The sequence below is a fragment of the Mixophyes fleayi genome, chromosome 12, assembly GCF_038048845.1.
Source record: "Mixophyes fleayi isolate aMixFle1 chromosome 12, aMixFle1.hap1, whole genome shotgun sequence".
In the NCBI taxonomy this organism is placed as follows: Eukaryota; Metazoa; Chordata; class Amphibia; order Anura; family Limnodynastidae; genus Mixophyes; species Mixophyes fleayi.
In genome coordinates this window covers 833,219-956,450 of record NC_134413.1, presented here as the reverse complement: position 1 = coordinate 956,450, position 123,232 = coordinate 833,219, and the positions used below count along the sequence as shown (strand labels likewise).

At 43.6% G+C, this 123,232-nt stretch overlaps 1 protein-coding gene across 5 annotated transcripts; it reads left to right on the top strand.

The window, feature by feature from the left end:
• Nucleotides 1-1,678: 1,678 nt before the first annotated feature.
• Nucleotides 1,679-68,915, top strand: CEP128 (centrosomal protein 128). 5 transcript variants are annotated; one of them, XR_012680346.1, is made up of 24 exons: nt 1,679-1,838; nt 2,151-2,237; nt 3,638-3,758; nt 3,888-4,009; nt 4,096-4,205; nt 4,774-4,846; nt 5,252-5,368; nt 8,327-8,413; nt 8,745-8,819; nt 9,456-9,582; nt 9,660-9,820; nt 11,282-11,632; nt 12,185-12,401; nt 13,331-13,764; nt 13,886-14,050; nt 15,483-15,659; nt 15,775-15,834; nt 16,498-16,678; nt 51,847-51,896; nt 52,617-52,640; nt 58,336-58,413; nt 60,223-60,336; nt 64,945-65,101; nt 65,682-65,766. XR_012680346.1 is itself a non-coding variant. In XM_075193506.1 (24 exons), exons 1-24 carry the CDS (start codon nt 1,692-1,694, stop codon nt 67,934-67,936), a joined length of 3,255 nt encoding a protein of 1,084 aa, XP_075049607.1. In that variant the 5' UTR covers nt 1,679-1,691; the 3' UTR covers nt 67,937-68,915. The 5 variants fall into 5 exon arrangements, 3 of the variants coding, with proteins under 3 accessions (XP_075049607.1, XP_075049606.1, XP_075049608.1); XR_012680347.1 differs by having other exon boundaries at nt 64,945-65,025; nt 65,682-65,743; XM_075193506.1 differs by lacking the exon at nt 64,945-65,101 and adding an exon at nt 67,851-68,915 and having other exon boundaries at nt 4,096-4,187; nt 65,682-65,790.
• Nucleotides 68,916-123,232: the final 54,317 nt, after the last annotated feature.

The window sequence follows — 123,232 nt, the reverse complement described above, 5'->3', positions numbered from 1 at the left end:
GATAAAGATCCGTTAACCAAGACCCTAGCTGAGGGGGAGTTTTATAGGGCGGAGACCCCAGTCAGAAATTCAGCCGAGAAGCCGTACGCCTTCAGAGCAAGGGTCATAAAATCCCAAGAAATTCGGTCGAACGCCTTCTCGGCATCCAGTGAGAGCATCATGGCCGGGAAACGTCTTTGGTTAATGATTTGAACCAGGTCTATCGCACGGCGAGTATTATCCCTGGCCTGGCGACCCGGGATGAACCCCACCTGATCATAATGGACCAGACCCGGAAGGACTTCGTTCAAGCGGGTGGCCAGGATTTTTGCATAAATCTTAATGTCAACATTAAGGAGGGAGATGGGACGATAGCTTGCGCAGTTGCTGGGGTCCTTCCCCTCTTTATGAATGACTACAATACGCGCCTCTAACATTGATTTAGGGAAGGGATCTCCATGTAAGATAGCATTGAACAAAGTGCGTAAATGGGGGACCAGAGTCTGAGAAAAGCTTTTGTAATAAGCTGCGGAGAAGCCATCAGGTCCCGGAGCCTTAGAGGTTTTTTGGGCCTTGATGACTGCTAGTATCTCTTCCAACGTGATTTCCTCATTTAGTTGTTGAGATAGGTTACTAGAAAGGGTAGGGAGATTTGCTTGTCTCAGAAAGGCTGCTATAGTGTCTGGAAATTCGTTTTTAAACACAAAGGGGTTAACTATTGATAAGTTAAACTGATCAGATGGGCTAAAGTCAGGTTACCTCGAGACTCCGACCTGCTTGTAAGAAATGTCTATAAACACAGGTGGTGGCTTTATTGCAGTGTGCTGTAAACCAGGGCCAAGTGGGGAGTTTGTGGGGGGAGTGCTCCGCCGGTCACTTTATTGCTGTTTCTGCTAAACAGTAATTATGTGACACTTGGAAGCTTTATACTGACACTGCTGCAATTAGTCCCACAATTAGAGGCTTGACGTGGGCTGGCGCTCTGCAGTGAAAGCGTGAGGCCGGTCTCTCCGGCTGCCAGCGACGATGTGCTCATTCTAAATCCAATCAGACGGAAATTTCAGTGCACGGTGGTTGCCCAGAGCATTAGGACAACCTGTAAAAACGTCCATGTAATGGTTATTCCAACCCTCATTAAATGTTCTTCACCCCGGCCGTCCTGGATAGGACTGTGCTGTCAAATTGAGGAACAGACCTGAAATATTTCTTAATTGACCAGAAAATTCTGTGTTCTACAGCTGGGAATTCACACGGTTGTCGGCTCTTCTGGCAATCTGCGACCGTTCATATGTGTCTCTTCTATTGTCCAATTATTTATACTAAAATACGCTGTCCGTATATGTCTCATCTCACCATAAAGTGATAAATTACAGAGACTGCACCGATATCTCCCCAGAAATAATGACCACTGAGTTGTTCCCTGTTCCAAGCCTGCAATAATTATGTGTACAGTTCTGCACAGCGTGTTGGAGCTTTATGAACAGGCTACATATGTGTACATGTAAGAGAGACCTTTATCAATGGAGTGGTAAAAGGTCCGGTGTAACGGACCTGTAACTTATTAGTGAAAACGTTTTGACTCCCATGAATATTACAAATGGAACTGTCTCTAATTTTGCTTTATTCTTATTATCTTAAATGATTATAATCAATCTGTCCTTAGTACTTAATAAATATTTCTTGTGTACCCCCTGCAGTAATCGGACTCGCTCATGGCAGATTCCTCCAGCGACTCCGACTTCCACCTGCAGACCCGTGCCCGCAGACGAGGTCCCCTCCGGGCTACGCACATACATGACAGGTCACGAGGAGCGGGGGACGTGTCTGAAAAGATTCACAAACTGGCGAATACACTGCAGGTGCTTCATGTTTCCCTCCCTCATCGTAATGCCGCTTGGCAGGTCGCCCCTCTGCGGGCACAGATTGGATGACCGTTGTAAGGAAATGAAGTGCCACTAAATGAGCTAAGATACTAAAATGACATTTAGATTAATAGAAGGCAGATAAAACACGGTTTCAGCTCATCGGGCAAATTACCGCACATATCGTTATATTTACTCACCGGGGCTGGAGGATTTAATGATCTCATTTGCATTTAAAGGGTGTGAGGTGGTACAATAATAAAACCCGTTACTCTGCTGTCTGATCCTAAAATGTCATCTCCTTTGAAGGACACCAGTCATAATCTGAAGCAAGTTGATGAGATGCTCGGGCAGTACCGGGAGTATAACTCTGATCAGACAGGGGCCATTGAAACTGTGAGTTCTTGCTTGTTGTGAATGTTGTAAAAAGCCTCATATAAACTATACTGGTATTTTATAACATTGAATAAATTATAAGTTAGTAAAAAGTAATAATGTCTCTTGCCTCCCCTTCGCCCTCTGCCGCGGCGCCTCCCCTTCGCCCTCTGCCGCAGCGCCTCAAAAAACCCGCCCCCCAGCTGTGTATTACTATGGGAGTTAGTGACGTATGTTTGCACGACATACTGAGCTCTGTGTCGCCTGCTGTGACTCAGGATATCACGTTGATAGTGAAGTTCCCCAGCTACTGTTTATATTTGCCTTCATGCGCTCTGGGCCCCATCCTGTCAGTATTTGGACGGCTCTCACAGGCCTGACCTCCCGAGAGTAATTAAAGGGACCAGATATATGATTAAAAATAAGCTTCCAGTCTAAGCAGAAAGTGTGTAATTAGCTGCGGTAATTAGCTGCGTAGGAAGTGAGCTGCTTGTCAGGAGGCAGCAACATTGTGTACAGTCCGGGGAGCACAGAACACTTAGGACAGGTTACGTTACTTTGTTATCTTGCACAGAAATAATCACTGTGACCTTTTTATTTATTTATTTAACTCCTTTATAAATGGCTGAAGTTGGCTATGTTTTGTATAAAGGGGAAATATATCCTTCTTATTCATGTTCCATTAGGATGTGTGTAATCATAATAATAAAAATAAAATAATAATACGATTATTCATTTATTATGATGGTTATTAGCGTTTTTTCTCTGTAGGATACTTTCAAGTGGGTGACACCCTTTAGGGGTGACCATTGTTGCTGGATAAACATGTTATTTGTCTTCCCTTACGTCTGGCATTGTACAGTGACTGTTTTCAGTGGGGTGTAGGTGTAATAATTTATACTCTCTGTGCATATATATGCTCTGTCTCTCTATCCCTGTTATTTCTGTGTTCACTCCACATGACCTGCTCCAACATTCTAAATACCTAGAGGCCACCTCCAGCTCTCTCCATACCTAGAGGCCACCTCCAGCTCTCTCCATACCTAGAGGCCACCTCCAGCTCTCTCCATACCTAGAGGCCACCTCCAGCTCTCTCCATACCTAGAGGCCACCTCCAGCTCTCTCCATACCTAGAGGCCACCTCCAGCTCTCGCCATACCTAGAGGCCACCTCCAGCTCTCGCCATACCTAGAGGCCACCTCCAGCTCTCGCCATACCTAGAGGCCACCTCCAGCTCTCGCCATACCTAGAGGCCACCTCCAGCTCTCGCCATACCTAGAGGCCACCTCCAGCTCTCGCCATACCTAGAGGCCACCTCCTTTTTAGGTTTTCCAGCTTCTATGAGGGTAAGATATACATGCATCTTTTGACTTCTCATATCATTCTGCTAAATTGATTGTTTCTCTGTATATCCTGTACAGCTGAAAGAGACGCTGGAGCAGTCCATCGATCAGCTGAGAAGCCGGAGACTCTCCCGTCTGTCCGGGGGCAGGAGTGCGTCTCTGTCCAGCTTGTGTGCTGGTGACTTGGATTCCACAGCAGGTCTGTCTTAGAACATAATCTATACAGACCGCAGGAGCACCAGTACTGGGCTGTTCCACATTTGTGGACCTCTGGGTGTTGTGTGTTTTGTAGGTACCTGAAAACATGTTGTTTTCTTTTCTTTCTCAGCTACAGGAAACAGACGATTGCAGCCAACCTCTCCCCTTAAGGACTACACCGATTTAGGGATCCGGCGCCGGTCTCGCTCAGCCAGTGTGCGGTTTGTGGATGAGGCGGGTAATCCTGATCAGGTAGGGCCGCTGGTAGGGGGGGAGAGACACGTGTCTTTTGCTGTGTGAGGAATGACGTGTTACAGGTTTCTACTTCACTTCTACAGCTTCATTCGCTGCATCAATCCCTGCGAGATCTGAGCTCTGACCAACTGCGCCTGAACGATGACCTGAGCAGGGAGCTCACCCGGAGGAACAGGTACCTGGCTGTGGACTTGTGAGTGTGGAGCTTAGTGGAAGTTCTACATAGTACTTTATATCGATTATGGCCCTGCTCTTATAATGCTGTACGAGTTAAAAGTCACATTATGGCGGCTCTCTGCTCCAGCATAATGTATGCTTCCTGCAGCATTAGTTTGGGTACTTGGAGTGCTCGATGCAGGTGGATATAATTAGAATATACAGAGCAGCTCATCACCGCTAAGGTAAATCCTGTGACCTCCATGTTTAGTACCAGTATAGGTGGAGTTGCTGTGTTAGAAGAATCTTGCTGTAAATGTTCGTTAATGTGACACATGACCACTGTCATTTGTATTCCTGCCTCTTGGTCTACTGATGCGGTTATGTACGGGGTCGCCAACAGGAGGAGACTTAGCTTTAACTACACAGCGCCAAGCAGTCTTTCTGTATTAGTAGAATGAATCCTTATTATTGTGAGGAAACGAGATCCTCAGAGTAGGTTTAGTGTAAGGTTTATTAAAACGGTTTGTATTGGGAACAAGTGACCTATCTGGGTATGTTCTGGGCTTATTGTATGACTGTGAATGTTCTAATTCTGCTCACAGGACGGACGCGGAGACCAAGCAAGCTCTGAAGGAACTAACAGTCCGTTACGATGAGACGCAGCGTCAGGAAACGGTGAGTATGGCTGTATGGGTGGTATACCTTTATATAACGGGAGAGGCAATCTCTCCGCCATTCGCTACCAGTGATATCTGACTGTGAGCCGTGTCACCTGCTCACTGGTCACAGACGTGTGAATCACGCAGTGAATTTGTTGGGCTCTCTATATGAGCCATGTTGTGTAATAAAGTGCTGCTGTGGTATTGACATCACCTGTCCAACATCTTCCAGATTATTTTACATAATTGTGTCCTCGCTTTTATATGAGGGTCAGCGTGACAAGGAAATATTGTCCTATAATACGGATTAATTCTGCTTTGTCTACTTCATTCATTGAGTTCTTGTTGATACAAATGTAACTCTTGTCCGACATTTACCGTCCCGCCTCCATTCTCTGATGCTTGTTTCCTCGGTTTGAAGGTTTCAGAGCGGGTGGAGCGGCGGCTGCAGCAGTTGGAGCGGGAGATGAGGACGGAGAGGCGACATGTGGAGAGGCGGCAGGACCACGTGGGTCAGGTGTCCACTCAGCTACAGGAGGTGGGTCCAGCACTCTCTGACGGGTAATAACAGATCCCCCAGGTGTGTGACCGTCGCTTTGTCTTCTATATTTATATCTGAAGCCAAGATCACACAATACTTGCTAACCCTCCAGCATACACACATGTAATACTCCCTGTTACTGATCAACATACTCCGGGAGATATATGAAGAAAGGAGGTTCTTCTGGATTTTTTCACTATTGTCTAGAGTCCATCTGCGTTGTTATTGGGAGACGGGCATGGATATCCGCTACTGAGTACACAGATATTAATATTTATTGAACGTTATATAAAGGGCTGTTGGATCCTCTGTTGTGTGTTAGGCCTGCGAGTCTTTACTGATCAGAGCACATACCATCCCTGCCCGAGCTGTGATTATATGTAGAATAGAGAAGGGCTTCTGCAGACCTGTATATTTGTCTTGGCTGTTTCACTCCTCTCTCGCTGTGATAGAAATATGAGCACTGGGATTTCCCCAGGGGCTGACTGGTAGTCCGTAAAGTCCTTGTTCGTTGCTTCTTATGTAGGGCCTCTCCTTTATCCAACCATTCTTCATGTGTGACTGACGTGACCTCTGAACAGCCCCTATGTTATCTGCAGAGTGATGGGATATATGCATGGCCTGGTAGTGATAAAGGTGTAATATAGGGGGTACATTGGATGTCAGACATAGCATAAGGAAGGAAATTCCAATTTTTAAGTCATGGTGCCAGACACACAAGGAACTGGGAAGAACACAGGAACTGGGGGTGGGACCCATCGGCAAATTTAGGGGGTAATAAAACAAACGGCAGAACTCGTCAAATAGCGCCAGGGAGAAGAAACGGGGAATATCGCGGCACAATATATCATTCTGTGGAAATAGTTACCCGTGTATGTAAATGCCTGTGCCATAATGACCAAAAGGGGAGCTTGGCAGGGTGGCGAGCCTTTGTTTAGTTGTCTTTATTAGAGAAGCGTTAAGAGGCTAAGCTGGGCAGAAGAACATCTCCTTTCAGTGGTGGTGGGTTTGGGGTCCCGTTTGAGGGGCAATGGTTTTTTTTGGCAATGATTTTTTAAATATTTTGGGGTCAATATTTTGTGTTGGTGATATTTGAGAGGTTTTTGTGGGGATATTGTACTTATTTTGTATTATTGTTAATCAATGCTTTTATCTTTGTTGTATTTTTTTAAAGAATGACATAAAAGTCCCTAATGCACAGACAATGATTGAGCTCTCGTTTTGGTCACTCAGCAGAAACTGGGAACAAAGGAACGGCGTAATACAAAGCTCTGCCACGGGATGGGTGACACTTTCATCCAGCTATTGTTTTTCCCCTTCAAATCTTCTCCTTTCATTTGTCAAAATCTCTCACGCTCCACTCGCTTTCAGTCCAAGCATGTTAATATTCAGATCCACAACCAGGCTTTTCTAATGGAAATATGCACACTTAAAAGAGAGAAGAAAGAAAGAGATTGTTGTTATTAAAGGTTTAAATATGCCCTGGGGACACGCCATTACTGTTCACACTGTTCCTCTAGATATAAAACCGTTTAGGGCGATCCAGAGTCGGCGTGAGTGAAACAGCCGCTTATAAGGGATTTGCAGAAAAGGGGCGAGCTCAGCCTCACATGAGTGGATGAGGAGCTCTAGGAGAGTGCAGGGGGGGGCGTGGTACGATGTCCTCACACTGTGTGGCTGTGGGCGGTTTTCATCGTTTATGTTGTCACTTCTCTGATGTATGAACTAGAATCTGTCTCCCTAATTATAAATCAATTAACCAGTGTCTGACTCTCGTGTTGCTTTTCTATGTTTGGCGTCCCCTCTCCAACTGAAATTTAATGTACACATGAAGCAGTGTATGAGCTTTTTTTCATAACTATAGGGGTGAGAGCTGATTATAAACGATTGTGCTGTCAGATATAATAGGAAGTGCCGCAATGCGTTAACCCTGGTGCTATGTACAGGAACCAATTCAGTGAGCAGCGCTATCGGACCCTATAGCATCACCTGTGTTAAACAGAAACAATGGCACCAAAAAAGTACATTTTACGCCTTTCTTACTCCGGCTCAGTCGATTTTGGTTGACATTTCAAACTTCTCCAGAAACCGCGTTGTATGTGTTTTATGGTAGACAGACTTACAGGTCAGCTCTTAGGTAGGATGGAGACCTGTGTATTGGCTGGCCGGTCTGTCCTGGACCCTCTGAGATGTGAGTGGTCTGATGTAGACTCTGAAGGCTGATCCTCGAAGTACCTCTTTCAGGGACTAGAACGGTTCCCTTCCTGCATTCTGCAATGCATGAAAAATCTCCTCACAAAACTCGCCACTTGTCCCGGTGAACCAACCCTCGTCCCCCCTCCTGTCTCGAGCCACTGACCTGTGTTGAATCTGGATGCGTGGAGGCAATGGTCCGTTTCATGACAGTGGATTGGCCAATCCTGTCCACCGATCACATCACTCAGCTGCTGCTCAGCCATAGATTGGTTAATCCGTGGACGACTTGGGGAAGTGATATTAAGTTACAATGTTAGTATCTGATTGGAGCAGCTAAACATTGATGTGGTTCTTATGTATGAGGGGCTAAAACGCACTGCGCCTCATTTAGAGTCCGGAGTAAACCCTCCAAGCCCATGCAGACTTTACACCTTGGTGGAACCATGTTGCACTGCAAGGGCGGGGCAATGTAAAATGTGTGGGCGTGTTTATAATTGTGAGGGGGCGTGTCCTAGCTAATCTCTAAGTCACAGTGTAGAAATAGATTTGGGTGCTATATGGAAAAGCAGCCAATATTTCCCCTTACATCTCACTATGATTACTCCATAACGCTAAATGAGGCGGCAGTTCTCTGTCTGCCTTCTCCTGTGTGGATGAACGCTCGTTAATACGCCCGTTAGACCCCTGGACAGATGAAATCTACGTATGTGAATTTGTGACTGCATAACGTGAGAGCTAATGTCTCGTATCATAACACAGGCATTAAAAAAACGGGAAACCAAATCTGATGAGGTGGAGGCATCGCTGAAAGACAAGCTTGGGAGGCTGGAGAGTGACAAAATCCAGGTTTGAAGTCTAACTTTACATTCATATTACAGATGCAATCCCTTCCATAGCTTAGTGTAATCAGTAAATGGCGCCCCCTGTTGGTGATCTGTCTCCATTACATGATATGAAGAATAGACATTTATGGTTATCTGATGACTATTTTGGCTGTGCCATCTATCAGCTGCAGTGTTGCTGTGAAGTCTGTACATTTATGTGATAGATTAGATTAGATTTTCTTTTGGAAGCTTCTTGGGCAGATGCATATTAAGACTTATAGAAATATCTTGTGCTTGCACTATGATTATACTGAGGGTGATAGTTCTGGCTATAAGGGTCTTTGTTGTTGCAGCTGAAGGAGGAGCTGGAGAGGTACCGGAGGAGGCTGGATCAGACGGAGGGGAGCCGGGACACTCTGCTCTGCCAGGTACAGGATAATGTCACATGGGTAAATAAATAATAATAATAATGGGTACACACGTCGTACACGGCATAACACACACACTTGAAATTGAATAATAATATTAGGAAAACGACCATTTGTGTTTGCTGAATGATGGAGTGTAAGCTCTTTTGCATTATCTTGTTTGGTCGCTGAGTTGGACAAGATCCGGCCATTTCTTAGTTAGGATTCTGTCATGAATGGGGCTGGTTAGTGAGGTCAGAATATGGCGGCATCCTTATACCAGCGAGATTATAATCCCTCCTTATGATCAGAGTATTAGGTGAGTTTTTGAGAGCACATTGAATGTGACACATTGTCATTCAATAGACTGACAATGTGAAATAGAAAATGTCCCCCTCAATCACAGACGTCTCTACCTCCTGAAACTTTACATTTTGTATTTGTGAATGTTGTGAAAGTTACTCTTTCATGTGAAGAATATTAGGTTTAGTGGCCCTTTAAGACTTACTCCAGAATATTTGGCTGTTTTCGGCTCGCCCTGTTTGTTTCCTCTGGTGTAATAGGGAGGGCAGAACAGAGACCAGTGTTATAGAGGCTGACCCCCGGCTGTCTCCTGTCATTACTGGGACAGATTAATTATGTTTACACTATTTGTAGGTGGAAGACCTGCGCAGTCAGCTTCTGAAGTCAGAGGAGGATCGGGGCCATTTGCAGCACCAGGTTTCCCAAATCTCTCTGCAGAGTCAGCATGAGAGCCGCGAGGAGGACAGGAGAATGCGGGCAGGTAACATAGTAATGCGGTAACGGGAGACGATGATCTGAGTGGGTCCCCGCTGACTTGTAGGTGTTTGTTCCTTCTAGCTGTGGAACGCTCGGAACAGGGGAAGCAGGATCTTGAGCGCCAAATCGCCGAGCTGCGCTCTCAGGTGGACAGAAACGCCATCATGTCTGAAATCGAAGATCTGAAACGCAGCCTCGACCACAAAGACCGAGAGAAGGTCCAGCTGGCTGAGCACCTGGAGGTGCGGATTTCAGGGGGGCTGTGGTGGGCCAAATGAAATACATTTTGGGGAAACTGAGTTGGTGAAGGAGGGGTAAATATTTAATGTCTGAAGACCTCATATGTAGATAAAAGCAGTAGTACTACTGCCACCCTCGTTCTTGCAGCATACGGAGAGCGACTGCCTCTGCTGAGGCTGTCCTGATCAATATGGCAGCTCCATGTGTCTGGTATAAACTGCTCTCTGCATATTGGACATAAACATTACAAGTATCTGCTGCGGTGATCGTCATCTCACAATCTCCCGGTTCTCACTAGCTCACTTTCTCTAAAGCAATTAGACATCACTTAAGGAGGCTATAAATCTCTGGAAGGCCACTGCAGCCTGTACGGCCTATAATAAAGGCTTTATTACACTTTGCTTGTGGCTTACAGAATGAAACAACATTAATACATAACAGCTAAAATGCTGCAGTCTCACTTATTTTACAATAAAACAACTTGTCTCCACTGTTATTATAAATTCCATTATGATACATTGAGCCTACTTTATCCTCTTAATCTATGAACATGTCGTCCAAGTTCACTTCTCTGCAGCGTTTCCACAGCGGCATCCTAAAGCCAGTGATTAGACTGTTGTCCCCTAATTAGCTTATTGTACCTATATTACATCAATATTTAAACCTTTTACTGGATGAGAATAATGCACTTTACTACATTAGCAGACATGGACCTGATTCACAAGCCGTTAACTAGTGATGTTCATCGTACCCACCAATTGTAATGTTGTGTTTAATCATTCTAGAACGCGGCACAGACTATTTCTTTTACCTTCACACACCCGCTCACAGCACTGGGCCATGAGCCCTACATGTGTGCAGTCTGTATGTTCTCCCCGTGTTGGTTTCCTCAAAGTACAAAATCATACTGGTAGGATAATTGGCTTCTGACTTTAACCCTGTGCATGTGGTAGAAAATATATTGTAAGCCGTTACTGATGTGAACGATTAAATTAGTTTCTATAAAGCCTTGTGCAATACTGAGATAATGATGGTAAAATACATCACTAACGCCTATAAGATGCACATTACTTTCATGCTATTTTCCCAGCAGGTGTAAACGAGCCTTTAAACATAAAAATACTGTTTATGTTTGTTCAGTTTTGTATCCATTGGCACAGAGCACAGATACCCAGTGATGAGATCTTTGGGATGGGGGGGGGGGGGGGGGTCCATCTAAAACTGGCTGACTAACCGCAAAGTAATAATTGGCACCAGTTTGGGTCTTATTTTGACTGGTATTATTTAGTACCAGTCACATTAATCCCGGCCTCCTACACTGCTGATGTTGCAGGGTGAGAATGACCCATCCTATCTATGAACCTGTCCATCACTAAGACGTTTCCCGGTGTTCCCACAGAGACGGAAGGTCGGTGAATGAGTCTTACCATTTGAAGCCCTCCCATATCTTCCGTATCTTCTAGGTTTTGACCGTAGACATGGAGAAGAGAGAGCAGCAGCAGCTGAAGATGTTAGGGCAACTTAAAGACATCCAGAGCCGTTATGAGACTTGTGAGCGGGAGCGGAGGCAGGTGGAAAGTCATAACTCCGAGCTGGTACAACAACTGGAGGAGGTGACACAGGAGGCTGAGAGATGCCTCGGAGAACTCCGGCAGGCTGAAGCCCAGTGTCTGGAGGTCGGGAAGAAGAGAGAAGAGATGAAATCCAAAGCTCAGGAGACTGTCAAACACTGGAGGCTGAAATGTAAAAAGCTGGAGCAGGAGCTGGAGAAGAAGGTGGAGGCCACGAGTCTGACCTCTGAGCGCTGTACACAGGTCAGACATGCTGTCTCTAGTCATAGGTGTCATCATGTCGTGCATTGTTTTACATCCTGTCTAACCCTAATATTATTCTCCTTGTTTACTAGGAAATATTAATCCTTGGATAACGTACAAATCTTCCAGTATAGGATAAAATATTGAGAATTCTTGTAACCTTTTGTGTCCTATTTTATTCTGGGATATTCTGTAGAAGTGGAGGAGTGTGAGAAATGTTGGATGAAATGGCTTAGACCATGTTACGCTATAATATGTCTTTACCAAGAATGTCAACAACATTTTTCGGTCCGCTCTTTCTTGATTCAGGATCATCTCCCACTGAATTTCTCATTGATTCAGATGGAGAAAATGATGTTTGTTACCTGTGTATTGTGGGTGGGAACCGAATCATGTGACAGATAAACAGGCGATAAAACATTATAGAATACTGAGGACAGAAGGACAATCATAGCGATGAGGTGACATTTCCATGCCCCCTCTTGTATAGAATACGCTGGGTTAGAACACAGCAATGTTATTCAGCCATGTCCTCGTGTTGTGTGCTCACAGGCCCTGAAAGAGAAGGATGACGTGAAATGTCAGCTCCAGACCACCGCACAGCAAGCGGAAAGTCTGCGCAAGGAGCTGGCGGAGGTGCTAAGCAGACGGGCGCAGCAGGAGGAGGAGTTACACCTGAGACAGGTGCGACTGACCGAGACCCAAGAGCAGCAGCTAGAGCTGGAGAGAGAACTGCGCGAGTCCCAGGAGTTGACCGGGCGGCTGCAGGGTATGATCACTTGTGCACTATATAGTATGGTAGTATACGGTAGCAGATACTCGGGGTGGTTTAATGAAAGCAAAGTGCATAAAACTTTAATCTGTGCACCTAGGACTATTCCACGGCTGCAGGTTTACATTTCTGTAGATATCATCTGCACTTATATCCCGTTTAATTTGACATTTTCACTATGCTAAAAATTTTTAACTGACTTAACATAGTACTAATCTCATCGAGAGTTAAAACTCTGCAAAAAATCGATTTAACTGTTTAGCACATTGACAAGAAGTACAACAGTAAAAGGAGCACCAGTAATCTGACTCCTCCCATTATTCAATGCCCTCCACAGACGCCATCTAGTTCCGCAGGTCAATGTGCTTTCCCACAAAACTAGGCGCATTTGGACAAAAATATGCATGTAATGTTACCAAGGAGCGCTGGCAATTTTGCTGTCTATACACAGTCTTTATTGGCGGGATAGGAATCTGACTATTTGAATGTGTATCAGATGTTCAGCATATATATATATATATATATATATATATATATATATATATATATATATATATATATATATATATATATATATATATATATATATAATCTATCTCCCTGATAAATTCTGTGTGTTCACCCCGATTAAAGTTTGTTTAGTTACTTTTGCTTCCAGATTGTTGTTTCTCCGAATCCACAAATCTATACATAAACATAGATGGTGACTCTTGAATCTCTTCTTTTATTGTCTTTATGTTTGTATACATATGTCATAAGATCCTGTACTTGGTTATAACTTCCTAACACATTACATACAGTCCTCAGACCGTCTCACAATGTGTATTAGGGATGTCAGCTGAGATATCTGTAATTGGGAAATGAATGCTGGTGGCTGATGGTTGTGTCCGTATGATGGATTTCTCTGTTCCGTGGCTGATTTGCAGGAGAACTACAGAGACAGGTTGGGCTTCAGCAGCAGCTGCAGGAGGACCGGGAGAGGCTACAGGAAGATCTTCTGTCCGCTGGTCGGGCCCAGGACAAGAGCAATGAGAGGATTCTGGAACTGCAGGAAGCGGTCAGGGACCTGAGTGCGGAGAGGGCTGAGCTGAGCAGCAAATTGGTGCAGGAGGAGAAAAGCAGCAAAGAGCTGCGGAGGAACCTGTGTGAGGCCCAGAAACAGGCAGAGTTTGCCCGGGAAGAGCTGAATTCCGCAGGGAGGCAGCTGAAGATGGAGAGAGACGTCCACCAGCGGGAACTGACAGACCTGCGCTCCGCTGCCCAGACGGCTAAAAGTAAACACGAGCGCAACATCCAGGAGATGCTGACGCACTTCAGACAGGAGAGAGAGGAGCTGGAGGGCTGTATCCGCACCCTGAAGGTGAGATATATATATATATATATATATTGTGTGTGTGTGTATATATATCTATCTATCTATTGAGCTCCAGACGCGAGGTCCAGCCCTTTAGATAAGTCTTGAATGAATATTGTGTTTCCAGGCGGAGTTGATTGACACCAAATCTCTGGTGAAGTCTGAACGGCAGCGGGTGGAGAAGATGAAGGTGGAATGTGATAAACTTTCGGAAGATGTATTGCACGGAAGAGAGGAGAGTGCCACCCTGCGGTGCAAGTACCAGCTGGCTGCGCAGGATGCAGAGGAGAAGGTGAGACCAGATACGAGCAATAAATCTGTTTCATTGTTACAGATTAATTTGGCGACATAATAGGTGGGTAGGTTGAGCGTATTATGAGCATACTCACTAGTAGTAGGTTATTTAATACATTCTGCCATATCCCTTTGCGTCCTCTGACTTACATGGTATAATCCTTCAGTACTATGTAACGTCATCGGTTACTGTTAGAACTGGATAGTGCAGAAATTTTCCTCATCATGGCCACATCCAAACACAAATAACTCTATTTGTTGGGGTACAGTGGGTCCTATCTTATTTATACTGTAGACTTCTAGTTTTGAAAGAGAATAAATTGTCTTCTACGGATATAACATGGACATATGGCCAGAAGTTATAGTGATTCAGATAATCACATTACCCATATTGGTGTTACTGTAAACTATATGTGTAGTTCTCACATTGGCCACTTGGAGGCGCTTCAGCATTATTGTATGTCACCTTTGCAGGGAGAGCAGGACAATGCGGAGGTGAATGGTCGGTTACTTTTGCTTCCAGATTGAATAAAGATTTTAGCATTTGTAACCAGGATAGAAAGAAAATAGTCAGCCACATGTACAGGCACACACGTGTACACACATGAGCATGAGATATGTGACTGACGGATCTCAGATGTGTTTCTTACTACATGTGAGGCGCACGTGACGCCCCAGTTGTTGCTTAGATCCGTTGGTCCCATACAGCTGAGAATCTCCATATCACATGTCGGTTTCCTTATCAGTAATGGCAGTGAGCTTGGTGGGAGGTGATGTGTAATTCTCTTATGTGGCAGATGTGTACCAGGAACTGGCACGTACCCCAGAAGCTAGGATGGTAGGACAGGGAGGGTATATGGGGTAAGAATGCTCTGACAGATCCATAAGAGAAAGGGTAGCTGGGAACGTTGACATGATATGGCTATGACGTGATTGCACAGTCTGCTGCTTGCTACTTTATGCAGCTGATCTATAGAAATACTCTGCATGCCGCTATGTAGTGACGCTGCATGCCGCTACGTAGTGACACTCAGTGCCTCCCTGTAGTGAGGCTCTGTGCCGCTATGTAGTGCCAGCCTGTGATGCTCCATGACGCTATGTAGTGACGCTCCGTGCCGCTACGTAATGACACTCAGTGCCTCCCTGTAGTGAGGCTCCGTGCCGCCCTGTGCCGCTATGTAGTGCCAGCCTGTGATGCTCCATGACGCTATGTAGTGACGCTCCGTGCCGCTATGTAGTGACGCTCTGTGACGCTCCATGCCGCTATGTAGTGCCGCTCTGTGACGCTCCGTGACACTATGTAGTGAGGCTTTGTGCCGCTATGTAGTGCCGCCTTGTGGCGCTCCGTAACATTATGTAGTGATTCTCCGTGCAACTCTGTCCGCTATTTGCTGCTTTGTATTCCTGATAGTTGGGGTCTTCTTTCACAGGACCAGCAGCTGAACTCTATAGGGCAAGATATAAAGAAATTGGAAAACGCCAATCAGACCTTGAAAGAGGCGCTGAATTCTCTGGAGACCGAGCAGGAAACCATCCTAAGTGCCATAGAGACAGAAATTAACTCTGCCTGTCAGCTGCTATCCAGAAACTCCACCGAGAAATTCAAAGTAATTCCCAATATTAATCCTCTCCCGTCTGTAACAGATGAGTCTGATTCCTGTTTATTGTTAGGAATGTAAAATGATTCCTTTTACTGAAACTGTTCTCTGTCATCTACTCAAGGCTGTATCCACTGCCACCCACCTGAAGAATGACCCCCACTACTGGCTGGCTGAGACTAAGGTAAGACCCTGGAATATATCCCGGAGAAATGCCCCTATTCGGAGATCTGCCTGGAGCCGGCCACACACAGAGCAGCAGCTGGTCGGACTCACCAGGCATCCCCGCTCCCCTGCCCCCCCGCCCCTACCCACTCTATCTCCTAATACACAGACCTTCCTCTGTCCCCCATCCCCTCCATCTATATGTACATCCCGTTACTTGCCATTATTCTATCCAGTACACAGTGCTGTACCCGGACCTCCCCCCTCCATCTCCTAATACACAGACATCTGGACACACTGACTTCTTCCCTCCATCTCCTAATATACAGACATCAGGACACACTGACTTCTTCCCTCCATCTCCTAATACAGACATCAGGACACACTGACCTCTTCCCTCCATCATCTCCTAATACACAGACATGAGGACAGAGGGTTAGAGGCAGGCTTGGGGGGGCGGGGGCCGACGCGCGGGTTAGAGGCAGGCTTGGGGGGGCGGCGCGCTGGGGCGGGGGGGGGGGGGGGGCTGGCATGCAGACACATCCCTCTAGGTCCCATCATTAGGTCATTGAATGAATATGTGTTGGCTAATTTCTCTCTGTCCAGTGTTCATGTGAAGGGGAGACTTATGTGACTTCCTTGGCCACTGTCCATGTTACTGTTGATCTCGCTCTCTCCTCAGACAAAGCTGCACTGGTTGTGCGAGGAGCTGAAGGATCGGGAAGAGCGGGAGAGGAAGATCCATAATCAGCAGCAGCAGGTTCGGGAGCAGCTGAAGGAGCAGAAGATGAAGAAGGAGGCGCTATGTCAGCAGATCAGCAGACTGGAGCAGCAGGTAGAGGAGGATCACAGGGAGAGGAAAGGTAGGTGTCATCACCGGAGTGTGAGTGCTGCCTCATTGTCACAGTAATGTCTGCTATACCGCTGCTGTTGCCTTGTGAGGCGTTTGGCCTGTGAGCTAGCATTTATATCCCTTCATGGTGATGCTGGGAGCTGTGCTGTAATGTTGCTGAGATGAATTGTTCTACATCAGTAGATTTCTTCTTGTGTGATCTGCGTGATCTGCGTGATCTTCGTGATCTGGCCGCTGATGTACTACAACATGCACGTATTGCTTAGTGAGCAAAAATAACATCCATTTGCCTCATTTGTCTTTTTTTTTAGGGTTGTTTCCCAGAAAATCATAAATACTTTTTCCATTTTACACTTGTGATTAACGGTTTTAATTAGAAACAGATTCTATTATCTGGAGTGAATCAACAATTATTGGTGTATTTGTGAGCTACATGTACAAATGGTTAGTATATGCACTCTTCCTCTGGCACGGTTGTGGTACATATAGTACAGTGTTCTCCCAGTACTGATTACCCGTTTTTACTTGCCACCCGGCTCTTGGAGTCCAACAGAGTCCTATTATAATGGAATAAACCATTGCCTGTTCTAATAGGAGAAACACTATGTGAACACTACAGCCAGCAGTGTATGTTAGACCAATGACCGCCGCTCTGATCAGTCCTGGCAGGTGTGGGCAATAACCTCCAATGTTTTTCAATATTATTGCAAAGTATTACACTGCCCCCACCCATCTACTTCTTAATGCCACCCGGCTGGCAACATTATCTGGGGAGAACACGGTGGTACAGTCTCTAGTAAGCTGGGAACCAACTGGAGTTTCATTTTTATTTAGAAACACCAGTGACATCACAGAGATGTGATGTCACTGGTCACTATTTGTAAGTGACAGTAACAGAGGTCAGTGGATACTTTACAGGCGAGGATGAACTGTGCTTAATCCGTAGTGTGATATGGGGGGGGTAGTTGTGTGATGGGGGTAGTTTTTTTTTTTTTTTTTTTTTGGGCGGGTGTGTGACGGCACGGGGGGGGGGGGGGGGTGTGATGGCGCAGGGGGTAGTGCGTGTGTGTGTGTGAGTACGTATAGTACTGGGAGACTGGAGACAGTAGTATCGCTGGAATCTGGTGAATGGTTTACGTGGTATTAGAGGTTTATGGGATAGAAGCATCTATGATAAATGCTGTCAGTTTATAGAGACAAGCAGCATTGTGTAAGGAAGAGGGTGATAACTCCCCGTAATACTTCTACATCTATAAAACCGCTTTCTTTACAGCCACTTGTTTAGAGTCCATCCGGTGACATCCAGCGAGCAGATGTATCTGACCCTATTGCAGGGTGGGGTTTAGCTAGGTTTTATTTATATTTTATTTATTTTAATAAGAAAAATAAATAGCTAAATTTTTGACAATTAGAAACATAATTAGATAAAGTGAGAGGACCAAAAGTCTGTACTGAAATGTGACCAAGCTCATTGAGAGCAGCGTAAAGTAGTCGCACTCCTCGCAGCTAGATGGTGGTGGTATTAGGACGCTGGTGAGAGTGGTAACAGCAGGGTCTGACATATGACGTCTTGCATCTGTGTCCTGCGTCTTGGGGGGGTTGGTACTGATAATCACATGTCCAGATACAGCGCTGGCACTAACTGTGACGGACTGGATTCCTAGTACTGCGACCTTGGACGCAGGGAAGTATCTGATGAAGAGGAAACAAGCCGACAGTGGCACTTTGCGCATTGTCACAGAGTGTTTGCCGGAGATCGGTATGGCCGTATTACGCTTCGTCTGCTCGCTGCTTCACGCTAATTCTGGTACATAATATTTTGTGTTCTTTATTGACATGTCCTACTACTAATTTATCATATTATCCAATAACAAAAACCCCTGGCTATGTGTTATTTGTCTAATGTATGGTCTGATAAAGGAGAGATTGATCCGCGTTATCATAATCATTTACCATCTCCTGAAAAATATTGATGGTATCGGTGAGGTAAGATGCCCTTAAACAGCCATTTATTAAATGGCTCTGACTATTGTCACCTCAGAGTTTAGGATGTAAATAGATAGGTAAACTCTTGGTGGATTTCTACACCCTCCCTTGTTTCTAATAGATCTCTGGGTACCAGGAATATACAACGTAAAGTACCACTGATGTACACTGTAGGACGCGTGTGGAGGTATCACCGTTTACTTTCTGCTCTCGTGTCGTGCCTAGGTGAGCAGACGCACTGTCATATACCACGTCTACTCTAATACCTTTCCTTTACGTACACTATTTACTGACATTCTGCTGGCTTCATCCTCATTTAAGCCCCTATGTCTATCTCAGGACTCTGTATCTTGGGGTATCCTCTGGTGCGTCCTCTCGTCAGCACTTATGGATCTGGTGGATGTGATATTACCAGATCTGCCAGATTGCTTTATCTTTACATATAGCTGAGATGCGCCTCACTGGACCGGCCTTGAGCCAGGAGAATGGTTGGGTGGAACAGACAGCCATTCTCATTGGAGGACAAAGCTTTCTGGGAAACGTCCCAGAGAGTGCGGAGGAGCAGACGTCTTCTGTCAGCGGCAGATAGAGACATAGGAGGTCACCACAATGGTTTTGTCTTCTGTCATTGAAATGTGAGTGATGTAGGTTTTGCGGATAATTAGGTGACTGAGCAGATAGCAGCGGCCAGAGGCCTCAGGTTATGTGTCTATAGCTGGATACAAGGTCGCAGCAGTGTTGAAATGTAATTGCCCATTCATGCGTCCTCTGTCTTGTAGTCTGCATTATCTGTTAAATATGTCAGATCCTGTAATTATAAAGCATTATCCAGCTGATGCGGCAAATGTGGTCTCGTAACACTCAATGTAATTTCTACCCCAGGGAGTCTGTGTAATAAAAATTCGTATTGGCCAAGTAAAGAAACTAAAAAGATAACTGGGGTAACGAGAGACTGAGAGCAGCCTAATCCTGGATCCTCACTCTTGTAACCCCTGAAGTGCTGAAGTTGTAATAACCAGCGGGACAGGAATGTAAGCGTCATATGATCTGTATGATAGTGACCACGTCTGTACATTGCTGACATCCTACCTACAACCAGTCCTGGAATCCTGAGCTGACTGTAAGCTCCTTGTGTGTATGCAGATCGCTCTTTGTGAGGTCACCCGAGTGGGCTCAGTGGGTCATATGACGGTGATGTCTCAAAGCCTCCGAGGGTTAGGGTCAAAGAATACAGGGCCGCTCTCATGTCTGGATCAGAACTGAGCACTTTTCAGTTCCATGTTGGCTTGTTATTTATATACGTTGTGTCCTTCCTGGAACAGTTACCGTAGTGCCTGGGGGGTGGGGGTTATTATGATTGGGGGTAAGTGGGCAAACCTGTAGTAGGGTATGATCAATCGGCTTTATTGTTACTGTTTATATTCCAAACTAAAATCCGTTCCACATCACAACACCAGAATCCCTGGTTAATTCATCTTATGGCTGTTATCAGGAGTTCTGCCAGGCCGAGATAAAACCAATCCCTAAATGGGAGGAGCGGATCCAGGAGAACATCTGCTGGTTGTGATGTTAGGTGTACGGTGTGATGTCTCTGGGCACTCCCATCATGCCCCTGGCACTTCCACTGGTCGGCATCTGTTTGTGGCATGTCATGGTTCCATGCCTCTACAGCGTTGTTACATTGTTACTGTGTGACTCACATGTGAAACATTCTCCTTGGACACAGGGTCCCCTCTCCCTGACCCCCTCGGCTTATTCCAGGCAGTTTTAGGTCTGCTGTATGTGACATTATCAGGTATCTTTATCTTCTCTTTAGCTGAAGCCGCTTCACACAAATCCCTCCCAGAGAACGTTTATGCCCTGCTAATTGATTTTTGTCCTTTTGCCTCATTATTTATTAAAACCAGCTTTGCTTTCTATAAAAAAAACATTGGCCAGAGCAGGAGGCTCTGTTTACGCACCAGCGTAATTTATATCTGGATTTCTCTTTAACTCTTTACATGCTGGATTACACAGATCTGCATCTGTTATTTTCATGGTTACTTATGATGCTAAGAATCACTGGGGGAAATGCTCTGCGTCCTGCCAGATGCAGGGACCGGGGGAAATGCTCTGCCAGATGCAAGGACTGGGACTGGGGGTGGGGGAGGGCTCTGCCAGGTATAGGGGAGGAGAATACAGGTAGAAACTAGAAAACTTCGGGGCTGGTTTTCTGAAGCATACAAATAAATCAGGATAACTGAGACCTTAGTGGCTTAGTAGATAAATACAGAAACAGTGAGGCAGGCACCTCCGTGTGAATCTCATGTCTGCTTCTTATATCTCTGTGGGTTCCAGACTGTAAGTGTGATCCCTCGCTGTGCGTTCTGTGCACCCCCCCCCCATGTTACTGGTAGCTGACTGGAGGGGGTGATTGTAAAGGTGCACATCACTGTAAGGTGGAGGTCACAGGGGATATAGGGCATGTTCCTCCCCATGTATATTGCCTGGGGGTCCTCACCAAGCCTCTTGCAGTGATACTTTCATATTAAGTCTCTGGTCTAGGACCTTGCACCATTTCTGTAATCCCTCTTCCAGTACCAATATAGTTATATGTAACTGAACACAATCCTCTGATCGGCCAAGTATTCTGCAAGTCTTACATTGTTACCTGGCTCACTAGCTGTCCAATACTCTGAGTATTCCTACTTCCCCAAATGTGTTACACCCCTGTCTTTCATCCATTCCTCAAATCCACTAATGACTGTCCCCACTTAACTCCAAACCAGAACCCTGACATCACTTCATTGTCCTCCTCTTATCACCCCATCCCTGCTCTATGGCTTTACAGAGAGCGGTTTAATAAAGTAAAGTGATTGGCCATTGCAACATCGTTACAACCAATTAGAACCTCATCCGGTCTTATATTGGAGCCGTTCATGAAGGCCGTGCAAAACCCACTTTAAAAAAGATGTTTAACACCCCCCCCCCCCCCACACACACCCCCCTCCTGAAAAAAAACCTGTTTTGCCCCTGTGTTTTTCCTTAGATCAGCGGTGAGGACTGACACCTCGCTCACTGCATTGTTTCCGCAATGTCAGGACTGTAAGATTTGTGGTTGTAGAGTTCTGTGTAGAAAAAACAAAACAAAAACCAATGATTTGGAATGGTGCCCCTGGGGCGATATGAAATCTGCAATTTGCAGTTCCTCCACTTCCCAGCTGGTTACATTGGAAATTCTTAAAACTCATTTAAAATGTTGGTTCTTTGTTTTCCCCGCTTGCTACACCCTCCTACTCTGTTTTCCACTGCAGTAATGAGGAGATTCTTGGACCAAGCTGCTCTTGCTGGGATGTTTAGACTTTGGGAAGGGCAAGGCCCAGAGACCTCAATGCCAGGCCATGTCTGTCTTGCATTAAACATTGTAAGTACATCTGATCCCTGCAATCTCAGATGGCTGTCAAGCTGAACCCATTGAGTGCCTGAAGGGATAGGGGCACATTGCTGGAACCTATTCCCAGCTTGCCTGGCACGGAGGAGGTTAATGGCATTCAGTTGTGGAGAGAAGTGCGGTTTCTGAAATGACTCAGTGAACCGAATCCCCCAGCAGAGTCCCATCTTAAAAACTCTTTGCACGTCTGTCCCCAGTTTTTAAACATGGGAAAAACAGGCCGCTTGAGGGGCCGGCCTGACTCTGCCTGTGTGTCCTGCCATGATCCCTGCCATCGGTGCTGGCGCATGGCCTGAGCAAAGTGTTTTATGTTCTGGAGGGTGTGAATGTTTCAGTGCCTGCAGATGAGGTGACTCAGGCTATAACGGCTGCTGATGTTCCTTCTATTGCGACGCTTCTGCCGTGTTGGTGGATAATTTCACAGCACTTTGAATTTCTCATGCTGAGGACGTATAATCAAAGATAGATCTGTCCAGATAGATGCCTGCTAGTTGTAGTACAGTCCATGTTCCTGGGTCACCCGATCACTACCTGCAGGAACACTCCCCATGTCTGACATTTCATCTCTGGGATTTGTCTTCAATGGAAAAGTGCCCCTGTGGGCATATTATAATGGATGGTTTTAGTCTTAGGCCGAGGGCACAGCATGGCAGCTTTTACTCATTAATAAATAATACATTTCAGAGAATTGAGGTTCTTGGTGTGGAACAAATTATAATTTATGTTCATGTATTTTGCTGATCTGTCATATAAAAATTATTTACGTTCTCTTTCAAAGCTCCAAGAAAATAATGAAACGTCTTTGTTGGGATGACCTCAAGATTTCTATAATTGGTAAATGCCAGAGGCCGATGTTCTAATTTAGAAGGAGTCGGAATGTCTTGGTATTTCCCAGGATTACATGACGCAGATATTTATGGCCACCTTTGTACTGTAGACATGTTTTTCAAGGACGTTAGAAGTTCGCAGAACATGGCTTCTGATTCACACACAGCCGGCCTTCAGGGAGTCTGTGGCGTCTGCTGGCCGGTTGCTCTCACGCAGATTTGTCCCTCTGTCTTCATAGACCACTTTTCTCTTGGTGTCCTGATTAGTTCTGGACTCCCTCCTAAACCCTTGTGAGTGTGACCTCACCTTTTACAGCATCATAATCCTCTCCTTGGCAGCCATGGAGATGTCACAGCCAGGTATTGTCCGGTCACAAGGTAACTTAGACATGCGAGGAACGTGGAACATTATGCTGAAAAAGGTGCTAATAAAGGTGGACTGCTGAGAAAGGAGTGAAGAGAAATATTCCAATTCCTCATCTCGCCACTTCGGAAGGTAAAATCTTTGCATGTTTTAAGAACTGAAGACTGATTTTGTGATGGTTTTGCAGCCTGTTAGTGTGTTAGTTATGAGACCCATTAACCCATGTGGGGCTTCTGCTTATGGAGGTGATTGAGAAAGGTGTGATACTAGTAAGGGTAGATACAGCTTTCACTGTACTAAATAAGATGGTTGGTCTGATGTTCATATTGGTTGGTCTGTAAAAAAAAATGTTTTTTTTTTACTGAATTATAAAGTTTGTTGACAGAAGACAAGTTGTTCATAAGGTGACACATTTTTTGTGATACTCTTATTACTCTGTTGTATCTTGGCGAAAAACACTTAGAAAATAACTCCATATTCCCACATTGGAGGGTAGATATGAATACTGCGGGGAATGTGACACCCCTCCCCAACCTGCAGGAAGCTCCCCTGATATATAGATTGTTATTAAGGAGTGTATTTTACCTCCCTCGTGTCACAGCCCTGAGAGGCTCCAGTTTCACCATCTACTCATTTTCTTTATTATCCACTATCCTTAAAACTGATTATTCCTTCAGGGAATCCTGACCAATGTGAGGGTTTATCTTCTAGAAATGTTACACTTTCAGCTTATTACCAGGGCTGCTCTACAAACCCTGGGATATTGCCTTTATCCTGCAGGTGTGTGTGTGTGTGTGTGTATTAGAGATGAGCGGGCTCGGATATCTGAAATCCGAGCCCACCCGAACGTTGCCGATCCGAGACAGATCCGGGTATTCCCGCCAATTGCAAAACTGAAACTGAGGCTCTGAGTCATAATCCCGCTGTCGGATCTCACGATACTCGGATCCTATAAATTCCCCGCTAGTCGCCGCCATCTTCACTCGGGCATTGATCAGGGTAGAGGGAGGGTGTGTTAGGTGGTCCTCTGTCCTGCTATATCTCGTGCTGTTCAGTTCTGAGCTGTTCAGTTCTGTGCTGTGCTGTGTTCTGCTCAGTCCAGTGGTGCTTTGTCCTGTGCTCTGTCCTTCTTAGGGCATTGTTATTTCCCCATTATTCCCAAGTTTAATTTTTTTTAAAAAAAAAATAATCCAAAAACAATCCTGCAGTATAAGTCCAGTGGTACTGCTATTACAAAGTTCACTGATTCAGCAGTATAAGTCCAGTGGTACTCTCCTGTGCCGCATATAATTTTTAAAGGCTTTGCCGAGTGTGTGTGGCTTAGGGGTACGCTCTCTTGTGCTACATATAATAGAAAACAAAAATTTGGAGGATAAGGTAGGGAAAGATCAAGACCCACTTCCTCCTAATGCTGAAGCTGCTGCCACTAGTCATGACATAGACGATGAAATGCCATCAACGTCGTCTGGCAAGCCCGATGCCCAATCTCCTAGTACAGGGCATGTAAAATCCAAAAAGCCCAAGTTCTCAAAAAGTAGCAAAAAGAGAAACTTAAAATCATCTGAGGAGAAACGTAAAGTTGTCAATATGCCATTTACGACACATAGTGGCAAGGAACGGCTTAGGCCCAGGCCCGTGTTCATGACTAGTGGTCCAGCTTCACTCAAGGATCTAAGCCCCTCTTCTCCCCCCCCCTACAAAAAAATTTAAGAGTTATGCTGTCAGCAACAACACCAAAACAGCAAAGAATACTGCCTTCTAAACAGATGACATCACAAATCCCCAAGGCGGGTCCAAGGGTGTTGGTGGTTGTGAAGCCTGACCTTCCCATCACTGTACGGGAAGAGGTGACTCCATCCAGCATTTGCAGCACACCCTCTGCATATGTTGGAAGGATCACCCACAGTGTAGATCCAGATTTGGATAATCAAGGTGTCAATGTTGTACACCGGGAGGAGGCTATTGATGTAGCTGGCGCTGTGGAGGAACTTGATGGTGATGTGGTTATTGTAAATGAGGCACCAGGGGGGGAAACAGCTGATGTCCATGGGATGAGAAAGCCCATCGTCATGCCTGGTCAGAAGACCAAAAAATGCACCTCTTCGGTCTGGAGTTATTTTTATCCAAATCCGGACAACCAATGTATGGCCATATGTAGCTTATGTAAAGCTCAAATAAGCAGGGGTAAGGATCTTGCCCACCTAGGGACATCCTCCCTTATACGTCACCTGAATAACCTTCATAGTTCAGTGGTTAGTTCAGGAACTGGGCCTAGGACCGTCATCAGTACAGGGACACCTAAATCCCTTGGTCCTGTTGGATACACACCACCAACACCCTCCTCGTCAACTTCCTCCACGATCTCCATCAGATTTAGAACTGCAGGCCATTTCACCAGCCAGACCGAGTTCTCTTCTATACGGGATTCATCCGAGGAATCCTGCAGCGGTACGCCTACTACTGCCACTGCTGCTGTTGCTGCTGTTAGTCGGTCATCTTCCCAGAGGGGAAGTCGTAAGACCGCTACGTCTTTCAAAAAACAATTGACCGTCCAACAGTCATTTGCCATGACCACAAAATACGATAGTAGTCACCCTATTGCAAAACGTATAACTGCGGCTGTAACTGCTATGTTGGTGTTAGAGGTGCGCCCGGTGTCCGCCATCAGTGGAGTGGGATTTAGAGGGTTGATGGAGGTATTGTGTCCCCGGTACCAAATCCCGTCGAGATTCCACTTCACTAGGCAGGCGATACCAAAGATGTACAGAGAAGTACGAGCAAGTGTCCTCAGTGCTCTTAAAAATGCGGTTGTACCCACTGTCCACTTAACCACGGACATGTGGACAAGTGATTCTGGGCAAACGAAGGACTATATGACTGTGACAGCCCACTGGGTAGATGCATCCCCTTCCGCAGCAACAGCAGCAGCTGCATCAGTAGCAGCATCTACACAACGTCTGCTCGTGCCAAGGCAGGCAACATTGTGTATTACAGGCTTTAATAAGAGGCACAACGCTGACAACCTATTAGAGAAAATGAAGGAAATTATTTCGCAGTGGCTTACCCCACTTAGACTGTCCTGGGGATTTGTGGTGTCAGACAACGCCAGTAACATTGTGCGGGCATTGCATATGGGCAATTTCCAGCACGTCCCATGTTTTGCCCACACCGTTAATTTGGTGGTGCAGCATTACCTCAAGAGTGACAGTGGTGTGCAGGAGATGCTTGCGGTGGCCTGCAAAATTGCTGGACACTTTCGGCATTCTGCCAGTGCCTACCGCAGGCTCGAGGCACATCAAAAAAGCATGAACCTGCCCTGCCATCACCTCAAACAAGAGGTTGTGACGCGCTGGAACTCCACCCTCTATATGCTGCAGAGGATGGAGGAGCAGCAAAAGGCCATTCAAGCCTACACAGCCACCTACGACATAGGAAAAGGAGTGGGGATGCGCCTGAGTCAAGCGCATTGGAGACTGATTTCCGTGTTGTGCAAGGTTTTGCAGCCGTTTGAACTTGCCACACGAGAAGTCAGTTCCGACACTGCCAGCTTGAGTCAGGTCATTCCCCTGATCAGGCTGTTGCAGAAGCAGCTGGAGAAAGTGAGGGAGGAGCTGGTAAACCATTGCGATTCCACCAAGCATGTAGCTCTTGTGGATGAAGCCCTTCGTACGCTTTGCCAGGATCCGAGGGTGGTCACTATTTTAAAGGCAGAGGAATACATTCTGGCCACCGTTCTCGATCCTCGGTTTAAAGCGTATGTTGTGTCTGTTTCCGGCGGACACAAGTCTACAGCGGTGCAAAGACCTGCTGGTCAGGAGATTGTCCTCTGAAGAGCACCGTGACATGCCAACAGCTCCACCCTCATTTTCTTCCACATCTGTTGCTGCCAGGAAAAAGCTCAGTTTTCCTAAAAGAGCCGCTGGCGGGGATGCTGATAACATCTGAGCCGGACTGAAGGACCTGCCAACCATTGCAGACATGTCTACTGTTGCTGCATTGGATGCTGTCACAATAGAAAAAATGGTGGAGGATTATTTTGCTGACACCATCCAAATAGACATGTCAGACAGTCCATATTGTTACTGGCAGGAAAAAAAGGCAGTTTGGAAGCCCCTGTACAAACTGGCTCTATTTTACCCGAGTTGTCCCCCCTCCAGTGTGTACTCGGAAAGAGTTTTTAGTGCAGCGGGGAACCTGGTCAGTGAGCGGCGAAGGAGGTTGCTTCCTCAGAACGTTCAAAAAATGATATTCATAAAAATGAATTATCAATTCCTCAATGAAGTACAGCACTGCCCTCCAGATAGTACAGAGGGACCTGTGGTTGTGGAGTCCAGCGGGGACGAATTGATAATGTGTAAGGAGGAGGAAGTACGCACTGTAGGGGGAGAGGAATCGGAGGTTGAGGATGAGGACGACATCTTGCCTCAGTAGAGCCTGTTTATTTTGTACAGGGAGAGATGAATAGCTTTTTTGGTGTGGGGGCCCAAACAAACCAATCATTTCAGCCACAGTTTGGTAGGCCCTTTCGCTGAAATGATTGGTTTGTTAAAGTGTGCATGTCCTATTTCAACAACATAAGAGTGGGTGGGAGGGCCCAAGGACAATTCCATCTTACAACTCTTTTATTGCCATTATGTGACCATTCAACAGTCGTTTGCCATGAGCACAAAGTAAAACAAAATTAAAACAAATTCAACAAATTAAACCAAAAGTAAAATGCCCTGTCATAATAAAAAACAAGAGGTATTGACGTGCTTGAACTACTGTAGTGTTTATAAGTTAGAAACACTACACTTGAAAGCTTGAGCCTTTAATAGAAAAAGTCACTCTTCATTGCACGAATATTTGCAACAGCGACAATTTTTTGGTTAACAAAGTCAACAAATAACACTTCGACCCTGTCTGTCTTTCACATACTTGATGGGATCTCAATGATGAATGCTCTGTACCATGGTCGTCTAAAACAAGAGTTATTGACGTGCTTGAACTACTGTAGTTTTTATAAATTATAAACACTACACTTGAAAGTTGGAGGAGGTATTGTGGCCCCGGTACCAAATTGGGTACCGGGGCCACTACACTATGCAGTCCAGATAGAGGCGTATCAGATATTAAACAACGTTGACTGTTGCTGCCAAATCATAAATTAATGAAAATGACCTGTCATCGTCAAAAACAAGAGGTATTGACACGCTCGAACTACACCCTGTATATGCTGCAGAGGATGTAGGAGCAGGCAGCTGTGCAGTGGAATTCAGACCATTTGAAGGCGGAGGTATTGTGGCCCCGGTACCAAATTGTGTACCGGGACCACTGCACTATGCAGTCCAGAAAGCTACCTCGGTGAAACGTTTTGGACTAAAAACAATATTGTGAGATGTGAGGTGTTCAGAATAGACCTGGAATTAGTGGAAATGATTGTTATTGAATGTTATTGAGGTTAATAATAGCGTAGGAGTGAAAATAAACCCAAAAATTTGATTTTAACACTTTTTTATGTTTTTTTTTCAAAATAAATCCGAATCCAAAACCTTAAATCCGAACCAAAACCTTTCGTCAAGTGTTTTGCGAAACAAATCCGAACCCAAAACCTCAAGCAAATCCGAATCCAAAACACGAGACACCAAAAGTGGCCGGTGCACATCCCTAGTGTGTATACACTGAGCAGCCACAACATTAATACCACTGACAAGTGAAGTGAATAACATTGATTATTTGGTTACAATGTTACAATGGCACCTGTCAGGGCTGGGATATATTAGGCAGCATGTGAACAGTCAGTTCTTGAAGTTCATATATTGTAAGCTGGAAAAATGGGCCAGCATAATGATCTGAGCGACTTTGACAAGGGCCAGACGACTGGGTCAGAGTATCTCCAAAACGGACGGTCTTGTGGGGTGTTCCCGGTATGCAGTGGTTAGTACCTACTAAAAGTGGTCCAAGGAAGAACAACCGGTGAAACGGCGACCGATTCATGGGCGCCCAAGGCTCACTGATTCGTGTGGGGAGGAAGGCTAGCCTTACTGGTCCAATCCCACAGAAGAGTTACTGTAGCACAAACTGCTGAAAAAGTTAATGCTGTCTATGATAGAAAGGTGTCAGAACAGGATTGCAGCTTTCTGCGTGGCGGTATACCAGTCAGAGTGCTCATGCTGACCCCTGCCCACCAACGAAGCAATGGAAGAAGGTGGCCTGGTCTGATGAATCACGTTTTCTTTCACGTCATGTAGACAGCTGGGTGCATGTGCATTGTTTACCTGGGGAAGAGATGGCACCAGGATGCAGTATGAGAAGAAGGCAGCCGGCGGAGGCAGTGTTATGCTCTGGGCAATGTTCTACTGGGAATCTTTGGGTCCTGGCATTCATGTGGATGTTACATTAACACGTACCACCTACCTAAACATTGCTGCAGACCAAGTACACCCCTTCATGGCAGCGGTATTACCTGATGGCAGTGGTCTCTTTCAGCAGGATAATGCGTCCTGCCACACTGCAAAAATTGTTCAGGAATGGATTGAGGAACATGACAAAGAGTTAAAGGTGTTGACTTTGCCTCCAAATTCCCCATATTTCAATCCGATCGAGCATATTTGGGATGTGCTGGAACAAGTCCGAGCCATGGAGGTCCCACCTCGCAACTTATAGGATTTGCTGATAACATCTTGGTGCCAGATACCACAGGACACCTCAGAGGTCTTGTGGAGTCCAGGCCTCGACGGGTCAGAGCTGTTTTGGCGGCACGAGGGGTACCTACACAATATTAGGCAGGTGGTTTTATTGTTGTGGCTGATCGGTGTATATCTCCATGTCTCTCTCCCTCTGTCCTCACCTAGAGGGTTAACACTGTAAACTCTGCTTAGATGGTCCTGTACATTGTAATTACCATTTTGGCAGATATATATGACACTGGTACTTCTGATTTATGGATCTAGTATTTCTGTTCCTCAAGGTCTGTCTTTATTTGGGGTATATGACGAGGCGGGCGGGAGGACGCGCAATCTGCAGCACCTGTCACTTTTGATATGTGAGGATAATTTTTTGCATTCTTTCTGCATGGCCGGGCGTTCCGATAGCAGTATAGATAATGCAATAAGGGGACCAGTGGTTTGTGAACAATAAAAGCTCACTGACACCTTGGGTAATCTATCAACTGCACTTTATAGCTGAGTGAAGCTTGGCTGGGGAACGAGGGAGCTGAATTCTGGTGTATCTCTCTGCTCCGTAACAAACCATCCTTCACTTCAGGTAAAATAAATGTTTCATCTCCTTCTTGCAGAAGCGGAAAAGATCTGCTGCTGATTACTGTGGATTGGATTTAGCCGAGGACCATTAATTGTTAATGCACTGACTCTGCTCGTTTGGGTTCATTGCCCGACTTGGTCCCAGTTACGGGGACTAAATATGGGTCTAAATGATGACCTGTGATGTCTTCAGTGACATTTATGAAACTGGTGCACAGATAATTGATAAAAAGGTGCTGTAATCCGTAGCATCTAATCAGACATTTGCTTTCACTGTACAAAGAAATTACAGTATCTATTTGTTTATGCGCAGCATGGTAGCTCAGTGGTTAACACTTCTGCCTTACAGCACTGGGGTCATGAGTTAAATTCACGACCATGGCCTAATCTGTGTGGAGTTTGTATGTTCTCCCCGTGTTTGTTTGGGTTTCCTCCGGGTGCTCCGGTTTCTTCCCACACTCCAAATACATACTGGTAGGTTAATTGGGTGCTATCAAATTGACCCTAGTCTCTCTCGGTCTGTCTGTGTGTGTTAGGGCATTTTAGATTGTAAGCTCTAATGGGGCAGGGTATATGGGACTGATGTGCGCTCTCTGTACAGCGTGTGGAATTAGTGGTGCTATGTAAATGTGTGTCCAGGGGTCCTAGCCTTACCATTATTTCCTTGGTGTATTGTTTGCTGGTAACTGGTTGCCCCCGCGGCCCGGCTGGAGCGCTGCCGGCTCCCCTGCCCCCGCGGCCCGGCTGGAGCGCTGCCGGCTCCCCTGCCCCCGCGGCCCGGCTGGAGCGCTGCCGGCTCCCCTGCCCCCGCGGCCCGGCTGGAGCGCTGCCGGCTCCCCTGCCCCCGCGGCCCGGCTGGAGCGCTGCCGGCTCCCCTGCCCCCGCGGCCCGGCTGGAGCGCTGCCGGCTCCCCTGCCCCCGCGGCCAGGCTGGAGCGCTGCCGGCTCCCCTGTCACCGCGGCCAGGCTGGAGCGCTGCCGGCTCCCCTGTCACCGCGGCCCAGCTGGAGCGCTGCCGGCTCCCCTGTCACCGCGGCCCGGCTGGAGCGCTGCCGGCTCCCCTGTCACCGCGGCCCGGCTGGAGCGCTGCCGGCTCCCCTGTCACCGCGGCCCGGCTGGAGCGCTGCCGGCTCCCCTGCCCCCGCGGCCCGGCTGGAGCGCTGCCGGCTCCCCTGCCCCCGCGGCCAGGCTGGAGCGCTGCCGGCTCCCCTGTCACCGCGGCCAGGCTGGAGCGCTGCCGGCTCCCCTGTCACCGCGGCCCAGCTGGAGCGCTGCCGGCTCCCCTGTCACCGCGGCCCGGCTGGAGCGCTGCCGGCTCCCCTGTCACCGCGGCCCGGCTGGAGCGCTGCCGGCTCCCCTGTCACCGCGGCCCGGCTGGAGCGCTGCCGGCTCCCCTGTCACCGCGGCCCGGCTGGAGCGCTGCCGGCTCCCCTGTCACCGCGGCCCGGCTGGAGCGCTGCCGGCTCCCCTGTCACCGCGGCCCGGCTGGAGCGCTGCCGGCTTCCCTGTCACCGCGGCCCGGCTGGAGCGCTGCCGGCTCCCCTGTCACCGCGGCCCGGCTGGAGCGCTGCCGGCTCGCCTGCCCCCGCGGCCCGGCTGGTGCGCTGCCGGCTCCCCTGTCACCACAGCCCGGCTGGTGCGCTGCCGGCTCCCCTGCCCCCGCGGCCCGGCTGGAATGAAGGGAAGGATAGAATAGTAGGAATGTGCTTAGTCTGCTTCTGTGTTAGACTAGTGCTTGGTATTAGAAATATGCCATTTATAAATATGCCCCAGTATTTTCTCTTCTTTAACCAAACCTTTATCACCCCATTCTTCCATTCAAATCCTACATTTTGCAGTCTCTGAATTAATTAAATGAAATCTACAAGATTTGTTTGCTATGCTCTGCAGATGATACGCGCTGCCATAGATCTTGCATGTCCTTTTAGTTTATGTAATGTTCAGTGACCTTAAATCTCCCCCCCCCCCCCCTCTGTATATGCTGTAAGCCTTTTATTATTATGATGGCTTGCTTCATGCCATCCCCCATTCTTTCCTTATGTTTCTTTGTTATATCCCCCCGCCCCCTGTCTGTCTCTGTGTTTTATATGTCAGGTCAGCTATACCCACCTTCCGTGGATGGGAATGTTCGCACTCTCTGACACACTTAGCCATCTTTGGCTTAGTGCGATGTTGTTATGATGTTATAATCTCTTTATCACTCGCCATCCAAAGCGAATACTGTTGAAAATTACATATATGTATCCTGTGTTTGTTGCTAAAAACCTCAATAAAAACTTATTTAAAAAAAAAAAAAATCTTTCCCCCTGGCTTCCATTATCTTTGCCTGGTGTATTCTGATAGACAGACAGTTTGAGAGCAACGTGCTCCTGCCCCCTGCTGGTAAAAAACGAGAAGGTTTTCCTCAGCACAGAAAGAGCAACCAGGACCTCTGAGCATGTATGTGAAATGACTAGGTACACAGGTCTTGCTGTTTCTATCTCTGCAGTGTGTATACTTTTTATCCTGGTAACGCAGCTGCAGACAAAGCTTTGTGATTCCTCCCCTGACTCCCAGTCAGCTGGTCCTAATAACAGCAGCCGCTCTGACAGACACATTCCTCCGCTCTCTCCACCTCTCATGTTTGCTGGATTTAAGGCTATATTGAATGCCATCTCAACGTCCAACATTGAATCAAGGGATGCAATCGTTTCTTTCACGCTAGTGGGAGATGGCCAACCCCAAGAACGAAAGGGGTGAGTTAAGGTAACTGCTCAAGAGGAAATACTACATCACACCCTCTCCAGCTGTGTAGAGAAATATTAAACTAATAAACAATATATTATTATATACAAAGTACAACTTTCTACGCTATCCACTGACCCTGCACTACAGGTAAACCACCAGTTTAAGTCCCAGCTAGCTACCCCAAGCCTGCTTTACACACCACATTATAATTCACTGAGGACGTGACAATATGTGCGGCTTTAATCTGTGTCTCTGGCATAGTCATAGTGTAGTACTCTGGGTAGTGAGAGAACTGCACTGGGCAAGTGGACATAGAACCAGCAGAGTACAGCTCTTGGCTTATCACTTATGGTATTACAATATTCACTGCAGCCCTTTGTCAATGCTTTACCCACAGAACCTGACATTCGTTAGTGCAGAGCATCTCACACTGAATCCCACCCCAAAGGGCTGCCATGTAAATGGTGTTCCCAGAAGTGACTGCTGTATGCTGGGTTGAACTACATCTGGTAAATGCCAACTTCCAGCAATGTATATCGAATTATTGAATGACCATCTGCTGAGCCTATAGGGGGCGCAGTGTTTGTGGACCTCTAGCTAGTTTTAGTATAGACCCCATTCTTCATACATATTCCAGCAATGAACAGTTTAAACCACCTCTGGGACTAATGCAGAGAGCGGACTATATACAACCACACAGAATCAGTGATTGAACAGTTCACAGACCAGAGTTGGAGATCAGGCCATGTGTTTGCTTACGGGGCTGATAATCCTCTTCATGATGAGTCAGTGACTCTGGCACAGATCTGTACCAGCCGACATCAAACATTGCAAGTTCCAATTGGGTTAGTTGGCACCCTGTGAGACCATGGAAGGCAGGGAACGCGCCCCGCTCTCTGCAGAGTCCTGTGTGTGCTCTTATTATGATTTATATCTCAGTCTTCCAAATCATACAAAGCCTTTGATCAAGTCAAATAATAAAAAAAAAGTTGTTCTTTGTCCATCAGTCACTGCTTGCCTGCGCGGTCATGGGAGTTGCAGGTTTTGGCGATGATCCCTTAGACACAGCTCTGTCACTCTGTGTTGAATATTGGGAATTAATGTTGCTAAATAAAGCCCAGAGATATGAAGTCTCCCAAAAACTGTACCCAGACGGCTCCTGTGGAGTTCTCATAACCCCTCTCCTTTATGTGACTTGTGGTATAAGCGGAGGGTAGATTGTAGTTTTACCCACTCTTTAGTATGTTCTCCGGTCATTATCATTTGTGATGAACTAACTCATAAGCTGTGCAGTCTATATATTTTGAAGGCTGCTGGATAGAGGATGTCCAAAAAGAAACCTCCAAAACTGAATTGTTCATAATACTACTCTGACAATCTGCATTATCTCCTCTGTAACACAGCAGTGTCTACACAGCCCAATGCTTCCGATTCTTGTAGTTTCCAGTCTTCCTTATTATAACTTTCCTCTTACTGGTCTCACAGCATTTCTGTCTGGAAGATGTTCCTTTTATCCCGCTTTCTGTCTGTTAACCTTTATTTCAGTCTCTCAGCTGGTGGGTAATCTCCTGCTATAGCTTCTGCAGTCTTCTGTAGCTTTCTTCCCCTTACTAGTAATCTGGCATTATCAGGCCTACAACTCTGCTGCTCCTTATTCCTGGATTTCTCCACCTTATCCATTCATACGTTTAAAAGCAGAGAATCGCATAGCGCCCGCTCTGCACTGTGACGCTCATGGCCAATTACATTATGCTGCTCTTTCTCTGTTTTTTTCATAAACCTATTTAGACTGAAACTCATTGGAGCAGGAAATTATTTGTTTTTAAAATCTTATATAATTTCTAATTTGTTATTAATTTCCATGTATGTTATGTTGTCCCCTGTAGTGTTCTAGCCAAAGACTGCAGAGCCAGTGGGGCTATATGAATAAATATACATAATATAACCCCCGAGATACACATTAAACTCAGTCTTAGGGTACTCGCTAAAGGAAATTTCTTCCACTGCAATATCGTTAACGATTTCACCAACGACTGACAGACCCGATCAGATTTTCGCACATCTAAACTTCTGCATGCTGAAGTCACATCAAAGTCCAACATCAACAACTCTACTAACACCCCTTTCATTGAAATTAAACATCTGTGTTTCTCTCCTGAAATAAAGTTCAGTTTAGCCTTGTTTATGGCTTAAAGTAAGGATAAGAGTAAGGGTAACTGAGGCTTCTTTCATTACATATCGCGCACTCATGGGTGCGTAGAAACATGCTGCTTCATTGAAGTTCAACTAGAAGATGTCACATTAAAAATATAGGATGAGATCTGACGGCCGACAACTCTAACTGGTGCAAAATTCAAGTTCTGTTAGCTGAATGGAAATGGCTGTGCGCCCTTCCGTGTCACTTCTAAACAGGTGCCTTTACCCCCTTTTATCTTCTTTCAATAATCTTATTCTGTAAAATAAAACCTTGTTTTTACACAACTCCCAGGAAATCTAGGTGTTGCTACTCTGTACCTCACTCCTTCCAACTTCCCCCATCAGCAGGTCCATACTTCTCCTCCACAAGTAGCGTCATCTTACTGCAGTGTCAAAAAAGATCTTGTGCTGTATTATAGAAATAATGCCAATGTTCTCTTATTGGTGGCCTTTCAATCTGTGATGGCAGATAGCTTATTCTCAGTTCTAAGTCAAATACTGTGATCTGACCCCCGGCCAATGAGGGAAAACGATGACTCTGATCTGACCACTGGACAATGAGGGAAGACGATGACAGTGATCTGACCACCGGACAATGAGGGAGGACGATGACTCTGATCTGACCACTGGACAATGAGGGAAAACGATGACTCTGATCTGACCACTGGACAATGAGGGAAGACGATGACTCTGATCTGACCACCGGCCAATGAGGGAGGACGATGACTCTGATCTGACCACTGGCCAATGAGGGAGGACGATGACTGTGATCTGACCACTGGACAATGAGGGAGGACGATGACTCTGATCTGACCACTGGACAATGAGGGAGGACGATGACTGTGATCTGACCACTGGACAATGAGGGAGGACGATGACTGTGATCAGACCACTGGACAATGAGGGAGGACGATGACTGTGATCTGACCACTGGATAACGAGGGAGGACGATGACTGTGATCTGACCACTGGACAATGAGGGAGGACGATGACTGTGATCAGACCACTGGACAATGAGGGAGGACGATGACTGTGATCAGACCACTGGCCAATGAGGGAGGACGATGACTGTGATCAGACCACTGGCCAATGAGGGAGGACGATGACTGTGAGCAGACCACTGGACAATGAGGGAGGACGATGACTGTGATCAGACCACTGGCCAATGAGGGAGGACGATGACTGTGATCAGACCACTGGCCAATGAGGGAGGACGATGACTGTGATCAGACCACTGGCCAATGAGGGAGGACGATGACTGTGATCTGACCCCCGGCCAATGAGGGAGGACGATGACTGTGATCTGACCCCCGGCCAATGAGGGAGGACGATGACTGTGATCAGACCACTGGACAATGAGGGAGGAAGATGACTGTGATCTGACCCCCGGCCAATGAGGGAGGACGATGACTGTGATCAGACCACTGGACAATGAGGGAGGACGATGACTGTGATCAGACCCCCGGCCGATGAGGGAGGACGATGACTGTGATCTGACCCCCGGCCAATGAGGGAGGACGATGACTGTGAGCAGACCACTGGACAATGAGGGAGGACGATGACTGTGATCAGACCACTGGACAATGAGGGAGGACGATGACTGTGATCAGACCCCCGGCCGATGAGGGAGGACGATGACTGTGATCTGACCACTGGACAATGAGGGAGGACGATGACTGTGATCAGACCACTGGACAACGAGGGAGGACGATGACTGTGATCAGACCCCCGGCCGATGAGGGAGGACGATGACTGTGATCTGACCACTGGACAATGAGGGAGGACGATGACTGTGATCTGACCACTGGACAACGAGGGAGGACGATGACTGTGATCAGTCCACTGGACAATGAGGGAGGACGATGACTGTGATCTGACCCCCGGCCAATGAGGGAGGACGATGACTGTGATCTGACCCCCGGCCGATGAGGGAGGACGATGACTGTGATCAGACCACTGGACATTGAGGGAGGACAATGACTGTGACTTTTCATTTTTGCGGTCGTCCGCCAGCCACATACACTTCCTGGTGGAAAAGATAAAACAAGTGCAAATAATCAGAGATCCATTCCAGAAGGTACAAAATCCTCATATTTTATAAAACATAATGCTGCTTCTACCATCCAGTGTAGAACCAAAGTTCTCCTTTCTCCATCTGCTAAACTTTAGATCAGCTGAGGACCACATCTGTGGGAATGGAGTTTATCCTGGTAGTAGCTTATTATCTATCTGTAAGCATGCTGGCTTGGGCCCGTTCTATGTTTGGCAATCATAGATGTTTGTGCTGTAAACAGATCACGAGCCTGTAAATCCCAGGAAACCTTCCATGTTACCAGTCACTCCGATTCTACGAATGTCAGAGTCCTCTAGAAGAGCCATCGGCAGCGCAGCCTGTGGTTAGGGGAACTAAAATATGATCATCGCGACCATATGATATTAACACGTGTCCAGTGTGCTGTAGCGTGTGGTATACATGTGTGTGTTGGGAGTAAGTGCAGTAATCTGCACCCATGAACTGGGAATGAGTGGGTCAGGCTCATGGTGTTAATATTCTCTGTAATAGTGATCTGTGGTTGTGTTGCTGTAAACACTGCGTTAGCCGTTGTCGCCTTGTGAGTTAACCCTGTCCTTTCTGTGCTGTACTAATATACACTTGTGGGTTATCGAGTCACATTCACATTGAGCTATAACGGCTCCTACGTTCCATTTTTCAGCCTGTGACCGACCTTTGCTCTTGGTTTGATTTCAGTCAGTAAAACCTGCAGATAAGCTGCCAGCAGACAATGTGGCATTTACCACTTAACCAATGGGTGCCCTGTGCCCTGCTGTGAGGGAAAGGTTTGTGTTTTCCCAGGTACATGAAATCTCTGCTTCTAATAAGCGGAGGCTCAGCCGAGGGGAAGAGCTCCATGACTGATACTGACTCATAATTCTCTACTATAAAAATAATTGAAGCTTGCACAAGCTATTTACTTGACCCCTTCACTTCATTCCTTGCCAGAGAAGTGTTAGTATGAGAGGTGTTCTGGATGTTTTTATTGAGCACTTTAAATCTTTGTGTTCTTACTCTCTGTCTGGGCAGTTTACATATTCGTGTTCTCTGCATAGCAGACAACTGATACCAGCCAGGACATTGTATCAGGCCTGAGCTTTCCTCACAGATCACATGCAGATCCTCAGATCGGTCCATCATTTCTTGTGGGAGATGGATTGTGTTTATACAGTAATTGTTCTACTGGTTCCAGGGTCCTGTTTGTCCTCTCCAGGCTCTGGGCCCCTTATGTGAGAGACGCATCAACAGCATCTCGGAATCCCTTTGTATGTGGTCTGGATGTAATTAGCGGACCCCACCTCACAGATCAGCGCTAATTGTCTTTAGGTCCCCTCAGATCGATTTAACAGTTACAATAATATTGGGCTCCTCTAAGATTCTTCCATTTGTTACAGATCTGCTTGAGACGATAAAAGGTTTTACACGGGGCAATTCTTGTACCTGGGGTACTAGAGCTGTAGGGGCATTAATATTTGCTCCAGTATGTGTAGGTGGATTGCACTGTTAACAGTTAAATAAGAAGTAGACAGACGTTTACAACCTCTGCTGTGACTAATTCCACAAGTGGAATCTTGAGCCATATCTGATTTGTTATCTTGTGTTTCTGTAACATTAGGGAACTCCCAGTGCATGCCAGTCACTGCCAACTGTACTGATGGGCATAGATTCAACTGCTGTCACGGGATGCAGATTCTGCAGGCCAGCCGCCATCGTGTGTTTGCTCCAGATGACCCACCCACTTTGTTTTGCACGTTTGTAATGGAGATATTTAGGGAGAACAGAGGCGAGGGGGCTCTGTCCTTTGCCCCGAGTTCCATACTGACTATATCTGCAGGGGAACCATAGATATTATATTCTCAGTACTGCTAGCACCGTACTCAGCGTTATGTATCCTGATATCATTATGTTCAAATCTCTGTCTCACTTTTATTTCCCTGCACAGCTTTCATATATAGAAATCACACTCTAGAGAATGAGAGATAAACGGGTATTTTGTGCACCAGGCTGCGATGTAGGACGTTGTGTCCAGTATACAGGTCACCTATAGCGCAGTATGATCTGTATACACAGCTGGTGCTGGGGTCATGTTTTGACACAGAAACACAAACTCCAATAATGACTCTTAATAACGTGGGCTCATATACAGATCTCGGTGATAAGAGAACAATTTAATACACATTCTGCTGAAATTGGTTTGATGCACTAACTACAGATTACAATTTTGAATACAGAATAGACGTAAATCTCCCTTGGGATAGAGATATTATATATATGTGTATATATGTATGTGTGAGCTTTGATTGCTGTCTGACCGCCCCCAATACAGTCTTGTTACTGAGAGTCCTAGCTTGTCTTGTGATACTGTTTATCTGTGTGATAAGATTTCAGTCTCCAGAGGGTACATGTATTTACTTTGCTGTACAAGAAGAAAGGTGCGAGGATGATTTACAGTTTCCCAGAGGGTATATTACATGATAACAAAATCAATTAAGTGCCCTCAGGAAAGTCAAATAAAGGGTTTTACACACAGACTTAAGCAGAATACAAACAAGAAACCACTATTTATCTGCACTTACCACACATACAGCCGCTCAGTATTTCTTTCATTTCTAAAGCGCCAACATATGCTGTGGGATTGCACAAAGTACAAGCCTGGCTTTCTCTTATACCACTTTCATACTGCCGCCCCGGCAATATCCCGGGTTGTTAACCAGGGATATTGCCGGGGCACAGGGCAGTATAGATAAGAAGATTCCCGTGTCGGGCGGGTTCATACTGCCCGACCTGGGTTTTAGAAAAAAAAAAAAGTGTAAAAAAAGATTTTAATTAAAAAAAAAATACTCCATTAGAAATGATGTCATTTTAGTACCCAGAGGTCCCCCTGACAGCCGGCAACGCACCGGAGACACCGCTGGCTGAAAATAAGTGAAGTAAACATTTGTTATGTATTTTTTATTAATTAAAAACTTTTTTTTTTTTTTTTTTTTTTTTTTTACAGTATGAATGGTGAGACCCGGGAATTACACGAGTTGCACCATTCATACTGCAGGCGAGCGGGGTCCAACCCGGGAATTACCCCTCGCAAAATCCCGGGTCTAAGTCCCGGGATTTTAGACCCGGGATTTTGTGGTTGGACTATTCATACTGCACCAAGACCCGGGTTTTTCAGCGTGCCTCTATGAATGGGTTATTACACTGTTTTACCATCTCTGAGTGTCATGAATAGTGAGCATCACCTAATGTTCTCTTACACCTTCCTTACCCAACAATGAAGGAGAGGACACCATTGTTAGAGCTGCAACAGGAACATGTGTATGTACCACTCTAGTATGTGACGGGCGCCCGTGTTACGCGGCTCCTAGGCCACTGGTTTATGCCTCTCCGTCGTGGACAATACTTATTATATTTATTGTGGAGGAAATATGACGTGGCTAGTGTCCGGTGTGTGGTTAATTGCTGTATATGGCGTTTTGGCACTGTTGGCTCGTCCCTTGCTTACCTGTAAAGGACACTAATCCCCAAAATGTAAACATTCAGATATGAACAATGGAGGTAAAACAAATTGTTCCTCGTTACCCTCACATTACACTGCAGCTCTGGTATAAACTAAAGAATTACCCCCCCCCCCCCCCTCCTACACCATTACAGACAGATGAAGATTCTCCCACATCTGTGTCTCATATACAGGACAAACAGCTGAGATTGAGTTACTGTGACATCACTGGCTCCACCCCTGTATCCACCAATCCATGCTATGCATATCTGCAAAACAAGACTACAAAGCTGTCTGTCACACTATGCCTGTGTAGTTAGAGAAGCTCTTCCCTCTGAGTATGGCCATCTGCTGCACAGAAGAGAGAACACAGAGGATATATTTAGTTATGTATGAACACACCAGTTTTTGTGTTACTCCGCTCCATCCATTCTCTCTCTAAAAAGAAAAACCCAATTGAAGAAGATGGCATCGACCCCAAATCCCCAGCGTCTGCCTGCATGTGTCAGATGATGGCCTGATCTATGGCCTCTTCCACTAACAGCACAGCACAGCGCAGATTAGATCACTTACAGAGCCCAGAATAATCCTGTGTTTGTATATGAAATATCTGAAGACACAAAGAACCTGGTTTCACCTTTCTTCTCTTTCACAAATCTTAAAATGATAAAAATGTGCATTGTTTTTTCCAGAGGGTATCGGCGTGTCCCAAACATTGTGTGCCAAAACACTTCTAATGCTATTGTGCAAATACTGGCTGTCCTCCAGCTGCACAGCCCAACCCAGGTGTACCTGACTGATGTGGGGCCCCGGAGCCCCTCCTCGCTCTGCACTGCTTCAATCTCTTGGCCTCTGTTCAGTTTGTTAATGAAAGGAGCAGTGGAATGTGGCCGTGTGGATGCCGGGAACGATTGGCTGTGGGACAGTTAGGGTGGCTGTATCACCTGAGGTGCGGCCGTCGAGATGCTAACCCCTGACCTAGGTCCTGGCCGCTGGCTAGAGGAGATGGCTACATGGTTAATGTCCTGAAGGGACACCGTGCCTGTTATTTATATAGCGCCATCATACTCCGCAGCGCTTTGGCTATTACTAATCAGACAAAGTGGTACGAGCGTGCTCTGTGGTTAATATGCAAGAGATTGATGTTATACTGTATCATAGGAGTGTGTAATGTCTCATCAATGACTATATATTGTGTGGCTATAGTGGACATGTCGTCTACGCGCACCAGCAGCCATTTTGTGGGACAGTTTGCTAGGAACCAGCGACCGCACTGAGACACTCACATCTTTATATTCATGAGGTTCAGCAATCCCTGTGTTGCTTCAGCCCATAAAATAGCTGCTTTCACTGTGTGTGTGTGTGTGTGTGTGTGTGTGTGTGTGTCCTCACTGTGTGGTACTCTACTCTCAACCCCGCCCCCCCCCCGCCCCACCCGCCACACTCATTGCCGGTTAGAGCACTAAGGTTAGTTTCTTAAAAGTGACTTTCAGAAGAATGAATATAAAATGAGCTATGGAGAGGGATATTACATTACTATCTTAGAGGACGTCACACCGTACACCCCGGTACGTGGGGTGCTCTGCTGTCTGTCTGCCCCATCATGTTCCTCCTTCATATAATACCACCAGGACCGCACAAATGACAGATATTAAATATCAATCCTGTGATCAGGACACCTGACCACGGATTCCAGCAGATTATTGTTTTAGGCTAAATGTGTGTAACCCAGACGCAGTGACCTGAATGTATTTCAAATATCTTTTTACTGGATACGAGGAAGCTTGTATATTATATAGGACTGCTTTCATATGGTCATTATTTCATTGTTTTCTGACCCTTCCCATAGAGCTTGTCACGCTCACAGGTACATTGATGCCCCCAGAACTTAACTTGTACCTAGTGAAAGCTTATGTGTAATACCGCAGCTGGAAGATGGGAGGCAGGAGAAAAAGATGGAGCAGGTGGTCAAAAGCAGCCCAAGGTCAGGGGTGCGTAGCTGGCAGAATGGTCAGGGACAGGAAAATGGGTCAGGGCTGGCAGCAAGCAGGAATATCTGTAGAACAGGCTCAAAGGTCCAGGCAATCCGAATATGAGCAGAGTGCAGTAACAAGCCAGGGGTCACAACAGAGGATCAATCAAAAGTACTGCAGAGTATCCACCAAACACAGTGACAGAGCAGGTCAGCAATAGACAGCATCCATGCTATAACGTGCAAGGAGGCTAGGCCCTCCCTGCCTTATATACTGAAACTGACCAATGATGGTCCAGGGCTTCAGCGTGCATAATTACCCCCCCTGGAGGGTACTAATTAATATACAATCAATTTGCACGCCTCCGGCTGCCCATATTTGCAGAGACGCTGCGCTGATTAGAGAAGCGTCCTGGTCATTGCCCTGGTGACGCCGGATCGGAGAACATCGACGGGACGCAGCGGCTCGGGCACCGCTGCAACTTGTGACAATATTAAGGGTGAAAAGGAAACTTTCCAGCCGCTGATGCTGTTTTTACAGCTGACACAGATATTATGAACATTCAGTGTATGAATGTAACAGTAAAGTACCATTGAATTTCTACGATTAAGCATAATCCTTCTTATCGTTTCAGAATACGAGTTATTCACCGTTCATTACTAATTACAGCAATTGCCCTCCGGTGTTAGACAGAAATGGCACTAAGAGGTTTTATGTAGAGGCAGCTTATACTGCTGCCAGACACATTTACCCCGGGAAATAAACGTTCCAGAGACAGAATTGCTATTAGTGTAAATAGCCGGGTACACAGGGAATATTCATATATCTTAATATGTCTTCTGTGTACTGCCTCCGATACTACACTGCCAGCCATCCGCTATCATGAGGTATCACTGCCCATATTAATGCCCTTCAGTGACCTCCTGTACACATCTAATGTCAGCCACAAACCCTAAACTGTTGTTTCACGGGGAATGACCTGGTCATTCTGCTAGTTCCCTTCAACAGCTTGTAATGTGGGTGAGATACAAATAATAGGTAGCGCTTCCATCAGCCCTGTCACAGAAGAAGAGCCAAGCGCAGGTCAGGGGTTTATCTGCATTACCCGGTGACTAACTGCTGCCTCTGGTGTCATAATGTGAATGCTGGACACAGTCTCAGGGGCTGAATTCAGAATGTTACCTATGTCCAGTGTAAGGGGGGGTGTGGTACCCTGAATGATCATTGTCGTGACAGGCTTACATGCATGTTTCATGTCACTCTGGTCACTTAGTGTGTTGTGCGGTGTGTTAAGAGCCTCTGTTTTGTGCTTCCCTCAGAGTCTAAACTAAAAATGACTTCAATTATAGTGTGTCAATAAGTATTATTCAGAATAACCTAAGTGAAGTTGCTCATGATAAAATATGTTTTTAGGTATTGTGATGACATTGCTTGTAATGTCATATGTAATCCATAACCTGAATTTGATCAGATTCTTGGTTTAAGCAACATGCAGTAAGTGGGTTCCCCCGGGGGATCACGGAACGCCGCCATCTCCCACTGGGCAATCGCGTAACGCTGCCGTCTCCCCCTGGGCGGTCACTCATGGCTGAGCGAGGCGCAGTGTTACTGGTTAGCTGGTGCCCATTGCTGCAGATGGCGTTAATCAGTCGGGAAGAGTAACCGGAGTATTGTAGGGCACGGTCTGACAATTGTTTATTGTTATTGGAAAGAAGAGAATGTGTTTCCCATGACACGGGTGTAGGGAAGAGGCCGCAATCTATATTCGGTGACTTTTTGTAACCAAGTCTATCGTAGTGTGACCTACATTACAACTGATGTTTTACACATAGGAATTACAGTCAGAGGAACATTGGCTTTAAGTGAAAATGTTCTTCATCAACTGCTTTAGTTTCAGTTTAACATGTCTGAGAAAAGGTAAATAGTCCCGAAGGCGGGGAATCCAGCACACGACAGTGTGACAGTAAATCTACACTGTGACTGCGGTGGTTACCACTCTGCTATCCCTGTTTCGTTCTGTACCGGGAAGAGGACCTATAAATAGGTTTAATGAAAAGCCGACAGCGTGACTTCAGTCTATTTAAGTTCCGACTGTTGAAGATCCAGCGTCACGTGTGGCTGAGTCACTGTATCTCCTCTTCTCTGGCCACGCGCCATCACATCTTCCCGTTTGGCTTCGCTGTGGCTGGCAGGCGGCTTGTTTCCCATCATAAGTAATGGGTTTGTAGTAAGGAAATCACACACAAACTGAAGAGGTTAAATGGATTAAAGTCAGTAATATGTCTCCAGAATGATCCGACATCTGGCAGTTGCATAGGTAGCAGATTTCTGTGTACACAACAACCACTAATATTGGATGCTGTAACGTCTTGTTTTGCCATCTTCTGTTAGTAAATGAGTTTGTCAGCATCAGAGAATGTCCATTGGCAGGAACCCGATGTCTCTAGGTGTCAGAAACACAACACAGGACTCCAGGTCATGAGCGAGATCTGCTTTGTGTCAGACTCATAAACACAGCTCAGTCTGCTGACTGTACACATCTTCTATTTCTCCCAGTCTACAAGTCATCCAGTGTAACCTGGTATTAATAACCGCTGAGTGACCGTGTGTTGTTGTGGTCCTTGAATACAACTACTACACCCAAGTTTACATTGTGACACAGATCTGGTGGATGCCGTCACGCAGCCTCCGCGGGGGTGTCCTTAAAGCTGTATTGTATAGCAGAGCTGGGGAACCAATGGCTGACACGTTGCGATGTGCACAGGGGCTAACAGAGGACATTTCAAATGATCACACAACCCATGAACCCAAACCATAATATATATCTTCAGTTATTGTGCCTCCAAGAAGGTGGCAGCGGGCACCACCCTCTACTGCTCCCCACTTATAATGGGCTTACCACTTGGCATGCACACGGCGTGCCCACAGAGACACACAGCTATGGTGTCGTATGGAATAAATCATGGTGTACAAAGGGCAATTTAATGGTTGTAAGGACAATAAATAATGTCCCACAAAAACTGACCTTTCCAACCCAAACACATTATTTCCCCCCCAGTGGCCTCAGTGGGCAGATATTGTGCTGACAATACAGCATTTGGATTCCTTTAGTGTGAGGTTGGGGGGCTGTGCAGGGAGGTGAGTGTTGGCAATGATATGAAACCAAACAGAAGCCGCGCTTTGGTTTAATTTCCTGCTACTCTCTCACCACCTGTATAAACTTTCCCGCGGTTAATCCAAAAGATTTTTAGCGTTCGCCTTGAAGTTCCAGCTCTCTCCATCTGAAGGGGCCTCAGCAGCAACGACAGGATTTACATTCCCCTGGCTGTCAGCAGGAACCGAGCTGTGTGAGAATATCAGAGCCGGTCACATGTGGATTCCCAGACAGAGGAAGCCTTTCCAGCTCACAGACCTCCGGGATGGGTCATAGCAGTAACGTCAACCTGCTCATCTCAATGTCCAAGTAGAAGAAAGCTTAAATTTGCTCAGTGCTCTGGTCAAGCAGAAAACAACATATCTGCTGATGGGATTACTGTATAAATCTGTTCTAGTAGCATCAGAATCACTGTAACCCTCAACATCCACAAATGGGATCGGATTTGTATCATCCAGCTCCGTTATGTATCTGCTAAATATATTTTCACAGATATTATCTCACATTAAGTGGTTATCTATACCCTTTGGCCCAAATCCATGAGCTTCCTGTCATTTCTACACTTTAATTAAATGTTATTTATTTTATGCATTAGTGATATAGATGTATTATTGTAATGGATGCTCTTTGTGATGATTTAGTGACTTTTAGAACCAGAATAATCACACGTCCTGAGGCTGAAATGTAACCGGTGCAAAACCTAATTCCTGGGTCTCTCTCTTCTGCACCGTTCAGCCTGGAGGACGGGTGTAGCCAAAGGATGGACAATCGTGTCTTCCTACATACATCTTGTCCAGATCGTTGGTATACATTGTATAAAGTCATGTCAGTCACAATTTACAATGATAGAGCTCTTGTAGTGGCCTTTGTGTTATACGGTCAGTAAATGTGTGTGTGCGGTAGATTCATTGTCCTTATGTAATGTGATAACAATTCTTCACCTTGCTGCGATACAGTTACCGTTATGCCAGAGATATTCTCTATCCTTAAAGCTACACTACCACCTAGATAAATACTTTCTTAAGGTTCCTGTTTTCCCAGTACTCTATTAAATGGCAGGAGAGGGTGCGTGAGGGGTAATCACATGCCACAAACTCCCCTCCCCTAATCCACCACATATTGGAAGATGCAGCTCTCCAACAAACCAGCTGTGGTCCCATGGACGAGAGTACCCATTAGTATACTAGTTTGTGTGCTAAAAAATCACCCAAACTAGTATACACACACTATATGGACAAAAGTATTTGCACACACCTCTTAATTATTTAATTGAGGTGTTTCAATCAGACCCATTGCCAGATGTGTATAACATCAAGCACCTAGCCATGCAGTCTCCATGTAGAAACATTTATGATACAAAATGGGTCGTTCTGAAGAGATGTTACTTCAAGCGTGGTACTGTGATAGGATGCCACCTCTGCAATAAGACGGTTCGTGAAATCATCCCTGCTGGTAATTCCACGGTCAACTATAAGTGATATTATTAAACAGTGGAAGTGTTTAGGAACAACAGCAACTCAGCAACGAAGTGGAAGACCACATAAAATCAGAGCAGAGACAATGACTGCTAAGGCGCATGGTGCGTAAAAGTCGCCAAAGCTCTGCTTATTCCATAGCTGAAGAGTTCCGAACTTCCACTAGTATTAATGTAAGCACAAACACTGTGTAATGGGAGCTTAATAGAATGGGTTTCCATGGCCGAGCAGCTGCATGCAGCCTCACATCACTAAGACCAATGCCAAGCGTCGGAGTACACAGACACTGGACTGTGGAGCAGTGGAAACGTGTTCTGTGGAGTGACGAATCACACTTCTCTGTTTGGCAGTCAGATGGGTGAATCTGGGTTTGGCGGATGGCGGGGGGACGTTACCTGCCTGACTGCATTATGCCAACTGTGAAGTTTGGTGGAGGAGGGATAATGGTATGGGGCTGTTTTTCAGGGTTTGCGCTAGGCCTCTTATCTCCAGTGAAGAGCATTCTTAATGCTTCACCATACCAAGTCATTTTGGACAATGCTATGCTCCCAACTTTGTGGCATCATATAGGGAACTGTGCTTGTTACACTTAAAGAACCATCAGGATGGTTCATTAAGGACAGATATTTTTACGTGCATATTGTCTGGATATAAGTTGTACGTCACAAATTTCCACCAATTCACAATTCTTTACCGGTATCGAAAAATGGGATTTTCACAGCAGATTGTTTGCTTGCAGACATCAAAACAGAAGCCTTATGTGCAATTTCTTTTGGCATGCCTGGAACATTTTGTCCTGTAAATTACATCAAGTGGCACTACTGCCGCCTGTCCAACAAGGTTGCAATCAAAGGAACATTCCCCAGCAAAAGGGAAATGGCAGTGATGGCTGTATACGCAGCCAGTAAGTAGGTGAGTCTACGCCAAGCGATTCTCACTTGGCAGATAAACCTTCCCCTGCTCCATATCTCGCTGTGACACTTGTGCCAAGCCTTGCAGTTTGTGTACTTATTATTTTCCCGACAGCCTTTCCATATCTCACCGCTTCCTGCGCTCCCAGCAAAAGCTGCACAAACTCATTTTACTGGAGCCAATTTAATGCAGATAAATCTCCCTGAACAGCAGAAATAGGAAAGAGAATGTCCCCAAACAGGACTCAGATTAAGGCTGGGTGGTGAAATCACAGCAGGGACAGGGGAGGGGGCAGAAAGGACACATGGAGCTTTGTTGTGTAGTTTTAAATGTGCAAGGAAAGAATCTTTTAATTCTTTTCAAAGCTCTTCACCCTTACATTGCCTGCAGTATAATGCACATTTAATGCTTTGTGTGTCGTGTTTATTCATTGGTAACATTGTGTGCTGTAATGGACTGCGGTGCTCCGGTGTGTGAGTGTTGTGACAGGCAGGACAGCGACATCCTCGTTGTTTATTTGTACCACAAACCTCTGCAGTGCCGGACAGCTGCTATACCTTTCATTTAAAAAGCTGGGGGACTGGGGAGACAAACTACTAGCAATACATGGTACAAGAGCTGACAATCGAATAGAGGAAAAAAGGAAGCAATAACAGAGGCGCTGGTGTATATTTTGAGTAATGGCCCAGCCACGTATAAATGTAGAATTGTATCACTGAAGATCAGAATCGCCTATAAAGAGCTTATAGAAGTTTTCTTTGATTCTTACAGATATTGAACTACTTGCTAATTGGTTCCGATTTTGGACCACTCCTCTGAATCCAGTCTCCCCTGTATCTCGCTTCCAAGCCAGTTCATGTGGATGTTTTTGTTGCTGGTTATGATTTAACATTACTTGATAAAGTGTAGGGATCAATGCTTTGGATGACTGATTATGGCGACAGAGCGACTATTGTAGAGAATTGATCAGCTTAGATCCGTCTTTTATAAATCCATGATGTCTGTTGCTGATGATATTATTTTTTAGAAGATATAATTGAATGTGGTCCCTCTAATATATTTCCAACCCTGGATGTTAAACCTGCTGGTCCATTCTTATCGGGCAGAGACCTCAATCCTGTTTTCAATACGGGTACCACATCTTTTCTGAGCTTAGCTCTCCGAGGACACGTGGGTGTAAACCATATAGTCCAAGTGCTGCATTCGCATTAATTCTATCTAATGATTTTCCAATCAAGACATTTGTCGACAACATTTGAACAGTGTCAGTAGCGTTATTATAAAACATGTTGATTGTAGATAGTTTTTTACCTCTCTGTATAAGAATTAACAATCTCTAATAACGTCTCATTTGTGGGCCAATCACCACTTTACATTTCTTAGGAGACCAGTGTATTTAGTCCATTTTTAATATGCCATGAGAACCTTTTGGCAGCCCAGGTATAGGGCACAACAGTGTCCGGTCCACGGGAGTAAGGATTGGCCTGGTATGAACATATTTAGAGTGAGGTTAAGTATGTGCGGCCTATGTTGGTTTGCAAGGGGCCAAATGAAGATTTTTATTTTTTTTGCATACAGGACAAATACAGCACAATCTCACACACTGCACACGCAAACCGGCTGGACGTACCTTTACACTACACCCCCCACCAAACTGAATGCTTCCAGCTGTAGTTTCACACCCAGCTGCTGAGTGTGCTCCTGCCTCTATAGCGGCCTCACAGAGAGTCACATGGTCAGGATTTATGGATGTAGGACTACATGGCGTGTCATGAGGGGAGGGCTTACAAATTTTAGCGGGGGGGGGGGGGGGGCGCAAGACTCAACTCAGCAGCCTATTGGGAACATTTTAAAAGAAAAAGTGCAGGTGACCCGGCCCAAAGTAGCCCACTATGGGACCAGCCTGAGAGGCAGATGCCCCTCAGCCCAGTCTGCCCCTGTGTGTCACAGAGAGTCACATAGGTCACTGAGAGTTGCAGCTTTATGACCGTGAGACGTAACTTACTGTATGTTATAAGGCTTTACTGGTTGCACAAAATAAATTTACTCTAAATTGATTATTTGAGGAGAAATCGCACCCCTTGAACAGTACATTATATTTATATTTCCAGAGACTCAATTAGTTGATGTCCTGTCCTCATTAGCTGGGCGAACATGTAATTGTGGTACTTAAGGCAACTGGACACAAACTCCAGGTTGAAAGCACCTTATATTTGTAAACCTTTCCATACCATTGCAGAAATGTTTGGTAATGTATTTAGTTTAGTGCAAACTCTCACTCATGGATGTTCCGTTGTCATGGCCAGACTCTGGCCTTTGTGCTTTTTTTACATGAAAGTTAATGTGAAGTGCAGATGTTACTAGCCTTGGAAAGTGGATGTAGGCTTCCCCAACCCGAGGGAAAGACTTTATAGAGAACAAGACGCCCATGACTGCTAGTAAAATCGCAGTGGGTGTGGCCACATTGAAAATGATGCATTAGTAGTGCTAGTAAAACTCCAGAAATTAATGTCTGTGTGCACATGGTCTAATGCTGCTACACTGATATCTGGAGATGAAATGCGGATTCTATCGGTGCACACTCTGGCCGTATCCTAGAAAATGAATAATCCCTTATATATTGTATAAGGCACCTCCCACAACTGAATAGTATTGAAGACCAAGGCCAGTAACTTTCTCATCTGCCACCAGGCAGAGGAAGGAACAAGATAAGTGTTACATATTCCAATAAAAAGCACGGTGGCCAAGTGGTTAGCACTCCTGCCTCACAGCGCTGGGGTCATGAGTTCAAATCCCTACTATGGCCTTATCTGTGTGGAGTTTGTATGTTCTCCCCGTGTTTGCGTGGGTTTCCTCCCACACTCCAAAAACATACTGGTAGGTTAATTGGCTGCTATTAAAGTGCCCTTAGTCTCTCTCGGTCTGTCTGTCTGTTAGGGAATTTAGACTGTAAGCTCCAATGGGGCAGGGACTGATGTGAGTGAGTTCTCTGTACAGCGCTGCGGAATCAGTGGCGCTATATAAATAAATGGCGATGATGATGATAAAAACACCTTTAAATCTGCACCATACATTTACGCATCAGTCTGAATATATAGTGACCATTGTTACCCACGGAAACCCCATAATGACTTTGTACAGGACTCCCTATCTCACATAACATACAGGGAGGGATTGAATATTTTAGAAGAGGTTTATGGTGTTTAATGTGGACATGAGCAATGTATAGTCTGAGCCATACAGGGTCTGTAGTCAGCAGGCATAATAACATCTATACCAACAGTAATATGTGCAGCGCTACATGTGACACCTTATAAATAATAATAGTGCTTCTCTTTCGGTTTGTAGATTTGCTGGAAAAGAACCGCAGGCGAGATGAGGAAATGTGGCTGCTCCAGGTGAGTGATTTACGACTCGGACGCGTAGTGACCTTTATCCATCTAAATAATAGATTATGGCTTTTATCGCAGTCTGTCGCACCGTAATGGGGGTTGTACGGTCTGGTATAAGGTCCTGGATATGTACAGCTTCATCGTCCCCTTGGTCTGTGCAGTGGAGTATTGGAGGGTCTCCAGCACATGGGATGTTTGTATGATTACTTTTATTGTCAGCTCTGAGGAGTGTTCCATGACTTGTTTCATGAGAGATCAGAGTGTCCCAGCTCCTAGTTTCTGGGTTGCGGTGACCCTCTGTGTTCAGGCATGGAGGAAATGAGAACTTGTGCCTGAAAATTGAGCATTGAGAATCTTGAAGCTCTTTTAATGTCCTGTAATTTTAGTACAATTATTTAAGCCATCACATAGTGACTGCTAGATGGAAATAAAGGTGTTTATTATACGTTTGAAGATCAGCGGGAGAGAACTTGAAGGTCTTGTCTTTCTTTTTTTACTATTCCAAACTCTTTAGTTTCTGTCGGTGTTTATAATGTGGAATGACAATGGGCACTGCCGTGCCCTAACATGTACATTATAGTAAAGCATTCAGGGCTGTAATTTAAGAAGAAATCTTCAGTATTACTAATGGCGGATTATAAGGGGGTAAAAAGGAAACGTGGCCTGGATTTCTGTTACAGCCTCACACGTCTGCCATTCTCTAATGTGTCTCCATGTTTTTCACAGGATCGGATTGTGGACCTAGAACGGGTAAGTTGTCTGGATATCATGTGTACTGTATAATCAGAAAGAGTAAGAGCGATAGATGTGTGTCTGTACATTCTCTCCATGCTGTAACATTATACTGCTGTGATCTGTGATGGATACCCTGCAATTATACCCATATATAACTTCCATCCTGCATCGGCGGACATGAATGAGATTAGACCAGTGGTGATGGTTAAATTGGTGCTCTGTATGCATCTGCATACACATTATATATCAATATACTCCCCAATGACCAGCTCTGGCTTCAGCTCACTGTCCTGTGATTGTTGTCAGAATAAGTGAGCTCTTTGGACAGAACCGTTCTGTATATGCCACTTGCAGGGGTCCCTCCTCTCCTTATTCCTTCGAGGATCGGGAATGTTATGTTTTTCGGCGTAATAAGTGCAGCCACACTGAGCACCGCGACAGAGACCGTTACTTATATGTGGGAAGGTGCCGAGTATCCGCTAGGCGGTGTCCTGCATAGTCACGTTGATAGCGTCTTCCATTATGTATGAGACCCCAGCATGTGACGTGTTATGGAATAGGACACGGTTATAACATGGTGCAGGCAAAGGTTTGACACGCTATAAAGCGGTTGCCCCTGTGGGGTCACCAAATAGCATCAATCCCCCATTGTTAGGATTGAAACTCAGATCTCACCGGTATAAATAGGATTCCAGAAATGGACCATCAGTAACCAGGCTGATACACTTATTACTTTACTAATGTAGCGTATGCAAATATGATGTAGTGCTGAACGGATCGGACATGGCTCCCCTACCCAATAAAGCTTACAATCTAATGTTTGGTGCCAATAAGACAAAGTGACTGTGATACGAACAACTTGCAATGTCCTAACTATCTCGTCCCCCCAACACCCCTCCACATGCCACCTCTATGAATTTGCCCCTTGTGTACGGTGGCACCCCAATAATTGCCTTGGGCATAAAGTAATGAGATTCTTCTGGGTATTTCTCTTCCCTGTGTTCCTGGACTTGTTGGTAGACAGAAAGCAGTTGACAGATTAAGTGTTACGTTACTTTGACACTTTGTATCTGAAGTAACAAACTGCTTGACAACAATCTGATCTGCTGCAAGGACAGGGAGCAGGAAATTATTAAAGTCTCAGAGTGTATTGGTGACAGTTCTGTGATTGGGAACTTTATCTCCCATCTCGGTTTCCAGAGAGGATTGTCCTCCTCCTGGGCAGTGAGGAAGCCGTGTGATGTGTGGGCTGTTATCATGTTCTTCTCCCTTCTCCCACATAAGGTAGCCAGCTACCCCGGAGATACACACAAAGATGCATTAACTACAAACTGACCAATTTTACTGGTTTAGAGAAACAACCTCCAGTTTAAGTGACTTGATTATAAATAAGGAGTTTGATGCCAGTTTATTCTGCATGTGACTGGTGAATCACACATAAGGTGTAGCTACAAGGCCCTGCAACATTACACAACCCAGGGAGAGTCCCTGCGGGGCCCTGGGCGTGTGCACTCACACCCCCCAACCGCAGGACAGTATTGTGTAAATTACTTACACACAAGGGCGTAGATCATAAATCCATGAGGATTATCTGAAGAGCCACAACATTGGGCGTACCTGAATATGTACAGTAAGCCCCATGGTCCCTCGCTTCATGTCTCCATTTGGGGGCTGGTATTTGAATACCTATTCATTAGAAATATTAAGAAACCAGCGCACCCACTATGGTAATGTAACCCATGAGGTGCTCTTCAAACAACTGATCATTCTGTTACTCGGAAGCAGGAAATCTGTGTGTGTGTGTGTGTATGTGTGTATATATATATATATATATATATAGAGAGAGCGATAGATAGATATACATATGAAAAAAACTAATAATAAACTATAAGGCTCAAATCAGAATTGTAAGTCAATATCAAATGTCCAAAAACACCATAAACACTTCCTCCATAAGAGGTGGCAGCCTTCCTTCAAAATTCTGAATGGTACTCCAGTCAAAGGATAATCTGTAAAATCAAGCAGAAGAAACACAAGGGCGCCAAATAGTGCAGTATTCTCTGGGAAGTATCCCTGAATCACAAGTATAGAGATATATGCGTACCAAATAGGAAGACTTTAAGGCTCATCACATAATGCTGGGTATATCAATGCCGCACAGCTTCCATTATTTCCAACCATATGCGACTATAAAGACAGAAATAGTGTAGTAGAATTAGAGCACCAGAAGAAATAGAAAATGCAGCTTATCTGTATATAGGATTCTTGTAAACAGCATCAGCTCATCCTGGTAGATCCATTGTAGATATAAAGACAGCTTGTCTGTGTGCGTTGCTTATTGGTCATGCAAAACAACCCCAGTGTTACAGCTAACCTGCTTCGTTCAGTGGTTAGCACTTCTGCCTTACAGCACTGGGGTCATGAGTTCAATTGGCCTTATCTGTGAGGCGTTTGTATGTTCTCCCCGTGTTTGCGTGGGTTTCCTCCGGGTGCTCCAGTTTCTTCCCACACTCCAAAAAACATACTGGTAGGTTAATTAGCTGCTAACAAATTGACCCGTGTGTGTGTGTGTGTGTTAGGGACACACACACGTGTATATATATGTAAGTATACATGCACATTTTTAAAATTGTTTTTACCGTCATAAAACCAGTGTAAAATCTTCTCATCGCCACCCTGTCATCTGCTGCGTGAACTGATTAGCGCAGTTGATGACGCACCATTTAGTACAGATGCTCTATTGCTGTGTCTGCGGGTTCCACCTGCTCCATTTACATGTAGCTGAGACCCCTAGGAGGGCTGAAGAGAGGTCACTGCTTGAGGTGGAGGTCATAATGAAGGGAGTTCAGCCTAAAGTGGATTTTACTCCTAAATGTCCTCCTATTCCTGCTGTAATAAAGCCTAGAGCAGAACCCATGTCGTCAGGTAATGCTGTCACAGGCAGTTATTTGGGAAAAGTGGGCTAACAAAATTAGTTGGAAAAGGTGGTCCTTGTATTTGGTAAAATGCACCTAGACCGGTGAGTACATAAAACCATTCCTCACACTTCCACGTCCCTCACCAAGTAGGACTCTTGAGATCCATGTAGTTTGGGAGAACCCACCAGACATGTAACATGTATTGATTGTGCAGTGTCAGATTGTCACGCCTGCAGCTCGGGTCAGTATTGTCACTGCCCTGGGTATGTTCTCTCAAGCTGTGGGGGTATCTGGCTCTGAGTGCTAGTTGGAGGTAGGATTGTTAAGGTCACAGATCTGTATTTTCTCCGGACCATGTGCTGTATAATTAGGAGACACTGACTCTTTGTGTGTGATTTGGTTCTGTATATATAAGGGAAAACATTACCTAGAGCTGGGAGTCTGCAGTGTATTGTGTGCATGTCTTACAGTATCTAATTCCTGGCCTTTCTCTGTCTGCAGTAAATACAGTATATATACAGTAATTGTGGATCTACTATAACAGTGTTTAGTGGCGTGGTGCCTATTGTTGGGGATCTTTGTAAATATTGATGGCCTTAGATGGTGGAGGGGGATCAGTTATGGGGCACTAGATAACGGCCTAGAACAGATGAATGTTAATGTAAGGTCACAGCGAGCTGCTTATTATGACTGTTAGAATTTGGGTCACAGAGAGGCAGCAGCTCCAGGTAATGAGCATTTTCATCTCTTGTTATCTTTGGATCGCGCTCAGCCGTAATACAGTATAAGTGTCCTGTGCAGGTGGAGGAGCGAGGACCAGAAATTTGAGGTTATTTTATTTAAGTCCCAAACCAATGTCCTAAAATTGTTGCTAAGGTGGATAAGAAACACTATGACAACATCCAGAGAGATTAGAATATATTGCAGAATAATGTTATATATGCAGGTACTGAGAGTCGCGTTACACGAATAGTCCTTCAATCGGTATTTTAATGTAATGAGCCGGGTTCCTTATCTCCACCCCACTCAGAACAATCATCTACTACAGCAAATATTCATGTACTGGGCCAATTATTCATCATTGTATTAACTTGCTCTGAAACAAACTATACGCCAGAGAATGTAAGTGTATCTAATCCATCCTGGAGCCCCAAGGACCCTTATGGCAGCCTATGAATTCATGGGTGGTACAGGGAGGGGAATGGGAGTATGCACGTAGTCAATGTACAGAAGGGGCGCACGCAGCAGCGGCCGATTCAAGCTTTGGGCAGATATCTCCAAGGTACGTTGAGTGCCGATAACTAGTAATGACGGCTGTGTATACAGCTAGAGCATGTGTTTACAATCCTGAGTAACTGTAAAAATGTATTATGTACAGTAGACAGTAATAACTTCCTAATGTATTTTATGGGAGAGAATTTTTTTTTTTTTTTGTTCTGTCATTAGTGTCTATGGCCCTGAGTCATTATGGAAAGTAAAGCAAAAAAATGAGTAACTTGGAACCTTGGCAAAACCATGTTACAATGGAAGGGGTGACAAATAGTTTATTATTTTGCACATAAGTTAAATACTGGCTGTGTTTTCATGTAGGACACAAATACTTGATAGCTTAATTTTTACACTGAAATGTAAAGTTGATCTAGGACATACCCTAAACCTACTGTAAATCTGTCCCCACATTTTAAATTTACCTCCCCCTCCAATGCAACACGGTTTTGCCAAGATTCAAAGTTAGGCTTTTTTTTTTTGCTTTACTTAATGAATCAGGCCCTATATTAGTAACATGACAATCGTTGAATAGGTTTTTTCTTCTGTGCGTTCTATTGGGACTTTATATTCCACATATGTATTGTACATATCCTGCAGTGTGTTGTCTGTCTCAATATGGGTAGCGCCATCTAAGCAGAGTACCTAAACCCGTATTCAACAGGAGAGGTTTCTTCGGATGTGCCTGTAGTTGAACGTACGTATCTCTGAATTACGTGTGTTTGTAACATCTGTTTTGCCTTAATGATTCAGGCCCACTGTGTTTTATATATCGCTGCTGGTTCATCGAGGCTGCATCAGTGTTGCCAGTCTCTATACACATAATAGGATGAAAACATCATATACACAATAGAAAATACACCCAGGAAAGTGAGAGTGGTTGGAGTTTAAATTGTTCTATAGTTCTAGAAGAAAAACTACAATTGTGACATTTTAAATAAGCCTAGTTGAGTAAAATATCCATTAGCGAGGACCAGGCGCTGTATTTTACGGCACATAAATCTGATCCGCAACACGTTTATATTACATGTACAACATGCTTTATAGATTTGTACTTATTTCAGACTTTTTATGGGGTTGTAACATTCTTGTTAGATGCACAACAGAATGGATATTAGATTTTTTATATATAATTGTCCCCACAATGCACCTTTTTATGAAGCAAAGTTGCTTATTTCTCATTTACTTGCATTGCGTTACCCAGACATTTGCATCTACATCATTTGTTTGAAATTGTATAGATAATCTATTTGAATTGCAACATATTCAGGGAAATTGGATTTTCAATGCAATGCAGAATCTATAGAGCTGAAATAAGTGTTGGTGGCAATATGGGCGCAGGTCGCCCCAGTGTCAGACTGTGCTTCACGGTGTCTTGTAGTGATAGAGCACTTACTGCGCTCACCTCTGCTAATCATGTAGATTAGTGACCGTTTCCTCCCTTTATTCTGCAGCATCTGTGTCTGTTTACATGATACACATGTGTAGGTAACATTAATGTTGTCATCCTGTTTTATGGTTTACAGAGTACACGGACCGCTCTGGATCACCTGGAATCGGTCCCAGAGAAGCTCAGTCTCCTGGATGACATGAAGGATCTGAGTGTGAGTGTATGTATGTATGTATGTATGTATGTATGTATGTATGTATGGGCAGGCAGGCTCTGGGCATCTCCCATCCGAATACATAAAACGTATTTGTACGACATCTCCTTTACATTACAAGAGTCCGTTCATCCATATCCTATGTTAATAATAAAATCAGTTGCCATCAGAGTTATTATATAAACTTCTGCTGAAGATTAGGGGGGGGGAGTGAGAGCTCGGACTGCCTTCAAAATACATGTCAGCTAAACTCCCCAGCACACAAGTATATAGGCTATATACAATACTAACATAAGCGTACACAGCAGTCGCTGCAAATAATCCTGACGTGAATTGGAGGCTTAACAGAAATGCAAAAAAAGTTTTTCAGATGTATTATGCTACGTGTAAGGATGATCTAGCACATGTTACAGTGCTCATACACGCAGCCAGATCCCCAGTGCATGATGTAGTTCGCTTGCAGACGCAGGACAATTCATTAAGTGTTTTGTGTTCATTCTATGTAAAAATTAGACAGATATAAAAAGCAATAACCTGCATCTTGTAAAGGATATTTAGAACGTGTCTGGAAAATTGCCGTAAAAGCCAATGAAACTGTTCTTACAACAATACAGAAAGAAGCTCTGTTGTAAACACATCAAGGTTTAGTCAGTGGTAACAAATGTTTGCTCTACAAAAGAGAACCCAAGAATGTGGGGGTGTTACCTCTAATCTCTGGCCACCGAGAGCTGAGAAACGGCAAGGAATGTGCATTTGTAATGAATAGGCCCCTAGGACATTTGTATTCACTGATCTAAGGAAATATTCCGGTGTAAGGGAATAAAGGGGGAAATACTGTACGGAGCGACCTTGAGAAAATGATCTGAATGGAGCTGGCATGAATGAGTCCCATTCTTTAGCCTGCAGTGTCAGCGCTCGGCTATAGTACAGCTCAGACTTACAGCTACAATTGGGTCCTGTGGAGGCGGATGGGAAAGCACGGACACAGCTATGAGAAAAGCATTGTTCCATTCAGTCACACTTATTCCATGGGATCCGCTCGCTCTCAGCCGGCAGAGATTCCATGTAATAATATACTGACCAGTGCTCTTATTAATGTGGGACTAGTATTGTAAACTGACTGGTATTGATGGGGCGATGCACATGTACTCTGGTAGTATGATTCTGCAAGGATTTGTTTTATTGCTACAATTAGAGGGATAAAAAGCCTTTGTTCCATATGTTGGTATGTGTGTGGAGTGATGGAAATGGGAAACAGGTGTGGAGTCATGGTTACGCTCTGTGTATCACAAAGGACGAGATCTAACCGTGACCAGCACAGAATCATGCTTTGGCCTCTAATAATTGTGCAAGAACTGGGGCCAATATATAAAGAATCATTTATGTGAAAATTCTATTTCATCGCTGTGTAAATATAATGCTCTGACGTTGCCAAAGGCCAGAAAACATTTTTGCGGATAAATTCTGATCTTCCGTTCTGACTCATGTCTGTATTCTATATTCTGGGGAGTGAGGGGCGTTAGGTCGACAGTTCCTGTGAACCAGCCGCAGGTGTGTTTCTGTGTAATTAGGTATTACGGTGCAAGACGGTTTATTACACAAGTGCTGCAGAAGGCTGATAATTATGGGAATGGTGGTGAATCTCACACACTCCATGACAGCAGCACTGATTGGCAGGTAACATTACACAGACAAGATTTGGTCACTCACTATCAAGTTAAGAGAGGACATAAGTCAGTACATGTTTAGGGGCAGGGTCCAGTCTGTAACTGTACAGAGGACTAATCCAATATCCTGTGTTCTGTGTAGGACTCTCATCTACAACGAGAAGTGATGGAGGAAAGGTACGCTCAGTACAGAGAGATCGTCGGCTCACTGCAGCAACAGCTCGAAGACTCCAAATGCCGAATCCAGGAGTACAGGGTAATCTACACTGCACCACAACCATAATATAGATTTAGTCCTAAGTGTCCTTTTAATCTTGCTTTTCCACTATCCCTTTGAAGATTTAATATGCTTCAAAAATCTTTCACAAATCTGAGTTATCTCTATTCTGATTCATCAGTCACAAACAGAACTTCTCCCTTTTAGTTCAGGAACCTCAGTCAAGTTCCAAATCCTCCCTCGTCCACAATGATCTTATGCAGTCCGCGTGAGGGCCACACAGGACCAAGGAACTCATTTTGGTGGCAGAGATTTTTGATGCAATCCACAATAAAGGCAAATGCCTCATTTCTGTAACTTACTATAAATAGTTGTCAAAGTAATTAAATCCTTTCCAGTGGGGAGTAACCACTCTGTGACCACATTCTAAATATTTTGCTCTACGTCTGTTAAACAGAGACTAATTATTTATCTACATTTCAGGCAGATTGGATCTCTTTTGGTTGTATACAGAAATAAATCTTTTTCATGCATTCTACTTGGAGAAAAACACAGTCATAATATAAATAAATACATTATTCATCCCAGTTATTTTTACATAGTTAGTTGAACGCCGCAAAAAACAAAAGTGTAGTTTAATGCAGCATAGGGATACCAAAGAAGTATATACTTTTATAGGGCCCTGAACAAGGGTGGTTAGGGCCCAAATGAGATACCAGTGTATACACTTCATGTGTGATTGTATTGCACATATGAGAACCACCTCTTCTGAGATCCCAGGACGATGACAAACATACACAGAACAATGACACGTACATGGGGAAGGGGGGATCCCAGAACAATGACACGTACATGGGGGGGCGGGTTCCCATAACAATGACACATACCCGGGAGGGGGGGGGCAGAACAATGACATACGTACACAGGAAGAGGGTACCAGAACGATGACACGTACCCAAGGGGGGGTACCAGGACGATGAAGCACGTACACAGGAAGGTGGTCCCAGGACGATGACACACATACATTTCCCTGAAATAAATCTTCTGTATTGTTTAAAAGACCATGGGGTAAATGTATCAAGCTGAGAGTTTTCCGGTGGGTTTGAAAAACCAATCAGATTCTACCTATCATTTATTTAGTACATTCTACAAAATGATAGCTAGAATCTGATTGATTGCTATAGGCAACATCTCCACTTTTCACACATCCCGGAAAACTCTCAGCTTGATACATTTCCCCCCATGTCTCACAAGGGGAAATCCTAGTCACATTACAGAATTCCCCTTTATTACTGGATGTTCTGTGCTGGACCTGCCAGCAATGGTACAGCCTAGTTTCAGTCATGGAGCTGTAGGCTATCTCTATATTATGTTCTCTCAGCACAAAGCCCACCTATAGCTGATTGAAATATAGGGTTAATTAACGCAATACACATTATCTGTAGTTCTCTCCATTATTTTTACAAATTAATGCAAGAGCCTAGTTCCTGGCTTCTTCCTAAAGATTGCCTTTCTGTGTCACTGACCAACAGCTGCTCATTGGTTATCATACAGTAAAACGTTTAAATGGCAATATCCCACTAATCAGACCTGGACGCATTATTGGAGTATTCTGAGCCACCAATATCTCTATTTGCCAATTTTGGGAGAACTTTGCATTGTAGGGTGTATCGCCTTACTAAACTATAACAATCTGATTGGAGCTGTTCTGACCAAAAGGAAAATCTGGATGGAAAACGCCCCCAGCCTGTATTTTTTACTTTGTGGTGTCCTTTTGGGCTAAAGCCGGGCACACCCAAACTAATTTTGGTTGATCAAAAATTGAACCTGCCTTTAAAATCTTGTCAATCGATGTGTTTCACGACCGCATGTGCTGGAGCAGATGGCAGGGCTGTGATCTGGTTGTCCAACTTGAGGCCTGAAAAAACAAATACACTGAATTTGGCTATCTACGTGGCTCTTCAGCAGCAAACAACCAGATTGGAGCATGTTGTGGGGGTGAGGGGGCCTGAAGATGGCACCCTTCCTGGCACAATTATTTCCTGTAGATTCCATTCTACAAACTAAACGATCTATGGAAACAGATTGCTTGAAACCTTTATACCATGGAGGCGTAGAAGGCTCCCTCTGCATCCTCTCATCTGGTGGAGGCTGACCTTTCTACTCAGATTCACAGGATGAAACAAATGACAAAAAGGACAATTTTATATTCAGTAGAGAACACAAAAGCTGCCCAAAGCAGTTTTAGTGACAACCTGAGAAACATCTCACCTGACCCATTCAAATCAGAAACTTCCCTTACGTTGTCCTCCTGCAGCAGGAAATTCCTTCCAGGAGGAAGAAAACAAAAAGGAGACTCTGACCTACTTGTTCCTGGTTAAGAGAAAAGTCTCTGAAGGTGACGCCATGTTTTTTCTGGGGCCAACTGTATTGTCACTACCGTCTAAATCTTCATATGAAACATCCGTACAGTAGTGGAACAGACGTAGGAATTTCTCACATGGATGGTCTATTTTTGCTATGGTATATGAGAAATGCATCAACAGAAGCTGGACTCAAATCAGTGAAAGATCATGTGATACATGCCCTAATTAAGGTTGAAAAATATCAAGGTTCAATCGGTGTGTCTACAATCCAACACCTGAATAGAGAAGCAAGAGCAGGTTATCATTAGATTCTTTCTGAACAATGAATATATTCCCCTGGGTGGAAAATGAAGTCCACACCATTTATGCCACTCCACTTAAGGAGAACATCAAGAACTCCAGCAAAATTTATCAAAGGGGACTCCTTGTTTGTACAAGGTAAAATGCTAAATAACATCTGCAAAATGTGTCCTTTACTCACAAGGAGCCACCAAGCTCCTGTTTCATGCTCTTAATTAATCAATCATAAATACTACTGCAAGACTTCTCCATCCTCTACATTCTTCCTCAGTAGTTCTTACTTCCTAGAAATATCAGGAAAAAATTCTGCAGAGAAGCCCTTCTATAACTCCATAACATATTTCTAAGCTCACCCAAAATACTGCACAGTTTCAATATTTTCACTGCTTATAAAATTATTCCATGAACAGCTTCAAGACTTCTCCTACTCAGCTCTCATTTATGGAAATCTCTACTTCACACTGTCGGACTTTTCTCCACCTTCAAATGGTCCCTGAAGACTAATTTCTTCCCTTTATCCATGCCACTGGTCTTACAATAATGCTACCTTATAGAAACCACCAATGCTTTTTGGAAACCGCTACAAATATTATTCGCCTACCTAATGTATCAAGTGTTTCCCACATCTTTTAGATTGCAAATCCAATTGGACAGCGCTGTCTTTACCTTCAGTTTCCTGGCAGTGTAGGTCATTTCTTTCTATTCTGGTCCACTCAATGTACAACACTGTAAAATCTGCTGGCACTTTATAAAGGATAATAATCCAGTAAAGAATCCTATTTCTCTGTTGCAGATTACAAAATAACCTTCACAATGGCACATTACTTACCTCCTAAAGTAGTTTTTCTTTGTTGTAGATTTCATCCATCCTGTGCCTTTTCCAAGACAGAAAAGAGATGAAACTTTCATTATCTGAATGTATCTAGAGATTTCCTATAGAACATTATAATGAAAACTTGCTTTTAACTTTTCAAGTTCAATCCAAAGGGAAGAAGTCTTCAGGTCCAGGAATGCAAGATGGAGTATAGAGGCCATCTTTGAATATCATAATGTCATGGGCAAGGATCCTTCTGGAAACGTCAAGACATAGAAGGGTTGGTTGTTTCTCTGCAGCTGGACAGACAGATTTGTACACACTTTTAACCAGGGTTATGGATTGGATGTCCAAGCTAATCAATAGTTTTGTAGTCCACTGTAATCCTCATTATCTGAAGGTTCTGTCTAAAGATGGAATATAAATAATAAACTAGTATTACTGGTAATTCCTAGTCTATAAATTGTCCGGACAGGAAACTTCCAATTGTCTCCTAATAATATATAGAATTTTGAGCAGTATTGGTTGTACCTGAGGTTTGGACCCACATCAGGGGTAGATGGAGCAGGGCTTTTAGACTCCTCTTCCTCCCCTACAGCTTATTGTGGGCTGTCGTATCTACATGCCAGTCTCTTGTCACATCAGAGTTGTAGTTTGATAGGAACCAGTAAACTAAAGAGAGCGGCATGTGGCATTTCTTTACACTGGCTACTTGAGTACCAGCAGTATTACACAACTCATTGTCCCTCTACTTCTCTTCCCTTCTGCAATCTACTGTCGTCCCCAAGAAATGTTTTGTTTTAAAATTTAGGTGATTCTTGAAAATGTCAACCTCTCTCTGCATATTTTTCCTGCTCGTCTGCCCCATTCATCAATCAGTGGTATAAATAGGAATGATTTCTAGATCGGTAAATGTGTGGATGTGCTGTGCCAGCACCACACACACACACACACACACACACACACACACACACACACACACACACACACACACACACACACACACACAACGGGGGAGTATTGCTCCTGGCTGCTATGAAATAATTAACATGAGTCGTGTTCCAGCGTGAGAGGAAAACACAACTGTTTCACAGATTCTCGTTTGGTCCTGAAGGCAGTATCGCTTTGATCCAATTAACCCAAACTGTACTGGATTTGTGTTCACAGATCCTGTGATGTGAGATCGGGCTGCTGGGGAGCAGATATTGGGAGGGGGAGAGCGGAAATTCTAACTAGAGGCGACATCTGGTTTGTGAAAAGAATGAGCTGTGAGGGAGGAAGATTAATTTAAAACACTTAGAAGAAAGTCCCTGCATAGAAAAGTGTAAGCTCTGCAGAGCGAGGACAACTGTATTATACACCTGAACTTATGTGCAATAGCTCAATTAGAATAACATCTTTTTTTCTAACTTTATTCTTCTTTAGTTAACCCCTTTGTAATGTGATTGTTACAGACTTTCATGACTTAGTGAACCGATCGGTGTCTCCACATTAGACTTAATACAGTCATTTTGACAATACGAGGAGACCGAACTGGTGTCTGAGAACTGAATCCATTACATAGCGGCTAGTGAAAGCCTAGAACGTCACTGGCTGAGGGTTAAGTCTAAAGAATGGAGTAAAGGTTGTTATACTTCTGTTTAAATAAAGACACTAGGGGCATACATGAATTACAAATGTCACTATTATTATTTTTATGCTTCTATCTACAGGGCAGGCATTCCATACATTTACTAGACACATCTTGTAAATTTAAATGAGGAAAATTTTACAAAAATCTAATCTTATGTAATATGATATAAATGACTTTAACTCATGAATGCAGCTGTTGTCTGGCACTAAGAAGCGCATTTTGCCATTTTGAATTCTATATTTTTCTTTTAACTTTTGTTTTGTTTTAACAGGAAGAAAAGTTAAAAGCGGATGTCCAAAGTGCTCGACTAACGGCTCTGTCATCCTCTTTACGGGCGAACAGTGGATTCCTGTCCAGCTCTCTGCGCTCAGATTCTAACTGTAAGTCTTCAAGAATTATTACAATAAGTAAAATTATTCCAGGCCAAGATGAAGCACATTGTCTGTGTACATAAGTGGGTAATTGAGAAGCGGTGAAACCATTGCTTCACACATATCAGCTTTTCTTTGGTTTGGTTGCTTTGGGTTTTTTTGTCTGTTGTTCATAAAACTATATATGTCAACTGTAAAATGTCAGGATGTATGTACATTGTTTAGTCTAGCCTGTCCTGGTTCCTCACATACAAAGCAGACCCTAATCCTAGTGCAGGTATACTGCCCCTAACATAGTGATGAGGGCACAGAGCAACCTACGTAGTGGTCAGTGAACGATCTCCCATGAGCTATAGCAATGTGATTATTCCTTCTTCAATAACCTGCAATGGCTGTCAGATCTCACTGCAGGAAGAGTAGAAGCACGATCTCCCCACCGAGAGCTTGCCCCTGTGCAGAGTTGGTGTTTGGAGATCATTAGCTATGTGCTGTCAGAACTGGGCATACATCTGAGGCCAGTCCTGTAAAAAAAGGGCTCTGCCCCCAGAAAGTGGATGTCTGAGAAAATGGGAAGAAGTTTTAAGTGATGAATTGAATATTACCATTGACTGAAAGTTGTTTTAATGCCGCTGTCACAGCTCAGGGGCGGCACAAGCTTGGTGCGCCCTGCAGTGTACCCCTGGCCACCTCAGCGCAAGGCCTTTCAGGGTTCCTTGCCCGGCATTACACACCTGGACACTGCAATTCTCACCCAATCTTCTCTGTAATATTGCTGGAGCTCCATCAGGTGTGATGGGGGCTGTTTGTGAACAGCAATTTAAAGTCACTTCAGGAATTCTTAATAGGATTGAGGTCTGTGCCTTGACTGAGCCACTCTACCACATTTATGTTATTGGATTTAAGTTGGACCAATGTGGCTTTTGACACGTGCTTTGGGTCATTGTCCCATTGGAATATAAATCTTCTCCCAAGTCCTTGGAATCTTACAGCCTGGAGCAGGCTTTCCTCCAATAACATCATGCTCCCACCACTATACCTCGCGGTAGAAAGACATTTGTAAGAATGACATTCAGTTTGCGGAATAATCTGCTGTATTGGGTCAGTAGTTCTATTTTTTGGTGTCATTTCATAAGTGTAAATGACTTGTTGTAAAAAGTAATGTAAAAAATTTTAAGGGTATAAAATAAAGTTTATAATATTTTTTTGAACAACATATTTTAACCAAAAAATATATTAAAGACTTCTAGTTCAGTTCCCCATAATGTTCTGCAGAGTGCTTCCACAACAGTCGTTAAGGCACTGCGCGGTGACTGCACTGCAGAGAGGTGTGCCGGAAAAAGAGTGTTGTTCAGTTACCATAGTATCCGGAAATTAGCGAAGCCGGACTATGCTGAGCTGACCGTTCCCCGTCTACTTGGCTGGGTCAGTAATTATCCTGTTCTACAGCAGGAATCCTCAAAACATGAACTCTTAGTGGTGCGCGGGGACTGGAGTTTAGAAACACTGGTGTAAAGGATGGTAAGGAGTTGATGTGTAATTGTTTCCACTACTCGGGGTGATTGGGGCCAGACAACAACTTCCTCTCTCCTCCTGGCAGCGGGGTGACCCAGTGAAAGGTCTCTCTGACCCCAGTTACATTCAGCGGAGCACAGATAATCATGTCAGGCCTCATTCCTGGATCTCTTCCCAGTAGTAGTATTGTGTGTTGGGGGTTTACACAGACGCTCTAGGTGGGCTGTGCTAGTTGGCTCTCCCCAGTCCCTGAGGTCTCACAGATACAAATTACACTGTAAAGAGATAGGACATGCCTTACTTTATATCCTGTCATGTTAAATATGCCGTGTCAGGTTTAGTGTTCTCTACCAAGAGCTGAGGAGGAAAGCTGGATGTGAAGATGTACAGGGAGAGGTAAAGGGACAGGATTTACATAATGTCAGACTGAGAAGGGGCAGATATTAGGATGCTGATCCACAGACCAAGCTGAGAGCTCATAACTACTATTACAATTACACAATCAATGTGTTATTTACAACGTATCTGACCTGTATCACTGCTTATCCCACTCTCAGCTCCTGTGAGAAGAGGACTTTCACCACATTTTGAGGGCCTGAAGGATCACAAGATGAGCATCAGACTGAGTGAGGCGGCATCCTGACGATCGAGCCGGATGATGTACAGTAATACCAACAAATGCCTTGTTCACATCACTGACTGCTGGCTCCAGTCTCCACCACTGTGTCCATAAAACGGATTTTTATGCTTTTCACTGTAAATCTTCAACCTCAGTTTTTTTTACAATTAACATTTTTGTACAAAAGGTGTAAAAAGCACTGGACTGGTTCACCTGCTGCCCTCAGTAATTCTTTCCTTTAATCATTCATTTGCAAGGGTTTTGGAGTTCCTCTAACTTTTAATTTGAAATGCTTGTCTACTTTTGAACAATACCCTTAATATACTCCAGGGAACAAAGAGCGCACCTTCCTATCCTAGCCCCAAAATCTTCCTCTGTGCTGCAACTGTGAGGCGGGTTGGGCCGTAACATTTTTCTGCACCAGATCAGTTGCTCTTTAAAGATCAGGACTGAAAATTAGTGTCTGATAGATCTATAACAGGGACTTTAGCTCAGCTCATGGCTAATTTCCAACCCCCTGCCCCGACATTGAAGACCTTCATCCTGCAACTCCTAAGGCTTTCACAGATCAGTTGCATACAGACTAACATCTTCCTTGTTATTGCTCAGAAGTCTATAGCCCGTCCTACAAATGGCAGCCCCCATAGTGACATGAGGAACAAGCAGCAGCAATCTATATCTATGCTGCATATGCTTCCATGCATTACATGTCCCAATACATAGAGCAGTGTCCGGGCTATTTTAATATATATTTGCTCTGAATGGGAACAGGGGTATCTGAAAACAGCCATTATACCTGCTCCATCCTATAATATCTATGCACCTACAATCCTTGTATAATGTGTTTGTATATTTACTGATGTGATTTGGAATGCTACTTATTTAAAATACAAAGAAAATTTAAATTGTTAACTAAATGCTTATGTATTTTTGTAAATTATTTTGTACCTCCCATCCGCAAATCCCTTAAAAATAAATAAAAAAAAGCTAATATTTCTTTGGATTTGTCTGCAGTAAGGGTAACTTGCTGTATATATTGTGTGTTTTTCTATTATACCGTATCCCACTGATACCATCAGTTAACCCCTTCGCCACTGGAATTTTTTGAGCTGGTCACATTCCAACATCAATATCAGTATTTTGTTGATGCAGTGCCCACACAAATTATACCATTAGTTTACTTATACCTCCTGACATGACAAAGAAAACGGACCCAAAAGGGCCAAAGTGTTTTGTTTTTTTTAAATTGAAATTGCAAGAAAATTAACTAAAAGCAAAATGTGTTTTTTCTAAACACCACCCAGAAATACTTTGTGGTTTTTGCTTTGGCATCTATTCACCTTTCCAAAACAACACAAATCAGGACTCTACACATACACAGAACCTGCTAGAGAGCATTATCATTTTTGTCTTGAATGAAATGCATAAAATGTGTAAGAATAATATGGTAGCCCAACAAGGAATAACATTTTTAAAAACTAGCAACATACACATCAAATGAGGATACCCTGGAGTTTTTTTTTTAAGTCAGAATGGGGGATATCTGGGCATTATAACCCACCTATCTCTGGACTTATTAATGCTTTCTGTCTAATACCAGACAATAATGAAGGGAACACAATATATAAAAGATGGGACTATCCTCCTTCAAATGAGGGCTGTCCACAGTTTCTTGGAGCCAGGATTATTATTTAATTTTTATTTATAAGGCGCCCCTAGGTATCGGTAGCGCCGTACAGGGACAGACAGAAACACGATACAGGGTGAGACAGCACGGTACAGTTAACAAAAAAGCACAGTAACTCAGAAGCTCAATGTACAGCTAGATGAGAGGTGAGAACCCCCAGCGGGGGTAGCTAGAGGGGTAGAAGGGCAGGAGGACCTTACATAGGAGACAAGGAGCTGGAGAGAAGAGTTAAGGTGGTGGAGAACAGGAGGAGAGGAGGCCCTGCTCGAAGGAGCGTACAATCTAAGGGGAGGGTAGGACGGACAGAGACGAAAGGGTAGGAGGAGGAAAGGGGGAGAACGGAGGCAGAGACGGAGAGGAGAATGACGAGGAGGGAGGTAGGAGGAGGGCAGGATAGGGAGGGCGGTTAGGTGGGGGACTGGAAGGCTTTAAGGAAGAGGTGGGTTTTTAAGGCCCGTTTGAAGCTGGACAAGTTGGGGGATGTTCTGATGGAGCGGGGGAGCTAGTTCCAGTGGAGGGGGTAGCGCGGGAGAAGTCTTGGATGTGAGGCGGTAACCAGGGGGGGAAGAGAGGCGACAGTCATTAGCCGAACGCAGAGGGCGGGATGGAGCGTGGATGGAAATGAGGTTGGAGATGTAGGGAGCAGTGGAGTTGGAGAGGGCCTTGAAAGTAAGTGTGAGGAGCTTGAACACGATTCTGTAGGGGAAGGGGAGCCAGTGAAGGGATTGGTATAGGGGGAAGACAGAAGAGGAGTGGCAAGAAAGGAAAATGAGCCGAGCGGCTGCATTGAGTACAGAGCGAAGGGGAGCGAGATGAGTGCGGAGGAGGCCGATAAGGAGGAGATTGCAGTAGTCCAAGCGGGAGATAAGAGAGTGGACAAGAGCCTTAGTGGCATCTTGGGAGAGGAAGGGCCGAATGCGTGCGATATAACGCAGCTGGAAGCGGCAGGATTTAGCGAGAGAGAGAATGTGAGGGGCAAAGGAGAGAGAGGAGTCAAGGATGACACCGAGGCAGCGAAGTTGAGGAACAGGGGAAATAGGAGTTGAGAACAGTGATAGAAAGGTCGGAAGGGGAGGGGAAATGAGCGGGAGGAAAGACAATAAGTTTGGTTTTAGCGAGATTAAGTTTGAGGAATCTAGAGGACATCCAGGAGGAGATGGCAGAGAGGCAGGTGGACACCCTGGAGAGGAGGGAGGGAGAGAGATCGGGAGAGGAAAGGTAGAGTTGGGTGTCATCGGCATAAAGGTTGTAATGAAGACCAAAGGAGCTGATGAGTTTCCCCAGGGAAGAGGTGTAAAGAGAGAACAGTAGGGGTCTGAGAACAGAGCCTTGGGGGACCCCTACTGGAAGGGAAGAGGGGGGGGGTGAGAGAGATCCAGAGGTGGAGACAGAGAAGGAACGGTCAGCAAGGTAGGAGGTGAACCATGACAGGACCGGACCGGAGAGGCCAAAGGATTGAAGGGTGAAGAGCAGGAGCGGGTGGTCAACTGTGTCGAAGGCAGCTGAGAGATCCAAGAGAATGAGACGGGCGAAGACCCCTAGCTTTCGCAGAGAGGAGGATGGGTAGATCTGTGCATTACCCTCCTCCCACATTCATGGCCTTCTTAATGATTTCTGTAGTGTTGTCTGAGATCACACAATAACTTCAGTGGCCACTACCCTCTTTCTAATGATAAATGCCTTTGATAAAGCCAATTAGCGAAACGCGCGTTAGGCGTTCTTGTGTTGTGCTGTCTAGTCAATCTGTTACAGTATCTTCACCTCAGTGCTTTTTATAACTAAGTACTGTTTTCAGTTAGGGGGCAATAACGCTACTACTTATTCCTCATCAAAGTTTAGATTGTCTATGCACATAATATGCGGGTCATAAAGGCTGCATAACTGAATCCTTCACAGGGAACCCCGCGTTATACTAACAGTTCTGATCACATCAAGCAGAACCACTTATAGAGGCTACATTATAGAGCTTTTACAGGGAATCCCGTGCTAGATAGGCAGTCTTTCAATACATATAGCAGTACTACCCACAGAGGCTGTATAACAGGGTCCTTCACAGGGAATCTAGCTGCTAAAATAACAATCAGTCTCGATCCTACAAAGCATAGCAATTCACAGTGGGTTTTCTGAATCCTTAAACTACACCTATGGTATACTAATCACCCACTATTGTATAGGTGTTATTTAGGATTTTATAATCCCTCTAATATAGTCTCCATGTAACACATCACACTATATTCATTTGTGTTATATGAATAGCTTATTCAACTCCATTTAGAGTATAAATTTACATTACAGTGTGCTACTATTGACACATATTTTTAATAAGGTTATAATTGTATTAACACTTAACTTTCCCCCTAGGCATTTTTTCATTATGCCATTTATAGGTTTAGATAACAGTTATGTTGACTAAAATACTAAGGGTATTTTACCCATACTAGAGATGTTAGACAGCCACACAGTTTAGCAGTTAATACTGCTTCTTAATAGTATTTTCATTTTGGTCACCATCAGTCACTTACATCTTTTAATATTTTTGCTAATTTTGTGTATTATCATTAATCCCGGATATTATATGGGATACTTAGTATTTTTAATGTATATCAATAAAGTTATGCTCCTCTTAATAAAAATTTTTTTTTCGTTCTGATTGCTCATATTACCAATATAACCCCTAGAGTGCCCCTCTATACATACTCTCTTTTGCTCTTTGTTCTGGTTCTAAATGTCATAATATGTGAGGGTGCACCAAAACTCAGAGGTTTATATAATGGGTTATACCTATCTTTAATCTAAAATATCTCTGAAAGGGTTCTCCCAGTGCGGTCTACAACCTTTTACACCTTTCTATCATAGACAGCATTAACTTTTTCATTAATTTGTGCTACAGTAGCTCTTCTGTGGGATTGAACCAGACGGGCGCCTTCCTCCCCACACACATCAATGAGCCTTGGGCACCCATGACCATGTCGCCGGTTCACCACTTGTCTTCCCTTGGGCCACTTGTGGTTGGAACGAACCACTACATACAGGGAACATCCCACAAGACCGGCCGTTTTGGAGATCTGGCCCAGTCGTCTAACCACCACAATTCTGCCCTTGTCAAAGTCGCTCAAATCCCTACGCTTGCCCAAGACTGTTCACTTGCTGCATAATATATCCCATCCATTGACAGGTGCCATTGTAACAAGATAATCCATGTTATTCACGTCACTTGTCAGTGGTTATAATATTGTGGCTGATCAGTGTATTTCCAATGGACGTTGTTATAGAGGAGAAAAGGAAACCGTTGTGGTAAAGGATTAAAATATAATCCAGAGAAAACTGCCTGAAACAACTGAATGTGTGGAGGCTGTCTTATTTTGTTAGTTCATTTATGATTTGGCCACATAGGGATAAATAGTGCCCTCTTCTCGCCAGATATATAAAGCCAGTGCAGAATTTAACCCCGTTCTGCCTATTGCTGTGAATAAAGTGCAGGGAGTACATCACCTATGTTTCGGAAATAGTAACAATCAGCATGGGGGAACGTACGCGTGGTTTCACACAATTACAGCTAAGAGCTGACATGCTTGAAGGGTTTCTTTCACAAGAATGATATAATCAGCGTTGCTCATTTGTACATAGCCGTCTGTGTCACATATCAGAAAGCAGATAAGGTTCAAAATATTCACCAAGTTACAATGTCCCAAATTATTGCTCTATTTATCCTCCCTGATTGGCTGCTGCAGGTACCTCTCAATTATACAGCAACGTGAACACCATCATGCTTTTATAAAGTATTGTTCTGAAATCAATGTTCCATAAATAAACTGCCACATTAATCACTTATAGAGGTCTACAAGAGTCTTGCACAGCAGTCAGTCTCACCCACTGGTTACTCAATTAGTCTGACTCAGGCTATATACCCGTCATTCTTATATCTGTCCTCAGGACATGTGTTATAAATATTCTGCAAGGGGCATTGGGGAATTATTAGCTGAGGTGGATATACTAATGACTGATTATTCTGACTGATCTTTATCAGCGATCAACAAAACATCAATTCTGAGGACCACAGTGATAACATATCGGCCGCCCTATTGTATTACTGCTCAGTTAGTCCGCCTGCTCCATCCAGTGCTCTCCGAGCAGTGTCCATTTATCTCTATAGGAGCACACTGTGTACATACCCACTACAGGCTAACACGAATGGTTTAAACATTTAATCATGTCAATGGCCTATTAATTTCAATAGAGTTGTGCTCTACATGAACAAATGCCGCTTAGAAGAATGGACCATTGACACGAATGGCCCTTCAGACCGTTATTACTCTTATACCACATGAAAAGAGATTCAACTAATATTAATCTATATCAAATATTGAGTGATCAAAGCAGGATGCTGCAGCTAGCGTGGGAAGCTGCTTGTGAATGACCAAGCAGCAGTGGGGTCACTCAATGTTTTTGTGGCCCATTTTTATTTACTTCCTTCCCCCATTCATCACAATGGGGTTTCTACATGTAGCACACACTGGAGACCCCACTAAAATGAATGTTAAAAGCTTTGTGTTACTTGTGTTCTGGAAGCATTCACAAACATATGCAAACATGTCCAACGCATTCATCTTTGTGCTAATTAATAATTGTACATTTCAATTAGATTTTACCCAAGCTGTAATATTAATTATGTTTCCCTTAACTGTATGACAGTTACACTTTAATATTAAAGTCTAATTGAACAGGGTAGTGCATAGCGGTGGTAATCGTTAATACAATTAATACGATTACCACCATTGTGACACCCACTTTACCTACAAGTAAAAACCGAAAGAGTTAAAAGCGATGGCAATATTAATAGACTTACCTTTAAAGTGACTCTGAAGATCACCAATGAGGGAAAACGCTGACCGCAACTGATTTAGACTGGAGAGCTGTCCGGCACTTCTGTTTCCAGTCATTGTGACTTCTATTTCTCTGAATTTAAAGCGGCAATGTCGGGTTAAGTATTTAAACACTTAACTTACGGGGGCCTGACATTGCTTTAAATTCAGAGGAATAGAAGTCACGATGACAGGAAACAGAAGTGCCGGACAGCTCTTCAGTCTAAATCAGTTGCGGTCAGCGTCAGCGGTTTCCCTCATCGGTGATCTTCAGAGTCGCTTTAGAGGGAAGTCTATTAATATTGCCATCGCTTTTTAACTCTTTCGGTTTTTATTTGTAGGTAAAGTGGGTGTTGGGTTTTTCAGAACCGAAAAACCGTACACAACCCGTGCATAGTATAGAGTAGTGATGGCTAACTTTTTCAGCTTGGTGTGTCGAAAATCGGAAAAAAGTGTAGCGTTCCTTGTAGCGTGTCATTTCAAGAAAAAAAAAAATATATAATTTGTTATTGGGTTACAAGGTGAAACCTCTACTTTTTTTAATCCTATAATACAATATTTATATATAATCACACAGCTCTGCATACCCTGCAGGCTCACCAGAAATGGAGTCTTTGGTCTATTAATAAAAACACTACATAAGATTGCCTGTGGCCAGTATCTGAGGCTCTTTTTACGATTAAATATTAGAAATATCCATTATAAGCCCTATCGTGCCCCAGGGAAGCCAGACACTGAAGTCATGCTGGTAGATATGTGAGGGAGGAGCTGCTGCGACCGGGCATGCGCAGCAGCTCCATTTTGCCGATGGGGAGTTGTACAGCAGCCGCGGCGCTGTCAAAGAATCGTCCGCGGCGGTGCTGTATAGAGAAAATGTTTGGCATGTTTAAAACAGGCAGTTTCACTGACACGCGTGTCACAGGTTAGCCATTATTATTATTATTATTATTAATTCTTATTTATAGGGCGCCACAAAGTATCCGTAGCGCCGTACAAGGACAAACAATGGCACAGTACAAGGTGAAACAGCACAGTACAAGTAACAGTAAGCACTATAACTCTGGGGGCTCAGGCACAGCATGAAAGAGAGGGAGGGAAGGGAAAAGTGAGTACAGGCAGGTAACTATGGCCCAAGAGGGTGGGCACGGATGACAGGTTGAGAGTCACTGAGGGGAGCGGAGAGAAGCGAGAGGAGACAGAGGGCAGAGGGACTGAGAGGAGGTGAGCTGAGTAGCTGGAGAGCGCAGTTAAAAGTGATGGAAACAGAAGGTAGGAGAGCCCTGCTCAAAGGAGCGTACAATCTAAAGGGAGGGGAAGACAGACAGACACATGGATGAGACGGAGAGACGGGAGGAAGGGGGAGAAGGGAAGAAGGGATGAGAAAGAGAGGAAGCCGACCAGTGGGAGTTTAGGCATGAGACTGGAAGGCTTTAAGGAAAAGGTGGGTTTTTAATGTTTGTTTGAAAGAGGACAGATAAGGGGGAGTTCTGATGGAGCGGGGGAGCTTGTTCCAATGGAGGGGAGCGGCGCGGGAGAAGTCTTGGATACGTGCGTGAGCCATCACAGGTATAGAGTGTAGGTGCAGCACAGAAAATTCTTAGAGAACAAAGTGGGTGATGGTGATAAGGGAGAATGATAGGCCTAGGTCACTAGCAGATTGGAGAGCACAGGTACGGAGGTACATAGAAACTGGAGATGTTGTAGGCTTTGCCTGCAAGAATGAGAATTTTAAATGATTAAAAATAAAAAAATAAAATGAAGAAAAATCAGATTGGCAGATGCTTTTAAAATGTTTTGAAGCCGTGTCAATTTGGATAAAGAAGACTGGTCAGAATAGTCAAAATGGGAAATAATGAGAACATGAATTAGTATTTCTGTGTTGTCACTAGTGAGGTTTCAGATATGGGAGAGAATTCTGAGGCCGAGGCATTCGCTGGATGCGTGGCGTGAAGGACAGGTCAGAATCATATTTATTCTCATGGCAATGGGCTGAGTTGGTCACAAATATAGAAATATCAGGTTTGGCAGTATTTAATGAGAGATCAGTCTTGAATAGATTAAGATTCATGTAACGGTAGACGGGAGTGTCAACTAAGAGACAGTTGCTGGTGTCAGTCATAAAAGCAAGAGGGAGTTCATGTAAGGAGGTGCAGAGCTTGATGTCATCGGCATAGAGATGGTACTGAACACCAAACCTGGGGGTTCACTTTCCACGGGGAGAAGTGTACAAAGAGTAAAGAACTGGTCTGATTCCTGGGGAACACAACTCACAGAAGAAGTGGGGGAAAAGAACACAAAAAATGCCCTAAAAGAAGAGTCCATTTTCTTATGCAACTTTTTACTTATAATACACTTCCGGACTGTTATGGTGACACAAATGAGTCTTGAAACACTGGTTGGAAATCACTGGTATCATGAATAGATTTAGCAGATTTAATAGTGAATAATGAGCCCATGATTTTAGTCAACAGAAACCTTAGTACAAGTGGTGTCTTGTAAAAACCTTCAGAGAGTCAAACTTGTTCATTATAGTAATATAATCAGGAGTTAATAATGTAAATTATATAAATGTTTACTCCCACTGATATGAGTACCTGTAGTGGTGGAAGTGGGCTAGTATACCAGGTAAGCCATACCACTACCTTTTCTACTGCTTTGATTGTAAAACTATCAAATTCCATTCACTTACATTTTCCATACCACCACATCCAAATTTCCACTTTGACCACTGGGCACCTGTGTGCAAGTAAAGAAGGGGTTAATCTAGCTGTACTAAATATGCAGTAGGAGCCTGGGTTTCATCATGGTGATACACAAGATAATTCTGAGCTTCCAAGCTACAGATAGATCGCCATGTCAGATAAGGTTTATGGCACCTCCAGATGCTCAAATTCAGATCAGCCAAGTAGCATTTTTCAGTTAGTGATATCACAGCGCAGGAGGGATGTGGGAAGCTGCAAATGTTTAAATAGTAAATATATTTTAAAAAAAAAATAATTGCCAGTTCCTGAAGATCAATCTACTATTAAGGTTCTGTCCAATTTAACAGCCTACATCAGAGCAGATTCTAGAAAACATGTGAATCTGTATTTATTCCTTTTTATTTTAGAGACTTGTTTGCAATCTTCATTTATGTATGTTTAATTTTATGACCTTTTTTATACATTCAGCATTATGACTTATCCTTGTCATTTTAAACTTCAATTAATAAAGTTCTGTCTTTGTGTTCTTAACAAATGCATGTGCTAGATAAGCTGGGCTGTTATAAATGTTAAATAGGGAGTAATTGAAGTAATCTTCCTCAGAGTTTCAGCTTTGGAATCAAATCTTGGTGGTGGCAGAACTGGGTAGGAACAGTGAGTGTAAGAGAGCATTTTGGGGGATTTTAGCCATTTTTTTGACACCTGGTGATTTCGAATTGATTAATCTTTTCACACCCATACGTCACAACTGCCGTGAAAATGGCCATTAATTTAAAATGACTAACAGTACTTACATTATGGGACAGTGTCTAAAAAGTAATATAACAGACACATGAGAAAAAAATGGTGTTTATTTAGGTAACAATAGCAAATGGAAAGTTTAGGTATTGTTGCATGCAAGAGGTCTGTTGATGGGAAACAAGTGGACATACGAGGTTGCATCTTTATAAATGAGCTTATTACAAGTATCCTTCTGGATCGTCAAAACTAATTCTACAGTTCTTGGTCTGCATGATTTTCTTATCACCAGGCCCCCACCTCAACATGAAAGCTTTGCTTTGTCTAAATTACTCAGTTCCCTGGTCTCAGGTTGGATATATGCTCTACTTTTACCCTCTTTCCTTCTACCACTTCCTAAGCTCATAACCACTCCCCGATCCCTTGCCTTGGGGTATATGGTGTCTCTCTTTCTCTATTTATATATATTATGTACCTGTTTTTGCTGCTCCATTCTCCTAGTATTGTATCACCTTACCTTCATTTTTTTCTCTATCCCTCCCACATTATCTTGAAAAATGTATAAAATTTGGTTTAAAAAAGAAAGAAAAGAAATATTGATCCTATAGGAGATCATTAGATTTTAGCTTTTCTAACCCAAAGAAAGCAATGAACCACCCATGTCACAGTAAGTAATTCTGCCTCAGGTGGGACAAAATTAATGGATTCATATCCAAAGTTGTAATTAATTTTCTCCCCAGAAGGTAAAATTGTTGCTGCATCTTTTATAGAATTATACACATCCAACTTCTCCTCTTATGCCAGCAGGTAGAGATGACACTAATGGGAAAATCAGCACTTCAAATCTGGTGCTTTATTTCTTTGATTTCTTATGAATTAAAACTTTTCATATCAGTGTAGACAAAAAGCTACTACAAAAGTATCATATGGATACACTGAAGATGTATGCTCTCATCTGTGCATAGTTCTGCTACACAAAATTATTCTTTATATAGCTCCAAAATATCACAAAGTGCTGTACAGAGAATGTTTAATCATTATCATCAGTCCTACACACACACACACACACAGACACACACACACGTTAAGTTATTCAGACGCCAATTAACCTACTAATGTGTTTTTGGAATGTGGAAGAGTAACATATAAACTGTGCATGGATAGTGCTCTGGAATGGAGCCCATGGGCGTGGTGCTGTAAAGCAGCGATGAGAGTCACTGCGCTGCCCGGTCAGTGTTGGCCTCTTCCTATTGAGATAGTAGTTTATGTCCTACCAATGAGTTCCAGTGTCAAATTTCATTTTCACCACCTGGACTTCAGAGATTGAGTTTCACCGTTGATGGTTTTCTCTCCTGCTCGTATAAAATAGAAGAAAGGGCACGCAATCACACCTCCTATTTTTTTTTTTTTATTCCTGTTATGTGTTACTGGCTTGCCCTGTTGTCTGGTACTAATGTGCTAAAATTTTGGTTCCTGCTGAAAAGAAAGGTTTTCAGAAATTGCAGTCGAGTAGCAGGATGGGGAAGTCTTCCTTTTTCCCACAGGAATCTGCAGAGGTCAGAGTTGACCCATCTCGTGTGAACTACTCTGTTCTGAGGATTATCTCCTGGTACCATGCAGTGAGGGGGTCCGATAACCTGGCCCAAGCTCTGCTTAAAGACTATCGGCTCAACGGGGTCTAATTAGCTCATTCAGAATCCCTAATTCTAGTTAGCTCTGTGTCCCCGCTGCAGGGGGCTTTCTGCGCACACAGATTAGACCTAGAGTTTCGTTTGAGGACTTAAGGAAAAATGAAAAGGAAAGAGCTGGTCAACCCCCAAATAATACACAGCAATAACAGCTCATTTACTGCATACACTGCCAGCAGTGTCAGATGATGCAACAGAGAGTACCGCTAGATGTAATACACAGCAATAGCAAATCAGTCACTGTCCAGGCTGCCAGCAGTGTCACATGAAGCAGCAGAGGGTACAGCTACATGTAATACACAGCAATAGATTAGTCACTGTATACGCTGCCAGCAGTGTCACAGCAATAGCAATCAGTCACTGTACAGGCTGCCAGCAGTGTCACAGGTAGCAGCAGAGGGTACAGCTACATGTAATACACAGCAATAGTAGATTAGTCACTGTATACGCTGCCAGCAGTGTCGCAGCAATAGCAATCAGTCACTGTACAGGCTGCCAGCAGTGTCACAGGTAGCAGCAGAGGATACAGCTACATGTAATACACAGCAATAGTAGATTAGTCACTGTATACGCTGCCAGCAGTGTCCCAGCAATAGCAATCAGTTTCCAGGCTGCCAGCAGTGTCAGATGATACAGCAGAGGGTACAGCTACATGTAATACACAGCAATAGTAGATTAGTCACTGTATACGCTGCCAGCAGTGTCCCAGCAATAGCAATCAGTCACTGTCCAGGCTGCCAGCAGTGTCAGATGATACAGCAGAGGGTACAGCTACATGTAATACACAGCAATAGTAGATTAGTCACTGTATACGCTGCCAGCAGTGTCACAGCAATAGCAATCAGTCACTGTCCAGGCTGCCAGCAGTGTCAGATGATATAGCAGAGGGTACAGCTACATGTAATACACAGCAATAGTAAATTAGTCACTGTATACGCTGCCAGCAGTGTCCCAGCAATAGCAATCAGTCACTGTCCAGGCTGCCAGCAGTGTCACATGATACAGCAGAGGGTACAGCTAGATGTAATACAAAATCAAAATAAATGAATAAATTGCAAGGTTTTGGAAGTAATCCTAAGGATCTAAGAATTCACATTTTAACCACATCAAAAACATACTTTGAAGAGATTTTAACATGGATTAATTTGTTGAATTTTTATAACATATACACAGGTATTTGGGTTAGGGTTAGATGATTAAACACTTCATTCTATTTTTGTCTTTAATTTGAAAAATGATGACCATCTATATTGGAGATTCATTCTAACAATTCCTTAAATCTGTTCAAGTTACATGTAACTTAATTGAGGTGGATGAAGCAACGCACTGGACCACAGGAGCATCTCATAATGTGCTTTCACCTGATAGATGGGACAAGTGTCAGGTCACTGACTTCAGGTTTTGGAACTGAAATCACTGAAACATTACTCATTCTGAATGTTATGGCTCAAATAGGAGTAACAGTATTAGGAGTATAATAATAATAGTAGTATTCAACAACATGAATGAGAGTCAGAGCTATATTTTCATCAGAAGTACAGGATCCTTTAAAATGACAGTATCACACGATTGTGTCTTCTGCATCTATTTCCACAACAGGAGACACATCTCTCCATACAAGCTGGATCTGCAGCCCCCAACAGCGACGGCCTAAGGGTCAAGTGAGCAGCCCTGGATCCGTCCTGAGCCTGGCATCCAGAAAGCTGAGCACAGCTGACGCAGACGTCCACTTCCTCATAAGAATGAGGATGTCAGCATGTGATGACATCACTAATGATTCTGCACACAGCTCGGAGACTGCACCCCTGATTTACCTTCTGCTATAGAGAAATACACGTAAGATACACATATCTGTTATTTAGCAACACAGGAGAACAAATGTGAATGCTGAGGTCAATTTATCGGGCCGCCTTGCTAATTATGTGAAACTAAATGAGGGCAATACTGGGTCTTTAAAAAAAATCTATGTTAACAGGTAGTTTTCAGTGTCTAAAGAGTATAAAATAAAGATATTTTTCTAATATGCCATTAATAGATAATATGATATGACCAGAAAAGAATAAATAATATAAAACTTGGTTTTGTCTTAAAAAAACAACAAAATCCCAACCTTACTCCTAGTCAACCTCCCAGCCATGGAAATGTGAAAACATTCGGGTCATGACAGTGTTATAAAACAACCCCTGGCACTCTGTTTACCTACTTCTAAATTTCTAACCACACGATGGGGCTAATATGCAGACATACGGCGGACTCACAATCCATATGTGGGAACGGACTACTCATGGTTTATAATACATTACGGGGAATCTGTTAGGAGGTAATTGGTAATTACCCATTTGGAAAGCACCAGGTGGCGCATGTTTCTGCACTGAGAATGTGTTTAGCGGCACTGCTGTGGAATTTGTAGTGCAGGAAGTGCTCCCCCTGGTGCCCGCCACCCCATCAATACATTGTACCTACAGCACAGGCCTATTTATTTTACTCATTTACCTGTTTTTCAAAGTCTGTTAAAAATAAAAACCAATGTATCATGTTGTTATTTCCAGCACTGTATCCCACTCCAGAATTGCTGAGCAGATCCCAGAACTCTATCCTCCAATGCACCCCACTCATACCGGCACTGTGTCCCCCAAATGGACAAGCTAACATTCACTATGCCTTCAGAACGACCCACTGACATCATCACTGTGCCCTCCCTCCCAAAATGCTATTCTGACACCAGAAGCCCCCTGTTGCCAGCTACATATTGTACAGCCATATACAGTACTTTAAAAAAGTATTCAGTTCCCAACATGTTACATATAACATAATGCCACAGAATCAGAAAAAATAATCCAACAGATGTTCCACAAATTACTGGCAGCGGATGAAACTACAGCCCCACTGCCTAGGTCAGGACGTCCCTCCATAAACTTTGTTACTGAACAGAGAAGCTACAGCGAGGCCTCTACGTCACTGATGAGAGACAGAAGTCAGAGGCTGCGATGGAAGATTATGTACATGGTAACAATGTCCAAGGTATTCCACAAAAAGGGTCTTTATAGGAGGGTCACTAGAAAGAAGCTCCGACTAAAAAACAAATATCCTTGTCCTCACCGAGTTTACTAAACATCATTTAGAAGATATTGCAGTGTCCTGGATGATAAAATAAATGTCTGGCACAAATTAAACACTGCCCCAGACAGCAAGTCTATCCTACCAGCATCATGTTATGCGGAAGCTTTCAGTGGCACGGGTTGGTAATATTGTTAGGATGGGAAGATGGATGGTGCACATCACAGACAAATCCTGGACGAAAACCTGTTATCCTCTGCCATAAAACTTATGGGATGGTCTTTCAACAGGAAAATTAACCAAAGCCACTGCAAGAGCAACACTGGGCACGAGAGGAGAGGTGGGCTAATATGACCAGATCCACTTGAAGTTGTTCTTGTGGTATCCAGAGCTGCCGGAGGGAACTGATCCATGTCTCCCCTGCCAATCACTTCTAATACAGAAATCAAAGCTACTGATAGACAGGAGAGAAAAAAACAACTGTACAAAAAACAACCGGTCCTGATCAACTTCTGATTGGGATTCATGAGGTTCAATCATGATTGACAGAAAATGTGGTTGAGCGAAAAACAATCTAACTGTGCTTGGTTATCGTCCAAACGCGCTAACTGTGCCCCAAGTGTTTTCTGGGACCAGCACTGCATAGCTCAGGCCTCATGTCAGAGGTGGTCAAGCTGCCAGGTCCACCCATGAATGAGCCCCTTCACTGTCTGCAGATAACACAGTCTAACAGTGACAAGACCTCTCTAAAGAAGCCAAGAGCAGCGACACCTACATGCTATAGGAAAGATCTAACTGATTAAATACGTCTCACATACTCTTTTCCAATCAACACAACAAAGATAGTTTAAGCACTGCCTGGTGCGACATGAAACAGTTAACAGTAACATAAAGGGTTGGATTTAGCGCCCGACCGGAATGGATGCATGGGGAGAGCTCTGTGGCATTAGCGGCCATAATGAAAACACTTCTGGCACCCCAAGATGATGCCAACCATCCCAATATCAAACAGGAAAGGACTATTTCTATTTCCTTTCAGCCATATGCTGACCACCTGTCGTGAGGTCGACAGAACCAACCACTAAATAAATTTAGTGTCTTTGTGGATTCACATAATAAACTAATAAGGCCCAGGAAGAATGGGTCGTTGATTTAGAGGTCCAGACACAACAATAGATAAGCCTCTCATATTTACTGACTCATATGTCCAGGATACCTTTCGGAAATTGCTACTGGCAAAAGTCTGCCCTGGGTCTAAATATTGATAGTGTCCACATGCTACCCAACCAAGGTCCCTTATTCCTGAAACTCCCAGCGATATACTGATGAGAAAGCATTTTTATCAGACAAAAGAGAGTACCCTGAGAGCTGAGGACAAAGGTTATGAGTGAAGTTGGTGATTTCTTACTGCTGGGATACCCTACCAAGCTCTTATCTCCTGTAGTGACCATCTATAGGAGATCCAATCTTCTCAGACAGGCCTTAACCTCTTGGATAAGTCGACTCATGATACTGCTAACGCTAATGTGCCAACAGACTACCAAGAACTAGCTCCTGAAAGAAGATGATTTGGGTCATTCTCCCCCTTGGTTTTTAAGACTTTCTCATGGTAGTAGATTATCTCCTGGGATATCAGATCGAGTACGGTGTATAGCACATTTTATAATCACATAATTCATACAGCAGCACATTCCAGCAAGAGATCATTTACAAAATATGTATTGAAATAATCTCACAATAGTATAGAGAATACCTTGAAAAAGATCCCTTGAAAGGATTCAAACGTGTTGGAAGGTGCACCTTGTGAGAGAAGGACTACCCTCCATGGAATATCTACATGGGTGACCAGCGGTGAAATATCCAGGGCCTATATATCACACACATGATTACCTATGACTATGGTAGGAGTGTCTCCATCTCTCAGTCATTTTTTATGAGAAATTGTTCAGAATGTTATGATATATCTAGTGTATGAATAAAGCATTTATTTATCAATAAATATTGCACTAGATTTGTTACATGGTATTATTGGAACATTGGGAATATACATCCATTTGTGGGCCCTGGTTTTTTACCATGATTGAAGAATCTTAACTCATGTAATATGAAAATTTAAAGAAACTATCCTGTAAGTAGGTTTCTTGTAGGAGAGGTAAACGTTGGATGGTTATCGAGACAAAGTTCCTGTTTATGAATCTACACAAGAGGGGTTTTGTGTAAGTGCTTGCACATAAGGGGAAGATAGGTGATGAATGACATGTGGAATTCAAGACAGAAGAGCTTTCTGCATTATTATTGATAATTATACAAGTATTATTCCACATTTATGTACACACAGAGTTGCACTATTTTGTGATTATTTTTCTTCCCAATATGTACGTCTGCTTTCAACATGGAAGAGTTGTGAATGACATCTGTCCCATTTATCATTGAATATAAGTATTTTTATGTCTATTCTTATCTTCATTTGAGAGATAAACATCTCTGGTTGGGTCCCTATACTATTGTGAGATTATCTGAATAAATCAACTAGTGTGTAGCTGATAAGGTCCCTCCCACAGGCAGTTGACAGTGAAGCGCTAAATAGAATTCTGTTCAAAATATGTTTTGAGTCATCACAATTAAAAATACCTGTGCCAGTAAAAAGAGCCGGTGTGCACATAAAAAGAACACAATAATCTCATCTCTACACCCATTTTTATACGCCATTAATTAGAAAATTTAAAACACGCAGGCACCTGTAAAACCATTACACATATGTGCAGAGTATATAAAGAAGCCAAAAACACTATGGGCCAATAGTATTACTTTTATCTATAACCCATATATAAAAACCGCCGTGCGCATCTACGAAGTTTTACGAGAAAATACGGACATAACATTATCCGGACCTAATTTATTTGTTTCTATGGCACTATTCATTTCTAGTAGTTTTTAATAAATATTATACTTTCTGCTTACCACATATATAATATCTATTTATTTCATTTGCGCCTGGGAATTTCATTATTTCTGTTCTTAATTTTTGGAGGTAGCGGTCCTGCCTCTATACACAGTCCCTATTAGGCTGCATTTACATTTATACATCTTTAGGGAACCGCGGTATTTTACCTATTTATTTTTTGTTATTAACATTATGTAGATTAGCACAAAACTGGAATATTAGTGTTAAACGCAAATAGTGTTTAGATTCTATATCTTTTTACTGCAAGAAAACATTAAAAAAATACTACATCAGAGATAACATGCAGAATACAAAAATGTAAAAAAAAAAGTGTAAAAAAGTAAATAAAATGTAATATATACTGTACATGATATACATGTTACAGATGAATGAGATAGAATGATTGCTATGAGCTTGCTCCTTATAAAAATGAGGGGATGCAATGTTAATACATCCAGAACATTTCCCTTTTTCATTTTTATGAACGTCTCTCCCCCTTGCACCAAGTGTAACATATTTTACTGCTTTAAACAATAAAAATCAGAATGATGTGGTAAGAAATGTTTGGAGTCAATTTCACCCAAGTTCATAACACTTCTTACATACTCCTGGAGTCCTTACATTAGCAGGTGCTTAGTGTCACCCACGTAGTGTAATACACATGTATATTCAGATAGATATGTACAATTCATTCCTGTCTAATAGGAAATGTTAAAATTAGCAAACGTTTTATTACTAGAACTTACTTAAATATATTGCAATGCTTACATTTAAAATAAAATGTAGCGTTCATTTTCTGGGGATATTTTCGCTTTCAGCATACTCAGGGCTGATAGGTCATTCAGCCTCTCGGCCTTCCTAAATATAATCTGATGTTTGAGATAAACATAGAATCAATTAGTAAAATCTCCCAGTGATTACGAATGATACTTCTAATTCTTTTCTCGCTGCAATTATTCTGTGTAATAAACGGGATTCATGAAGCTGTTTATTTCTATATACCAATAGATCTTTTCTATCTACTTCTTTTATTTTTTTAATGACCTCATTCATCACATTGACTGGACAGCCTCTGACCATATACAAACAACTGTTCATCGCAGACTTCACTGCTGCTTTGTGAGTATTTCTTCTAAGACTAAATCAAGAAATTGTATCTTGTTTGTGTTACTTAGAAATGTCAATGAAATGATTAATTCCAACATATGCCACAGACTAAACTCCAAATCAATGTATCATTTGTAAAGCGTAATATTTCTAGAACAGGTATTGCTATTAGATATATACTATTGCTCCTAAATGCCCATAAACATATTCTCAAAACAAGGTGTATCTTGACATTTTAAGGGTAAAAGTATCTTAGAACTTAACATACTTATGTTCCAAGATAAAAGTGTGAGTGTGAGATACAAATATAAAAAAACCTCTAAAAGCTCAGATACCTCTCCCATGCTCAGCTGTATATTACTGGTCATCTATGAAACGTCCTTCAGCCAATCAACATGTTCTACTACCGTGGTGTCCTTAGGCACGTTGGAAGTTCCACCACTTAATAAACATTTCTACATATTTAAACATATGTGAAGTTAGTAAATCTATTCCAGCTATAATTGTCCAGAGATTAATCGAATATGTATTAATTTTGAGAAGATAATAAAATAAAAAATAAAAAAAAGTGGAAAAATGTAATAATCATCTTTACAATAACTCCTATTCTTAGCCACTAACTAGCTAGATTCTTATGGACTATACATTAAATAGTCTTTGGGGTAGAGCTGTGGGATGAATTTGCTGAGTCTATATATAGTGTTTTCGGTATCTTTGTATGCCCTGTACATGCACTCACAGTTTAAGAGAATTTAAAATTTGCTAATTAACAGTGTATAAGGAGCTGCACATAGATGAGACTATCATGTACTTACTTTTATGTGCACACTGATTGTGCATGTACATGCTAAATGCAATGATGCAATACATCTTTTTTTAAATAATTCCTCCCCCGAAGTCAGCACAGGCCTACTCATGCACTGCTATGTGAACAATGTGATCAGACAATGAATTATACAGACTACTAGATCTGATGTCCCAGGAGAAGAGACAAAATTCGTAGGGCGATGGAAGTGGACACCTATCACGGCATCACTGGATGTCTCCCTGGATACTGATCTGCCTATGTTTCTTACATCCCTACTTCCTATCAGAGGTACTAAGACTTTCATGGTTCAGGCCCAGCAACTTTTACCAGCTTACATTAACGTTAACCAGATAAAGGGCTAGATTTACTAAGCTGCGGGTTTGAAAAAGTGGGGATGTTGCCTATGGCAACCAATCAGATTCTAGCTTTCATTTATTTAGTGCCTTCTACAAAATGACAGCTAGAATCTGATTGGTTGCTATAGGCAACATCCCCACTTTTTCAAACCCGCAGCTTAGTAAATCTAGCCCAAAGTCTCTTTTTTTAACTTATTATGTACATGCATTTTCTCCATCATTAATACGTAATTAATTCTATAATTATACCTAGAAATTCAGGTATATCAAATATTTAGGCATCCACACCTCCTCTATTCCTACTAATGAATTTGAGCTACATTTTACTCTTTTGAGCCATGAGTTTAAATAGCTCCCATTGGACATTTCATGGCTGGGTAGAACTGTTTCGTTATTATATGAAATACCTTCCTAAAACCTTACCTCGTTATTTGCACCACTACCTGTCAGGTTCCAAATAAATACTTTAGAGAGTTACAGGACTTTGGAGGAAGAAGCAGCCCAGAATCTCAAATATCTTAAGCGTTTGTGGTTTAGCTTTCCCTTCTATTGATTTACATCATACGGACTGTATAAAAAATAATAATCACAATAATAATGATCTTAGATACTCTGCACCACTGTCAAGACAAGATTGTTACAAATACCTGCAAATTACACATTTCCTCAATGCTACTGGCTTGAGGGACCTTGCTTTGGCAAGTCAGACCTAGGCCTTTCTTCCTTTTCAATTACCACCTCTCACTCCCCCCTTCAAGACTTCTCCTGCGCTGCTCCCACCTATAGTACTCTCTACCCCGCCTAACTAGACTCTACCAATTACATTCTCTCCCTTTAGAATGTAAGCTCACATGAACAAGGCCCTTCTCTGTCAGCCTTGTATGCTCTTGTTCTATTTCTGTAGATCATTTGTCTTTAGATGGATTGGTTATACCGACTGTCAGGCCCTGCAGGGTTTTCTGGTGCCTTACATGCTATGAGTTCGAAAGTCTTCATCACAACAGATAGACATTACTGATATATATGCAATATATTTGGCTGGTGTTTGGTAGAATATTCCAGTTTACAGTCTGGCAAGGAAAGATTCCAGGCAGGAAGCAATGATGCCACATTTCTTTCAGATAAAATAAGACCAGAGCATATATATATATATATATATATATATATATATATATATATATATATATATATATATATATATTCCTCCAAGTCGAAGTGTGACAATTGCTACACAATTTCAGGTGTTTGGTCAGATTCCCAACGGTCCTAAAAACACATCATTTGGGTGTTTGATACATGCCGGAGACGGAGTTGCCTTTCAAAATAAATATTACAGACATTGTGCTAAACAGAACAAGAATAAATGATCATTTTCCCTAAACCTGCATTTTCCACATGTGGTTTTGTGGTTGGATTGGCTTGGAACAGATTATGACTTTTTCCTCTAAGCACCTCAGTGATGCTATTGGCTGGAGACACCGTGCATTTAATATGGTTGGGGCTGTTTCCACTCTGTCTTGCAGGTGCAGATCCTAGAAATGTTTGATGATCCTTTCTGGATCACACGTTCCATACCACATTGTTGGAGCAGAAAACCAGAAAACACAGATTGTAAAACTGCAACAAACAGTTGGAGAAACGCTTTATCTACCGAGGAGAACCTGTGCTCTGATTTCACAAAGCTTTGGTGTTGTTTCCAAACATACGTCAAGAAGGATGAAGATTAATGGGCTATCAGAAGAGCTGACAATCTGATTCACAAGTCCATGAGGCCAATGAGATGTACAATTCTTCTTCAGGAAATTTAATGAAAACACTTTTCGCTGTTCAAACCGCAACCAGAAAATATGAAGAGAAACCTTATACTTGTGACTTTCTCTGATGCATTAAATATTGAACTGAAGTTAGGCTTTGGTTTATGGCTCCGATTAAGGAATGTTCCATTATAAAAATAAATGTGTCTGTGTGTGCATTATATACACACACACACACACACACACACACACACACACACACACACAGGGATGAGGGGCCAGCCTGGTTCTGAAGACCCTACAGGAAAAAGGTCCCCAAAAACATGTTTCATACCCCCCTCCCCCCAGGGAAATCCAGCCCACTGCTGATAGAACTTGGGACCACTGAGGGGTTGGGGTATTAAGTTAAATTGCATGAAAGATTAATTTAGCATGTGGAACTAGAAGTACCAGAAAATCCTGGCAGCCATTAACGGCTTGGGTATGCTGCTGCCCTGTCCGTCAATGATGATGATGACAAGTATCCAGTCGCTACGACACATGCAGCTCAGAATACAGATCGTAATTTCGTGGTCCACATTTTGTGTGCGCGTTTGGCCACAAAATTGTACCCAACTCTAAATCAGGCCCGTATAGGAAACTATATAGGAAACTCTCTGCAAAGTTTACACACATTTTATATGTACATATTATAAATACATACATATACACAGGCATACCATTACATGACTTCTGTCCCAATTATATATATTGCATTAATCTCAAGTATCATATTTTGTTCATTTCAGTTTTCGACTGTATAATGTGTGCTGATGCATCATAATTTGTAGCTTCTTATTGGATGAGACAGGGCTAACGAAAGTTTATTTCTAAAGAGAGGGTGTGTGCTCCTCCTGCAAAACTGGAGGGATTATCTCTAATGATTGTTCTTGGCATACCAACTCCAACAAAAATGGGTATGACCTGTAAGGCATAGGGCGGGCATTGTGTTTTCTCAGACTGGAATGTACAAGGGGTGCCAAGTCATGACAGAAGAACTGGCATAATGCCCACAGATTACCAGGACAATGATACCTGCAGGTAGAGGAGTTTGCGGAGATCGAGTTGGACATTGACCATCGTGGTATTGGAGGAGTCAGTGCGGACTCAGTTGCGCAAGATGCAGGAGGCAGCAAAGTGCACACGGAATGTCCACACTGTGCCAACTTCATACAAGCTCAGGATAATGTTGGATTTGGCAGAGCAGCTAGAGGTGAAATTACATATAATCTTGTCTTTTATCACCTCTCATTCAAGTGGCAGATGCCAATTTTCTAAAGGACTCAACAATCACTGAATGCAGAATGTATGCTGAGAACAAATGGATATAAAATCTATAAGATTGATGTGGGATCGGCCATCGGTCCACCGAGTCCTCATCCACGGCCCCCCGGGCAAGCTGCTTAATAAGCAGGGAATGAGGCAGGACGGTGCAGCCGCATCATGTGACCTCCTCTGCACAGTACAATCACTCGGTATACCCAGAGGATTAGGAGGGGGGCACTGTGCGGCCCCTCTGAAGGATGGTTTAATTAAACTAAAACATATTTTTATAATATTTATGCACAGATCCAACTTATTTAAAAATATAGAAACAACTGTAAATGATATTCCAGTAGCTGCAGCAAAAAGTCAATTGGAACCTACAAGTTACCTGCAGTTATAAAATTACAAACATTGTTATTAGTATCCTTAAGTTGATTAAAATCAAACATCTTTTGTATGGACTGAATTGTATTGATGCAAAATATGAATGTGCATCGGAAAATAATGCAATTATTATTTAATCCGTTATCTCAGAATAATTGCATCTTTTTTTTCTTAAATATATTTATATGCACACATAACAATGTACACCACATCATTAAATAGATAAATCCCCATTGATTGGTATGGGATTTTTTTCCCAAAAACCCATTATGCAGAAAGTTCCAAAAACCAGAGACAAACATAAATAATTTCTGCTGTTCCGTACAGACATGCTCACCTCTTCATAAAGCCACTATGAGGAGCACTGCTAAGTAATTACATGAGGAAGGAATGACAGGGGCAGTGTGGGGACATGTCATTTAATATATTTTAGTGCTCAGGATTATGGCTGACTGTACCATGTTATTAAAAATGCCTTTAATTGCAACAGGTACTATACGTAATAAAACATATTCTATGCATAGAATTCACTGATTTCTGGCAGTTAATGAATTTTACTTTCCTGTTCCTTGACTCTGACCTTTGCAAGTAATAACATGTTATTTTACTGAGCGAGTCGTGCATATCACAACATCAGGAGACGTTCATGTTTTTTAAAGACTTCTCAGTAGAAGTCAATATATGTATTCAATTTAACAAATGGTTCCTTCATAAAAGTTATTTTATTTATCTACTTCCGACAACATGATCCAGTAAACTAAGACGATATTGAAATTCATAACCTAATAGACGTGTTCTATAGAAGACCGTGGTGGGTGGCCAAGATTTCTGGGCTCCATTATCCACAGACCCAAAAGACTGGTAAGGTTAAAAGTGGGCGGAGAGGCTACAACAACCAGACACCAGGGGTCATGCTGCATTGAGTGCGGGCATAGGAAGGAGTACGAGCCCTGATTATGGCCGGCAGTTCAGTACCAAGCCCACCCCAATGAGTCCTGACAAATATCAGTATATGGGACTAATTCCTCTGCTGAAAAATATTTCCAAGTAGTTTTACAAATAATTAATTAATTATAGTTTATCTACTAAATAATGAGAAAAAAAAAGTTAACAAGAGTAATCTGGTTCTCCCATATATTATATCCCTTCATGTAAGGACACAGAGAACACTACTCCATACACTTAGCATACCCGTTACACCCAGGTACCTTGGTATTCTTGAACCACCCACAAAACTTTTGTTAGATGACAGAAATGTCCAATTGTATAATAATCTTCTGACCCCAAACTTGTAACCAGAGCCATCCTCAAACTGAGGATGGGAACGTAACCTCCTCCCATCACAGTGGGGGTGTCACTAAATGTTGGGAACTTGTTGTCACTAACCACTCTTACTGGTGACACTTGGCCGAGCCAGTCACTCACTGACTGCAAGTGACAACTGAGCATCAACCAGGTGCCCCTGTATTTGTAGAAGGGTGTCAGTGCCACCACCAGTCTCCTTCACCAACACCTGGTACCGCTCACACTTATGGGTAGCGGGTATACCCTGGTTACTGGTTACTCTGGCTGCTTGCTTTGGTTTAGGAGCACTGGGTAGAGCTGAGGTAGGACAGCCGGGATCTATTGGTCACAGGATCGGAGCAAGAGCTATTCCCAGAGCTGGTACACATCTCTTGAAGGTAGTGTTGTTACACAAACACAACAAGCAGTAAAACATACTAACCAATAGACAGATGAATGACTGAATGGATGAGTACTTTTATAGCTCCTCTCTCTGTTGTTAAGGAAACCAATTAAAAGCCAATATCCTTCTCAAATGTAACGAATCAAAAGGATTAGTCTACCACCGAACTTTTCACTAGCTATGCCCCTCCATCCCTACAACATCATGGAGCAGGAATTGTTAGGTGGTACAATAACTATTAAGCTAATTCTGATTTAGAAATACATTTTAAGAACAAAATTTTTATTACAGTCTCAAATGGCTTCATGATCTGTCTATGTGTGAATGTTTCAATCTGAGTTGGCTCCCAGCTTCACATCCTCATTCCACATGACCTCTTAATATAAACCGCACCGGCCGATGCTAAAAATCTAAATAATCTAAGGAAGACCCACATTCTGCTTACTGGAGATCCACGAGTGTCTGGCCTTGTATAGATCCACCTACATGGTATAAATATATATTGATTCTCTGACGTCTGGGGGATATACAAGCATTTCCCAGTGAAGATCCAGTGTCTTTTGAACCAACCTGAACAGGTATTAATAAATCAAGACACCAGCCCTTGGTACCATACTGTAAGACCTGGAGGACCCTTCTACTCACACCACTAAAGACTTCATTTAGCCTCATCTGTTATATTTGGGTGCTACTTGTAGGTAAATTACATTTAATTATCTGATGCACTTAACTGAGTTTTGTTTTTGCTTGTGTATTATAATTATTCTTATAATTCTCTGTAGGTTCTAAGAAGAGTTCCAAAGTAAAATTCCGTGATGTACTTCTCACCTCAGACAAGAGGTAGAGAGATCAATGAAATATGTGACTTAAGCAGTCATCCTCCAGTAAATCTTATTAAACAAGCATCTTTGTGATGATGAAACAGTAAAACATTTTTATTCCCTATACGTATTAAAAGCACTGATTGTGCAGTAATATCTTAACAACTGATGCAAAGTGTGGTATATAACTCACAAAAGCAAGTGGAATAAGGTTGTCCAAAGCACCATCTGAATGCTTTTTATTATGATATTCTGGCCGCTTGCTGACCCAATGCACCTCTTGATCTCTACCGTCAGACCCACATCAGTCCGTAGTCATTTCTTGATTGGACCAATCACTTCCTGAGGGGTATAATGACTTATCAGCCAATATGGAGACTTTCACTGGGGAACGTTCTCAGAAATGCAGTATCTTAAGATATTACTATACTACAATTGCTTTTGTATGTTTATAAGAAAGGAAAAAAAAAAGTTTAAAAAATTTCACTTTGGCCCATGAACAACTGGACCAAACATAGGGGTGATCTGAGCAAGCTTGCATATGCAGGAAGTTGGGTAGACTGCACTGGGCCAGTCAATCAGGACTAGAAATTATTGGCCAATGAGTAGAGTGTTACTTTAAAAAAAATTGCTTATTCTAGGTACAGACCAGTATTCGTTTCACTGCAAGCCTGTACTCTACTCCATATGTAAAGTGTCATCTTTATGGGGGAAATTATAAAACCTGTAAAAAAGGATACCTCTGCTTGGCACGCCCCTACTCAAAGATAAAAAAATAGGGCCCAGGGTTGAAACATCTTTGGCGAACCAGCCAGTAATTACAAAAAAAACAAACAAATATAAACATGTACCAAGACATATATTCCAGTACCAAGACATATATCCCCAACTTAAGGGCAGATGTTTGGTACAGTGACAGGATGAGATAACTGTGAATATCTGGAGGGAGAGGGCTGAGAGTGTCAGCTGTGTGGTACAGCGACAGGGTGAGATTATGGTGACCCTCTGTAGGGACAGGGATGAAAGTGTCAGCTGTGTAGTACAGTGACAGGGTGAGATAACTGTGAATATCTGGAGGGAGAGGGCTGAGAGTGTCAGCTGTGTGGTACAGCGACAGGGTGAGATTATGGTGACCCTCTGTAGGGACAGGGATGAAAGTGTCAGCTGTGTAGTACAGTGACAGGGTGAGATAACTGTGAATATCTGGAGGGACAAGGGTGAGAGTGTCAGCTGTATGGTACAGTGACAGGGACTATGTATAGAGGAACATTTGCTGACGTCTCATTTTAAATTTGGACAATATTTTGTATCCACAGTTCAGTCCCATCCATCTGATAATCTGTTTTTCGTCTGTATAGGTAGGATTTAGCCATTAGTTTTTGGGTCTTGTTTACATAATCTTGGGGGAAGTTGGAGGGGGCATGGTTCGCTGTGCTGTTCTTTTTGATTGTTTAATCTCCCTGTAAATAGGGCAGAGAAGACTCCACAATAGCAGCACATTCCTCAGTAATGACTTGTATTGAGCAATGTTTACAGGCTGGTATTACCATGCCAAAAGAAGGACTAAACATAGATGTTACTCATCAAATTGCCAGCTTGTGCATTAGAGACAACAATGCAGCCTAGCGCAATAACACAGGTATACATCTAAAGGGACAGTACAATGGGGTGTAAATATTTTTACACTGCAGGAGTGGATATATAGTTTAATTATTGTAATACGCTGTATAATAATAGCTCCCATTCCACCGAGCACTGATGCAATACTTTATATTGCTGTGTCACAATAGATTTGACTGTGAGAGATTCCTTGTATCTACTATATCCATCTGAAGTAGTTTCACAGAATCATCTGTTTGCAGTGGCACTAAGCACAGTGTGTTAGTGGTTAGCACTTCTGCCTCACAGCACTGGGGTCATGAGTTCGATCCCTGACCATGGCCTTATCTGTGTGGAGTTTTTATGTTCTCCCCGTGTTTGCGTGGGTTTCCTCTGGGTGCTCCGGTTTCCTCTCACACTCCTAAAAAACATACTGGTAGGTTAATTGGCTGCTATTAAATTGCCCCTAGTCTCTCTCAGTCTGTGTGTTTGTATGTTAAGGGATTTAGATTGTAAGCTCCAATGGGGCAGGTACTGATGTGAATGAGTTCTCTGTGCAGCGCTGCAGAATTAGTGGCGCTATATAAATAAATAGATAATGATGACCACTGTTTGTTAAATATCAGTTTCCAGGTTGAGTCCCTGGAACAACAACCCCTTTAAAGTTACAAGACGATAATGGGGATTTTCCTATGGTGAGTGGTTTTCCTGGTAGTAAGTTACAGGGCTGCAGTCAGGCTACCAGAGCGCACACCTTATTAACATTGGGGTAAGTAACTTGCAGAGATATATATTTCAATGTCAAACATTTTACCTTCAGTAAGAGCATGTTAAATGTTACATTAATCACAAAACGAACCCATAAATAGGTTGACTGGCCCTCTACATTGTTTTCATTTTCAAATTCTAAGTATCTCCTTGAGCAGCTCCAACTATTCCTGCCAATACCTGAAATAAATACAAAGCTGACTAGTGAGTTCCCGATTCAGGATCTAATAACATCAGGCATTCAGAGGCACCTCATCTGATGTATAAGATCAGATTGTGGAATGACAATATATAGTAGCAAAGAAGAGACGGTGAATGTCCGTTTCATAGCAGGGCCCATATCGACAGGAATGAGGTCTTCTCAGATGGACGGAAACTAGGCACCATTTGTAAATGTAATATCATGTGGCCTTTCAGCTTTTAAAAGATAGCATGTGGAAGTTTCTCATCATGCTGTACAAGACTGCAGCTTTCATAGAACCAGTTCTCTAACAAAATACATTGAGCCATGGAAACGTCTCCAAAGGTCCTTTCACCACCTCAGATCTCTTCTGTAACTAAAGTACAAAACTATTGTATTACAAAACTAATCTATTATTGACATAAACTGATATATAGAACAACATGAAACATAAAGAAAGCTTTTCAAATGTGACACATTTAAAGATGCTCCAAGAACCGAGCCCATCCGAACTTAGCAGATCCAAGTACTGAGCCGAGCCAGCTCGGTACTTTAGCGCGCCCTCGGCATTGAAAACGAGGCAAAACGTCATCATTACCTTATTGGATCTCACGAGTTGTGGATTCTATAAGTATCGCCCTCCACGGCGATCCAGCGCCATTTCACAGAGAGACACAGAAGGGGTAGCACAGTTTTTGGCAGTCACTAGTGCAGTTGGGCAGCGTCATAGCTATAAAAGAAGGAGTAGAAGTATTTTCTATAGTCTCCAGTGACTTTCTACTGAGTTATAGCTCACACAGAAACAGGAGAGCTCCATTTCTCCATTGCTAATTGTCATTGCTGAAATAGAAATAATAGGGCTGGCAGTCTTGTTCTAAATCTGCAGTCACATTGTACTGTGTTATCTAGCTAACACACAAACAGGAGAGCTCCATTGCTAATTATCATTGCTGAAATAGAAATAATAGGGTTGGCAGTGTTCTTCAAAATCTGCAGTTACATTGTACTGTGACATAGCTCACCCAGAGAGGAGGCAGTGTTTAGTGCTAAAACAGAAATTCAAATAATAGGTCTGGCAGTTTTATTAAAAGTCTCCAGTTACATTTTACTGTGCCATAGCTCACTCAGAAACAGGAGAGGTGGCAGTGTCCTTGCCACTCCCCAGTCTTCAGTCACATTGTTCTTGTCACTCTGCAGTCTCAGTCATGATGATACTAATCCCTCTACCTCTAGTGCTAAAGCCTATGTTCAAGTGCATAGTGGTTTTAAGTCAGGGAAACAAAAATGTAGATAAAAATCTTGTACTTTTTTAAAGAAAAAAACACCTTTCTAATAAAGGTGAAAGTTTACTGTAGAAAAACTACCTAAAATTACCAACATGTCATTCTACCCAAAATATTACCAAGCATACCAGCATCAGCTAGCTCCGTTCTCTCAGCTAGACATCAGCACCTGCAATCTACACTGTCATCATATTCACCCTCATCAGTGTGTACATCATCCTCAAACAATACTAATTCATCCACCCTGGAATCGACCATCACAGAAGTTTGTATACTTTGATGTAATTGCCGGTAATGGCCTTCCTCATGGAATTTGTAGTTCGTTTTACGGCAGAGCTGTCATGATTTTTGGGCAATTCTTTTACACCAGATCAAATGTCAAAATGTTCTGCAGACTCATTTGCATCACCACTGGGTGTCTTGGGAAAGCTAAGTTTTTTTCTAGCAGCAATTTCCAGAGAAACTGAAAGAGGAGATGTCATTGTGTCATGTACCACTTGAGCTGTCAGCTCATTGCATTTCTTGAGATCTGGATGAGTTGGAAAGAAAGAGAAGACATAGCTCTTAAACCTAGGATCAAGCACAATTGCCAAAATGTAATGATCCGATTTCAAGAAGTTGATAACTCTTGGATCATGGCGAAGTGAATAAAGTACTTAATCTACAAGTCCAACATAGTTAGCGGAATTGCTTTGTTTTATTTCCTCCTTCAATTTCTCTAGCTGCTTTTCAAAAAAGTCTAATTAGCGGAATCACTTGACTCAAGCTACCAGTGTCTGCACTCTCTTCACACTTTGAGTGGTTTCAGCACCTTGCACAAGGGGGAAAGTATTCTCCACTGCGCTGGACTAAAGTACATTCCCCCTAAATTCCATTCTTCTTGCAGCTGCTGCATTCTCCTACTAGAATTCCGAAAATGACCCTAAATATTTCGGTACACAGACAGCATCTCCTGCATGTCATTGTCATTTTTTAAAAAGTTTTGTACCACCAAGTTAATTGTGTGAGCAAAACAAGGGATGTGATGGAATAATTCCCCCCACTGTAATGCTCTAACAATATTGTTGGCATTATCAGAATTCACATATCCTGAGGAGAGTCCAAGCAGGATAAGCCATGTTGCAATGACATCCCTTAGTTTTTCAAACAGGTTAGGTTGTCAGTGGTATTACCTCTGACCTGCGCCTTGTCTCGTCTCTTATAACCCCCTCTCACTCCCTCCAACAAGACTTATCCCGTGCTGCTCCCCACTTATGGAATTCCCTACCACGCTCAATCAGACTTTGCCACAGCCTTCAAATCTTTAGATGCTCTTTGGAAACCTATATCTTTTTCAGAGGTGACCTTATCCTTGATAACACTATTCATACTAATGCACCCTCACAGCTATCCCAAACTCCACTCTAATATGCCTCTTAGTGAAGCAGATGATACACAGAGTAGCCTGCCTCATTAGATGCTGCTGCTGTTCCTGCTGCTGAAGGTGATTTACCAACCCAGTGGGCTGTCACAGTCATATAATATTTAGTTTTCCCAGTTCCGCTTGTCCCCATATCTGTGTTTAAGTGTACAGTGGGTAGAATGGCATTCTGTAGCCCCATCATTTTCTTTTTTGTAACCTCCTGGTACAGGTGAGGAATTGCTTGTCTAGTAAAATGGTGTTGAGATGGAATTTGGCAATGGGGAGACAGGACCTAAATTAACTGTTTTATTCCTGCTGCATTAATGGTGTATATTGGACGCAGATCTAATACTAGTATAGTCGTCATGGCGCCTGTGATCCGCTGTACGACTGGTTGACAGTTGCCATACTTGCTTCCTCTTGCAAAGGATTGTTTAACAGTCAATTGTTGTAAACTACTAGTAGTCTTCTTCTTGGCCTGCTTCTGGGTTGAATATCCACCCCCAGCAGCAGAAGCAGCAGCAGTGGGACTAACGCTCAAGGATTCTTCTGATGAGTTCTGGATAGGGGAGGAGTCATCTCGCCTTAGCAACTTGGATGCAGGACCAACTCCGATCACTTGTGAGGACATTGATGATAAAAGGTGTTGGGGGTATAGATTGGAGGTGCTGGGATCTAGCTAAGAGAAGGGAGGTAGCTGATGCTGGACTGCTTGTTGTTATTTTTTAGCATAAGTTTTTGATTTTCACAAAAGCTTTCCATGAACTTGCTTCAAATGGTGTAACATAGATGAGGCTCCTAGATGGTTAAGGTCCCTACTTCTACTGACTGCGGCTTTACAATGCTACATATGGCTAGAGAACCGTTGGTAGGATTTGTGTAAAAATAATTCCACACATAAGAGGTGAATTTTTTGGTCTTATGCCCAGGCATGACAATGGCCTTCTTCTTATCACTGGCAAGAACTGCTTCCACTGATGCCTGACTTACCACAGTAGAGTTCATTAAAAGCACTGTTTGCTTAGGTGCCTTAAGCCCATTGTTAGCTTGTTTTGTGGGGGCCCTAACAAACTAAGCACTTCAGCCATAAAAGTTGCACTCCTTGTGGCTGGAGCACTTGCTTTGTTATACTGTACATGTCCTTTTCAATATCTTACATAAGGATGGGTGGAAGAGCCCAAGGACAATTCCATCTTGCACCACACTTTTCTTTTCTGCCACTGCTGTGTGGCAATGTTTCCTAGATGTGCTATGAACTGCCGTGTGTTTGTATAGTTGCTCTTTTGCTTAGCATCCAGCCAGCTCGCTGCAGTCTTTTCCGAAAGCATATATGAAAATAATATTGTGACCTGTGAGGTGTTCCAAATTGACTGTAAATGACTGGAAATTAGTGTTATTGAGGTTAATAATAATGTAGGTATTTTTTCTAAAAAATACAGATCCAAAACCCAAACACGCAAGGGCAATTTTGCCAAAACCAAAAACACAAAGTTAATCCAGATCCAAAACCAAAACCAAAACACAGGGGTCAGTGAACATCTCTAGAAACACTGAGTTATGTACACCGCATAATATGAAAGATAGTTTTCAATCCTTATCGCATAGATAAGGATTTAACTATCTTTCATATTTATCAAAACACCTACACAGGAACAGTGGTTCTGATAAATTGCTATTCCTGTGAAGAAAAAATACTTACTTACCACTGCCTCTTCATGCAAACGTTCGGGATCGTGATCATCTTGCCTTCTTTCATCCCCTGTGCGCATACACCGACTGAAAAGATTGGGCATGCGCACAGAGAAAACTACCATAGTGCACTAAATGAAATCTACAAATGGAATCATGTGACAGGGAGGGATCAGATGATGCCTCCACACATGCGCTGGAGTTTGTCAGAATTTGTGGGTTTTTGTTTGTCCACCCGCCTCTTGAGGACTGACCACAAGTTCTCAATGTGATTAAGGTCTGGGGAGTTTCCTGGCCATGGACCCAAACTTTTGATGTTTTGATCCCCGAACCACTTAGTTATCACTTTTTCCTTATGGCAAGGTGCTCCATCCTGTTGGAAAAGGCATTGTTCATCACCAAACTGTTCTTGGATGGTCGGGAGAAGTTGCTCTTGGAGGATGTTTTGGTACCATTCTTTATTCATGGCTGTGTTCTTAGGCAAAATTGTCAGTGAGACCACTCCCTTGGCTGAGAAGCAACCCCACACATGAATGGTCTCAGGATGCTTTACTGTTGGCGTGACACAGGACTGATGGTAGTGCTCACCTTTCCCTCTCCAGACAAGAATTTTTCCAGATGCCCAAACCAATCTGAAAGGGGATTCAACAGAGAAAATGACTTTACCCCAGTCCTTAACAGTCCCTGTACCTTTTACAGAATATCAATCTGTTCCTGATGTTTTTCCTGGAGAGAAGTGGCTTCTTTGCTGGCCTTTTTGACACCAGGCCATTCTCCAAAAGTCTTTGTCTCACTGTACATGCAGATGCACTCACACCTGCCAGCTGCCATTCCTAAACAAGTTCTGCACTGGTGGTGCCCCGATCCCGTTGCTAAATCAACTTTAGGAGACGGTCCTGGCGCTTGCTGGACGTTCTTGGGCGCCCTAAAGCCTTCTTCACAACTACTGAACCTCTCTCCTTGAAGTGCTTGATGATCCGATAAATGGTTGATATAGATGCAATCTTACTACCAGCAATATCCTTGCCTGTGAAGCTCTTTCTGTGCAAAGCATTGATGACTACATGTGTATACTTGCAGGTAACCATGGTTAACAGAGGAAGAACAATGATTTCAAGCACCAACCTCCTTTTAAAGCTTCTAGTCTGTTATTCTAAATAAATCAGCATGACAGAGTGATCTCCAGCTTTGTCCTCGTCAACACTATCACCTGTGTTAACGACAGAATCACTGACCCGATGTCAGCTGGTCCTTTTGTGACAGGGCTGAAATGCAGTGGAAATGTTGTTTTTGGGATAATGTTCATCGTCATGGCAAAGAGGGACTTTGAAATGAATTGCAATTCATCTGATCACTCTTCATGACATTCTGGAGTATAAGCAAATTGCCATTATAAAAACTGAGGCAGCAGACTTTGTGAAAAATAATATTTGTGTCATTCTCAAAACATTTGGCCATGACTGTACATTAACATAAAAAAAAAGTTTTTGTTTTTTAATTTTTATTTTCGGCTATTGATAAATAGTGTTACTGAGCAGTCCCCATACACTTTTATGGGGACTGCTCAGTAAAACAAACACAGATGCAAAGCAGCAGTTATCTACTGCAATGCAGTGATCATCAATGTCCATTTTTTACGTTTTCGGGGATTTGACAGAGGATTACTGTTTGATAAACAGGCCCCTAAGAGCGGAATCTAGAAATGAGGGTGAAGTTTCTGACATGTACTTGGCACTGGGCAAGAGGGTAACTAAGAAGACATCGCTCTACAATGAAATCTGGGTCCCAGAACAGCAATGCTGACCTTTAGACATGGAGGATGGTCTAAATTAATTTATTTGCTTTTTTTTATATTTTTCGTCACACATAATACAGATGTCTGGTAAAGACAATAAGGGTCAAAAACAAATAAACATCCCGTAATACAAGCAGTAAATATAGACCCGCCCCATATGAGGCAAGTATTCAGTGTAAGTAGGTAGACAAGGTATGCCAGCAGATAACTGGTTAAGAGTCTTGATATGGAATGCAGAAGCATGACAGTATGTATAACAGTTGGGGGGATAGAGGGAAGCAAAAAGTGAGACCTAGCCTGGACCCCTGGTGACCGGTGGGTAGATAAAAGAAAATAAAGGGCTAAGGGTGCAACTTAGCTTTCACGACTTTATTCATAGGAATTTATTTGCTTTTTAATTTTGGTTACAGATCTTTAAAATACTTGATCATTAAGGACAAAATGTATATAACAGGAAAGCACTAAAAAGGCATTCTAAACTAGGAAAAATAAAAATAAATCAGACAATAAGAGTAAAAGTGCCACCCGTGTCTAGATAATCTTCCCTAGCCTGGCAAGAATGGCAGACGTGCTGAGCGAGTCAAAGAGAGGTCATCCAAGATTAGTTGCCAGCTTGCTTTCATCTATTCTCTCCGTGAGAACCCCCTGAAGGGTCCGTTTGTCTCCTGGCTCCATACATACCCAACAGCATGCATATCTGCTCTCATTTCCATCCTGGCAGGCCATGCCCAGTCTGGCCCATGCTGGTACTGGGACACTGACACAGCAGTTAGAGTACAGTTAGTGTCAGACTTGGTGCCACAGTCAATCAATCCATCCACTGAACAAGCTTTTCCCTATTAGAGAGGCTTCACATGCAGCATTAGTACTTGTGTTAAATGCTTTTCTGATACTAAGGGCTTCTTGTTTCTAATCATTGTAGCCAGATGTATCATCATTGTTATTATCACCAACTACTACATACGACACTTGTGCTATAGGTTAATGTTATGTTTGCAAACAGAGACAGGATTAGAGCAAAGTTCATTTGGAAGAAGAGGAGGCAGTAATATTACAATGCAATATGGGGATAGTAGATTGAAACCAATATGGGGGCTGATAAGAAGGAGTAACAGTTAATGTCATGCAAACATTCTACCCATTCCGTTGCAATAAGACCAATGGCAGCTCTTACAAACATTACTAATTATAAGTGTGTACATAAAGTAAGTCCTCTGTGCAAAACAATATATGCCACATGTTATACTGAGCACTACTTCTGAAAATAAGTTAAAATTTCCCTTTATGTGTAAAGAAAATAAAGTGCAATACTCTGATAGAATTGAAGATAAATATCATTTATTATTATATTTTATTTATATGACGCCACAACGGGTCTGCAGCACTGTACATAGAGCAAAATCAGAACACGGATTACAGGGCAGTACAAAAACAGAAACAAAGGGCCATAAAATCATTACAGCTGAGAACTATTGCATATAGTAAAGAGGTAAAAGTGAGTTCGAGATCACTTAGAAACTAGGAAGGGGAGGGAGGAGAGGAGGGGCGTGAACTAAAGCAGGCTGAACCAGTGCCCAGCGGTATGGAGGATAAGAGCAGTGATGGAGATAGGAAAGCAGGGGATAGACGGAAAATCAAGGGCAGGGGGCTAGTGTTGAGGTGCAATATAAGGCTGGGAAGCCAAAGGCAAAGTTAGAAAAATTAGATGAGGAGGACACGAGGGTTAGAGGGCCCTGCTCGCAGGAGCTTACAATTTAAATGGAGGGGGCAGACTCACAGGAAACACAAAGTGAGGAGTCAATGTGAGAAGACAAGAACTCCGAGACGAGAACAAGCAGGCAGAATGAGGGGGGAGGAAGAAAGAGGGAGAGGTGAACAAGTATTGGTGAAGAAGGATCATGAAGAGGCGGGTTGAGAAGGGGCCAGAGAAGATTAGACAGGTAGGCTTTCCTTAACAGATGAGTTTTGATGGATCTCTTGAAGATTTCCAGGCTAGGGGACAGCCGAACGAGGGAGATCGATCCGGAGAAGGGGGGCAGCATGGGCGAAGTCTTGAATGCGAAAGTGAGAGAGCGGTTGATGGCTGACCGGAAGGCAAGAAATAGTATGAATTGAAATGAGGTTGGAGACGTAAGAAGCAGTGGAGTTAGAGAGGTCTTTGTAGGTGAGGGAGAGAAGATTGAAGAGGATTCTATAGCGAAGGGGGAGCCAGTACAGTGCTTGACAGAGAGGGGAGACAGATGTAGAGCGGCAAGAGAGGAAGATTAATCAGGCTGCAGCATTGAGTATGGACTGAAAAGGAGCGAGATGGGAGCAGGGGTGGGGCAATAAGGACAAGGTTGCAGTAATCAAAATGGAAGATGATCAGAGAATGGATGACAGTTTTGGTAGCATCAATGGAGAAGAAAGGTCTGTAATGGGCAATGTTGCGGAGATGTTAGCGGCAGGATTGGGTAAGCGACTGGATGTGGGAGGTGAAAGAGAGGGAGCACAGATGACACAACAGGCATTGAACTTGGGGAAAAGGAGATGATGGTATTACTAATAGTGATGGAGAGGATGGAAGGGGAGGAGACTCTCGAGGGAGAGTAGACTATAAGTTCAGATTTGGCCATATTGATTTTAAGGAAGTGTTGGAACACAGACAGAAAACAGCAGGATACCTCAGTGAGGAGGGAAAGGATAAAAGGTGGTACTGAGGTCAAAGGAACTAAAAAGTTCGACCAGTGAACAGGAGTATAAAGAGCAGAGAGCCAAGGACAGAGCCCTGTCGGACTCCAACGGGAAGTGGGAAAGATTGGGTTGAAGAGCCTAAGGTAGAAACATTGATAGAGCGGTTAGAGATAGGAGGTAACCCAAGCGTCAGAAAGGCCAACGGAGTGAAGAGTGTGCAGCAGTAGAGGGTGATCAACTGAGATGAAGACAACAGATAGGTCCAAGAGGATGGGAGAAGGAAGTAGTGGCCTTTATATTTGGCAGATAGAAGTCAATAGTGACTTTGGACAGGGCAGTTTCTGTGGAAAGGAGGGAGCAGACACCAGATTGAGGAGAGGATTGCGGAAGGAGATGTCGGAGAGGTAGTTAGTGAGATGGCTGTAGGGCAGCTATATGAGCAATTTAGAAACAAAAGGAAGGAGAGAGATGGGGCGGTAATTGAACAGGGTGTTGAGATCAAGATTTGCTTTTCATAGATTTAAATAGGTAGGAGCAGGCAGTAGTTGAGAGGGATCTGAGGAGGTGGAAGGAAATAAAATCTAGGAGGCAGGTAGAGGGGGGAGAGGACATAAGTAGAGAACAGACTTCCACTCCTGAGGTGGGGTGGAAGGGATGATGGTTGGAGGGCAAGGAGAGGGGTGAGGTTGGGGGGTATGAAAGCAGCGGGAGGAGGAGATTTAATTTCTGAAGGCTTCAATTTTGGAGGTGAAGAACATATCAAAGTCAGTGGCAGTAATAGAGGGTGGAAGGGAAAGAGATTTGAAAGTGGCGAAGAGGCGACGGGGGTTGGATGATTGAGATATTACGAAAGATTTTAAGAAGGATTAGTTGGCTAGGGAGAGGGCAGAGCTGTAGGAGGATAGGTTGAACATAAAATTATGAAAATTTGCCAGGGAACGAGATTTCCTCCAGTGGCTTTCTGCCATATGTGACTGTAGTATTTATTAAATGTGTAAGTTTAGAGTACCATGGTTGGGGGTTGGAATGGCAGAGGGAAACAGAGGTGGCAGGGCAGGCAAAGTCAAGGGCAAAAGAGAGGGTGTTGTTGAAGAAGGAGGTCGCTAGGTTGAGACAGCCCTGTTTGGTTAATGGGAAAGGGGAGTGTCAGCGAAGGAGGAGAAGACAGCAGGGTCAAGGGTGTTACGCAGAATGAGAGAGTGTGTATGAGTGAGGGGAGATGTAAGGGAGAAGAAGAGAGGATTAAAGGAGAGGAGATGATGGTCAGAAAGAGGGAATGGAGAAATGGAGAACTCAGAGAGCAAAGGTGGGAGAAGACTAGGTCAAGTGAGTGGCAAAGTCAATGGGTGGGGGAGGAGGTCCATTGTGATAGGCCAAAAGAATAGGGAAAGAGCAAGACGTTCGATGGAACCTTGGTCAGAGAGGTTATCAACTCGGCCCTCTACTATTTTTGCTCTATACTTCCTCCCTTGGTGCTCTCATCTCCTCCTTTGGCCTTCAGTATCACCTTTATGCTGATGACATTCAACTTTACATCTCTTCACCTGATCTTTTCTCCACCCTCCTCGCTCAGGTATCTGACTGCCTCTCCGCCATCTCCTCCTGGATGTCGGAGCGCTTTCTCAAAATCAACATTTCCAAAACTGAACTCATTGTCTTTCCTCCTCCCAGCCTCCCATCCCACCATGACCTCTCCATTGTCGTTAACAACACCACCATCTCCTCTGTCACCCAACTCCGCTGCTTGGGTGTCACCCTTGACTCCTCTCTCTCTTTTGCCCCCCACATTCATTCTCTTGCCAAAGCCTGTCGCTTCCAACTACGCAACATCGCCCGCATCCGTCCCTTTCTCTCTCAGGAGGCCACCAAAACCATCATACACGCACTCATCATCTCCCGCCTGGATTACTGCAACCTCCTCCTCACTGGCCTCCCCCACTCCCCCCTCTCCCCCCTCCGCTCTATACTCAATGCGGCCGCAAGACTCATCTACCTCTCACGCCGCTCCTCCTCTGCCTCCCCTTCCCCTACAGAATTCTTTTCAAACTCCTCACCACTACTTACAAGGCTCTCTCCCACTCTACTGCCCCTTATATCTCTAACCTCCTCTCCATTCACACTCCCACCCGCTCCCTGCGCTCGGCCAATGACCGCCGCCTCTCCTCCACTCTGATCACCTCTTCCCATTCCAGAATCCAGGACTTTTCCCGTGCAGCCCCCCTTCACTGGAATGACTTCCCTCGCTCCATCCGCCTCTCTCCTACTCTGTGCTCCTTCAAACGTGCACTCAAAACTCACCTCTTTCTCAAAGCTTACCAACCATCCACTTAACCCCCATCTCCTCCACTCATTCTCCCCTCTCTCCCATTCCCTCAACTGGCTCCTCTTGTGCCTGGTCTGTTTAACCCTCCCTTAGGATGTAAGCTTGCTTGAGCAGGGCCCTCTTCCCTCCTGTCTCCTTACCCGTTCTTCTGCTCCGTGTCTATTGCATCTGCCTGCCGGGAGTTTCTGAAGTATTGGTACTTTTGTTTATTGTTCTGTACTGTTATACCCTGTAGAATCTACTGTTTGTACTATGTGCGGCGCTGCGAAAACCTTGTGGAGCCTTACAAATAAATGATAATAATAATAATAATGGGGATGCAAAAGCCGCTCAGGATGATGGAAGGTGGGACTGACAAAAGGTAGTGGGGAAGCCAGGTGGAGATGTTATTAAAGACTTGGAAACGGGGGCCAGGAGGGTGGTAAATGACTGCGATACGAAGATGAAAAAGATAGAAGAGACAGATGGAGTGGACCTCAACAGGAGGAGAACATAAGGGAATCCTCAGGAGGGATGACACAGGTACAAGTGGGGGAAAGGATGATTCCCACAACACCAACAGGACAGTAACCAGGCTTGATGGTATGGGTGAAGTAAAGACATCCATAAGAGAGAGCAGCAGGGTTTGTGGTGTCAGTGGTGGAAAGCCAGGCTTCAGTAATGGAAAGGAGGTTAAGAAAATTGGATAAGAAGAGGTAGTGAACTGAGAGCAGTTTATTGCAGATCCATCTAATATTGCAGAGGTCACTAGAGAAAGAGCGAGTAGGAAGTGGCGAAATGTGGACAAGATTGGCAGGGTCACAGGTGTGCAAGGGTGTGCTGGGACCAGGATACATGATAGGTCTGGGGAGAGTATGGATATAGGATGTGTGCAAGGTGGCATGGTATGAGAAAAAGGGACGAGGGGAAAGAAATGGAGGGGGGAAGAAAAGATAAATAAAATAGTAGGGAAAGTGAGAAAGGGAGGTGGATGGAAGGTACTGTGAGCTATGTTGGGGGGGGACAAGGTAAGAGGCCGCAGTAGGGAAGAGGAATGGGGCAGGGGCAAGTGACAAGTGGCAGTAAGGGAGGCAATAAAAATATTAGTGACATAAATTAACAGGAAATTGAGCTAGCAGTTTGCAGAAAAGTATCAAAAGAGAGAATAAGAATAGAGAAATGAAATTGAGATACATGATCCAGTAAATTACAGTGCAACAATGGGTACTTTACCAGCTACAGCATACAGTAGCTTTAGTGCAAACAATGGGTAGAGTATTAAGAGGATGACCAAAACCAAAAAAGGCCAGTGGGGGACTGTCCATGGCACAAAAGGGTAGAGGAGTGTCACGGTTAAATACAGGAATACAGCTAGGAGACAGGAATATGGTGAAAACACTTTATGTTTATTTTGCAGAAATGTACAAATAGCAGGTAATCATGAGTTTTTAGTAAATACCAGGTGCAAAGCTGATGCAGGAAGCAGGAGGTAATATGAATTTGCAGAAACCACCAGGTACACAGCTAATGCAGGGAAGCAGGAGGTAGGGACAGATCCCAAGCAGCAAGTAACGACAAGCATATCAGAAGGCAGGAACAACAAGTAACAACAGGATGTGACAACAATAACCAGCAATGAATGCTGGGAGAGACAGGTATACATAGGGAACACCCAGGTGCCAGGGATAATTAGTGCAGCAGGGTTAACTCCTAAGGGACTAGAAGCAGGCACAATAGCAGCACCTTTGGTGATCAGAGGTACTGCTACAAACACACAGTAAAGTCTAATAGTCCTGGAGGAAGGAGCTGCCAATACAAAGCAGCAAGCTGCAGGCAGATCGTGACACGGAGAGTTCAGAGGCGGCAGGGATTGATGCGCTGAGCGGATACCTTGATAGAAAGTCAGGATATACCAATACAGCCTAGTTTCTAGCCTCTCTTAGGTACCAGGTTAGTAGCTTCCATCTTCCCCGTGTGGAGCAGCTTTTTCAGAGCACTAAACTGGGAACTAACACACCGCACACTCCTCTATGTCCAGGTCTTTACTGACACAAGAAAACCCTTTATTCTATTAGACGTTATTATGAGTTATTATGAGTCAGGAGCACTATGATGGAGTTAATCGATCGGAAAGATCTATCAATCTTTCCTGTCACCAGGAAGACCACAAAGTTAGCTCACCAAATCTAACTGCATGAGCCCACTAGGCAGGAGGGGAAGGATTGCAAATGACTTCAAACTATTCCTGTCTAGATGATGCACTTTCCTCCCCAAGACCCACTTGAGTCCCTGTGGCTGCCATCTATCTAGCCACTCTCTTTATTCAACAATGCATCAACCAGAAGTACCGAAACGGCCCTTGCCCTATTCCTCCATTGCACTCTTTACTGGGAGTTTCAAAAAGGGAGATCATAAGGGGGAAAAGTACAGAATATGGACAATAGCCTGAGTTGTGGAGAACTGTGAGTTACAGAGCCAGACTGAAGAGGGACAATGGGATTTAAAGTGGAAGTTACATATCCTTCAGAAAAGGAAAAAATACTAAGTGGCCCAGTGATTGCTAAGCATGATGAGGCGTAGAATATGGTGGCGCCCATACTTTGTGGAGGGGACTTCATGGAAGTATGCTGTAAGTTGACAAAGTTGATCTTGCTGTTCACTACAATTATTTATGCCGTTTATTGTAATTTATATTGTGATACTGACACCCGGCAGATAACAGACACAAACAACTTACTGCTGGAAAAATTGTACTTTTTACTCTTAACATCACAAATAGCACAGCAGACTTTTGTCAGGATGATACCAGGAGACCCTCTCTCTAGCTGGACACAGTTCAGCTGCCTAGCCTAGTCACTGTCCATCTAGCAGGCATCGCTCACCACACCCACAAAAACAATGTTTTATCCTCCAACCAAGCACTATAAACTAATTACAGAAAACAACAAACCAATTACATCCATGTGAGGCACCTGTGTGCTTGTGTGCTGAAAGAGAAACCCAGAGGGAATTTAACCATGTCTGCAGCCTGTTCCTGCAGACTCCTTTAACTACCGCTAAAGGAGAGATGTGGCAAATTAGCCTCTTTGTCACAATATATAATATTGCTTGCTGTGCGTTACAAATATTGACCATTGCTGTGGATTACAAGGGGGCAACATCTCAATGCGTAACGTCAAGTACAATGCTGCAGACTGTACTGGGTTGACAGGGTGTCCTAATTGTACCATAGGAAACCCTTGTTATGATGTGTGCCAATTTATACTGTTTTTATCTAGCACTAGATCAGTGTTTTCCAAAGCCCCCGAACAGTGCACGTTTTCCAGGTAATTAGTACCACCTGTGGATCTGTTACAATGTTAGTCAGTAATGACTACACCTGTGCTCCAGCAGAGAGATAAGGAAAACATGCACTGTTAGGAGTCCCTGAAGACCAGGTTTGGGAAACGCTGCCCTAGATCAGTGTTTCTTAAACCTGGTCTTTAGGACCCTTAACAGTGCATGTTTTCCATATCCTCATGCTTTAGCACAAGTGTATTTATTACAGACTGACACATTCTAACAGATCCACAGGTTGTATAATTATGTCACCTGGAAAACATGCACTGTTAGGAGTACTGAGGACTGGGTTTGAGAAACACTGCCCTAGATGAAGTGCAATGAACCACCCTGAATTTCTGCCTGTAGTTAACACCCATAATACTTATGTTTTGAAAAAACAAAATGCTGCATTTTCATATGAATACATTTCTCCAACCACAAAAAGGAAATACAAAGGTTAAGGTGTATATCTCAATATCAGGGTATCCAACCCTAAGTGAGGCTAGAGGGAATATAATAGATATTTCCAGTTCCGGAATGGCTTGGCAAGTCCTGAGCTTGTCTCCACTAAAATGTTGCAGCATAACTGAAAGACGGCCCAAAAAGATCAATGAATTAAATCACACAAGCTTGGAGGACCAACATACCTCTACGCAATATGCAAGAGTGATCAACAGGTGCAGGAAACCTGTGGTTGCTGCGAGCACAGCTGTCACTAATCATCAAATGCTTTTCACAAACACTGCAAATTTTGCATCAATAGGTAAAGACATGAAAAAGTGAATCTTGTGCTGATTTATTCTGAATGTCTTTATGTATGATTATGACTTCCATAAATATCAGGTCACATTTAGGTCAAATTAATACAAAAATACTGATAATTCCTAAAGGTTATAACATTTCAAGTGTAGCATCATCATCACCATTTATTTATAAAGCGCCACTAATTCATGTAGGTGCACAGCCAAATATCAGCCACCTCAGGCACACACTTAGGGGGTTTTTGAAAGCCAAACTCGCCCTTATCAACCCTCCCTGTGCTTTAGAATACATACTCTTCCCCTACGGCAGACTGCACCTTCAGCAGTAGCCAATTTGCTCAGTGTGCATGTGGGGCTGTGTGCAATATGCTGCAGAGTGAAGTGTGTAATGTGCTGCAGAGTGCAGGCCGAGCTGTGTGATGTGCTGCAGAGTGCAGGGCGAGCCGCGAGATGTTTTGCAGAGTGTAGGGCAAGCTGCGTGATGTGTTGCAGGGTGTAGGGCGAGATGTATGATGTACTGCAGAGTGTAGGGCGAGCCGTATGATGTGCTGCAGAGTGTAGGGCGAGATGTATGATGTACTGCAGAGTGTAGGGCGAGCCGTGTGATGTGCTGCAGAGTGTAGGGCGAGATGTATGATGTACTGCAGAGTGTAGGGCGAGCCGTGTGATGAGCTGCAGACTGTAGGGCGAGATGTATGATGTACTGCAGAGTGTAGGGCGAACCAGGTGATGTGCTGCAGAGTGTAGGGCGAGCCATGTGATGTGCTGCAGAGTGTAGGGCGAGATGTATGATGTGCTGCAGAGTGTAGGGCGAGCCGTGTGATGTGCTGCAGAGTGTAGGGCGAGCCGTGTGATGTGCTGCAGAGTGTAGGGCGAGATGTATGATGTACTGCAGAGTGTAGGGCGAGCCGTGTGATGTGCTGCAGAGTGTAGGGCGAGATGTATGATGTACTGCAGAGTGTAGGGCGAGCCGTGTGATGTGCTGCAGAGTGTAGGGCGAGCCGTGTGATGTGCTGCAGAGTGTAGGGCGAGAGTTATGATGTGCTGCAGAGTGTAGGGCGAGCCGTGTGATGTGCTGCAGAGTGTAGGGCGAGCCGTGTGATGTGCTGCAGAGTGTAGGGCGAGATGTATGATGTACTGCAGAGTGTAGGGCGAGCCGTGTGATGTGCTGCAGAGTGTAGGGCGAGATGTATGATGTACTGCAGAGTGTAGGGCGAGCCGTGTGATGTGCTGCAGAGTGTAGGGCGAGATGTATGATGTGCTGCAGAGTGTAGGGCGAGCCGTGTGATGTGTTGCAGAGTGTAGGGCGAGCCGTGTGATGTGCTAGAGAGTGTAGGGCGAGATGTATGATGTACTGCAGAGTGTAGGGCGAGCCGTGTGATGTGCTTCAGAGTGTAGGGCGAGCCATGTGATGTGCTGCAGAGTGTAGGGCGAGCCGTGTGATGTGCTGCAGAGTGTAGGGCGAGCCATGTGATGTGCTGCAGAGTGTAGGGCGAGCCGTGTGATGTACTGCAGAGTGTAGGGCGAGATGTATGATGTACTGCAGAGTGTAGGGCGAGCCGTGTGATGAGCTGCAGACTGTAGGGCGAGATGTATGATGTACTGCAGAGTGTAGGGCGAACCAGGTGATGTGCTGCAGAGTGTAGGGCGAACCAGGTGATGTGCTGCAGAGTGTAGGGCGAGCCGTGTGATGTGCTGCAGAGTGTAGGGCGAGCCGTGTGATGTGCTGCAAAGTTTATGGTGATTCTAGATTCTTAACCTGTGGTACGTGTAACTCAAGGGGTACCTCAGATACATTAAAGGGGTACTTCAATCAGGTACAATATACCACAAAACTAGTCAGAAGGGTATTTTTGAAATCATGTAAATGGGTATAAAGCAGCTTGGTATATATGTATTGAGATTAATAAACATACACACAGGACAAATGTAACACTTTAGGGGCACTTGGTAAATATTTACCCTCATACCGCAGTGCAGCGTATAGGATGCTCTAAAGCAGATTGCGGGGCAGAGGGTAGAGAGGCGTCTGGATGTGTCTGTGCTGAATAACAGGCTCTATAACTCAGTACACTGCACATGACTGGATGACAAGTAACTGGAAGCAGGGCAGTTGTGAAAGGCTGATGGTAAGCTCTCACAGAAAACGCTACGATGCAGTTACTGTATCAGAATGTCTTTGTTTACTACTGGGGAAAATTGGCTGCTCTTCTACTGCATGTTTACAGACCAGAGACTCCCACGTGTTATGTAAAGATGATGAGAAAGGTCAATATAAACAAAACAGAATACTAAGCTGACTTCCATCGTATGCTTATGTCCCCAGAGTACTGTGTATAATAATAACTAAAAAATGTCAAAACAAAACAAAAAGTACAACATTTTTTGGTTAGATCACAAGATGCTGACATAATATTAAGACAATTGCACAAAAACAGTCACATTTTAATAGTCTGGAAATAAAGTGAATAGACTGAAATGAGTAAGAGTTCTCTTCACAGTGTAATGTTCTGGTTGTTGGATCACTGCTGTGCAATGGATAGGAGACATGTAAAATATGAGGCAATTAAAGAAAGATATAGCGGAAAATACCCTCTTGTTAGATTCAGTGGTAAAAAAGTGCATTTGGTGGCCTTGGTCATGTCACCATAATGACCCAATGTTACCCTCTGACGCCCATGGTGGGAGAACTTGGAGCACCTCCTCCTTTCCAGGATCCAACTAGGAGATAATAATGGAAATTGGTAAAACACAGTATACAGGGTTTAGAGACTCCCAACCTGCTCCTCTCCTGGTTCAGTGTCCACAACATAACAGATGATGGAAAAGCCCGGAGAGGAGGGGTGGAGGCAGCTGCTGTCCTTGTGGGAAAGTGGCAATTAGCCACGGATAATTGAGCCGGGACAACAGGCGGCAGCCTAGCCCACACTACACGGAGCTGGTCTGTAATCAGCCAGCCAGATATACTCCTCCATAATTTAGTATATCGAGTCCACAACTTACTGGCTCTAACTAGTGTGATCTCCAGCCAGCTGCTTCCAAATGTTTATTTTACCAGTTCCGTTTGGTTCCTGGCACCATGTTTTACCAGTTATCGTGTCATTTTCTGTCCATTTGACAATACTTGGCTTTGATTTATGATGTCTAACTTGTAGGGAAACTAATCTGACAAGCTGAGCAGATTTCACTGCCCTGTCATTACGAAAGAGTATGCACTGTCTAATTTTACATTACAAATATCACCTCTGCAAAGTGTAAAAGGGTACAGTGCCCCATGGCAGCAGTTACCGCAGTTATTCTTCAGTGCATCAAACTTTCCACAAGCTCAGTAGTTCTTAAAAACACATGTGGGCACTCACACTTAACACTGCCAATTCTGTAACCATGGCACACATCTTACAAGTGCTCACAAGGCAAGGTTAGTTCCCAAATTTAAAAGAGAGTTGTCCAAGATCACAAATCCTCATTATGTGTGAATGACAAGCGTCTACCAAGTCACATCTCTGAATAACCAGCTTGCCTAGAGCCAAGAGGTGAAACCGAAATTCACTGTTTTCTCAGTTGTCAGAAAAGAGCTGCCAAGTCTGACCGGCTCCAAATCGAGCCAAGAGCTGCTGTGCCCAGGGCAGGCTGGCATTGCAGGCAGAGGCTGAGTCTGACGTAGGCTGAATGAGGCGGATCCAGCTGCACACAAAGGAAAAATGTTCTCTAACCACTTCAATACTTTGTATTCTTAGAAGTTGGAAAAGGACAAATGAGCCGGTACCATTACGTAACATGTATCCAGCACTGATGTAAGATACGTCCATGGGAATTACCACCGAGCACTGTCTCAGAAATGTACTGGGCTGTGTATTGTGTGCACGGTGTATTCTGCGCGCAGAACACTGGGCAGACAATGGCGTGATCTGTAACAAGTCTATTGCAAAAGTGTTCTGGAACTATGGCAGACAGGTCTGATAGAAATCATACAGCACAGCAGTAGAGCTCAGAGGCTTTATCTTGGTCTGTTTGCCTGTTATGACGTCTATCATGGAATATACAAGGGGGCAGGGCTTGTTTATGGAATACATGTAGAAGCCAGACAGCTTGGATGGAAACACACTTTACAAGCAGCTGTGACGTGAGGCAGGACAAGAGGATAAGGACTGGAAACGCTACCTGGATGTCAGTTTATAGATTTTTCCTTAAGCAACAGTGAAGGGCCAAGATTTTCCATCTAGTGGCTGCATGGGACAACACAACTTGCTGTGGCAATGAACGTTTCTTTGAAAAACAAAGTAGCACATGTAGAAATATGGGATCTATTATTCGGAACACCCAGGTCCCGATAAGAGGTTTTATGTATTATGGAGCACACTGCCTTCAATTTCCTAAATGGCATTTAAAATGACACTGAACCAGTGCACCTTCTTAGTTTGCCTCATTACCTTACTGAACTCATATATATTATATATCCTACCCTGGAACAGCCCTCATATCAAACAAGCATGGGGACCCCTTAGTGCTAGAAAGGCCGGTATCGCCCCATTCAGTAGGTTTAATCTTATGGGGGGAGGTCAGACACCTTGTCAATGAGAGACAGCAATATATGTAAATACCAGTTATATCTGAGCAGGCGACTTATGATCTTATTAATTTTATTACCAGTTATTCATATAGTGCCTACATATTATGCAGCTGTGTGCAGAGAACAATCATTCACATCAGTCCCTGCCCAGTTGGAGCTTAATGTCTAAATTCTCTATCGCAGATAGTCAGACACACAGACACACACACACAGATACACACACAGACACAGATACTAGAGTCCATTTAGTGTTGCAGCCGGTTAACCTACCAGAATGTTTTTTTTACTGTGGGAGAAAACTGGAACAACAGCGGAGACCCACACAACACGATGAGAAAAGACAAAGTCAAGACAGAGAGAGCCCTGGGGGTAAATGTATCAATCTCCGGTTTTGTCAACTCGCGGGAGTTCGGTGAGATGACAGCTAAAATTTAAAGTGGCGCTGCCATGTAAAGGGAAGTTTCCCTTTACAAGGCAGCTCTGCTTTAAATTTTAGCTGTCATCTCGCCGAACTCCCGCGAGTTGACAAAACAGGAGATTGATACATCTACCCCCTGGTTGGAATCAAACTCATGACCCCAGCGCAAGCTACTATGCTAACCACTATGCCACCCTATATCCATATATACCTCACTAACCACTGTGCCATAATGCTGCTCTTCTTAGGTAGATCCAACATACCTCCACCCCACTTCTGTTATCACTTTTTGTTATAACATAATTTGAGGACAATCACATATTTACATGAGCTAAAAACACTTATTAGGAAAGACATTTTGTGGTGTTTTTACTGTTCCACACAAAACAACTGATAGCCTCATTCATTATGTGAGTGCTCTGCACATTTCAATGATATTAGAACACAGCTAAAGCAAAACAAAAGATCTGCCAAGATATAAATAAAGGGGAATGCGTATAAGTACAGGATTTAATGCATTCACATTAATATTACTGTGTCCCTGTCTACTTAGGAACAGCAGATCTGTAACAGGTGGGGCATAATACTTTGAAAATAAAATCTTAATCTGAATTCCCAAAAGAGAACCTGTTCTCATACAAAGCATTCAGCAAATTAGCTGTGCACGGTTATTACACAAAACTTATCAGCATTTACACACAATTGTTCCAGGAGATAGACAGACTGCTCCATGATGACAATACTCGTCTGTTTCAGGGGACAGACTGCTCTATAATGTCAACACTCGTCTGTTCCAGAACACAGACTGCTCCATAATGACAACACTCATCTGTTCCAGGAGACAGACTGCTCCATAATAACAGCACTCGTCTGTTCCACGAAACAGACTGCTCCTTGATCTCAACACTCGCCTGTTCCAGAACACAGACTGCTCCATAATGGCAACACTCGCCTGCTCCAGGGGAGAGACTGCTCCATAATGGCAACACTCGCCTGCTCCAGGGGAGAGACTGCTCCATGATGGCAACACTCATCATCATCATTTATTTATATAGCGCCAACATATTCTGTAGCGCTTTACAAATGGGGACAACCATAGTAAACTAATAAACAAACAAACTGTGTAAAACAGACAAAGAGGTAAGAAGGCCCTGCTCGCAAGCTTACAATCTATGGGACAATGGGATTTTGATACATGAGGCTAAGGCTAAGTCTCCATTTTGCATTTCGGCCCAGTCAGGCTGCAAAGGTAAAAGTGACTCATAGGGTAAATGATCCTGTCACACAACAATGTTGCTCAGGGGGTAGTTGTCTTGTGTGAAATTGTGTAATGGGAGGTAATAGTACAGATGGGCGGGCTCGGTTCCCCGAGATCCGAACCCTCCCGAACTTCGCCTATCCGAGTACCGAGCCGAGCAAGCTCTGTACTCTCCCGCCCATTCGGATTCGAAATCGAGGCAAAACGTCATCATGACAGACTGCTCCATAATGGCAACACTCGTCTGGTCCAGGAAACAGACTGCTCCATAATGGCAACACTCGTCTGTTCCAGGAGACAGACTGCTCCATAATGGCAACACTCGTCTGTTCCAGGAGACAGACTGCTCCGTGAGGGCAACACTCGTCTGTTCCAGGAGACAGACTGCTCCATAATGGCAACACTCGTCTGTTCCAGGAGACAGACTGCTCCGTGAGGGCAACGCACGTCTGTTCCAGGAGACAGACAACTCCGTAATATCAACACTTGTCTGTTCCAGGAGACAGACAACTCCGTAATATCAACACTTGTCTGTTCCAGAAGACAGACTGCTCCATAATGGCAACACTTATCTGGTCCAGGAGACAGACTGCTCCATAATGGCAACACTCGTCTGTTCCAGGAGACAGACTGCTCCGTGATGGCAACACTCGTCTGTTCCAGGAGACAGACTGCTCCATAATGGCAACACTCGTCTGTTCCAGGAGACAGACTGCTCCATAATGGCAACACTCGTCTGTTCCAGGAGACAGACTGCTCTATAATGGCAACACTTGTCTGTTCCAGGAGACAGACTGCTCCATAATGGCAACACTCGTCTGTTCCAGAACACAGACTGCTCCGTGATGGCAACACACGTCTGTTGCGGGAGACAGACTGCTCCGTAATAGAAAACTCGTCTGTTCCAGGAGACAGACTGCTCCATAATAACAACACTCGTCTGTTCCAGGAGGGAGACTGCTCCGTAATAGAAAATTCGTCTGTTCCAGGGGACAGACTGCTCCGTGATGGCAACACTCGTCTGTTCCGGGAGACAGACTGCTCCATAATAGCAACCCTCGTCTGTTCCAGGAGACAAATTGCTCCGTAATATCAACAATTGTCTGTTCCAGAAAACAGACTGCTCCGTAATAGAAAACTCTTCTGTTCCAGGGGATAGACTGCACCGTCATGGCAACACTCGTCTGTTCCAGGAGACAGACTACTCCGTGATGCTAACACTCGTCTGTTCTCCAGAACCAACTTACGTGAACTATGTGGCAGCCAATGAGCACTTTCCTCTGGTTAGATAAATACAGAAACTACCCACTCTCCTCATTATGGTGAGAAATATTGACCAGAAAGAGAACAATGTAGAAATAGTGGCTAAAACAGCCATAAAAATGGGATTAAGACAGAAAATGATGTGCACTAATCAAGGGAATGGAGCGTGGATTTCACAATCAGAATGGTCATAACACTTCCAATAGTGTCTCATAAACATAAGTCAGAATTGCCATTAATTCTCTGCCTCAGTTAAATGGCCACCACTAACACAAGTCCCCACACGGACAGGATTTACCGTATGTTTGCGACAGATACAACAAGAAAATCTGTATGGTGATTAGAACTGCTGCCTCAGTGACGGGGATCTCCGATTTCCTACCACACTTGAAGGATAATTGCCTTCTTCCAAAATGGACCCTTGTCTGTGTGTGTGTGTACGGGGTAGGACATTTAAATTGTAAGCTCAAATTGAAGAGGGACAGATGTAACTGATTACAAATTCTCTACAGTGCTGCGCAATATAACTGTCACTATATAAATAAACAATAATAATACTAACAACAATTGAAGGATAGTATTAGCCCACACATGTAGGTAGGCTAGAATCCCTAAAGCCGCCAGGAATTCAATTAGTGAAAGGGGGAAGTGGAACATGGGGTCACTATGTTATGTATAATTTATGTATTAAATGTTTGTGCCACAGCCCCTCTCTCACTCTACTAAGACCACTCTATAGAATCCTCTCCTCTTCCGGTACCTTTCACTTCTCTTCCCACTACTGGTCTCTGTTACCAGGTACTGTCTCTTTTCCTGCTCTATGGCCCAATCTTATCCTGGCAATAAAAATGTGACATGCCCCAAATGTGCCATGATCCCACCCCTTGTAAAATGACCCAACCCGTCTACTGCTCAGCACACCCACCTTGTCCCATTGCCAAGGTCCTGGAAGTTGAGAAGTATGCAGTATTATATTAGCTGAACTATAACTATATTAGCTGAACTTCTCTGTCCTGAGCTACCATGAGGCAGCTCAGGACAGAGAAGTGGCTAAATGTGGAGAGCTTCTGATAAATCTCATCTCTATCAGATTACATCAAGTGACACCAGTGTTTACAAACTGCTTAAAACTGAACATTGAAAAGACATTAAAATGCAAATGCAATAAAATATAAAATATACATATTAATCTATTAATTGCCAGGATCAGCCCATAGTTAATCCAGCCAGCTGCTCTCTATACCTTTTTAAAATAACAAATGATTTGAGCAGAAAAGGCTGTGTACACAAGCAAAATGAACACCATGTTTTCTAAACCCACCAACTATTCTCTCCGTACCAAAGAAAACTTTCGTACAGCATGTAATAGGAAAACAGAGATGACCAGAACAACATTACATTTATACAAAGATTGTAAACACAGAAATACTACAGCAGATGTGAGAATAAAGTACACTAATGAGAATGTACATCATCAATGTGATATTTCAGTTAAGACAAATTGTGAAGGTCAGTCATGGTCGCTCAGTAGGTGAAGGACAGTCATGGACGCTAGGTTGGTGAAGGACAGTCATGGTCGCTCAGTTGGTGAAGGACAGTCATGGACGCTCAGTAGGTGAAGGACAGTCATGGTCGCTCAGTTGGTGAAGGACAGTCATGGTCTACACTTGGTCAAGCTATGGATTCAGAAACTTGTGCAAAGCATATGAAAAATGGTACACATGGCAGCACAAGTTATACAATGTCCTACAAGTCCCACGTCATACAATGTCCTAGGGTGACCGTACAGCTCAGTAATAACCAGCCGGGAAAGTGGACACATGGCTTCCACATCTCTTGTTATTATACAGGAAATGTAGAGAAGCAAAAACAAAACATGTTATAACATATACATATACTTGCCTACTTTCTTGGAAAATCTTATTTGTCCCGTACTCCCGGGAGAGCAATCTACCCACCAGCAATCTGCCCACTTCCTAATGAATTGGGAGGAACAGGGGCCCTCAATCATGTGATTTGTGGCGAATGGCCAAATGACACGAATTGCCACATCACTCCCCCACTGCAGTTGCCACTTGTGATCCCCTCTGGGATCTCCCAGAGAGGTAAATAAAGTTGTCAAATGTGTTATAACACTCACCCACAAAAATCTTATAAATGTTATATATATATATATATATATATATATGGGTGGGGAAGTAAGAAAAAGTATTTAAAAAAAGAGAAAGATAATAAACATCTAAATTTCACCTAATTATTTACCAGGATTGTACAGATTTGTATAGTAGCCACCCCTTATAGCATGTAGGTAGAGTCTTAGGATAATGTAAAATTTCTTCAAGATCCCCCTTGCCTCCAGATATGGGGGTAGATACTGAGAATTTTGACAAGGGGTGCTCTTCTAGCATTTGTTGACTGTGAGAAGAGTGGGACAGGTTGCTCCAGAAGAAGATGTAGTCTCAGACAGATCCAAGTACTGTCGTATGTTTGGTGGTAGGCATGGATCCCTTCCTTTCACAATTTCATTTCTCTGCAAGCTTTTTCTAACTTTCACATGTAGGATAATAAGGTACTGGTAAGACTTGTTCTGTATCAAGAGGTTAGGCAGCTATAAAGTGTATCGGTAGAGGTCAAAAGCCAGCCATGTCCCCCCATTATGTATTACTTTGTCTTTAGGCTCGACGGGTGGGAGATCTCAGGACAAGTATTGAAAAGACATCAGATTGTTGATTAATGGCTTGTAGCTGAAATGAGCAAGACTCATGTAAGTGTATATAGGGTCTTGAGACTCTAGGGATAAAGTTTTGGCTACTAAACTAACAGGCCTGATCAACGCATTGTAGAAGTATGAGCCACCTCATGTTTGGCTAAATGCCTGGGTTGATAGATCCCGTAGGTTAAGAGTGAGCATGATGAACATCAAGGATATGACTCCTGTGGAGATATCGAGCATCACATATTAGCTCAGTGTGAGAGCTCTAAAACTTGATTGTTTTATGAATTTGTAGTTGTGGGACCACTCTGAATGCCTCAGTTTTGGCCAGGGGGAGTAATCTGCACCACTTCCTCAGTAGGAGAATGCTCAAACTAAACAATATGGATCCAGTAAATTGACTATAGTTTTCAATATTAAAGGCCACCTATGAATTGTGATGCAATAAAGCTCTGGATACAGTGAGTTGGTGAGATATAATGAGTGGACCTGGTGGTGGTCGTGTTTCTCAGCTCACACTGTCATTGTTCTGAATGGGCTCAAACGATGTGTCAAGCTGCAATAGTAAATGTGCCACTGGGCAATCAATGGGACTCAGCCACTGTCTGAATTAGACTCAGCTGATACGTAGGACACTGGTGGGTAGCACTTACTGTTCTGGTGGTGATGTAACAGGCCGTGCCATGCAGGAAAGGTTGAAACCGGATCTTTGGTTGGTCCGGTTAAGGCAACCTGTTCATCTGCACTTTTAAAGTCTCTCTGTGGTTGTTACCAGTGGGGTCTGTGCTACAGTTGGTTACTGTTGGGGGTTAGTTCCCTATATAAAACATGGAAAGGTCCAGATCAGGTAACAAAGAAGATTTTAACAAGATTCAGAGACTACACAGAGCAAGGATTGAAAACTAGTTTTGCAGACCAGAGATATGTCCTGGCACTTATACATCAAACTGTGCATCAATCAAGTCAAGGACACTCTCCCGATGGCCAGCATTGCTTGTGCAAGCAGCGGTAATCAGAGTTGGGATGAGGAATCCCTGAGGTCGGCCGATTCAGGTGGATGCGACAGAGAGCTACACCAAGACACATCTATCTTTTTTGGCTGACCTACAATTTGTAGTTTTCCATTTTATGCATTTTCCGTTTGGTGCAGTGGTGGAAGTGGGCTGTTTTATGGTGCTATGTCATACTGCCACTTTCCCTACTGCTTTAAATTAATTGAATTTGATAGTTTTACAATAAGTTTCCACACCATCACTTTTAAATTTCCACTTCACCACTGGTTTGGTGTATATCAGTGGTGGGCAACATGCGGTCTGACAACATCTCACCTGCAACGCCCCCTGCTCTTCAAGACTTCTACATCTGCAGGTGAAGCTGTGTGCAATTAGGAGCTGTTCGGAGGAAGTCTCTTTCTCTTTAAATAA

Excerpts from the sequence above, each read along its gene's own strand:
- CEP128 (XM_075193505.1), top strand. The coding sequence starts at position 1,692 with ATGGCAGATTCCTCCAGCGACTCCGACTTCCACCTGCAGACCCGTGCC. Across the intron at positions 4,206-4,773 it reads AGGTACCTGGCTGTGGACTT|GACGGACGCGGAGACCAAGC; the intron begins GTGAGTGTGGAG and ends TTCTGCTCACAG. Across the intron at positions 60,337-65,681 it reads GCCGAATCCAGGAGTACAGG|GAAGAAAAGTTAAAAGCGGA; the intron begins GTAATCTACACT and ends TTGTTTTAACAG.